The sequence below is a fragment of the Myiozetetes cayanensis genome, unplaced genomic scaffold, assembly GCF_022539395.1.
Source record: "Myiozetetes cayanensis isolate MyiCay16 unplaced genomic scaffold, myiCay2020 scf6-25, whole genome shotgun sequence".
In the NCBI taxonomy this organism is placed as follows: domain Eukaryota; kingdom Metazoa; phylum Chordata; class Aves; order Passeriformes; family Tyrannidae; genus Myiozetetes; species Myiozetetes cayanensis.
The window spans coordinates 16,121,898-16,266,076 of record NW_026087853.1 but is presented as its reverse complement, the minus strand read 5'-3'; the positions used below and the strand labels follow the sequence as shown (position 1 = coordinate 16,266,076).

Below are 144,179 nucleotides of genomic sequence, written 5' to 3'. Positions count from 1 at the left end.
CTTAGAGGAAAAGTAATCAGGAGACTGGCCATCAGCTTAATTGTCCTATCAAAATTCCTAATGGGGAGCTCTCAATGTACTGATTGTGTTACAGAGGAGATGCTTCATGTGCCCAAAGGAGGAATGAGGCACCAGAAGATGCCGTTGCGGATGTCCTGGGGGTATTGTGTAAGAGCTGTGGAAAAGCCCAGGTTTTGCACGTTTCTATCCATAAAGAATGCTGTTACTCGAGCCTCTGCGGCTCTTGTCATTTAGAGATCTAATGTCTCAGTGATGACAATACCTGGCTGACGTTTCCTGTTTATTTCTTTTTAAATAACAATACCAAGCACTCACAAAACATTTTGCACTTTGCGGCAATATCAAACATTAACTAATGAACCTGCTCACACCCAAATGAGCTATACAATATCATTATTACATGTAGAAGGACAGAGTGACTCCTCAGGGCTGCAGTGAGTCAGTGGCAGAGCCACAGAGCCAGTGGCTCATAGTCCTGTTTAACATTCATTCCTGCAGACTGTACAGCTTTGCACACCTGGAAGGTTTGCAAAACCATCATAAATTATTAGTTGGTTAATTCTGATAGTTTTGTAAATGAGTGCATCAATTTATTCCACATAGAAAGTTTCAGCAATGAAATTCAGTGTCTTAATCACTTGTAAGAGCTTAAAAGTGTCAGTTTTCAAAACTTGTATTTGAATCCTGTGATGTGGTAAGTGCCTCCCCTTTTCAGGTGATACAGGAAAACATTCTCAGAATCTGGTTTTGATGGAAATAAAAGGATATTTTTGTGTAACTCTGTGAACTTTATTGTGCATTAAGAATCTTGACCTTGCTTTAAATCTTCTTTACGCATTTGTTCATGGCCCAAGGACATATGATCTGGACCCTTTGTAAGTGCAAATGTATCCAGTAAAATTATATGAGGACTTATTCATTGCTTCTTTTCTAGATAAAGTAGTTTTCCGCTCTTAATGCTTTTCTATTTCAGTTCTTCTTTTTTATTGATAGTACATGAATCTCAGCAAACACTAAAAACACCTATGGTCCCAAGATAGCCAGATATCTGAGATACCATGTATGTCGAGATCTCAAAAAACCCTGGAAAACTGTGCTGTTTACATCAGAAATAAAATTGTTGCATATGGACACAGTCAAGAGTTGATTTTTACACATAGCTTTACTTCCAGAAAATATAAAAGGCATTGTATCCTCTCTTGCTTTCTTTGATCTTTCGATTCCGCTATCAGTTGTTAGACTGAAGAACTGTAGAAATGTTTCAACTATGTTTTTCTATTTATAATAATAATAACTGTTACTTCTTCATCAGTGTAGGAATCCTGAACAAAACAGCAGAACCAGCACACTAGACACCATTCTTAGTAGGTACTATGTTACCAAAAGGCAGGTGGAAAGTGGTAAACTTTGTCTAATGACTTTTGTCTCAATGAAGATGAAAGTGTGACTGACATTTATTTTAAAAATTGATCTAACCAAGTGGCCTCCCTTAACCAAACCGGACGGGGTTGTGATAAGAGTTTGAGAATGGCCACAAGTACGGAATGATTTAATAATTTAGGCTTTGTGTAACCAGCACATCAGTTAAAATAATGTGGATTAAAAAGAAGGAACCAAATCTCTCCATCCAATGGTTAAATGTTATAGAGCTGGCTGGTATTGTTCTCAAGGAAGTCTGTATGCCTCTGCGTTAGAGGTTTTAAATTTGTTCATCTGTTTCATTTCTCCTTAGCATCTGAATCATCACAGGACAGTTCTTGTGTTGCCCCACAGATGTACATTTAAAGTGAAATTGTACCCAGTTTCTTAAAGAATTGTATAATTCCAGACAGATTTTAAGAAAAAATGCACACAGGAAATTGTTCTGATCACAGAGGAGAAAGAGAACTGTGCTTATGTAGCAACTTCCCACCTATTTGAATAGAATTACCTGCTAAAAGAATCACTCCTGTGAAAGCTGTATCCAACCTCAGATTCAGTTCATGTAAAAATACAGAAATATGCGACCTGTCACAGTGTATAAAATTATGTTATCCTTTGTTAGCTATAACTATTGTCAAACTTCCCATAAATTTTGAAAATACTTAATTATCTTTCCACAAAGTTATGAAGTCATTGTGATGTATTTTTGAGCTCTTCTTAAGTGCATTCTTATTTGATTCTGTGATAAATTTGTAGGAAAAGGCAAGCGAGGTCCTTCAGTCAAAAAAAGATGCTATATTTTGAACATATACAAGTAAACACAAATAATACATGGTATTTTATTTCTGTGGATGGGTTTCTCTGCAGAACATAATGTCTCCTAGCTAATGGGTTTAAAATATACTCTGCTCATGTAATAGGCAGTATTTTCAATTAAACTTTTTTAAACTCTCTGAAAGTATTTTTAGGTGTAGCAAGGTTGGCACTGTCCTTCTTGCATACTTATTTGTAATTATGTTTGGGTTTTTTCCCATGGCTAAGCTTAGATTAATAAGGAATTGGGGGGGAAAAAAAAGAGGCCAAAAAAATTAAGAAATGTGTGAAATGTGTGACTCATTTTCTAAGAACAGCTTCCTGTCTTGTATCTGATAAAGCAGAAGCAGACACTTTTTCTCAGAAGCAGGCACGGGTTACACTACCAATGGTACAACGGGGACGCTGCTACACAGGGACACATGGCTGCCAAGGTAAGTGTTCAGAATCCAAGAAGTCAGACACACAACTTATATTCTGGTACAGGTTTCAAGCTACCTCTGCCTTAATGTGAGGTTGGCATCATGCAACAAAAAGAAGGGACACAGAAGGGGCTGGAAAAGGTTTCTCTAGGAGAAGGGTTATTTGAATCTCAGCACAACTAAAACATGAGACTAAGGAACAAACCACAGTTAAAGATTGATTTAGGGAAGACATGCCAGCTTGATTTTGGTTGTAATGATATTGCCACGATGAAAATAACGGCTCCTTATGAGAAGGGGTTTTCAATATTCTGAGCAGTCCCGTCACTGCAAAAAGTGCCTCAGGTGTCAAAGGGGGTTCCAGTAGTTCTTCTATCATTGTTCTTTAGTATTTTATGGCACTAACAAAATACTCAGTGATATACATATATATATATATATATACACACACACACAAAGCTTAGAACTTAGCAGAAAAATAAGCTCTGGTAAAAGTAGCTTCTTAGAATACCAGTTATCATGTACATGAAAATATTTTGTACATTTTTCTTCATGCATAGAGGAAAACATGATGCACATAATGATATAGCAAAATAATACTTGCCTGCTTGGCCTACATCCTGAAAGACATGTTTGTTTTTTTTTTTTCCTGTTTATGCTCAATAAAGCAGTCCACAAAGAGTATTTCAAGTGAAAAAGGCTGAGCTCTTTAAGACTGGTTGGAGTCTCTACAGAATCTCATGCAGACCCATGGGTGAAATTTAGTGTTGCTTGAGGAAAAATGTGGTTTAATTTAATAAAAAAAATTCCATGTTACTGAAAAGTGTATTTCAGCTCTCCTGAATTGTGAAGTTTCTTGAGGAAATCAACTTGGCAAAAGAACTTATTTTTGAAAACACAAAGCAATCAACTTTGTTGAAATTGCTTTAAGAGAAAAAGGAAATCCAGAAAGTTGTCTGTCTTTCCATCTTAAGATTGATGTATGGTATCACCAGTACGGCACCTACTGCACTAGCTCACACAGCATTGTTCCTTTCTTCCCTTAGATAGTTGTTTACAGATAAGAGTATTTGTGTATTTATGCTTATGAAAGTTTAACTTTTACTTACTTTGTTACTTTCAAAATGTCATCAATGGACAGACTACATAAAGCTCTCTTTGAACCTGAAGAAGATACTGTAGGAAAGCATTGATACAAATACAATGTATAATTACTACCATTCTCTAGAAACTTTCATAAGGTTCCTTTACAGGCTTGTTTGCATATGTTACTTGAAGCATAACATTTGCTAGTCCATTTCTCTAAATTTTAGGTCTTATTTACTCTGCAGAATTCTTCTACAGCAGGTTTTCTGTAGCAAAATGACAGAGGCAGGAATTATGATAATAATTGAATAATGTGTCTAAAAGAAAAAATTACTGCTAAGATTTTTTTTTTTTCATTTGAAATGCAATTCATAGCAAAACAAGTCTATAAAATAAGTCAGAAGTCTACGGAATTAGTCACAGTGGGTTTGGACCATGAAAGTCAAACCATTAAATTACATCATGAAACAGAAATTCCTTTATAGTTTGTTTTGGGTTGTTTTGTTTGTTTTAAATAAAAATCAGTGGGGTAAATTATCAAATATGGGTTTTTAGAATAGCTGTAAACCAATGCCATCCTCCTGGGCAAAACCAGCAGGTACGCTCAGTAGCTGAGAGAAAACCTGGGAATGCGTTCAGGTAAGCAAAATCATCTTGTATTACAAAGTCCTAATTATCAGAAAAACAACTAGGCAATGAAGTACGATATGGATGACTTCCCTTGAAATAAGACCCCAAGCAATTTGACTGAAATTTCTTGTAATCAGGGAAAAACAGCGCTTTCTGCTTTATATTTCTGTGCAAAAAACTGCAACATGCACTGTGGTATGCTCTATTTGCTGGCTTTTTGACACACTTAAGTATAGGTCATCAATACATGCCAGAATGACACACTTCTCTTTATTATCCTCACTGAGAGCATATCCTCATATAAGTACCATCAATGTGTCATCACAGTTGGGACATGGATTACCTGGGGAATGTTAAACAGTCTCCAGGGCTGTGTTCACAGAAGCTAATGAATGTACTGTTTTAAAATAAAAGAAAAAGATGGGATATAGTGACGTGAATATGACGGACAGAAAAAACTTCAGATATTAGCTCCTTAAGGCAGATGGCAAAAAAGCAAAGCAAAGTCTTGCCCCAAATAACGTGGTTTAGTCGGACAAGTGCAATAAAAGGACAAGTGTTTCACCCTATGATCAGTGAGATCAACAGGGCAAAACTCTTAGAAACAATGAGCTAAAATGAGAAAGCTGAAGCAAAAAAGGTGGGCGGTATGAGGAAATTGTTATGTTGGTCTGTGAGCAGATATGAAAGAGAGAAGCTGTTGTGAGCAACATGGAGACAAATTAGGAGCTTGTAAGGATGATGATTCTGTAATACAACAACTAACAAAAGAGAAAGAGTTTATGGGGGAGGGAGAAGGAATTCCAGGTTCTCAGTCATGAGACTAGTGAACACTGCCTCACACTACATTACACACATGCTTTTGAAAGGGCATGTTTCCCTGTTAGACATGAAGAGACCTGTCATAGGCAAAGAGATGCTAAAATGTGATTAGAAGAAGAGGTAGGTATTTTATCTTTTACTCATCTAGTCTGTTGTTTTTGGTATGAAGTGGGTCAGCAAAAACCTGCGATCCAATTTTTAGACCTAGATTTTTAATTTGTGATACTTATCTGTACTGGTAAGCTCACAATGCCCTATTTACCATGTGGTTTTATTAAACTACAATGAAATGTAGACATGTTTTGTTTGTCTTAAATATAGACACTGCATTTTTTTTAATTAGTTCCCATGTAGGTAAAGTTCTTCAATGGACCAAATTGGCAAGTCATTCTCAAGAATTTTCCTTGTCTTTCAAGCTTGGAAATTAATTTAGTTCTAACTGTAGAAGGTTAGCCAACTTGATCAAATAAAGCAGTGGCTGGTAAAATTAAATACATGCTTTCTGACTAGTTTTGTCATTGCTCCTTTTTTTTTTTTTTGGCATGAAAAGGGTTTTTTTATAGACAAGAGATCCATATAATAACCTCTCAGCAGAGGCAATAAACCTGCTTGGGTTTCTCTGATAAACCCACAAAGTTCCCCAAACACACACATCAAACCCATAAAAGGCTGAATTTTTCTTACCACATGGGAAGGTTTCTAAACACAAGTTATTTTCAGTTTGAGTTCTTTCCCATGTGGGGACAGTTGCAAACTTGCTATCTTGCAACCTACTCCTTCTTCAGCCTCTTCACCTCCCCTGCTGGTAGTCCAGGCTCAAAGCACACATGAGTTATCACAGGCAGTCTCTGAAGCAGTTCGAATATTTGGCAGTAGAACTGGACCACAACAAATATTCTCCATTCTCATATTTCCTGAACATAACAACTAGGTCTTTAGAGAAGAGAACTACTGAGTGTCAGATCTGTGATACAACCAGTGAGTACCAACTGTCTCACAACTATGGTTGTACACCATTTCTTACTTAAAGGTCAGCTCTTCTACTTGCTTTTACATCTCACATGCACAGCTCCTTCCATCCCACTGCTTTGGTCAGGGCTCCCATTTTACTGGTATTTTCATGATGAAGCTTTTGATACCCACAACTCTGGTAATGCCTAAGATAAACTTAATTGCTAATGGTTTTATAGCTCATGCATGGTAGCTACAATTTTTAGAGGAAAGAAGTGTAAATGAACACTTGTACTCAGTCTCCATCTGACATGAGTCAAAGGGACACTCGGCAGATGCTCCTGTGCATGTAGGAACCCAACAGCCTGCCAGGTTTCACATGAGGGTTTCTGGGACATGCAGTAAGTTTTGTTGGAATAGCGCGGTTGATGGCAAGTTCTTGCAGGATTGCATACAAAGGAGGAGAGAGAAAGCAGGATTGTGTGAGAATGCAACGGGAGAGTGATTAGCAATAGGAAGACATACCAGTCACACATTTTCCTCTTCTGAGCAGATCCCAATAGTAACTGAATCCCTGTGTTTCTATCCTTGTTCCTCCATTGACTTAGAGGGGAGGAGGTTATTTGGGATAGAAATCTGCTATATTTATGTTCTCAAAATCATGCTTACCAGTATAATAGAAAGTGCCTTTCTATTTCTAGTCTCCTTCCTGATCTCCTTCAACTCTCCCACAAGAGAGACCTGGGATTGCAGGACACAACCCCATCCCCAGAAGTGTCTTATCTACTCATCCTGCTTCTGCTGTAGAAGTTTACATCTAACTGACCTCAACACCTTAGATCTTGGGTTCCTCATTCTATGCAGTCCTAATTCCAAGAGTGTTTAAAACCTTTGATCTCCTACAAATACAGTCTCTTTCTTCTAAAAAAAAAAAAAAAAACAACAAAAAAAAAAAAAAAAAAAAAAAAAAAACACCCAAAACAAAACACCAAGAAGCCCATAAAAACAAACAAAAATGTTATAGCTGACGTTTTTCTTCTTTGGCAACAGGAGCTGGGAATCTTGTCAACAAGGTCCTGAAGAACTGACAGATGGCCACCCAGCAGACTACAGAGGGGTCTTTATTGCATCCAGGCTGGAATTAGCCCAAAGATACTGCTCAGGGTGGACAATGAACAACAGCACTGCTGTGTGCCATGATGATCACACCCTGGATAAATATTTGTTTCCATTTGTGTACAGCATTGTGATGATAATCAGTATCCCCATCAACTGTATATCCCTTTATGCATCTTGCATTCAGGTGAGGAAAAAGAATGAGTCAGCAGTCTACATCTTTAGCCTTTCCCTGGCTGATCTTTTGTACTCTTTGATTCTACCTCTGTGGATTAATTATGCCTGGAATGGAGATGACTGGAGGCTCTCTGCCACACTTTGTCAGATTTCTGCCTTCCTTATGTATATGAATTTCTACACCAGCACCGCGTTCCTTGCTTGCATCTCTGTTGACAGGTACCTGGCATTAGTTTACCCATTGAAGCTCCAGCACCTGCGCACAAGAAGATTTTCACTGATTGTCAGCGTAACTGTTTGGCTTCTGGAAAGCATCTTGAATTCAGTCATATTGGTGCACAAAGAAGTATTCAATGATCCTTGCAATTTCACTAATCATACATTATGTTATGATAAATACCCCCTGGAAGGGTGGCAGGCACGGATAAATTTATTTCGGATATGCTCAGGGTACTTGGTCCCTTTGATAATCATTTTGTTTTGCTACCATAAAATCTACCAAGTAGTGAAGTGTAACCAAGCCACACTAGATGAAGAAAAGAAAAAAGTGAAAAAACTTATTCTGAATATCACAATTAGTTTCATTGTTTGCTTCACTCCTTATCACATTATATTGCTTATTCGCAGCATCAGAGAACCTTTCACCACTGACCCACATCTTTTGCTGCAGATGTATAAGGTTTACAGAGTCACACAGGCCTTAACGAGTTTGAATTGCATTGCAGACCCCATTCTTTACTGCTTTGTGAGTGAGACTGCACAAACAGACATTCTGAATGTGCTGAGATGTTGCTTGTGCCTACGAAAGCGTGAGGAAGACCAAGTGAAAGACCATACTCTGTGCAGTTCTGCTACAAAAAATAGTACCCTGATCACATACAGAACTTCCTGTGAAACAGAGACTGTCAAAAATGCCTGAGTGGGCACATTCAAAGCAAAATTGGATGACCTAAAGGGAAAAGAAAGTAAAATTCTTCTCCAGTCTGTACCTAGGAAATACCCTGAAAGTCAGAGATGCCAGTCTAAAAAAATCAGTAGCTGGAGCCAATAAGAATTCACTATCGGGTCAATGAAATCAATGGAGTGTGAACACATATCTTTAAATCAGGTATACTACATAAATTACTGACAACAAACACATGAACAGTCAAGAAGGATGACCATGACACAACAGAATTACTGAGGATTCCCAACAGAACTGCCTCCTGCTGCAGCTTGCTAGCTAGCCCACAAGATGGGCATAGATGTGCTTAGCTGGAGGAAGGTTGAAGTCCTTCTTGTCCTGATTGACAAAGAAGTAGACAGAGGGAGTGTGGTAAATTTCTCTCTAAGTTCATGGTGTAATTTAGGCTGCTATGATGGTTCCTGTGTTTCAGTGAAGACTCAAATTGTGCAGGGGTATTAACCTGCTCTTAAGCTTTTCAGCTTTTGTTTCTTCTGAAAAATATATGTTCTAATGTATAACCAGATTTTATGCAGTTTCATTACAGTATAAATATTGGGTTTCAGATAACTGAAGATTCATTACTTCAAGTGCTTATAAAGAAGCAGTTCTAGCCACCAGTGTTTTAACTCGTATGAAACTTTTCCTGACATATGCAGGGAGGAAGAAAAACATTGAAAAGTGAGGTTTCACATCTCCATAAGTATAAAGGGACAACCTTTAGACTTGCTTATTATGACTGAAATCTGGAGTGTGGTTACATTTTCAGGGTCAATAGAGCAAGGTTTATATCCATTTACTTGACTGCACCTGGAAGCCTCAGCTAGGGGTTCCAGGGCTCCCAGTCTGCCGATTTTAAAAAAATTGAACAAGCTAATCAGAAAAACTGACAAACCAGCAAAGAACATGAATGTACCAACAAACAATAAGAACAGAAGCAAAAGAACCCACATTTTGGAAGAGTTGTTTTAGCCCAAATCAAAAGTTAATTCAGGGACCTATTCCTGCACAGGCCCCAGAAACAGCTGCCTGGTTTCCTGGTAGCAGCAGGCACTCGAGCCCCTGAAAAAAGTTAAAACACAATGGAAAGTTTCTCTTTTTTTTACCTCTTACTACATTTTTACTTTCATTCAATTACCAGGAAGAATATTTGGTAACGGTGGTTTTTCAGTTTCATAGGGAAAGAATTTTTCTTTCCATCAAAAAAAAAAATCCTCCTCTAGCAAGTCTGTGTGGTGGAAAGATTTTGATCATCACTTTTCAGGACATTTCTAGGTGTGACATATATGGAGAGTGTGCATACAGTGGTCACAATCAGTAAGAAATTTCTTATGGGAACATCACTCTGTGTGCAAAGTAAAATTTTTTCCATTACAAAGAGCACTTCTCTAGTTTTTGTGAGTTGCTGTTTGGGTCTATTTATACTTTCATTAATTTCACGTTCTGAAATGGGAACTTGAGAGACTGTGGAAGCTGAGCTTGTTCAGCCTGGAGAAGAGAAGAGAAAAGAAGATGCTGGGGTACCTAATGGCAGCCTTGCAATCCTGCAAAGGGGGTATTGAGAAGATGGAGCCAAGCTCTTCACAAGAGCTCATAGAAGGAGGGGCAAGAAATCATGTGAGTAACCTGAAGCAAGAGGAGTCAGAGCGGATTTAAGGAAGAACTTTTGAACTATGAGGGCTGAAAAACAGTGGAGCACGTTGCACCATGGTGTTCTGTGGGCTCCATCCTGAGAAGTTTTTAGGACCCAACTGAACAAAGCTTTGAGCAACCTGGTCTGGCCTTGTAACTGGTCTTCCATTGAGCAGAAGGTTGAGAATTCCTGAGATCTCTTCCAACCACAATTTTCCTGTGATCCTATGAACTGTGTTTGTCACTGTTCTGGCTGTTGCCTTCCTTTCTAGAAAAATATGTTCCCTTCTCTTTTTTTGTTTCCGTTTGCTGGATTCTGTTTTGATGTGGCTTTGTTTTTTTTTTCCCTGTAGTTTTTCTTATGTATTATGAAGGAAAAATTATGCAAGCAGCAGTGCAAGTTATTTCACCACAGATTTGTCCCTGTGCTGACCTATGCACTTTGCAACAGAATGTGAAATTTCACTGTAGCACTGGAACAAAAGCAGAACCAAACCTCACTGTAACTTCACGGAAAGAAGAACTCAGTAGTTCACTTTTAGATCTTTCACATGCTGGAAAATTTGGAAAGTTAATTCTATTCGTGCTTTTAATTTAAAGAATTTAAGAATTAATTTACAGAATAAAGAATAACGAAAACTAAAACTAAGCAACAAAATGGAGTGGAATTTAACTTCTGTGTCAGGGACTAGGGAGAGCTGGATGGGCAGTGGTCCAGGACCTGAGAGTACAGCCAGGCAGACTGGGCAGCATCATCACTGACAAGCCACGCAGTCCTGTGGCACCCTAGCGAGGCACACAGAGAAGGTCTAGTGATGATAACAAGTATTGGCCAACTGTCCATGATCACCAGACAAATCTGTAGTGATGAGGCAGGTCTGAGTTCAAGCTGGGAAACCAAGTCAGGAAGGCAGGGTTGGGATCAGTGAGGTACCAGGCTGGGCACGACAGCACCATGTCAGCACTGGCCTGTGCACAGGCAGTCAATCCCTAAGGTGGTCACAGACTCTGTTGGTAAACTTAGGGCCCTGGCCCTATGCAAAAAGCTTAATTTCTAGAAAATTTGATCCTGAGATTTTATATTTTTTTAATATTCCACCGGTGCTCATGAAAGCCATAGCTTGGACCAGCCCACACTGGTATGTGTGGATATTTTTCATAGCGTCATTTCCTGTAGTACCTCCCTGCGTTGCTGAAGATTCACTTCAGGATAAAGGAAAATGGCAGTGGCTGGTCTGTAGGCTGGGCTTCACAACAAAGCTCATATTAAGTCTAGGCTCCTATCCCTTTATTATAATAAAATATAAGTACCTAATTCCTTGGATTGTTCCAAAATACTCAATCTATGTGTTCAAATCACAACCCTCTGGAGAAATGAGGATGCTTCCAGATGGAGAGACTACAGTGTCCTGTACTTCAATCATTTGTGTATTTACTTTGTTATTCTTACATAGCTAAAAATTTACACTTCTTTTCATTCATTCTCCAAATTTCATTGACCCAGCTGGATCAAGTTCACTGTATGAAAGTGAACATCTATGTTCTGTTTAAAATTGCAGTGCTACAGGAGGCATAGAACACGGTAAATGTCATCCAGGCTTGAATCCATGCTGTGTATTGTTGTTACTGAATATTCCACTTAAAATTCCTGATGGCTCTACAGGTAAAAAAAAAAAAAAACCCAAAAAAAACCCAAATCCACAGGAACTGTGCCAAAGCAAGGACATTCCTTATAGAAAAGAGTTTATGAAATTCAAATGTCTATTTAATGGCAAGAAGAAAGGCATGCATTCAAATTCCATTTTCCTCACAGACAATGCCTAAAAACATTAGTGTATGGTCTCAGTGAGTCACCGTAGTTCCTATCTCACTTCGAATCTGTATGATAAGAATATGGATAATTAAAAGGGCTGTGATAGTAATTTAATTAATATCTGCAGGGCATGAAATGTCAGAGCCAAACAATACTGCTATGAGCTTAATAACAGCAGAGGTGAATTTGTCTATCAATAATTCACTTAAAGTGGAATCTATCTGCCAAATGTCCAGCAAATATATAGATGAGCTTTGTAATTTGGGGGATTTTCAGTGAACTGTGCTGACCTAGCTGGTGGAATTTCAGACTTCATTTAATCTGGCTTTTTTTAGAATCTTAAAATCACTAAGGTTGGAAAAGACTTTTAAGATCATCTAGTCCAACCATCAACCACAACTTCCATCACCCCAGATCATTATTCTTTTCTGACATAGCTACACATAAGCTTCCCTTTGTTAATGTCATTGCAGTCAGTCATGACTCACATGGTTGTAGGCTAACAGACACCTGCCTACCCTTTTCCTTTTTTGGTGTTTTTTTGTTTGGTTTTTTTTTTTTTTTTTAGTCTCTAACACGTTGAACTTCAAAATAACTGAAAAAGATGGAAGGAAATGTGAATTTGAGCTAAAAGATTAACATATTCCACTTCCTGTTTCCATACACAGAGAATGACGCTACTGAAATCACAGGTGTAGTGACAGTCTTCAGTAGTGTCACTCTTGGGCCATAGTTTAGCCATGTGCCACTTTCCATATTAATCACCGGTTTCATCAGTGTCACCATCAGTCGAGTTCTCTGTTTTCTAAGGTGGTAATGGACCAAACTGTTTATTTGCTCACACCTCCACAAGCAGAGGGAAAACATGGAGTATAAGGGGGCTTGGGACCAACACGACCTCAGTGGCAGAAAATCTGCTTTCACAGAGCAGGGCTGCAGGGAGGGAAAATGAAGAAGGGCTCTGAGCTCAGCAGGAGCTGGGGCAGCTGCTGCACCCATACACCAGTGCTGCCAGTTGCCAGGGTTTTCCTTCTGCATAAGACAGCAGCTCCTGGTGGTCCCTAAGCCCTGCAAGATGTCAGCTTGCCCCTGCCCAAGGCCACTAACTCATCTGCACCCACAGGGTCCCCAGTGCTGCTGATCCACAGGCAGTACCTGATAAGTGATCCTCTGATAAGGGGAAAGAGATTGAAACACATTGTGCACATCATGAAGGTTTTTCTTTTATTGCTACACCACAATGGCTGTGACACTAGCAAATTGCTAACCTAAGCTGACACAGGGAAGTTTTGGCTGTTCAGCTATGAATTAAAAGTAACCAAGATATTTCACCTAAATCCTATAATATCCTAGAAAGATATAAATTCCATTCTGGACTGTGACTTTGGGGAAGAAAACAACAAACCAAACCAAAAAAAACTACAAACACAAGAATAAAACAAACAGAAATCAGTAAGGAAAAGACTGTATCAAATGATATGTAAAAAGCCTGATCCAAGTGAACTACAAAGACACTGCATAAGACTGAGTCAGATTCTAATCTGTGCCAACCCAGAGGCATTGTCAGCAGTGTATCACCTACAGCCTCTATCAAGCCAGTGTACAGTAGGTTTTGTATCCCATAGCATCTATCCCTGAACATCAAAGTGTACACATCATATGACTAATGTAGAATGGGAATGCTAAAACAGAAGGAGGTGCAAAAAAAAGTAGGAAAATAGGTCAATCCCTTTTTTGTTCTGTTTTCAAAATTAACTCTGAATATTTTGGTGGTGGGAGTAGAGAATCTCAGTTTCTTTAAATTGAGCGTGAGAGAAATTGAAACAAAAAGATGTCTCACAGGAGCAGACATAGCTCTTAGAAGCTGTTACTTTAAATTTAGTATTTTGAGAAATGATATTGCTATAGCAACTACTTGGTTAAAGATTCAATACAGGGACAAAAGATTCTTTTCTTTTCCATTGTTTTGTTTTCCTGGTAAAGTCAAGATCTGTTGCTGGATAAACAACAGATGTGCTGACAGACTGGGTGAAAGCACAACCAGGTGCGTCCAATTATGTGTAACCTTTATGGGGTGCCAGTGGATGAGAGGCTGGACGTGACCTGTCCATGTGAAATCACAGCTCAAAAAGCCGATGGGCTGCATCAAAAGCAGTGAGGCCAGCAGGTTGAGGGAGAGGATTCTGGCCCTCTACCCTGCTCTGGTGACACCCCACCTGGAGTGCTGCATCCAGCTCTGGGGTCCCCAGCACAGGAAGGATATCAACCGATTGCAGTCGGGGCAGAGGAGGGACACCAAGTTGATTAGAGTGATGGACAACCTCTCCTATGAGGAAAGGCTGAGAGAGTTGATTTTGTTCAGCCTGAAAAAGAGAAGGCTTCAGCCTTAATTGCAGCCTCCAGTACTTGAAAGGAAGCCTACAGGAAAGATGGAGAGGGACTTCCTGCAAGGGCCTGTGGTGACAGGACAAAGGGGAAAGAATTCAAACTGAAAGAGGGTAGGTTTAGATTAGATACAGGAAAGAAATTCTTTGCTGTGAGGATGGTGAGGCCCTGGAACAGGTTGCCCAAAGAAGTGGTGGATGCCCCATCCTTGAAAGTGTTCAAGGCCAATTTGGATGGAGCTCTGAGCCTAATGGAAGGTGTCCCTGCCCATGGCAGGGAGGTTGGAACTGGATGATCTCTAAGGGCCCTTCCAACCCAAGCCATTCCATGATTCTATGATGATTCTTCAGATCATCTAGTTGTGGCTCATTGCCTTTCAGATGACATACTGAAGTTTATTTAACATAACAACAGCTTTCACAAGCTTTTCCCAAGAGCTGGTCCTAATATCCCCAAATTTGTGCTATATTCCATCTCAGCTGTAGGTATATTTTCATTTCTTTTAGAATCTTGGCCTTACCTTTAATTTCTCCCTGTTTAAAGTCCTCTTCCCTTTTAACAATAGAGGTACCACATAATGGCTATTTTTCTGATCTCACATGAAAAACTACACCCAGGAACAATTTTGTTTCAAATTTCTAGCATTTTAGCACAGAGTTAATTTGTCTCTCAATTCCAGTCATTTCTCATATTCAGCTATTGGAAAAATTGTCACCTCAGTTTCCTTCATCTGATATCTGGTATCTTAGCAGATGTCACGGCAAGTTCTAAATCCGGAAAGTTACAGTCTAAAAGAGAGATCTATACATTGTCTTCTGTTTCACATACTTAATTATATGTGTGAGGAAACACTGTGAGGAGAATGCAGTTGATCAGTGTGGGCAGAATTCCTTAGGCTCACATCCCTAAATGAAATGAACTGCTGAGACTGAAGAGGCATGGTGGATGACATTGTCTGTTCTGGGGAAGTTGCAGAGATTAGCGGCTCCACTCCAGTGGGTGCAGAGAAAAAAGGAAAGGGTATAAAATGCAGCTCCAATGAAAATACATTCTCCTCTTGTTTTCCTTTGAGCAACTGCTTCTAGACGCCAGATAGAAACCCAAGCCAAAGCAGTACAGCATCCACAACTGGTCACCCTCCTGGTTCCATAGCTCCTACAGTCTCTTCCATTTCAGCTTTCCACAGTCCCTCCAGACACAACAGATTGTTACTGGGTATGAGAGTGGGCAGCCAGTGGCTTCAGGACATAGCTCATCCCCACTGTTTTCCTTCTCCTTCCCTTAATTTTTTCCCTGTAACTTGTTCCCTGTAACTCCTTTCCCCACTATTCCTACTAGTATCCTAATTTGAGGCATCAACTCTCACATGTGATAGGTAGATGCTCCTGTGTCTACCACAGTGGGCTTTTCACCATAAGAGAACCAAGGACTCTTAAATAGGAAGGAAGGTAAAAAGCACTAATTTTTAGAGGGCAAAAGGAACTGTAACTGTACCGACTATCTATGAAGCAATTCCTGAGATTCATTGTATTCTCAGAATGAGAGAATAAACACAGGGCTTCACCATCTTCTTTGCTTATCCTCATTCAGTGCAACCCAATAGATAAGACTCAATAAATCAAAGTTTCTGCTCATCCTCAGAGTGTATTACAGCAGAAAAAAAGAAATCCAGAAAAGGTCAAAGTATGACTATGACTGCTGATGTATTCTTGGTAACCCCATGCAGGCAGAAGTGAGCTCTCCGTCCTGGCATACAGAAAACGAGCCCATGTCACTGTCTGGCAGCTCAGTCAGTGTACATGAACATAGTACAGGTTCTGTGGAGCACAACCAAGCTAAGAAAAAGCTTCATACTGAGGTTGTGCACAGGGAAACAATGCTGCATTCACATTTGTTACAGAGTTAGTGCCAGAAATGTGTGAGATACATGATGTAATTTCTTGGACACCCATTTTGATGTGATCAGTGCCAGTCTTCCTTCCCCATCTGATGGCTGTTTGTTCACAATGCAGTGTCTCAGTCCTGTTAACATACCTTTGGGACCTCATAGCAGAAGGGGTAAGATACTACAGTGTGTTGTGAAGGCATTACCAGTAACTCCACATTCAAACTCTCATTGAATTTTGCAGCCGTGATAATCCTCCATGCTCTGTCTGAATAGCATATTTCATCATTAAGTCTAGTGTTCACACATAGAGGATAATCTATTTATGTGGAAATCAGGAAATAAACTTAGGCAGTAGCATTTAGCGGTTTAAAAGTAGCTCTGTTTGGAAAGCAAAAAAAATGGATCCTGAAGTTCTTTTTGGATCCCTATTACATTGCTAGAAGATTCAAAATTTGATTTTAAATAAGCCTGGCATAGGCAGTTTCAAAAGATCTAGAAATATTCATCAGTAGTAAGCACCACAACTCTATGTCTTCCAAGGCAAGTCAAGGAAAATAACTTAATTTGAGAAAAGAAACCAACTTATACTTCCTGTCTCACTATTATTTTTACTCATGATTTCTTCAGAATTCTTTTATGTGGTTATTTGAAAGTCACACCTCTCATATCTGGAGGTTCTTGTATATTTTCCCTTACTTTTTCTTACAGTTTATGTTCATAACTGCACAGAGTCTTTAGAATTTAAATTTTAAAAGAATAAATGTAGGACAGGGAAAAAAAGAATCTAAAATATAATATATTTAACTTTAATTATTTTTTAAATAAAATCTTAACAGTGATTTGTTATGCATTTTTTAAACCTTAGTAGTCAGTATATTTCTTCACTGTAACAGAAAGCAACTTACATAGGGTGTCAGGGTTGAAATAATAGAAAGTGGAAACTTGAAAAATTGTTTGATAACTATGGAGAGGTTTACAGATTCCAAATACCTGTTCAGTCACTCAGATCAAACCAAAGGAACCTGCAAAATGAATTTAAGTGGAAGCCTTTCAAAAACCTTGCTAACATGGTACATGTAGGTTTATCTTTTCTTTGTTGTGCGTTCACTTCAATTCATTACAGACATAATTCAAGTGAAACCACTTCTGGATACTTCTTTGAGTTTTAGCCAATTATGCAGTTTGTTTATTTTTAGGAGTTCGTTCAGAGAAACTAGGATCAAGAATTTGGAGACCTTTTGAAGCACTACCCATGCAGGAGGCATAACACACCCAATGCAGACAATAAATCTGCCTCTTCACTCAAGACACCTGTAAATACACTCTGAAGACATTAAAGTAAGCACCTTAATGATTGCAGTGAAAGGTGGTATGAATCCCTGTGTTGGGATACATATTACTTTATGGAAAATGCCTGTGTTCCTGTCACATTTTTCCTTAAATGCTTGATTTTTTTCCTGCAAAATGTTTATAACATTTACACTCAAATTCAGTGGAATATTATGAATATTCAGTTGTATTTACAGACTTGTGTGAAATGCGTGAGCTGAGAGACTATCCTCACTAGGTGGCGATTTTGATCTGTTTAGCGAGGCTTTATAGAAAAGCATAAAAAAATCCCTAGTTTAAAGATGTGTTTCTTGTACAGAAGAAAAGGGAGTTTGGGAATGGAGCTGGCCACTGTGCCCCAAGTTCCCATGCAGCTTGGGTGAGCCATCATGATCCTTTCAACCTCTGCCTTGAGCTCCAGCAAACTGTCAGGCTGTGAATCATCACACCCAAGAGCAAAAAAACAAACGGCCCAACACTGAACCTTGAAAGTTTCTACCAGCCTAGATTTATTAACCGCAGGTCTATCTTACTTCTCGTTGTGTCTAATTGTGTCTCCTTTTTTCACAGTATTTAGTCCAGTATGAATATGTATACTAATATACAAGCAACAGGTATCTATACTGCTAAAAAAGCCTGATGAACTACTCATCCCCAAACTCATCCCACTAGCAGTTTTCTTCTCGTGTATTAGCCGACCTCTGTTCTTGGGATGGGCACCTATTCCAGGGTATCACCAGTTCTTACTCAGAGCTGCTGTAATGTTACCCTGTGCTTGCCAAAATACTACATTGGATATAACACACCAGTAGAGGTATGGCATATTTCATCAAGAGTTCAAACTCATCCTGCAGTGTCACCTCCTCTCCTCTGACATTTATAGCTAATGAGTTTGCAAGGCTACAGATCTCTTACTATTAGTCCCCAAATACAGCAGAATATGCTTTGTACTGCTGAATAACTCGCCCAAGGAGATGTGTGCTTTATCTTTTTATTTCATTTCCGACATTCGCTTCTCTGAATTACAATCATTTTCATCTGCATGTTTTCTCAATGATCAGACCTTTCAGTTGTTTCACTGGAGTCATGTTGTTCAACATAACTAGAAGTCAAAATATTCATTAATTAGCTAGCTTTTTGAACAATTTTGGTCTTCATGTCAAAGTGATTTATGTATTTCAGGAAGCAGTATGAAATTAATTAAATTCTCAGGATTTATTAACTTTCCTTTCATGTGCTCAGATTTTATTCTAAGCTATATTATCCATACGAAAAAATTACAGTTCAATAATGTGATACTCTGAGATAATGCCTAATGTCTGCAAATAAAACAAGGAATTAAAGCTAATAAACCCTGCATTGAACTATATGTACTTCTTTTTTGACACTGAAGTAGAAATAATATCTTGTAGTACACCATCAACTCTCATTTTGCTGGTTCAATCATATGTATGTAAACATTAACAAAGGAAAAAATGTTCAATGTTATATTGCACAAGTCCATCCAACAGGAAGCCTCAGGCTTCTCTTCCTCCTTTTCCTTCTGCCTCCATTTCACTAGTCCTTAACATTCATTCCCTTCTTTTTTCTTTTCCAAAGTTCATTCCTCTATGTTGCTCCACCTTGCTCCCTTATATGTCCTGAAGAATATTTATAAAAAAATCTGTGTTCAGCTCCTCCCATGTTTATTGCCGAAATAAGCAATGCTGAGCCACAGCAGAGTACACCGAAGTATCGTGTTGTGTGGGGAAGATTCAAAAAAAGCTCATTAGGTACCAGTGTTTTGGCTGGGTCAAAAGGACACATTTACTACAATGGCAGCCACAAGCAGGATTTGGGATAATTTTCTCAGAGCTTGAATGAACTTCAGAGTCAACCATCATGAAGTCTAATATACATGTGATGATAAAATAAACTGATGTCATATAACCCAGGTTCCTTTTTACTGCAACCTTCTGTGCTTTTTCCCCTTTCTTGTTTTTCCTGTTACTTGGTTTATTTTTCTCCCTGTTAGCTACTTCTCTGAAGAACTCCTTAATATGCAACTGAATTAACTTCAAAAATGTGGGTTTAAAATTAAAAGTTGTTTATTAGAATAAACATCAAGTCTTTACTTTTACCTTAGAATATTATGACCATGATCTAAATTCATGTTGAATTTCAAGAAATTACTACAGCCAGGTAAATAAAGTTTTCTCAGAAAATTACAAATGTAATCATAATAATGATTTGATTGAGTGGTTTCTGAGAAACCTGTGATCCTCTCATGTTTGGGATGTTCCCAGGTCCCAGAGCCCCATTCAACTCTTCTTATCTTCAAAAAGTCAGTGGGTTCAACTCTGTATTCCAGCAGTTCCAGTTAGTAGCAGTTTGGTTACAAGGATTCCAGTTTGGCCCACCTGCCTTTCCCCAAAACGTGTCAGGAGCACTTTGCACTTCTGGGCAGCTTGGTGCTTGCCTTTGTAAGCACTCTCACCATTATCAGCAGTGCCACTGGTGACAACCCACCACACTGTGAGCACCCAGAACCTGCTTACCAAGCAAAGATACCCTTTTATCAGCCTTCAAATCAGAGTTATAATGCCAAGATCCACCACCAACTCTTGTTCCAGGTGGACATTCAGAGGACTACATGTTTTTATGATGTGGAGGCCATGATGGGCTGCAGAGGCCTGTCCTTTGCACACAGGTCTTTCCTCTATTTCCCTGAATGTACCTAAGCCTCATACCTGGATGTCTCTGGGATAATATAATATTTCAAATGATGAACCAGTCTGAAATTCACCAGTTGCTTGAAGCCCCCAACGTTCAGATAAAAGAGAAGCATTGTGGAGAATATCTTACAGCATAAATGCACATATGGACAAAAATAATCATTTATACCTCTTCAAAGTTCCTTGAGTTGGGTTGTCTATACATACATAAATTCCTATTTTTTAGGCTTTCTTTTTTTGTTTTTGAGCGATGTCACTGTTGGTGTTTCTTTCATGATTCCTTTTTTGAAGGTGAGTAGAATAAAAACAATATTTATTAAAAAATTAGGTAACTAGAACACATTTATGAATTCATACTAGTTTAGGGCAAATAATTTTGAAGAAAATATTGATAAAAACACACTGCTTTCTTATGGTATTTTTCTAAAACAAGCATGACAGATTATTTGGAAGAGTGTTCTCTTTATAATTTGCCTAATATTTTGGAGATGTTACCATTTTCATACTCAAGACCAAAATGAAGCATTCCCATTTGAGACAAAACATTAAAGTTTAATTTTTTGCTTCTCTGTTTAACCAGAAGAAAGATTATTAATTCATTTTTGTTGTCTGCCAGGAAACCCACCTAAAGCTCTCAATCTGCTTTTATATTTCAATTAGAATGAAGAAACATGGGCATAAGGAGAAGATATTTTCAGTGGAGCGAGGCAGCTTTACATCTGTTAGGAAGCTAGCCTTTGGACAGTAAAGCCTCCTGTTGCTACTGTGAGGAGCTCTGGCTCTTTCCATCAGCTCACGTCAGACTTTCATATCAGGAAAGCTTCCAGCTTGTAAATGCTGGGTGTCACTCATCACTCTGCTTGGTGCACATTCACTGGAAAATTGGCATATGCATCCTCAGAGGGCCAGCAGGACAAATCCTTAACTTTTTAGCACCATACTGTTCTCCCACACACTGCTTTAGCTCTTGGTAGCTCACTGCTAGTTCAGTTTGCTCTCATTTATGAAAGATAATGAGAAGAATCTTGCTGAGCTCTTACATCATATTAATAATTATATGTGAATAAACACAGAATAACTGTAGGGTGCCCTGTTGGGCAGGAATAACAACTACCTGTTTAGAACAGGATGCTTTTTCCTCTTGCAATGAAAAGCGGGGAAAAAAATTGCCAGAGAATGAGATGGTTTTGTGTTATTTAAAATAAAAATCAATACATTTCTTTGTCTTGCACCATCTACTGGAGTTTTTTTGGGAGGGATGAGAGTCTTCCACTGGTCCTATTGACTCAGCAAAGACTGATATATAGTTCACAAGCTATTTTTCAGGAATGCCCTCATTGCTAGGGAGAGTTAAGGTAAAAGACATTTAATAAAAAAGAGGGTACCAAATGCAATGTTTTAGAAGTTCAGCCATGAGTCGTGCTGTGGGGATACCAGTGTAAGTTAATTACACATGAGCTAAATTCCCTGGTAAAAAAAAAAATAACACATTAAAAACCTAATTAAGGAGTCAATAATGCTTTTTTAACATGTAAGTATGAAATCTACATCTAGAATCTTAACAATAAAAGTAAATATCCACATATCCACTGACTCCACTTCTACTGCAGAATTGTTCCTTGCTGTCTTTTCCTTAGCCTCACTTTAAAAGTCCTTTGAGAAGAAATTTCCATGAAGTTGGCTAATCTGTAACCAGGTTTCAGTGTTGAGAAAGTTTCTCCATATTCTCAGATATGATTAGCAATGAGAAAATATTAAATGTACTTATTTGCTTTGCAATGTTTTTATAGATATGTAAACATTGCAATGAAGTGCTCAAGTAATTATATGAGCTATACCTATTTAAAAATTCTCTGAGCTATTGACCATGGACCTTGATACTAGATACACAAAAAGCCTTTCCAGCTCCCTCAGGAGCCAGCGCGTCATTGATTCCTTATCATCTAAGTACAGCTTGCCAAGGAAGAACAGGTACAAGGACAGACAGGCTGCTGTGGGATGGACATGTGGACAGCACTGGACACACAGCTGAAAACCTTCCCAGGGTGAGTAGTGAGGACATTCACAGGAGGCTTTGGAAAGGCTTAGTAGCTACCATTTCTAAGGGAGCTTCATCTGTTGACACATCAGTGACATCAGCCACTAACTTGTTCTGCTTCCACACTGTGATTTCAGATATTGAGCCATGACCAAAGTTGTCCCTTGATGACAGAAGAGAATGTAAGTAGTGAAGATGAAAGATGTGTTGGCTCTAGCTCTAAATGCTACTGCTAGTAATGAATACATAGCCTACAGTTTTTGTCAAAGCATCACCAGAAACTGAGTTTTCCAGAAATAGTTTGCGTGCAGGTAGTCTGTTACTGGTCTTATCTAAAGCTTCCTTTAATTAAAGTTATTTTTAATTAAAGTCTTCTGAGGATAAAAAAGTTGGAACTCAGTATTTCCACTAGCTAGTACAATAAACAAGAGAAAGAGGAGACAATAATCCAGTTATAATCCCTAGTTCAGAACTCCACACATTTGTGGGGTTTTAATGTAGAGTTTTAATTGAGAAAAGGCTGTTTTAATGTATCTGTTCCTTGTGGAGTTTTGAGCTTTCTGTAAACTGTACCATTGCTTTGAAAATACACACACTGTTTTGTTTTATTTTTTTGTCATTCCTACCCACAGACTAAACCCATTTTCCCATTATCAGACAAATTAAGGAAATCAACAATTAAAACAAGGAAATGGAGGCTTTTTGAGCACTTCTATTTATATTTCCCTTTCAAGAACCTTGAAAAATATCTTTCATCCTTCCCTGTTGAAATCTAGGAATAGTAAGTGGGTGCAGAGCTGAATGCAGGGAGGATGCATGTTCTCACCTCAATCAGTACTGACTCTGTCTGGTCTGTAGTTGCCAACAATGCCAACAGTGCTTATCAACAACAAAAATGTGTCAGGAGGACCAGTGGTATATTCAGATTCTGGGAATATAAATCCTTGTTAAGAAAACATGGTTTCAGCTTCAGACTCCGTAACTGAAAGAATCTTTGAAGTGTTGGAACCTGGCTTAGTTTTTAATCTCAGAATATATTTCAGTAATGTTCTTAATAACTCTCACCAACACAAGTGCTATTATTATTATATTTTTTATTACAGTAATTTCCCAGAAACACAATCTTTTTCCAAGTGTAAGAGGTTGTGTGATTTACCAAAGGAAAAACACATCCCAAAAATTTTCACTCTATGATATTCAAGAGAGAACAAGAAAATATGTCCCAGAAACTTTTATCAACAAAGGAGGTATCTGAAATTTCCGGTCCTTTGGGAACATGATCATATGAAACAGATACTAAAGGAACACAGAGGCCTGATCCTGTGCAGAGTGTCTGCTTATGTCTGCTGGGCCAGAGTCACTATACCCACACACTAAGACTTATAGAAAATGGCTTTACAGAGAATCATTGCAGCCAAGAAAATTCCCTTTCCTGAATTATAGTAAACCATGACAATATGGATCCTGTATCACATGGCCACCCCTACCTAACCAGCATTATGTTATCTTAAACACAGGGCACCAACAACACCCATTTTTCTTCTATATTCATTATCAGCAAACTGGTGCTGCCAAAATCATTTGCATTACCAGTGACTCTGCCAGAGAGTGAAAAAAGGCCATGGCTAAGCTGGTCAGTCACCACATCTGGATATAAACTTCCCAAAGCAAAGATGTAAATAAGATCAGAGTTGAATGCAGGGAGGATGCATGTTCTCACCTCAATCAGTACTGACTCTGTCTGGTCTGTAGTTGCCAACAATGCCAACAGTGCTTATCAACAACAAAAATGTGTCAGGAGGACCAGTGGTATATTCAGATTCTGGGAATATAAATCCTTGTTAAGAAAACATGGTTTCAGCTTCAGACTCCGTAACTGAAAGAATCTTTGAAGTGTTGGAACCTGGCTTAGTTTTTAATCTCAGAATATATTTCAGTAATGTTCTTAATAACTCTCACCAACACAAGTGCTATTATTATTATATTTTTTATTACAGTAATTTCCCAGTAACACAATCTTTTTCCAAGTGTAAGAGGTTGTGTGATTTACCAAAGGAAAACACATCCCAAAAATTTTCACTCTATGATATTCAAGAGAGAACAAGAAAATATGTCCCAGAAACTTTTATCAACAAAGGAGGTATCTGAAATTTCCGGTCCTTTGGGAACATGATCATATGAAACAGATACTAAAGGAACACAGAGGCCTGATCCTGTGCAGAGTGTCTGCTTATGTCTGCTGGGCCAGAGTCACTATACCCACACACTAAGACTTATAGAAAATGGCTTTACAGAGAATCATTGCAGCCAAGAAAATTCCCTTTCCTGAATTATGGTAAACCATGACAATATGGATCCTGTATCACATGGCCACCCCTACCTAACCAGCATTATGTTATCTTAAACACAGGGCACCAACAACACCCATTTTTCTTCTATATTCATTATCAGCAAACTGGTGCTGCCAAAATCATTTGCATTACCAGTGACTCTGCCAGAGAGTGAAAAAAGGCCATGGCTAAGCTGGTCAGTCACCACATCTGGATATAAACTTCCCAAAGCAAAGATGTAAATAAGATCAGAGTTGAATGCAGTGCAGCAAGTAGTCAAGTTATATACGTGTTATATATGTCACACTAATATCAAGTATTACAAAACTGATGCCAAGCAGACAATACAGAGCTCTAAAAATAACTTCTTTGTCCTGGTATAATTGTGTTTCTTCCTTGCTGTCAGCTATTAGTATTAAGTAAAAATATTAAGTTTCATATGAGGTGCTAAACCACAAAGATTCTTATAAAGAGGATATTAAAGAAGTCATCATCTCAGTACAGAATGGGAGAAGCCCATTGTCTTCAACATGGCTTTCATTTTTCTATCTAAGACACTGAAGAATTCACATAAAAGTTGCAGCTATTAGAAATTATGTGTACATAGTGACCTTTAACTATAGCGTGCACCAATTCAATAAATTAATTCAGCTAAGTGTAAAAATAAAATTGTGTTTCCCTTGGGTATGGCAACAGTGCTTGCCTTGCAGGGATTCATCTGTCTGTAATAACACTGTTCAAAACTTCATATGAATATACTATTTAAAAAAAGACACAGCACATTCTTATTCTAAAAAGACCTTAACTCCCTTGGTGATGTCTTTATCTTGTGAAAAAAATACCAGGGTGCTCCATCAAGTCATAAATTATTGGATGAGAGGAAATCAATATTTCATTAGAATTTCAAGGCTTACAATGATGAACCTTGCAGACATGTGCCTTTCTCTTTACAGGTAAATAATTTTAGATTTATTTAGATTTCCTAACATAGACAAGGCTGTTAGACAGCTAATTTCTTCAGCTCAGGGCAATGAGAATTGTAATATAGGCATGAAGGAAGAAGGTACAGAATGGGAAATGTAGCTATAAAAATCCTCCTGAAAGAGAAGGCAGAAGGTAGAAAATGAGACTATACAACCAATGTGCATCTGCCTTCTGTTTTCAGAGGTTCTCTTGAATTTTATACTACTTTTGGCAATGTGCAAAGTCATTAAAAAGCCTATTTTAAAATGTTGTTTTTCATTACAAGCCAATCCTGAGTGGTTCTGAGCATCTTGAGACTCCAGCTGAAGTCCAGTTGCTGATTTCTCAGAGGTCCTCAAAATCTTGTTAAGTCATTAATTATAGCTTATCCAGAAGCTTTGAAGAGCAGGATCTGAGACAACATGGTGCTAATGGGAACAGAGGCTGCTGAGATCCCAACAGACACTTGAGATTTGGCAGAAGCTGTCACTTGCTACCTGCACTGAGGAGAGCAATTTGAGCTATTTCTGTGCACGTTAGTGAGAGAAAGGTTGAGCATACACAACCCCATGCTGAACATGCCTCTTAAATCACTGTTTACCCTTGGGCCCCAACACAGGCTTCTGCAGACATCCTTTGGGCACAGGTATCTTTTTGGCATATTTCAAATATATTTCACTCTTCCCTCAAGCTGCCTCTTTACGGATAGATGTTGTGGTGAAGAAATAACCTCAGAGGCTCCAGAGGCTGTCAAAATGACCATTCACATACTTGTACTGCCAAACCTCACTATTGATTAAAAAATACTTGATGAATCCTAATAGTTACCACCTGTAGATCAAAGGAAAGCAAAAACATGTAGTTCTCATTGGAAAGACTCAATTAAGTGGGCTTACCGAAAACTTACACTGTTATCTGGAACAGAATTTTGCCTGAAACCACCTGCACCAGGAATATTCCCATCTCAAACCCATACTTAGTGTAATCTGTGAATTGAACAGAAACCAAGTCAGAAAAGCCATTAATGACAGCTGTGATAAGGTATATTTCTTATTTCACTGTCACAGGTTGTAAATGTTTGAGGTTTTTTATGGAGCAATTGCCTTCCCAAAATCAAGATCAGTGTACAAAAGGCGTAATCTAGCTCCTATCAGACTATGAGGAAAGAGTCCTAGTGAGTTTGATGAGATCTGGGCTACATCCTATTTCATAAAATAAGTAGCACTTGTGGTATTAATAATGGCAAGTTCAAATTTTAAATAGAAAATAGTATTTAGTCAGTGTGATTCGCTTTTTCAAAGCAGTGTCATTGCTAAATGTTTCTTTTGGTTAGGCTGGGGTTTTTTGGAGTATCACAAGTATTAATATATTGTTTAAAAACACTGTATTGCAATCAAACTACAATCTCTAACATTTCCAAGAACTGTCTACTTAATTCAAACTCTGGCATTCCTGTACTAATCACCATTTCAGTAGATTATATGGTTCAGTACATTCTACTGTCAGTGTGCTTGTCACCTCACTGTCACTGACCAGTAATTATGGGCATCTGGGAAGCCCTATCAATCAGTCCAGAATAAACCTAGACACCATCAGCAGTCTTACCTGAACATGTTACATGGTTTGCCACTCTGGCATACTATTCTGGAGGTAACATACTGTGCTTGGCTATTCCTGTGCAGCTGCACTGCCAGTGGTTGCGCTGGGATAAGTAGCATTGTGAGCACGCCTGCCTTCTCAGCTGAATTATTTTGATATTTGCTGGTGATGGCTACAAGTGCACATTGCAGGCTGTTCCTGCTGGTGAGAAATTAGCCTCAGTGCTCTGTCGCGGTGTAAACCAGCATGTGCAACATGAACCACACCCAGATCCATCTGCTCGGATCCGTCTTTTTCCATCTGCTATCATGCTCTATATTTTCCATAGGACATTGCCTCAGAATTATGAATCATCCTCTCTAGGCTCTCAATATCCTACTGTAACAGATGGGTATAACATATATTCCATAATAACCATTCTGGATATAGCTACCCTTTGTTATATTAATGAGCTAATAAGAAAAGAGACAACTAGCTGACATTACTAAATTACTGACCTTTCAGGTAAAAAAGGCTGAAGTCTGAGTCTGCATTAGTAACACCAGAGAAGATATACCTATGAAATAATGTATTTCCTCTTTGTTTGACTAGAAATCGATATGTGAGGTAGAATCCAAATCTTTTTTAGTACCACTATATATGGCAGAATAATTCCTAGAAAGAACAAGCCTTATGAACAACACTAAGGCTAAATAAATGAGATGTTCAACAGCTATGACATTTTGGCAATACATCAGTGAACAAAGAAATTTAAATTTATTAGTAGTGAAACACAGATGAGCCCACTCAGAAGCATCTCTGCTGCTTGTTTTATATGATAGAATCTTAACTGTGTTTTAAAAGATGTGAATTCCTTTCTGCTGCACAGTCTAAATTTTACAAAAAAATATCCAGGGGCTAGAAAACCATATTGCATGTCACAAGGACTCAAGGTATTTGATTACTCAGGAAGAAACCTGAGGAGTAATATGATCACTTTCTTATGTGTTTAGACAGTGAAAAGGTGTGTGACAAGAGGCAGCTTCTCTGCCTGGCTACCCAGGAAGGCAATGCAGGTCAGAGTGGCTTAGAAGGTGAAGTTTGACAGTCACATATGGAAAAGGTCAAGTTTCCCTGTGACAATGCCATTTAAAAATCAGTAAGTTCCTGAGGCAGAAGCACTGTCACTTGGAGTCCCTAAAATGAGGCAAGATGGTTTCAGAAAATCTATAATCCATTTTTTTCAGTAAATATTCTGCACACAAAGATGCAGACTAGATTAGCAGAATAGGCTGTGCTGGCCTATGAGTCAGTGAATCCTTGCCACTTATCCTAAATGCAAGCAGAGATTTTCTAGGGTGGCTAAAGCTGCCCTTTTTGCACATCTAGCATGGCAGTGTGTTTTATCTGTTCTGTGCAAGATGAAGGAGAGAAGTTGGAGAAGTTTCATTCCTGATGCTCCCTTAATATCACAGCTACAGACACTACTGCTGAAATTCAGTAACTCCATACCAAGGACAGGTAAAAAAAAAAAAAAGAACACGAGGCTCAGTATGTGCAAAGAGTGATTTTTAACTATGAGTATTTAGCAGGAGAAACATTATTTTAGAGCTATAGGTGGTTTTTGTAACACATTATAGGCTAACCAACAGGACAGCTGAGGCATTTCAGAATCAAAGAACGTGGGGTGTCTCCAGGCCCTTCACTCATTCTCTGAGTTTCCATTTGCTCAGCAACAATAGCAGGGACTGGTTCCTATTGGGCTTTCAGGTTTCCTCTTAGACTCACTGTTTCCATTGGATATGAGCAGTTGGGTGTGTGGTGGCATCCAGATAGGTCACCTGAATATAATACACGGTTTCCAGTTCTGTTGAGGATGAACTATTTTTAGGTTACTTTGCTGATCTTTTCAGCTAATAATGGGATTTTTCTCATCAACACCCCAAAACTTTCAAAGAAAATAGTTACTGTATTCTTAATTTGTGGTGTATATGACACTTTTGTGCTGAAAGTGCCAAAGCCAGGCTTCATTTTACATATGCAAATTATTTTTGAAGACACTTGACCATCTAACTTCATAGAATGTAGGACATTGCCAAATGTATAGTGTTCTTGACTTATGTATTGATGGCATCTCCATAAGACTGCATTCCTGGATCCTGACTTCCATGAAAATACAAAGCCAACTTGCTCTGAATATTGAAAACCAGAACTAAAATGTGCTTTTGTACTATGGCTGTGGTAAGACCTAAAGCCAATAAATTACTATTCTTGATAAGTGACAGAATTCATTTTCATAATTTAACAGATTTTATCTAAACCTTTTATTTTGGTTTTAGTAATCTCTTATTTGCTCAAATCTTCGTTTGCGAAGCCTAGCCATGATTTGCTTTCAATTCCACAGTGGCTAATTAAGACTTATAAACAAATCTCGAAATAAGACAAATTCAGCAGAATTAACTCATATAACAATCATAATGCATATTATTATAATGCAGCTTTCTAGTTATGAATATTCCTTAGACTGTGTAATTCCAGGCTATAAAAAGAGTCCTTGCCCTGCATTTATTTAAATTTGTACTAATGTCTCTAAGCATAGTATCATCATTAATAACAAAAATAATTAGATTCATAAATCATTAAAGGAGTTACTTCTGCAGCATTTCATGTTGTTCCTTCATCTGTAAAAATAATCTCTTCCCTTGCAGTGCTGAAGGGAGTGCTCTGAATTTCCCCATGATTTGCTATTGCTGTCAATTAGCAGTGTTTGCTCATTAATCAAACCCAAGACACAGCTTTCAGCTGAGCCATCAGAGAAGGTCTACCCTGTGGTAGGAACTACCCAGTAAGAGACCTACTTTGGTTTTAGATTGCTTTTGGTGGCACATGGTACAGAGAAAAATCCACCTTTTGTAAAGATACTTCAACATCATATACCAAAGGGACATATGGTGGCAAGCCAGCATCTCTCCTTGTATTCAAAGCACCTTATCCTCATAATTCCTCTCTTAGGACACATAAAGAAGCAGCTGATTATTGTGACTGATATGCTACAGGGGAAAGAACTATCTTTGCCACTATTTCCATCATATGCAGTTGCCATTTGTTATGTGCATTGCACTTGTGCAGGAGATAATTGATCTTCATTTTGTTTCTGGGTAATAAGTTTCTAAGTTTCTCTGGAAGCAGCACTATCATGATGAATTTGCTTACTGATCAACTGTAAGACACCTAACATTTCAATTAAAAAAATTCCTCCCTCAACCTGCACTTCTCCATTCCTCTTGAAAAATGCAATTAAATATCTTTTGATAGAAATTATGTAGTTTCATACACATGTACGTGGTGTGCACCCATCTATCCAACACTCAGTTCAAGATCTCCATTACTTAAACTGTGTTGGACATTAAAGAAATATAAGTGCAATTTTCAGACTTTTTGTAATGAGATGTAAATCCAGATCCTTTTTTAAGTGATCTAAATTCCTCTTGAGTAGGTCAAGGTTTAGTACTGGCTTTTTGTAGGAATAATTTGGAGATATCCCACTAATGGAAAAGTGTGTAGGTGACTCTTATACCTCACTAAATTTAGGTTTATAGAAGGAAAAAATATAGTTGATTATACCCTTAAAATGTCCAAAAAGAGAGAGTTGTTTTAAAGTTGTGATGTGGAGACCAGAGAAGTATTAGCACTGTAGTATGTAATTCTAACAGAGCTGAGGTTAAAGCACCCCAACAGCACGTGCAAAATTCAACTGCAGTTTGAAGACAACTCTCACAGCAACAAGCACTACAAGACATTGTTAAAAGTTTAAAAAGGAACTTCAGTCTAATAAAAAATCATTACTATTTCCATACATCCCCACTGACAGACATGAGCCAAGTTCAGCTTTTTTTGCCCTGTAGACTACAACATGAATGGATCAAAATGCTTTATGAAAAACAATTAAACTATCATTTACCACACAGTAAATCTTAAGCAGTATGGGCAGAGAGATCATGATTTCAGAAATGGAAAGAAAGAACCAAAGTAATTTGGGGTCCTTCATTCATTACTCATATTCAGAAATTTTATCCATACCTCAGATAGATAGACTTGCCCTGATGCTCTGGGGCAATGGCAGAGAATGGAGACCACCCCACCCCCTCCCCAGGCTCGATGCTGCTGTAACCTCTTCAGTTGCACAGCTGTCTCCCTATATCCTCAAAGAGGCAAGGAATTGGTAACATGGTTGTGGGTCCATCGCAAAGTTTGTACAAAGTCTGTAAACAAAATCAAAGCTGACTACTCTGAAAAGGAAATAATTGCCAGGTTGAATTGAAAAACAGATTGCTATAATTAATTCACTTGGATGACACTTCAGTCTCTATGAGCATGTCACAATGACTCTTCACTCAGGAACACAGATGTGACTGTGTCTTTCAATTCTTTATCTATTCCACCTTAATTGAGCATGAATAATGTGCACTAAAAGCCAAATATTAGCCAAAATAATGCCATTAAGAATGAACGAACTTCTATCTGTGTGGCTGAGCTGCTGCTGAACCTGAAGACTTACGTGATTCTTGTCACTAAGCATACCATCAGCATTGTATAATGTCATGCAAATGAGTAAGAACTGATCTGAATGAGAAATAGTAGGCAAAAAAAAATGCTCTATGTATCAAAATATACATATAGAAAGCTCTTCTATTTCTGGTGAGAGTTCTCAACCAAATCATTATGCAATTCACTTCAGGTACATGTATGTCTCTCCTCACTTCCTTCTTTTTCAGTTTAGGCAAGTAATTCCCACCTATAACTTAGCAAAAAAGATATACTTAACTAATGCTTTAATAATTATTAAATAATAATGCCTACTAAGATGAAAAATACTAACTTAAATACAATGGGCTTGATCAAAACAAATCTTTACATTTTTATATCAACAGAAGAAAATAATAGAAGGTAGCAAGACTCCCTGTTCTGCCTGTCCTTCCTTGGCTGGAACATGTATTTAAAGACCTCAAAATACTCCACGGAATGAATTTGTCATTTCCATTTTGAAGAAGGAAAAACTGAAGACACACTATTCAATTCATGTAAAGTTATATGGTAAATCATGTTTTTCAATCATTTTGTTCAAGCATTATATGCTTTTTAATTTCCAGCTAACAGCCCTGTATGTAGCCCCATGGGTCACTCTACCTTTTAATCCACAGTGAAACTTGTACATATGCTCTTTTGTATTCACACACACATGTATATTAGCACTTCATTTTCTGCCATGTGTGCATACAGATAATACTTATGATTGCTCAGAAAACTACTATTTTATCATGGTAAATGTTTTGAACTTTCAAGTATGTAGACAGAAAATTATTCATAACCCTAAATGCTCCTGACAATTTTTGATTATTGAAATGTAGAGTTACAGTAATGTCACTATATAACCTAGGCAACGAAAATATTAGCTATGAATAATCCTTCCAAATCCTTTTAAATCTTTGCTACTTATCCTCCTTATCAATAGGTGTTGATTATTCAATTTTAACTAAAGCAGTGAAAGGGAAAATGCAGAGATGAGACAGCTGGCTATCAGCTTCCTCACACTAATGGTTCAGAAGATTCTGTTAGTATGCTCATATCCCTTCACTGAAGAATCAAATTGTTTCAGCTTTCATACAGACAGCATTCAAGTAAATTACTGGAGGTGCCCTTTGCCGCTTAGTGCATCGCGAATTACCAAATGCCATTACTTTCAAATACAATGAAATATTTTGGTACCACAAGGTTAAAGAGAAAGCCTATTTGGAATGAATGAAAGGGCAGAAAATGCCACATACAGAAACAGAAAGATAGATTGAATAGTTACAGTAGAAGTCAGAGGTCCAAAGCATAGATGAGCTGGTTTCCCCAGACAGATTGCTGGCTGTGAATGAAATGGGATATTCACCTGTGATTCAGGAGAATATGCACAGTAAAGGATACTGAAGCAGATGCTAAATGCTTTATGCAGGCTCCTGTGAAGGAGGCAAATGGTTTTCACTTTTATGTGACATTGTGTTTTAAACATGTCATAGAAAAATCTTTCATTTGCAAGAGCTGTGCTATGTCAGTTCAGTCTTTCTATATTTCAATAATACTCTTTAAATGTGATGGATATTGTTGGGTTTGGGTTGGTTGGTTGGTTTGTTTCTTTTTTTTTCTTTTTTCTTTTTTTTTTGTGAAACAACTGTGACAAATTTACACATTTACAGGTTTATATTCTTTAATGTCAATACTGCAGTCTGTAGGTAAGAATTAGCTTCAAGGAGAAGTTTGCCTTCTATTGTGTCACATTTCCCTTTCATAGAAAGCATTTTGCAATCTAAACTGAAATCATTTCATATTAAAACCACTTAAAAAGTCTGGAATCTACTTTCCATGAAAAAGGGTTTCAGCTTGAAGACGAGATGTAAGGCTGGAGCACACAAAAATCAAATTGACTAAAAAACAGCTAATATCTTCAAAAAATGAAATTATTACATATACAGGAAATACTGGTTTTATGTAGGTATACACATTGCCTATCAAATCTAAGAAACTTCAGTGACATCAGAAGGGAATTTCCACATATGTTCTCCATGATCTGTCCACAATTGTGAGTAATCACTAGCAAAATAAAAGTAGCAAGCATGTAGGCAGAGATCAACTGCCCAAATTATTAAAAATAAGTAAGCCAGGATATTTTGTTTCTCTCTGCCCACAAATCTGGCTCTGTAAAACAGCTATAGGTTTTATCTTCTGTTGTTATGGTTGTCATTTTAGCTGTACTAGTGTATTCCCCAGCACTGCCATCCATTTGTCATTTCGTTTTCCTCCAGCTAGTGATTTATGCTTTCCCTTCTGGCTAATGGTGTCTCATTTCAATTACTTCACTTCCTAAGTCCAGTTGCTACAATGAATTGAGAAATGGATGATTTCTTTATTACCCTGGGCAGTTTATTTTAACACAGCATTCTCTGTATCATGGCATCTCAGAAAGGCTTGTACCTACTGTCTTAAAATTGTACATTTTACCATTCACATTCCCTTTTCTGTTTGTTTTCTCCCTCTCAGACTTTTGAAACCTCTTTAAAGACTCTACTTTCAAAACCAGCTTTCTCTGATGCATAAACATTTGAAAACCTTTCCAGGTCAATTAAAAAGGTACAGGGACAGTAGAAATTTAAGGCCAGAAGAGAACTTATGACCTTCAAAAATTTGACTGTGCAGTGGTAGGCACAGCCACACCCATGGAGTATCTATTCCCTCTTACTCCTACACACCATAAAACTTTTCCCTAAACTTCCCTAACAACCTTAAACATCTAATAAAATACACACAGGCACAACTCAAAAAATTAAAATAAAGATAGAGATAGCAGGTGAACTCAAAGACATTGTTAATGCTCCAGTTTCTCTCCTAGGAGAGGAATTGTATGACAAATGAGATCCAAGGCTGTGATCCCATCCCACACATGCAGGAAACCAAGAAGACATAAAGCATAGACTGGCCATCTACTGCCACTCTGAGCTGGAGAAAACTTCACATCCAGCCACAAGAAGGATTTCTTTAATTAGTTTCTTTTTCAAGTTCATATTATACTTCTAATCATGTGTGTGAAACTTACTAATTAGAAAACTTCACTAGCTTATACACTGTATCATATAAAGTCTGATTACCCTGCAGCTAGCACTGGGCATTATTTATCCCTGTTGCTGAAGGTGTATTTTATTAATATACAGTTAAATAGGAGCCTTCCCTGGGTGGGGGGAGGGGGGGGGAATCCCTTAGTATATATGTGGAACACCTGTGACACAGGCTAATTTAGTTGACTGAAGGAGTATGTTCAAGCAATGCTGCAGTGCTACTTACCTACAGAGCAAATAGGACTACCTTCGTTCAGAACTAGTCCAGTTTGCAGAGATGATGAAGGTAAGCTGACTTTTAAGTCCTTTCATTGCCCATACCCTGGGTTTTCCCTGAAAGACAGTTTTTCCACCAAGTAACGCAACTGGCTATGGGAGAATGTTTTAGCATGGAGAACCAGATAGAAATACAGACATGAAAACTGAGGGATCTGCATGGGAGGTATTCAAAGAGGAATGATATGAGGCCAATGCAACCGTTCTCTCCAGTTAAATATGTAATGAGGCTGTATCTTATCAAGTAAATCCTGCTTACCATCATTTAAAACAGCATCACTTAAAACAGTGCATCACTTAAAACAGCAGCTAGGAGCTTATCTTTTAAACCTTACACCCACGACAATGACCCTCATAGCTCTAGAAGGAAGAAGTCAAGGAAGGTGTTCAATGACATGAGTGACTAAAGGATTGTAAAAAGGTTAATATAGAAAAGATCTGGGAAGGATCTCAATTTCAAACACACTAACCAGTCTGCCGTATGTGCCTTCCGAGAGCTGACTGACAGCTCTCTCAGTGGCCAGCCTGCCAAGCTGTGAAGAAATTGAAGCAAAAGTACTGCCTTGTATAACACTGTCAGATCTATAATCCTAAAAAGGATTAAAACCAGGAATCAAAGGTTTCAAAAGCCCAGTAACTTGTGCTCCTAATTCCTTTATGAGCTTTTGAAAATCTTCCCCAAAAGACATTTCACATTTCTAGAAGATATGTGTATATGCTTAGGTTTCATCAAGCTTTTAAGAGTGTAGGGTAGTTAATAATTTGAAAATGTAACAGAAGGAAAATAAAATTAAAAATAAAATTACTAATGTCATCCCTTCCTTACTAGAAGGAAGAAGAAATAAAGGTACTTCTACAGACAGCTGGGCTTCATCACTCTTGAACGGAAGTCACTGCTTGCTGTGTTAATTATTTACGTACTAAAGACAGGCTCTATGTGATCAGAACTGAAGTCCAGAATCAAACATTAAATGAAGACTGTCAGTGAGATGCAGAGCTGTTGTTCTTAAGGGCTCCTGAGCTGCCAACCAATGAAAATTGGGAATACCCTCCTGAAACCAAGTAAACAGTAGGAAAGTGAATGCTAGAGTAGTGGCATGGAAAGTCATGCCTGTCTTTCAAAGGGCTGTTCTGGAGAGACAGCAGCCCTGAACTGTAGCATGTAAGGTGAAAAAGAATAAAACCTTTAACAAGAGTAGAGGGAACAAAGTAAACCACAGGCAAAGCATATTTCTCTTCTGTAAAATTACCAATTTTTAAAACTTGCTCTAATATGAAAAAGATCTTTTGAAACTTGAATTAAAAAAAAATTAAAAATAGAGCAGCAGTTTTTGCTTTTACAAAAGCCAATTATTTGCTCCAACTTGATTTAAGCTTGTTTCAAAGTGTAATCTACGAAATAATCCAAAAGGATAGGAAAAACACCTGTAAGTGAACCAGAGCTTTGAACCAAGAATCAAACCCAGAAAGATATGTTTCCTTATGCATACAGCAATCATTAAAGGAAGATGAGAGTTTGATCACAGGAAGACACCTGATTTTGGTTTTACTCAGAATTAATTTTTTCAAAGAATAAGAACCTGTCCTGTTTGCTAGATCAAAAGATACATGAGGATAAAAAGATACATGCTAGATACATCCTACAGTGCATCATCTCTGTAACTATTCCGAACTTAAAATCCATTGGAGCCAGTGCAAGTTTAAGAAGTATATTCAGTCTGAGTCTTTTCATACTCACTGCTGATATTGCTGGTCATTGTATATAGCAATTTTGTCTAACCTTTTAATAGTTTTTAAACAATTTCAAGGGGCTTTCCCTGCCTCTGTTTTTAATGGGGAAAGAGAGGTAATTATGCATGGGGAAACACCACTTTAAGTAACCAGGGAAAAAAACCTACACCAAGTTAGCTTTCAGTTAATCACTGGGAATATGATCTGTAATTGTTGCACAGAAATTCTAATAATTTCCCTTCTTTCTTTCCATCCTTTAGGAGGACAGCAGGTGAACAATTTGACAAGCCCTGAGTGTATTAACTGATACCCTTGGAAACTGAAGGGTATGATGGCTGGGGTGCAGACACCTGGAACCATTAGGCCTAATTTTATACTATACCACATAAACCTTCAGCGCTTCTAGTGCTAGCTCACTTCATCTTCCTGTGCATTTATTTATACATTAATTATGGGAGCAAAATAGGAGTAAAATGTCTCCTAAGGGTTCATTGAAACTTAATTCATTGATGTCTATAAAACCATTTGAGACATGCAGATGGCAGCTTATACATTAAGTGTATAAATAGTTATTATTTTTGTAACCACTTTCAAGGACTGATTTCCCACTGCCTCTTTTATTACATTTCTATTTCAGCTGCTTTACTAATGGTCCTTAGCAAATTCAGTCTCAACCTGGTTGCCAGGTTCCCATGAGTGCCAGGAGAGACATCAAACAGTGGGTGTTTTTCCATGGCCACTATGTCCTTTACTTGATTCATCATATTGCTGCCATTGAGTTAGATGTTCTGCCAACCACTGATTGACAGCAACAAGGGTTGGATTCAAATTTAAAGTGATCCCTAGTAAAATCCAGCTGGAACATCTTCTCAGAAACCTCAGGAAAACAAAACTCAGTTTTCTGCCTTGACTTTCTCTTAGGCAAGCAAATCAATTGACTTGAAAATATTATCTTAAATAGGAAAGAAGGGGGGAAAATAAAGGAGATAAGGAGAACAAAGCAAAACATCTAATTCCTGAAGTACAACAGTATCAGGTAGTATCAGGCAGTGCTTCCTTGACAAGGCTCCTGTTTGCCCAGTCCACAGCTTTCTTCCTGCAGCAACACTGCCACTCCAGCCATCTACATTCACAGCTCTTTTCTTTCTGCATGTCTCACAGCTGTGGAGAGCTCAGGGTGAAAACATCTTTGGGTGCACACATTAGGACTATTTTGGTATTCTGGTCTACCCATCTCCCAGGACAAATGCAGGCTATGGGCAGCTTTAACACACTGTAATGGGGAGTCCACACCCCATGTCCTACTATTTTCACAACCTTTCTGCTAAAGTAGCTAATAAAAACACCTAAATCTATTTTTACTCAGTAAAACACCACAATTTGCAGAGTGGGGGGAAATCCTGGTGTATATGTATCTGATGGTGAGTTGCATATCACCCAGCACATTAATGCATTCAGTTAAAGAATAGATGAGAGAAAATGATGGACAGAGATAGGTATACATAATCCTTCCTCATATAGTTTTATCTATTTAGCTTGATTTTGAGCCTGTTCTGAGGTTGTTAGTTCTTTTCTCATTCTTCCACACTTTCTCGTGAAGTGCCACAACAGCCAAAATAATACAAGAAAACCTATTCCATATGTTACCCCAAAAATTAATTGAGCTTGATATTATCATGGATCAATCTGAATTTGAACCAGAATTAATTTGAACCAGTGAACTGGCAGACAAAGACTTGTTTTCTAGGCATTACTCGTCTTTTGAGTCATCTGCCTCCTGCTTTATCATGGAAAATATTTATTCATTGTCACTATAATTTTTCTGATCCATAATCAAGGAAAAACAATCCTGGCAGATGGTCTGGGACTGTCTGGGTACAGATAAACACCCCACACAAGGTCGTGAAACTCTCTGTGCTGTAACCTTTAGTATTATAAAAGGATTATTCATTATTGTATTCATTATTATACATTACTGTATAATAATTCAATAAATAAGAAAATGGCACTCACCTATGAGTTACCTGCTGCCAAAAGAATACATTAAAGATACTAAAGAGCTCAAACATTCTGAAATTACTGAGAAAATACTACACCTTTCAGGTCCAGTAATCTTCAGAGTAAAAAGTCTAAGGAATCATTTCTTAAAACAGCAAAAGCACATCAAGAAAAAAATAATTATCTTTGAACAAAGGCTACCCGGTGCTAGTAGGAGAATTTAGTGTTTAAAATTGTGTTTTGTGCATGTGTTAACAGTTTTTAGGGGTCTTATTTCTAGAAAGTAGCCAGAACGCATCTTGTCAAACTCAACTACAGTCTTCCCTAAGTCAGGTCTGACACAGAAAACCACAAAAAAAAAAATTGCTGAAGACGAGGATACTATCAAAAGTAAAATTTCATTCATGAGTTGTTGAAATTTTAGCCTACTTTTTCAGTTCTTTACCAAGTGGCATTTTTTCTTAATGTGCCTTGGTTTGGTTTGTGACTGATCTTTCAGCATAAAAATTCTGATTTTCAGGAGTGTGCAGAACACCAGCTGGGCTCCAACATAGGTGCACTATTCATCCTTCTTAGAAAATAAGTGCTTATTTGAACCAATTGTGTCATCGCTTCTTTCATTTCAGCATTCTGAATAACCTAACCTGCATAGTTAAACTCCAGCACCCTGAAGGTTGCACCAATATTTTATTGGAAAGGTAATTTACCCTGGATTAGGGAAAGAAAGGTCTCATATTTCTCCTGTGACCCTTCCATCACAATATCTTGGCCCTGGCTGTGCAGGGTAAGTAACTGTGTGAAGTTCTGGAGCAGCTGTGATTCACCTGCTCAGCCCCCAGCCATGCCCTGATTTTACATAAGCAAAGAAGCCTTGGCATATTAAATGTTTTAGCTTTCTCCCTGCCATTGTACTGAAAACCTGTATCCCTAATTTTCTGTTTCTGTGGAAAAATTATACAGCAGGCAGGGGAAACAGAAGGGAAATCAGATACCCTTTTAACACACTGCAGTGGAAACTCACAGGCTAGTGTTTCAGATTTGAATTGTATAATGAAATTAAATGGTAATGACAAAACAGCAGCCTTAAACACAGCAAAACACTAAGAAAATTATATTTATGTAACCGTTTCTTTTCTCCACAATCACTGGCGTCTGACTTGGAAATAGATAATATAATCAGATATTACAGTGATGAACATGAGGGGAAATTCATAAAGATGGGGGAAAATGGATTGCAGTGCTCCCAAAAAATGCTCAGGCAACTCCTACTTAGTGCAATTGAAGGTTTTATGGATAATGAGAAATGGATAAGGAGATCTCAGTCCATCTTCTAGAAGTCAAATATCCTCATGACAGAGCTCATGGCATCATTCAGAACTATCAGGACCAAGCTGAAAGGACAAACTTTTCATTACTGCAAGTATTTCTTCTGCTTTAAGTTTAAGGCCAGTGGAAGAAAGCAGATGTCTGTGTGTTTACCATCTTTATCTGTATGTGTCCTGCACTACAGGTAGCCAGGAGAACTAGTATTAGGTGTCAGGTCTGTTGACTTCTGTGTCACCTCCCAAGAAAAACATCTCCAAAGTTTTTCAGATACAAGTGGTCACACTTGTCTCCTAGCTCACTTCCCGAGGGCTGAATACTTCCAGCTCTTACTGCAACCAAGCCTTCACCAGTCAAGTATTTCTATTTGGATGAATTTTAGCCTTAATCTAATTGTGTATCACTTTCTAGTTTTGCATCTCAAGGATGTGGCACCTTGCAAAATGGAGACCTTGAGGAATTTTCAACTCTTTTAAAAGGCACACACTTTGTCTTGCAAGAAATATAGGACTATTGAAATAATTTGAGCTACACTGATTTAATATATCCCCTTAGGCCAAATAATAAATTTTACCCTTCACTTTCACCCATACCTAAGGACTGTTTTTCAATAAACATGAAATTGATACTGTCTTGCTAAAACATTATGAAGTAAATTTCATCCAAAAGCTACTTTCATGATAGATATTTCACCCAGCTCTCCTTTTGTAAAACCTATGCATAGCTGAAAAAGTGTCTAAGGTAACCGAGGAAAGGGGTGGATTTTATTCCTCTTAAAAATAGGGGAGGGGGTTAAAAAACCTCTATATAAAGTGTAGATACTTCTGCATTCAAGAATTTTTGACAGAATCATTTTTATTGCTTTTTATCCTCATTGGATTAACTGACTTCCCATATCCCTCATATTTATTTTCATATTATGCAATTTCTAAATAATGATGCTGTGGTTACTAAAAATTCCATGAAAACAATTACTAGTTTGATAATCTATATAGGAATCTCCAAATCTAAATACCTAATAAATGAAATTATTTAGCAAAGTCATCTGGTAGGTTTTTCAAATTTAACTTAAAACCACGGCTTTTCCTCTCTGATAGGAGGAGAACTTCAAACATTTTTCCTCTTTTATTCTGAAGTGACATCTTCAAAAGGTACTTATCTTGTATCCTGTACCATTAAAGTCTTGATCTCATGCTTGTTAAAGTTAATACATCTTACTACTGAATTCAATGAGATTTATCTCTGACTATTAATCTATAGTGGTTGTTGCTAGCTTATTTTTTACCAGTTCATTTAAAATGATAAAGCATAAAGTGGAACGTTGCTAAAATATCATAAAATGCAAAAGTATTTGATTTTCCTACTGCTGACAAGAAACCCTCCTCTGTAAGCTAACAGTCATTACAAACAAATCATTCAGATATTCATCTCTGTTTATCACATCCATTGCTTTTAAAGAGAGAGACAGAGAGAAGAAAAGACAGAGTGATGTCTGTGATGATCTTTAGGCTTTCTGCAAAATCCCTGCTTCCAACACTTCAGTATCTGAGCTCTGTGTCCCACACCTCATGAAAATCTCTTATTACAGTCCATTGGACATTTTGCTATGGATGTAAAATACCACCTGGAACTACAGAGCTGTAGGTGAGGATGCTGTTCAGTTTTCTTTACCTGAGCCCAGAAGAGCTGAAATCACTGGGAGATTTGCTATCAGATACAAGTGGGCAGCTTTGCCCCAATGGTTACATAGAGTTTCTTGCAGAAGTAGGAACTATTATTGCTTAACAAGAGTAATTTACATGCAACTAATTTGAAATCATGTGGCAATCTATCTTCTAGTCTATCAGACACTTCCTCCCCTAACCGGATTTTCTCCTCAATTTAAATAGAGGCCAACTGAATATTTTATTACCTTTTTTGTTTGGTTGTTTTTTTTTTTAATGATTGCTATTTTTAGGCAAAGAAAACTGAATTTTAGTCTCCGGTGCTCAGACAATTGAGTCATCTGACAATTTAGAAGAAAAAACTGCTGAATTAATGCAATGCTGCAGATTATTCAGCTGACTGCTTATGCATTTGCAAGTGTCAGTACCACAGAATGTATAGTGCAGCATTCAGATTTAAGAATTATTCTTCTCTTTAGAACTTTACTATAAGAGGGCTTGTTGTCTGTTTACTACCAGGAGTGTACCTGTGAGTAATGTGCATTTCCATCTTCCTTGAAACCTGTCTTGCTGGCTCACTTCATTGTCAGGAAACAAACATATTCAGAACTTGAATATAAGAGGGGCGTAGAAAGAACACTGAGCAGTGACAGGAATTTTCATAGGAGAAATAATTACTTTCATGTATCTAGCAAAATATATTTCTGCTCTTGCTTACATTACTTAGTTTCCTGTCATCTGAGCTTTAAATTAAAAACATTTCAGCTTTGCCTGATGTATTTCACCATAAACAAACACTTCATCACCATGACAACCATGTTACTTATTGCAAGCCTTTAACTTTCAGAGTTGTGCAGGAAAAGCTTCATTTGCATTCTACAATTTATTTAATCCTTTTGTTATTCAGTTTTGCAGCGAGTGAATCAAATTTTTGGGGCCATTTTCATTTTAGTCCAACTCCATTGCAACAACCCTGGTTCTACCAGAAATTATACTTTATCCTTTGTTTTCAGTATGCAAAACCAAAGCAAAGATGTTACAAAGGAGACATACAGTAGATGCATTTAGCTACTATTAACATCTTTTGTTATTCTATATGAATAGTCTTGATGCTCCAGCTTTAAGCAGTACTGTGGTGCCATGGCTGTGATTCAGAGACAGCTCACACAATGAGCAGCCTTGGGATGGGTCACTCTTTGATGGAGCTCCAAGAAACACCTACATGCTGCAGGAAATGGTGAGTCAAGTGTCAGTGGCTTCCCTCTAAAACACCACAAAACAAATGCCTTAGTATGGTGTAAGAGAATGGACTGAAAATTAAATTAAAGCTTGAGCTAGATCATTTCAGATCCCATTGCAGCCTGAGGTGATAAGCTGCCTATGCTCTAGGCTGTTATACAGCACCTGGATCAGTAAGAAGTCACTTCTAGCCAGTGATGTTACTCAAGCCCTTTGGCTGATGGGAGTATTGTGGGGCTACAATGTGCCTGGGTGTCTTGGCATGACTTACTAGGTAGTAGCCTGTGTGTCATCACCCCATAGCACACGAGGGAAGCAGGATTTCAGGATTTGAAACCTGAGGTTTATGAAGCTCTGCTGGTGGTGGGTATAGGGTGATACTGAGGTATGAGGGCCTTGGTTTTGACCATAGATGTTTTCACCTAGTATCTCTTGCATTTTTTGCACAGATGTGGGTGCACTCATGGACGTGCCTGTCCATTCCATAAGCAGGAATAACAAGTTCAATACCTGGAGCATGCTCCCACTCTAATGACTATGTTACTCCTCAGATTCCTACAGCTGCAAAAACTTGTATCCTTTCTCACAAGCCTGCCAGGTGTTGGGCAGTGTGTCTCTTCATCCTAATTCCAAAAAATCTGAAAATGGGTCCAGAATGAGACTCAGTTGCAGGGGTTTGACACCACATTTCACAGCATGACCTGCCATTATAGACATGGAAGAACCATAAAGCTTGATTTCTGTCATGAACTTCACAGACTCCAAAAGTGAGAGTGGCAAGAAATTATATTCATCTGAGAGATAAAGAGGCACTGATTTCAAGGGTCTTTGACACTGAGGGTCTAGGAGTATCTGGGCTCCATCCTTCACATGTTTCTACTCACATACCCTCCACACTGCAACTGTGTTTATTGTAGTGATTTTCTTGTGATCAGTGAGGCAGAACATTTCCCTGTTCTACTGTAGTTAGGATGAGAGAAAGCAAGAGGAAAGACCACGTTTAAGTATTTGTATCAAATAATCCAATTCTGTTCTAATCTGCTGGTTTAAGTATACCTGCTATTACCTAGAGACTTTTTGGTGACAAATCCTCCTTTTGGCAGGCTGTGGTCTTGACCTCTAGTAGCATTTATAATGTGTGAAAAGATCACTGTTAGCCCAACTACTCTCCAAGGAAATATTTCATATATTGCTGCTTGTGTTTGCACTCTGTGGCAAGAAATACCGTAAATCTCATGTCATGTACGTAATGACAGAATATGACTTCCATAACTAACCTCACTCACTCAGCTGCTTATTTATTGCATTACACATCAATTGCAGCCTTAGAATTATTCAGTAAGTAAATTCACAAATCTAATGATTAATAGATCCAAAATTTTGCAATCTGTCAGTCAACAATTCAGGAAAAGTGGAAATACTCATATTATTCAGTGAAAATCCTGTTTCCTCTATTGCATACAGGAATGTTTTACTGTCAAACAGCTTGTATGGAATGGTAGCCACTTTTATTCCTTACACATGTACCCATTCACTAGGTACTTCTGCAAGCCAGTCTCCAAATGGCTGCAGGGAAAGTGTTTCTGTAATATCAATGTTTTGCTCTAAGACTGTGCAAAAATGATCTGGAGGTGACAGTGGGAGGGGTAGATCAGAGCTAAAACTGAGAAAAACAACATGTAAAAAATACACAAGTGCCCCATCTTTGTAAACAGGAATTATCCTAGGTAATTTTTTTTACACTGGTGTCTTCTATCAAGAATAGATTAAAAAAAAATTATCTATAAACAAAAGAAAAATAGCACCTAACCACTGGCTATGCTTTTTTTTTTTTTTCTCTAGTGAGAACATGCACAAACAGTTTAATGTGTCTGTCACAGAGTATTTGTGTTTAATGTACCATTGAAACATACTGCACAATTCATTCATAAAGTCAACACATTCATGTGGACTGTCTCTTAGGTCATTTCATTACCTGAATCTGGTACATCTCGTCTAAACACAAATGTTGTGTGACACTTCCATCTAGAACTGCAGGTAAAACTCCTGCTTGCTGTGCCAAACTCAACTTGAAATAAATAAAGCTTTAAAATAAATGTAAATAAACATAGCCTTAAAATAAACATAGCTTTCAGTTCACTTCCTTCTGACTTCAGGCGTGTTTGCTTCATGATTTCAAGATACTGGAGTCTTGGTTTTGGTAGGAGAAGCCAGTAAAGGGATTTTCTGCATGGTTACTGTTCTTTAATTAGCTTTAATTTTCTTTAAATTAATTTTCATCAGAATACCTCTCTACCTCATGGACCATGCCATAGGGCTTGCTCATCTTGACCATTCTGTCCACAGTTCAGTCTCTGAACACCAAGAGAGCACCAAATCTGCTAAGTAGTGTACAAAAAGAAAGAAAGACAAAAGCATATAAAACTCTCATTAAGGAAAAAAAAAGAAATTATTGGAGTTAGAATTCAGGTTTGATGATGTGAGCAAGAGAAAAAGTGCTTTTTCAAGATGTCCATTTGTAGATCACAAAGACTCTCAATTTCCCTTGGATCAATTCTCCAGTTCTCCATTTGCCCCGGAGGTTTTCAAGTGACTACCTTCAATCTGGCAGAAGCAGGCACGTACAGGCTGCTTCCACAGCCATCTCCTATAAAATACATTTTTACAATAACCTTCTTCTTACTGCAGATTTTGTTGTCTCAGAAGTCATGCAGAACCGTCATCATTCCAGACACCAGACGGGTTACTGTTGACAGAGGATGTGAGTGGGCAGGATCAGGACAAAACAGCTAAAATAAAACAGAATGAACTTTGTAAGCCAGCCATATTTGGTAACTGCACATTTGTGGTTTTAATATTTGTTAGGAATACAGTTCAGCCTTCTACTAAATGTTGGCAGTTTAGTATGTGGAGTCTCATAACAGCTTTAGTCATGACCCAACTGCTTTAGTCATGCAAGAAGTTTTGATTCATGACTTCTACTGCTCATTTCATTTTCTTTTGAAAGCAATGTAAAGACATACAGCTGCAAAGATATCCTTCTCCTCCCACTGCCTCTATGGTTTGCTTTGTCTGGAAAGCTCAAGAACTGCTGTGATTCATCAGGTTTTGAGCACTTATTGTGTGTGTGCATCCTTCAAATCATTGTAACATTTTCACTTGACAGAGAATTAGGTGGTACAGGGTTGGCTATCAGTTAAAGGTCCTGATAGGTTCCTGTTACAGAACCCTTATCTGCTAAAATCCCTTTTGACCAGCATCATTACCGCAAGTAGTTCTTTTCCTCTGAACAAGTTAAATAACTGTCCATTGTCTGCCATATATTTTTTCACCTTAGGAAGCCATCAACATGATTCCAATTTTCTCAGAGTACAAGCAAGAAAACGGTCTGGGTGGTCAATGGAAGCTGGACAAGCATTCCACTAAATCAAAAATGCTACCACTACATGGTGCTGAAAAGCAGAAACAAGTTAACTGTGATTGCATTTTCCCTTATGTGAAGAAGAATTATGATAATTCCCATAGATAATTTCAGGACAAAGCTTACTTTTATGTCCATATTTTAGAGAAGAGGAGGAAAGAAAAATAAAATACTAAGATAAAAGCTTTGATCTTCTATTATTAATTGAAAACAGATGAATAAGTGTCTCAGTATAAGCCTGGATATTTAAAAAACCAATTTATTCAAAACAAAAACCAAGTGCTTTGTGATAACAGTTCATGGAGTGTTTGACTTTCTTAAAAAGGCATTAATCATAAGCACTTCAGGTATCACACAGCCTTCACAGCACATTAAAATGGTAAAATAGTCACATGGTAAACTAAGAGGTAGCCTGCTTTAATAGCAAAGTATCAATGCAATACATAATTGACAGTGAGGTCTGTGGACAAGATATACAATTGATTGTTTTTGAGAAAAGATGACCTTCCAAACTCAAGCCAGTCAACAAATGTCAATAAACTCGGGACTTCATGCCCCCTGTCTGACAGGCCTACCATAATTTTCAGACTGAACACAGCTGTGGAAAGTGTGCTCAAAACAGTCAAGTGGGTTTTTTTTAATTTGGTTGTCTCTCCTATCAATTGTTTTGGATTCCTTCTTTCTATAGGAACCCACAATTGAGGCCAACCATGAGAGGCAGATAGTGGATATTGAGCATAATCTACCTCATCCAGACTTTTTCTGTCTGTGTCACTGCATGCTCAAGTAGAAAAGAGGACCCTTTCAGTGGCTAATGATAGACTGTCTCCAAACCCAAAACTTTCTAGAGGAGAGACTGTACTCAGTCAGAGCTCAAGCATCTACTGGTAGATGAAAGAAATTGCATCCCATGAAGATATTTGCCCCATACCCTGGAAGGAAAAGTGGAGTAGAAGTAGAAGAGCTGCTCACCATGGTTCACTCACGCTCCTGGTACACAGGCCCCTGAGATGAGCTGTTCCATCTGTGAGAGAGGCTGTACCCACCTGTCAGTAGTGGCTGCAGTACAGCAGGGACATGACCTAGACTTGATAGGGTTGATAGCCTGTTTTATCAGGTCTGCTGGAGAGAGACAGACAGCAACCAGCTTCATTCAAAGCGGGCAAATGAGGCGTGACCGAGTCCCAAGAAGGGCACACTATTAGAAATGCAAGGTTCAGTGGAAAAGGCAGCACTAGAATGAATGGTGGATACAACACTTGTGCACAGCTTGCAAATCCAAGTACATGCACAGGCAGCATTTCTTAAGGCAGCGTAGATACAGCTTCCAGCATCATCCAGAGTTCAAAGAGTACCCAACCCAAATTATTTTTATTCTACATAAATTTTATTCTATAGTGGCATTACAGTTTTTCAAAGCTGTAATTTTATGATTCATCTAAATAGACTGTTATAATAGCAATTTTTTTAAATTAGTACAGTATGTTTGCAGTAAAGAAGTGGGAACAGTAGTGTGAAGTAACTTACTAGCACAGTATGGCATTTTTCCTAGGCTCATGCCAATTCAAACAGATGTATCAATCCCATTAACATTTTAAGCAACAGAAGATATCATTTGCTGACATACAGAGAATATATAATTAAACAGCTGGCTAGTAAAAGAAGCAGCTTACTGAAGAACATATTGAAAATAAACTGCTAATAAATACATTTGGAAGCATACAGTAGTATATTAACTCATTTACGTGATCAAGAGGGAACTCTGATTTGCCATAATGAGATACCTTTCAGGGGGTTGGTTTGTTTTAATTTACCTGTCACACTACTGCAATCAAATAGCATTAAGGAGGACTTCAGAACACAAATTCCTGACCACCTGAACAATGTTTAAATCTTGAACTTGACCACACATTTATTAAAGTTTCACCTCACCACTGCAAGCTGGCAAGGCAAAACCATATTCCCTCTCATATGGTTTCTGCTGGGAGACTTTGAATATGATTATTAGGGATTGTGGGGAGGCATGGAAATTCGTGCTATAATTAAACCCACCGGTTTATTATAGGCAGAGAAATGAAGATCATTCATCAAATTTTTTACACTGAGGAACAACTTCATGAAATAGCTATTCCATTTTGCAGGGGAAGTCAGTATTTCCCCTGAAATATTCCCCTACACCTATAGGAGCTGTTGTCAGACATTGTAAGGGCAGAGCAGCATATCATATAGGTAAGCATAATTTACATTCTGGATAGTAGGGAAAAATTGCTGTAACATTTAATTCTGTAAAACATTAAGAATGTGTACTACATTTAGAGTTTGTAAACATGTGAAAAGCCCTCTCTTCAGCAATGTACTGATTTTTAAGTACTGTTGAAAGTTGATCTCCACTACATGAGTTCTCCAGCAACAAGCCAGGCCCCACCTTACTGAAAGAGCAAATACCCCCTGCCAATATAAACCAGCTTTGATGCTGAAGAGGAAAGCCCTCAAGAGACAACTAAAATTAAACATTATTTCCTTCTACAAGTGCAGAATACTAATTGAAATCATGGCTGAGTATTGCTGCAATGCACAGCCCAGAGCAGAACAGCACCATGTACCTGAAGTAGCCACTGAAACCTGAAATACTGTTAATTTCTCAATGATCTTTCAACCAAAACTATAAGAGTGAGTTTGTTGGAACTTCCCATTTTCCATCTTTATCTATCATGGAAGCACCTGTAATTTAAATTAAAGTTTTACTAATATACTTTTTCTGTGTTCAGTCTATGTTTAAGAATCTGTCCATATCATCTGGTATTTCTAAATCTTAGTGATGCTTTCTAACAAGTAATATATTGGATTTCATAACCTCTTTCAACATGAAACATCACAAAAATATCCTTGTTCTTTTAACTTTTTTCTGCTAGCTATAGATATTTAGGAATACTCTGCTGTTTTGTCTTCTGCTTGTCACAGAATTAAATCCTTCAAACAAAACCAGCATGACTTACACAACGATTATTATTCACAAGAAAATTGGCCCATCACACAATATGTATTCATTTTTGATGTGTACATGGGGAGCTTTAGAGGTTTGAACATCACTGTAGAAAGACAGAATCCTAAGCATCTCTAAACTCAGTGTACCCAAAACTTCTGCAACTTGGCCCTTGCAGTAGTATTTGCATACATTCAAACCAAGAGCAAATCTTTTAAATCTGGCTTACCTGGTGCTCTCCAGGCAGAGCCTTGATGAGTGAGGTAGTGCATAACCATGCTGTATATGTCTGCCACATCAATACTGTGGCCTGCTGAAATAGTCATCTTTGGATAGGGTTGGAACAAAGTGAGAAAAGGTGCAGCGTAGGAGAAAATGTCTAAAGCCTTCAATGAAAAACTAAATACACTGAAGATTGCAAATAAAAATGGCACTAATAAAAAGTAAGATTCAACTATGTCCAGCATCAGAGGACATTTGCAATCACTGCTACGCTGTATGGCTCAAGTTCATCTCACTTTGAAACAGAAGCTTCTCCTGAGCTTACAACCATTGCTGTAAATTTTATTCCTTATGCATGCAATTGTGTTGACCTGAAGAAACCAGAAAGCGTCTTGGAATAAGTGGTCATAGCAAAAGAAATTTGCCACATGTAAGCACACATCTAAAAAAGATTTTGAGGCATATTTTCTCTTCTCCTTTCCTGTACAGTCTCAGCTAAACTTACAACCACGACAAGAAAGCAGGGAGACAAGTGAGCAGTATTTGTTTTCAGAAAAGGCTGTTGGATGCAAAGCTGTAATCCTTTTTTGGAGAAAGAGAAAATTTAGGAACAATCTAGGCATCACTTCAGTGTTTATTATTAAACCATCCATCTGAAACATGGAGTTATTATAAAGTAATGCAGAACAATGGGGTTACTGAAGGAACAACAGTGGCTGAGCTGTCATTATTCAGTGATGGATGAGGAATGCCTCTCAAGAAGCTGACCAAGAGCTTACTATTGCCATAGAAAGATGAATTATTTTTCAAACAGAACTTTGGGCAAAAAGGAGCTTTGAAATATCTACTGTATATTTTTTAAACTGTTGGTTTTACCTAATTCTAGAATTGTTCTTATCAACAGAACAAACTATTGGTTAAGGATTGCAGCTGGAAGAACCTGGTAAAATATGTCTCCACAATCCACAGGCATCAGTGGTTAATAAGGTTGAGCAACTTCATTTTTCATCTGCTGCTTCTGGCTAGGAGAAAAGAAAAATCAGTCAAGAAACGTCATAACCTTCATTTATATCAAACTTCCATTAAAGTCACTATTATTTGCCAGTGGATATTCAAGACTATTACACTGACATTTATATTTAATGCTTTCTACGTTTCTGACATTGTTCCAGTCCTGTATTTTTTTTAGTTGTAGGCAGGTGCTGCTTGTCAGCTAGAGCTTAGAGTTGAAAACTCTACTACATATGTGAGCAACATCAGATGCAAACATAGTTCTAAATAAATTAATGTATCATTGTGTGCATACAAATTGTAAGAGATCCATTTTAGGATTGACATATATTATCACAAATAAGCAGACAACCAGGGAGAACTGCACTTTGGAGGGCAGAAGATCCTCTATTTCCAGTCTTACAAAGAGTGAGAATTCTTGGTTTCTACTTCCAATCCAGATGAAAAAGAAGGCTGCTAAAAATTTGACCAACTGAATTGTTTGGCAGAAAACCTGAACTTTGAGAAAATTTACCCTGAATTTACCTTTTAATTTCATTAGATTTTAAAATATTTCTGTAAGACAGTAGCATTCCTTATTGATCCTCAAGGGGATATTTTAGCCTCTTTCATTGTTGACTTAGATGCATGGGCAATAGTTTCTAATGGTTAAAATTTAGCAAGGCTTGTTAAAGAGCCTCTGATCACTCAGATCTGTTTGAACAACCTTGACAGCCTTGCCTGCTACACTTATGTTCCATTTGGGACCTTGATGAGTGAAAGCCAGCAACTAATGGTGCTGGAGAAAGAAGATAAGCAACCTACTCCTTTACCTGGAGAAGTCACTGGGCTGGGCAGGTGATCCCTCCACGTGGCTAAATGCAAAATTTCTTAGGGAAGGATGCAGCAGACCCTGTTCTCAGAAATAAAGCACTTTGTGACCCAAGCAAGTAAATAATAGCAGAGATTTCACTACTCTCTGTGGTAATTTTTCAGTTGGCTCCTTTTCTCTTCCTGTTTAGAGAGAAATATCTGTAGTTCTTGTAGTGCCCTTCTGAATCAACCTTTGTCAGCACACTGGTGGTCCAGAACTGAAATGGGATTAATCTCTTTTCTGCAACAATATCCCTCTGTTCCACTGGAGGGGAGGCACAAGCACTTTTTTGTGTGTGTTGTGAACAACTTAACATCATATAATTAGAAGAGGAGAAAATAAGAGATTACATAAAGAGCAATAGGCTATGGGGTATGATCTATGCTGGTTTGTTAGTTTTTATTTGGGAGGGGGTACAAGGAACAAAGAACACACTTTCTGAAGGAGGGAGAAAGAATAAATAAGCATCCTACTTCTGGAAACTTTCTTTCCAAAGATGAGCAAAATAGGCTTCATGGGGGAAAAAAAGACATGCATCTATAAAAACTACACACACTTCAAAGGCAGTTTTCAAGTTCTGTGTAACATCCACTAAGTAAGACAGAGACTCCTTTATCATATCACCTCAAAATATAAATCTAATATGATGCTTTTGATATCTCTAAAAAGCCGTGCATGACACAGAGGAGCATTAGCAAGGTCACAGAAGTGTCTGCACGACACAGTTCCTGTTGGTTGAGTTAAACAAGCGTAACCTGTATTTGAGCTCTTACATCATTCTAAAACTGGCTGGGCCTGTTTTCCCTAAGCTTGTAAATTTATGAAAATGTCAGCCACAATAACAAATCTGTGCTTTGCAGGTATGCCAGGAGCACGTGCTCATAACAGGACTTTCCAAATGAATCTTTGGAATGCAGTTCAGCTGGACTTGAGGTAAGGAGAGCATATTCCCACAGTCACTCATGTTGAACTAGGTTTCCCAAAGTAATTTAAATTTTATATGACTACTGCTTAAGTACTATGGATCCACTTCCTGGGAATTAATTACCAGTGTAGATGAATGGACAAATCATTATCTCCACAAAATAATTAATTCTCAAAAAAATCTCCTTTTCCTGGTCAGGATTAAAAGCAGGACACATGCTCATCAAAGTAAATATAGCAATTAATCACCATTCAGGAAAGCCTTAGGGGCTGAGGTTTTTTTGTTTGTTTTTTTGACTGGTCTTTCAAACCCTTGTTTCATAAGAGTTTGGTCAAGCTGCTGGTAGTTTTGCAATGTAATGGTCTTTTATGCAACCAGTTGATGAAACTGAGAAGGAAATGATACCAAGGCCTGATTTTGGACATTCCTACACACACATTTAAAAAAAAAAAATCATGAATTTATTTTAATGTAATTTATTAGGCACATAAGAAACATTAGTTCTGCATATATATCAATCCTGTTGGAAGCTCAACCCTTATTTGGGTCTGAAGAATAGCTTAGAAAAAGGATGGGCAGGACTGCTTCCACCAAGGAAATCCATCAGGGAACTATATTTCTGCCCACTTCTCCCAGGGCTCCTCAGTTCTGATTTGTATGTCAGAAGTTTTACCAAGAGCACAGGACTAAGAATCATATCCAGACTTAGGCTACTATGTGCTACATACCTTCTTGAGGAGTGTCAAGGAGAAGCCTACAACATATTCCACTGAACAGCACAAGTCATTTCCCAATACCTTCAACAAAATTAAAATCTGTGGTAAAGACCAAAAAATCACAACTATGGCATACCACAGGAAATGGTAAGGAGACATCAATACAACATCAATGCCCCAGGTCTTCAAATTAAATTTTTGCTATTGTAAATCAAGTTGTATTTTGAAGACCCCAAGAATCAAGAGACACAAAATGCACATAGAGTTCTCAGGTCAGAAACATTAGTGCTCTAAGAGAAGTTCACACAAAGAAACTGACTCTGAAAAGTAACTCCTCTAACATATTTTTACCCCATCAGATTTATCATCTGTGTCACAACTAAAATGTTTCTCTTTAAACATTATTCTCCTTCCATCACCCCATCTTGTCCCTGAAATACCATTACAACAACTCATTCTAACCCTCTCTCTGGCTAATTAGGCTAAATAAAATGGGCTATCCTTCAAACATAAAGTTCCCCAAATCACCCTAATGGACTTATCTGCATCTATTCTAATTTAAATCCATTTTTCACACAGTATGCAGTATTCCAAGTCAAAGCACAGTAAAACCAGGTACATATCAGCTAAAATTCCTTTTCAGAGATGAACCAGCTGAACATTTCTTAATCATACCACAGAATCACAGAATATGCCAAGCTGGAGACCCACAAGGATCATCAAGTCCAACCATTAGCCCTGAACAGACCATGCCCAAAAGTTACACCATGTGCTTGAGAGTATTGTCCAAATGCTTCTTGAACTCTCTCAGCCTTGGTGCCATGACCTGGGAAGCCTGTTTCCCCCACCCTGTGGGGGAAAAAACCTTCTTCTAGTATCTGATTTAAACTTCCCATAACACAGCTTCAGGCCATTCCCTCAGGTCCTGTCACTGATCACCACAGAGAAGAGATCAGTGCCAGCCCCTCCTCTTCCCTTTACAAGGAAGTTGTAGAGTGCAATGAGGTCTCCCCTCAGTCTCCTCTTCTCCAGGCTGACCTCAGCTGCTCCTCATACAGCTTCCCCTCAAGGACTTTCACCATCTTCATTGCCCTCCTTTGGACACTCTCTAATACCTTTCTTACATTGTGGTACCCAAAACTGCACACAATATTGAAGGTGAAGTTGCCCCAGTGCAGAGCAGAAGAGGACAATCCCCTCCTGTGACCAGCTGGCCATGCTTTGCCTGATGCCCCTCAGGACATGGTTGGCCCTCGAGGCTGCCAGGGCACTGGCATCGACCAGGACCACCAGGTCCCTTTCCATGGCACTGCTTTCCAGCATCTCATTCCCCAATCTGTACATCCAAAGTTGCCCCACCCCACATGCAGAATCCGGTACTTCCCCTTGTTGAGTTTCATATGGTTGGTGATTGCCCAGTCCTCTCATTTGTCGAGGTCTCTCTGCAGGGCCTCCCTGCCTTCAAGGAAGTCAAGTTTCTCCAAGTTTTGTGTCACCTGTAACTTTGCTCAATATCCCTTCCAGTCCTGTGTCCAAGTCCCTTATAAAGATGATGGAGAGCACAGGGCCTAAGACGGAGCCCTGTGGAACCCACCAGTGACAGGTCACAAGTCTGATGTCACCTCAGTCATTATTACCTTCTGTGCTCGAACCATGAGCCAATTGTTTCTCTCCGCCCTGAACAGCATTAGCAGAAAAAAAAGCTTCAGAGTTCACACTTATTGTTCACCTGCTCTACACTTTTGACAGAAATGAGGGATCCAGGTCACAGGCTAGTGCTCTGTGCAGTACTTATCTAAAAGAGTGCTGCTACTAATACAAATAATAAATAGGAAATACTGGTGGGTAAGCAGCACTGACAGACTTGTTAAAGTCTCTTTTTCAGGCTGTTTTATTAAGTAAGGCTTAAGAAGTCTCTTAAGATTGAGCTTTATCACCTCCTTTTGACCTGAGATGAAGGGAAATGTTCTCAAGCAAGACGAAGAACTAAAAGTGAACTTTTCACCTACACATTAGAGAGGATCCCAGAATGAAATCTGACTAGCTTAGGTAAGCAAAGATACAAAAGTAAACCTGAAGCTTAGAACTAGTTTGTTCATCAACACTTTGACAGTTTAGTTACACACATTCATACCTGTAATGATGAAACTCTCCATCAGGGGTCAGGTAGTAATGACGGGCCATGCTCAGGCACGGCATCCCTGTGCCCTGGGACTCACAGTCAAGTCATGCTGAGGCTCCTGCCATCTCTACCTCTCAACTTGGCAAGCCCAACAGGTTGGATGAGGTTCAGCACTAGAGGCCTAGACACATATTAGTTCTTCTCAATATTGCAAAACTTACAAGGACTCTAGCATGAAGATGCTTATCTTCATGTGTTAAGTGTATGCGTGATTCTGCCTCGAGCATTTCTTTAATGTAATATCAGCTTTGTGGTATTTCAATTCACTATTTTCAATTATTAACATTTTCCATAAACTTGTCATAAGGGTCTGTAGGTTCTTCAGAGGAAAAGGGACACTGGTTCCTTTCATGTTGTGTCCCCAGCTCATGTCTGGGATCAGCACAATATTTCAGCTTTGACAAACAGAAGATGCTTGGAAGTGGGCAAATATCTGCCTAGGGACTAGGGGGGAAAAAAAAGAAAAAAGAAAAGACAAGTCAAGATCTTTAAATAAGGTGTTTAGCAGCCATGAGACAAAAAAACCCTTGAATGTCACTGCTATGAAAATCAATCTGAAACTACAGGCCCATAAATTCCTTTGGGTAGATTATCTGAAGAAAATCAGTGATATGTGTGTAACTTCAAGTATAAAACATTTTTTCTTAATTGGTTTAAAATAAAAACAAATACAAATAACATTTCCTCCCTTGTAATGATCATATTCAAGCATTCCTGAATGTTTTCATGAGAAAAAAAAAAAGAAAAGGTAAAACTAAAAATAAATGGCGAGAGAGAGAGCAGGGAAAGACATGTCTTTAACTCACACCAGGGGAGCAAAGAACTGCCCTCGACTTCTTGCCTTTCCCCGGACCGGCAGCAGCCCCGTGCCCCTTCGCAGGGGAGGGAAGGACGTGAGCCAGCGCTGTCAGAGCTAAACGACTTGTGAGCACAGGAGGTCTCTCCCCGTCCGCCCCAGGGGCAGCATAGGGGGATGAGTGGGCTGCAGAGGCAGCGTGGCTATAGCCCTGTCCTGCCCAGCCCTTAAGTGCAGACAGCCCTCTCCTCCAGGCAAAGCAGCCCTGTCTCCCTCCTCCCTTTGCACGTGTGAGCTCCCCTGGTTTTGGAGAGCAACGGGGAAGCTGCCTGGTGTGAAACTTCACCGCAGCCGGTGAGGGGCTGCCTGCCGAGCCAGCCTTGATGGTGTGCGATGCCTCAGCCAGCGGTTCCTCATCGGGACACCTACCTTTAGGTGTCTACTGCAGCACTAAATATGTTATGGCCACTGGATACCCAGCGAGCACAAGCAATGGAGCAGTTTATATCACCAAGACCTAAGCTGACACTTACTGAGAGCCCCTGGAGCATGAAACATGATCTGTGTGTCTAAACTCTCACCTGATGAAGGGTTCTAACCATTGCTGTCCCAAACTTGAAATGAATCCCCCATCTCACTTCCAAACCTTTCAGCTCTTACACCATTCCTTACCTCTTAGCATCTTGCTATTCATTACACCCCAATAAGGGAAGTCAGAGGCATGAAAAACTAAAGTTGTGGCAAGGCAAGGAAGGAATCCACACAGATTTACCCAATGGCATGGTCAATACACAGCTCTGACGACTGTTATTGGGCTACTCAGGCTTTCCAGGCTGGAGTCTTAGCAGAGCAGACAGCTCCTTCAGAATCTGGGCAAGACCTAATGTAAAGAATAAAATCAGAATTTTTAGATATTTATGACAGTCCAAATTGACGGAGGCTGAGATTTCAGGTGCATTTTATGTTTTTGATATATCTGGCTTCAGATGGAATCATCACAAGCAGAGACAACTTCCCACATGGAAGACAATTTCCACAGAGCAACATATTTATCTCGTCTCATAACTTGTTTCCCTTCCCAAGGAACCAGATGCATCTGTCTCTGATAAAATTTTAGCTGAGGAAAAAGAAAAATGTGTAATAAAATTGATTCCATATGTCATTGTAATAAAGAATAAGGGAACGTATCCTTATAACAAGCTTGTGCAAGACATATGGAGATTTAGGCCTGCCTGAGCATGTCCACATGACTATAGGTGCATGGCAGCAGAGATCTGTGTTCCACTGCTCTCACCTTGCAGCACAGGTAAGAGCAGGCATCAAGGACAATGCAGACATGTGCACTTCCCACACAGCTTTGCAAGCCAAGCAGAGTGCAAAATTCCAGGATTGGAGTTGTTCTCCTTGGCACCAGTTAGCTGATGCATATATTGAAGTCTTCTGTAACAGAGCCCTCACCCTCATTTTCTAGGTCTGTTCCTATTTACTTGTGCTAGCTATTATGAAGCTGCTATAGGGATGCCTAGCTCTCCTGGAATTGCTTCTGCTATATTTTTTTATTACTGAAAGTTCCACTGTAACTGTGTTATCTTCCAAAGTTCCAGCTCCTGCTACTTGCACTATCAGAATAAAAATGCTTTTTTGTTAAATCTAGCAAGGAACTAATTTATTTTAAATTCTTTTACATTGTATTTTACACTCATGCCCTGAGCCATTTGGATGATAAGTAGTAATATAAATGATTGCTTCAATTATTAACACTGGTGACCTTTGCTAAAACGCAGCATGGGGGAGAGAAAAGTATAGTCAGGCTGCTTTGCTAATAGTAATAATCAGCCAGGAGGTCTCAGTGGGAAAGGGAAAACGTGGAACTATATTGTCTAGTTGTTTGAAGAGGGAGGCAGGAGAGAAGCAGAAAGCAGGAGGAGGAGGATTTAATGCATGTTCCACTTCTGCCTCTGGTATCCTGTGATACTGTCATGTAAATGTTACAGTGAGTTTACTGAGACATTATGCCTCAAGAAAGACACTTGGTCTGGCTCAGCACAACAATATTCTAACTTGGTATGGAGAGCTAAAGCACATTACTAAAATGCTCTAAATGCTATAAATCCCAAATAGACAACTAGCTTCTCAGGTAGTATTCTGCAGTATTTATTTTCTTTGGATTGAACCTCTGAGGATTACACACCTTTACAAACCACTTTGGTCTTGCCAAGATTATTTCAAGGGTTTGGATTTATGAAAATGCTCAGTCAAGGGACTGAATAGTTAAGTGATCTTCTCGCCCTGGGAATGATGGGCTTGGTCTGTGCAATGTGCAATGTTCCCTCTTTTCTTCTGATTTCAAACTCCATGCCGAGTGGTAGGTGGGGAAGATAATGCAGAGGAGAGAACAGCAGGTCTCCCTCCCATATCCAGCTACATTCACTCCACTTTGGGGTGAATGCTGTCGCTCTGTCTTAATCTCAGTGAGAAGACAGCCTGAAAAACACCAGAGAGTGAACATTAATAAAAGAGGAGCCCAATCTGGCAGGCTGCTCAGGCAGAGAAGCTGCTCCACTCCTCAGAGAACTTTGTAATTTACCATCTGGTTGTTCTCCAGTTCTCAGTCAGTTTCAACCACAGTTTCCCCAGGGAATATCACAGCAGTTAATGGTGATCTTCTCAAGTGGGGACACTGCTATAGTGTAATCACTCATGAAGTCCTGTGTGCTAGCTGGAGCAGCAGTGACTTGGGTGAGCTCTACGCACTGGCCCTGAGCAGTGAGGTGAAGGCACAGCTTTGTTTCCCTGCACATGGAGACATGGTAGCTCAAACACAGAACAGTGTGAGACCACTGGGATTTTCAAACTATCTCCAGTGAATATTCTGGTACAGAATTTAGGTGCAAAACTAGCAGTGTGCTGGGTAAAATATAGACTACTACTGAGTGAAATACAGTAAAGAGGTTAATTAGGGTTTTTTTACTGAATTATGAAAAAATATCTCTTCTCCTGTTGAGAAGCTTTGGTTTTGTTGCTACCAGAGAAATCATTGCTATAAATAGCTGTGCTGGAAACAGTGCCAAGGGCACTTTAGCCTCTTACCACTCACAGCTAGAGCCATCTCACATCCTCAGTTTCTTCTCCTGGCTAGCCCAATTCCCTAACACACAGCTCTTCCTAACCCAGGGGATGGGGAGATTCTCCTCATAGCCATTCTCTCCTTCCTCTCTAAACAGAAGGAGAAGCCCCCCACTGATGAGGCTGGAGTATATCAATATCAGATGGACCATCCCAGCTGGTCCAAGCACAGCAACTTTGTTTATATATAACAGCACACTCAGCTGGTGTGGATGCTCTGTGCTGCTGCAGTGGCTCTGAGGCACTTGGTAGCAGTTGATTGAATCTCCTCAGCTGATCATTGTGGGTTGGATTTCCCAGATGAGAGTTTCTATTAATTCAGTCTTCCTAGTTTTTAGCAGGCAAAACATGAGACTTGATTTGAAGTGCTAATCCTGCTCCTCCAGTATTAGTTATCTTCTTTGATGGGATAGCTTAAATTGCATTTAGGCCCTTTGAGTCTGGGGCAAATACTTGATAGATGCTCATCACTCACAAGTCAGCCTGCTCTCTGAAGGAAAGATTCCACTAAATGCCTAACAAAGACTTTCACTCCTTTCCTCTCCTGGAACAGAAAATCCTGGCAATACTGCCGTGTGATACTAAGGCTCTCCCTCTCCCATGGGCTTCTGAGTTAAAGGGGTGATAACTGCAAAACAACACAACGGGTTTTGCCCATGAGGATGCCCAGAAGCGTGTCCTGGCCTTGCTCCCTCCCCTTCTAACCCCAGCAGGACCTCTGTCCAGACACCAGTCCACTGCTCAGTGACCTTCCCTAGGAGCAGGTGGTAGCTCTCCCCAGCTGCACTTTATGCAGCACCAGGCACTGCAATTAGCTGTGATGTAATTAGGAGCAAGGAGCAGAGCATACAATGCAGAGATGGTTTGAGAGCCTGAGGCAAAAGGCTTTTGTACATCTGTTGGTGACCTGAGTAATTTAGAAATTCTTAAATAAGTGTTGCTGGGCTCTAGCAAGAATTCAGATGAACAGAGAAGGAATTTCATCTCTCTTTCATCTGAGAAAACCAACAGTAAAGGATGGTAATGAAAAGTTCTCAGTGGCTTTTTTAAAAATAATTTTATCATGAACAACATGAAATAACATTAAAAACTTGTTAGTAAAACCCACACAATCAACCAACATGTGTGTCGACTAGAGACTTTCCTCTGATAACACAATAGTGGAAAAGATATATTAGAAAGAAGTACTCTAAAAGGTAAGATTTGAGGAAAAATTACTTCATTGCTATGCTTCTGATGAGGTCAGACAGTGGCTGTGGTTTTCCCCACACTGAAAAAAGAGAGGTTTTTCAAATGACTGGAAGAGCATCTGCTATCCTCTCCCTCCTTGTTGCTGGAGTCACGAGGACATAGCACGAGAAATGCAGGTGGGGAGGAGCTGCCACTCCAAGGAGGGTCAGGGAGAGACACCGAGCAGCCATGTAGGATTGCCCTCGCCAGGGGTTGGCAATAAAGTCCAGAACCACCCCAGTACCTGCAAGGGCATATTCATGCAAAAATTGTCATCTCATCTTGGTGAGTAGATTCTACTTTCCTTCCATCTGTTTGTTCTGTATTTACTCTACGGTGAAGACTGAAATGTATTAGAATAAGTCAGCAAAAGACCAAGCCATAGGGGTTCAAGAATCCTTTGAATTATCTGCAGGCTCATCAGGAACCACTTAACTATCGAGCTGAACACTGAGACCTCAAGGAGCCAGTGACAATTCTGCAGAGACAATTCCATCTCTCTTCCTCTCTACTTTGGGTGCCCTGAGTCTAGAAGGAAGCCAATTTATTTCTTCACTGTTGGTGAATCTCATGCTTCAGAGTCACAGCTAATCACCACTGCAGAGCAGAGGGGATACCAGACAGGCAGGTACAGCACTAAGCAATGGAGAGCAGAACAGGTTTCTCATCTCCTTATTTGCATAAAACCACTTTACCACAAAGCATCTGCCATGCCACAGAGGACAGCATGTCCCAGGTGTATGCCAGGTTCATGTTCAAATGGAGAGCTCATCCCCTCTCCTGCTTTTTACTGCCTTCAGACCTCACTTTCTGGATACTTTGGTCCTCATGACAGACAGTCAGCACCTGCCAGACACAGTGACAGTACAACCCTCTGGATGAAACAGCACAAAACCTTTTTGAAGTTAATCTTCAGTAAAAATGTATGAAATCCCAAGAGGGGGAGGGAGACAGGCAGCCTCCTGGGTCTGGTTAAAAGAGGCAGATGTGAACACCTCTAAGTGACATATTTGAACTTGGTTCCTTTCATTAACCAAAGGTCTTTGTTGCCTTTATACCTGCTTAGGAGACAACAGAAAGGAGGTATTGTCAAGCCGTTCTGCGCAGCAGGAATCCACATTAATCAGTCCATACTGGCTGCTGACAATCTCAGACAAAAAGGGCACACCCCACTTTGAACTAGCATGATGGTTAGAAGCCACTTGTAAATTAGCACAGATAACCTCAGAAGACTATGGCTGGCTACCACTAATGTGGTGACTCCAAAAAAGAAAAAAAAGAAAAGAAAAATGTAATCAATAATTCAGAAGATTTCCTGAATGAGACATGATGCAGTGGGTTCCAAACCCTCAGCTCTCATCTATTCTCTTTCTTTTACAGCTCACTGAAGCAAGTTAAATGTTTTTTGCTCTCTTTGATGCATATATAAACAGATACAGTCAGCTGAAGTGGCCTGACATCATGACATGTATTGATGATACAGGACATGCACAGCCCTATTTTGTTTATCTATCACCATCAGCAAGCGTCTTCAGAGACATACTGCCATGCTGTAATGAAGCCCCCATTCTATCCAAGACATAACACTGTATATTTATACTATGTAAATTCAGCATCGTAATTTTCGATTTACACTCTTAAGAGTACGCTAATTACTCTTTACACAGTACTCCAGGACCTCACTTCTTGAAAAGAAGATTAGTTTCAAATATTTCATTTTATACATAGCAGAGGCTATCCAATGTTCTGCTTTTCCCCAGTCGTTATCCATTAATCCCACTGAAATATTTTTGGAAATGTAATCAAAAATCGGAATTCAATTTTCTCATTTTGAAATGTATGTTTCCCTACCGCCATTCTTACTTTTAAACTCTTCAGTGAAATGGGTATATTACTGTTACCAGAAGGAATAACACCTGAGAACACTGGGCCTTGGAGAGAGGCACCTGGTTGGTAGGATTTTTCCCCAGTGCCTGCAGGGCCTGTTCTAGCTCAAGCTATGGGAGAACATGCCCTCTTCCCAATTTAAATTAATCTGACTGCCAGCATAACCCTGTAGGTAAGCTAAGCAAAGGTGCTGTGGTTCTCCTTTGACCTCAATACCTGTCTTCATCTCTGCATGTTCCACTTCACTGGTAGTAAAATGTGTTGAGTCAAAAGACATTGCAGCTGGAGTCCTACTAAAAGCAGCAAAGAGAAGATGCACAGGTACTAGTGGCCCAAACTTCATTGCCAAATCCCTGAAATTTTGCTAAATCATTAGTCACACCAGGGACAAGGAAGCATCTGAAAAATCTTGTCTCTTCAGATGTTTAGATATCCTGCTTTGCGTCCCAGAGACAACTCACTGCATTAGGGGGCAAAGTAGAGATGAAGATTCATCTGCCATCTATTTTTTCTCCACAAAACACAAGGAGGATGGATGTATATTCAGAACTTCACTACTTACCTTGAATATATACATATATCCCATAATTAATCTCAGCTGTGCGATATAACTGGAAGGAATTTTATCCCTCATCCTTGTCCTTCTGTCATTTCCAAAACCCAAATACCCTGGCCACTCAATTTTCTAGAATAGGGCTCTTTCGATTGCTGGTTTTGTCTAGTAAAAAGTAAGTATTGTCTGGGTCAGCAAATGGAAGCCTAATTCTTTGATCTAGATACAAGGCCCACATGAGGCAGCAAGGAGAGACAGGTCCTGACCAGTTCCCATTCCTGACAAGTGTCACATTGGCTCTGCCATGCTCAGTCATCAGCTAAACATGAAAATGCAATGCATAAAGAGGTCTTTGAAAATGCTGCTTCAATGTATTTGCAATTTATGGCTGTAAATCAGAATATTTCCTCATGAGACTGAAGGGTGAATTTCCCTGTCTCCATTCCTCTTTGCTTACTGAGTTCCACAAATGTTTACATTGAACTTAAATGACTTATATAAGAAGTAAAATTCCAAAGAGATTTACTCCCTTGCTTCTTCCATGTTGTTCATAAAGGATTGAAATGTCCTTTGATAATACTATGTCCAAGTCATTTCCTTAATTTGAAACTAAACCAAAAATTTACTGTATAGAAATTTATGGAACATAAATCAGAACTCTTTGAAAAGCTTTCTCTTCCATGATTAATAGACTGCTGAATTCAGATATAAAGGTTTTTAAAATGCAGTCTGTTGGAGCAGGGCAAGAAGGCAATTGTTTTTTCATTTCAAATCCTTTAAGTTACAATAGTTGTAATAGACCTTGAAAAGTTACGGGATGAGCCTTGAATTTTTCTCCTTGCAATTTTACAGGTGATGCATAACGTATTCTGCCCGCTTCATTTCAGAGAATGATATTTTTGCCCTAGAAAGGACTAAATTGATGCGTAAGTGATTCAGTCTCTAAAAGCTGCTGGTAAGCATTAGGCTGATAGTGTGGTTCTACCCTGACAAGTTGCTGTATAAAACTGGTGATTGAACTTGCCCACTTTGTGGTGTGTATTCCAAGTCATAGCAAAGCAGTGCCAAAACTAAATAACTTCTGCTTCTTATTTCTGTTATCCCAGCACAATTAATGCAGCCCAGTGAGAGGGAGCTGGACTCAGGCTTTTTTGTATTTTTCTTGAACCTTACTGAGATCAATGGAGTGGTTCAGCCATCACTGGGGTTTCAGCTGGAAGAGGTAACAGCCTCTTAAGGCTGATAGAAGTCTAATAAGCAGACCTTCACTAGGCTATTGAAATAAAGAAATTACTCTGTGTGATGCTCCAGATCAATGAATTCAAGATCCCAGTCTGACAGAGCCATATAAAAAGCAACATTTTCTACAGAGCTGCCAAAGGATGAACTGAGGCATTTTTGTGGCAATTTAAAACCAACCAACAAACAGCAAAAGAATAAGCAATCACAGGTCACAGAAAAGGAGATGCACTAAAGAAAAACATAGATTGCCACTACAGACGTTATAATGCTTTAGAAAGAATTACCTATGAATGAAATGAAATACAATGAAATATAAACAAGTGAGGCTAAGCAATAGATTTCCAGTTTCAAAGCAAAATGCTGCTACAGTATTTAAAGTCTTTATTGCAGATTACAGAAGTGCAAACTAAATCCAGTTCTCACCAAGACCTGTGATGGGAATTGATTTGGAAAAGAAAGATAGTTTCCCTGAGACTTTAATGCATTTTTCTTCCTTTGTAGAATGAAACAGTAGAAATGTTATTGGTTTAAGTCTGTCCGAGCTTATAAATAACTACAATAAAAGGAGGAACAGAAAAAGAGACTGCTACTCAAGGTAAACCTGTTGCCATAAGGGTATATGCTCATAAAGGACTACTCTGGGAAGGACAAAGAAGGGTATGGGTAGGTCTAGTTGATAGGAGGGGCTTTTCAGGAGAGGTTTGAGTATCAAGCTTTGAGGAAAGTGTACAACACAGAAAGCTCTAAACTGTGTGTGGAAGGAGAGCATGTGAGACAAATATGAGAGTCCCCACTTCCTGCAGGATTGCTACATAAGCAGCAGAAGAGTCACTGGGGAGCACTGAAGAGCCCAGTCCCTACCTCGAGTGATGGGCCTGAGAGATTCGGGAGGGCACTTCTGTTTGTCATCCTTTCTTCTGCCAGAAGCTTATGTTCTTTTCCAATTGACAGGGCAACTGACCACAAGAAACCAAGGTTTCTTATCAAAACCAATACATCCCTCATATCCTAAGTGTCAGTTTCACCAGATGGCACAGTTTAAAGGAATACTTTCACTCTGCATTGGTAACATCTGATATTTATAAAGATTTGGGGAAGGGGTGAAGAAAGGGTACTTTAAAAAATATTGCACTTAGCAAGACAAAAGAGGAAAAGTGTTGGAAGAGAGACTGGAGACTTCTGTAGTAGAATTCTCTGTAGAAGTGTCCTATTTCAGGACCTCTCTTGCTAACTGCTCACTTGCTTCTCAGTTACTACCTCTGCAGGTCACAGAGCTGCACTCATGAAAAGATGGAATTGGCAACAGAATGTTAAGAAATGAGGATTCAGTGGATTGACCGCGTGGAAGGGAGTTCAGCAGGCGGTTCGAAAACTGAGTCATTGTTTCAACCTTTGATAAAAGAGTAACTCAAAATCCAGGGGCAACTTGTGAAACATTTATGGGGGAAAAAAACCCCAAAACATGGTACCTGGTAGCTGAAAAGACAAAAAGAAAGTTCTGCTTGAAGACAGAGGAGTACACTCTCATTCTAGGGAAATATTTCTATTATGCTATTGTTTTTCAAACAGGAGAGTGAAGCAATTTTTTGTAAGCCCTCTATGCTGTATTTCTTTCTTACAGATGGATTAGTATCTTCAGGCACCGATATTTTCTTTCTCCATTGCTTGGGCATGGGTTAAGATACACAGGGCCTTTTATCTGAATATCTTTTTGGAACTTGGAAAGAGCTTCAGGACAAATCCAGTAACTCTCTTTAGTGTCTAAAAGGTTGATGCCATAATACTGAACATTTTTATGCCTTACTAGCTTCTGTGTCGAATGAAGGAAAGAGAAAGTCTTGAATGTCATTCCTCAAGCATTTTGCTCAGAATTTCATGAAAGTACTGGTACACTTTTCAGGATGTGATATGGAGACCTTTCTCCTTCCTTCAGTATGAAAAGTGCCCTAATTTAAGGAACAGAATAACTCACTCTTTAAAGCAGGAAAAGATTGAATTCCAAGTATTGGCCCTTACTCTTAATAAAGAAAAGGAGTCACTATAAGGAGACAGAGGACTTGAGAAAATTTGAAATGGAAGAAAAAGGAGTATGGCACAGGGTTCTCCAAAGTTTCAACTGGAATGAAGCTTATTTGGGCCACACAACTGTCCTAGGGATGAATAAACAGCACTGAGTAAAGAGAACTACTGTCTTCAAAATCTCTGATGCAGAAGCTACAAGAGACCTCTTGGTTTAAGAAATTAAATGCCACGATAAAAAACTGTATCTTTCTTTTGTCTCTCCTTGGAAATGCTGAACAAATTGCATAACCAGTATTTTCTAAGGTGATCAGAATTTGTTTCATCCTCATTTCCTGGGCACTTACCCCTGGGGCTGTTATATCCCAAGCTCTGAAGTGCTATGTAGTACTACAGTAAAATCTCAAGTTCCCAGCTCCTCAGACTGAACCCACTGTCTTAAAGGAAAGATCCTTTTTGTGCTTCATCCTCCCCTCTGTTCAAGTGGAGGAATCCCACTGCCTGACCTCCCTGGAGCACCACAAAAGAGCAGTCAATACTTGTGAATCATTCCTGATACGCTAGTGAATCATGCTACCAACAAGCCCATGAGAATATATCAATCTACAGAGCATGGGTGGAAGAGCTTTCAGTAAATAAGGCCAGGGTTTATACAGTAAACAAGAGGGAAAAGATAAAATACTTGACAACTGAGCATAGCGCAGAACACGCAGCATGAGACAGAAACCCTGTGACAAGTATGTGGTGATACAAACCAAAGATTGTCTCATAAAGCAGACATGAGAGGAATTAAGGGGCATAAACAGTCTGAATTCTGACATCTCCTGGTTTTGTGACTACCTGACTAGGTATGAATTAAAAGACAAAACAAAACACCCCATAGAAATAGTACTATTGAAGTTTAAGCCGGCAGTTTATTTAAAGGGCAAGCTGTGCCTGAGGCATGGTATAGTCAAGAAAGGATAGCTGGCCATCCTTTAACGAGTCACAGTTAAAACTCTGGCTCAGACATAGGTTTCTGTGTAACCTGAATTATCTAATTCATTTCCCAGTAGGAAAAATTATATTTCCTAGGTATTTTTATATTTATAATTTATAATTAGTTTTTATTTCCTGGTACATTAGATCTGGTAAGGAAGTGTTCCATTGGAAAAAAAAATAGTACTCATCACATCACTAACAACACTACAATTTGTTCTACACTTCCCATTTTCCTCTCTTACTGCTTCCTGAAATTTTGTGACTATAAAAACATAACCCACTACAGTAATATAAAGCTGAAACAAGTACCTCAAGGAAGAAAACGTCCTCTGCCCAAAGTTAAAGTTAATAATCAGGCAGAATTTGCTATGCTACCAAAATAATTTAAATTATCAAGATTTCATACATGCCCTCATTGGCTGCTCAGTGAAGACTGGTTTATTAGATCAAACGCCTAATGAGAAAAGACTGCCTTTCCAAAACACTAGCTTGTTTTTCCTAGTGATTTTGTTCACTGAATACTGAGCTTCAGAGCTACTCAGAGATATAGTGTACAACAGGAAAGAACCAGTCTGCTTCTACTTGAACCATATATGCCTCCTGCTGGCTAAACTGTCTGGCTCTTCTCATTTGGGTTGACAAACCAAATTCAGTTGGATAATATGTTGCTTTTTTAGAAGAAAAATATTTGTAGGTCAATTCTTTTTTCATTTGAAGTAATAGATGGTTCCTTTAACTTTCAGGGGAAAAGTACATTTTAAATGGAAATAAGACGTTTTTGTTCAGATTGAAAAGATATTTCATCCCAACTGAATTTGACTGGAGTTTTTTTACTGTTTTTGTGTTTCACTGAGAAGATAATACTTCATTTTGGTTTGACCCACAAACTGTTTTTATTTTTTTGGCTTCCAGAGTTTATCTTTGAACTGAAAGATCAGTAATTCTGACCTGCAGTTTTACCAAAATTTAATCTCTTTTCCAGTCTGTCCTTAGCCCAGGTTTTCCTATAGCATTTTGCTAACCCTGTGGAATTTCGCACCTAATGTTTGACCCCTGTTTAAAGTCTAATCCAAATATAGCATGCCCTAATCCAATCCATTCCCATTTTACTTTCTTAAAACTAAAGAAAAAAAAAAATCATATTATTTACCAGAGTTTGCTTCTCTGGAAAAGTATTCCCAATACCTGTCAAGATATAACAAAATTTTTGTTACACTGAAAAAAAAAGGTAGGATTTTTGTTGTTATGGTCATTAAAATATTCAGAAACAAAGTGAGCATTTCTGCCCTCTAAGTGGACCAGAGATGCCAAAGAAGGGCTCCCAACACAGCAGAAGAAACCTCGCTTCTGCCTACTCTGCACTACTTCTCATTTAATGTTGGCACTGTAGTGTCCTCACCTCTGCCTGTCTCACTGCTGATACCACATTCAGACCTTTGCCTGGCCGAGGGACACTGACATATCCGAATTTACTGCTTGACAGGTTGACATTTCAAGCAATGTTTTCTCACCTTCTGCACTCCGGATACACATTGATTGTGACACAAGTGATTAAGGACTACGTTAATGGACATGAAAACCTCCTCCAAAGAGTCTGTGCCTTCTCTCTACAAGCCTGTTTTCCTGTCCAAAGCACACAGTATTCTTAAACAAAGTCCCTTTAGTGGGTCCATAAGCACCTGTAGGTTTCCTTTTAATTCTTTTTACAAACTGACCAGCAAGCTGTTTGAATAACTAAGCAATACCAGCAAATACAGAGGGGAACAGATGGAATTATTTCCTCTTATTGAGCTGCAATTTTTGACATGTAACACTTTTTGGTTTTGAAACTTTTTTCAGCACCTGATAGCATCACCAGCGTACTCATTTCCCCATCATCCAAATGTCAAATGGGAATTTACTACACTTTAGTAACAGGTAGAGATCCACAATACAGCAGACAAGATGGTCATTGCCTAAAATAAACAGCCTTGGGACCACAAATATGATGCTCACTGTCATATTTATAGAAAGTACCTCAGCTTTCTTGGCCTTTACATCTTGACCTCACACATGAAAAAACATACATAAAGAACTACTTGCAGACAGCTTAGATTAAACTTAGGTGGGCCCCTTGCTGGGGGTGTTAATGAGGAGCAGACAAGCAGGAATTGGAAACCCTGGAAGAAATGTGTTAGTGATGATGGGCAAGAGAAATTGCCGAGCACAGCCTGAACCTCTTTTGCTGTTGCATTAAATTGGCTTGTTTGGGAACTGCCAAGTAAGAACTAATGAGATCGGATTGCTTCATGCAGGATTGTAAATGGGCATGGCTAGTTTATCAGTGCTCAGTCTGAGGGAGGGAGGTCCAGTCTACAGAGAGGAAGCCACCTGTTTGCAGAGATTAGAGCAGGCTTAGCAAGGCAGGAAACTTAAGCAATCAAAAGCAGAAATTAAACTATTTATTTAAAGCTCTTGTTAAGCTACGAAAGATAAAATAACATCCTTCTAAAAAGGAATTCATATTTGCAGGGTGAGGCAGTAAAATTTTTATTTCCTAGTTTGTTTTAAGACAAGCCTAGATTTCAGGGGGATTGGGATTCCTCCTCTTTTCCTTCCCTTGAGAAATCCAGTCATATACATTTCTTCAAATCAGCAATCTTGCTGTTTGTTATAAATCATTCTCAGCAGGCTGTGCAGAAGGAATCCAAAGGAAAAAAAGTTACAACTGCAGCCTGTAAGATGCTATTTATTGCTATTTTGTGGTTTGCTTTTTTAACTTGGCAAAGTACATTTAGTTTGTCAAACTGAACTCCATCAGAATGAGAAATGGAAATAACATAATTGGCTTCACAGCACAACATGCATTCCCCACAAGATGGACTCTAGGAAAGAGTCTGAGCTAAACACTTGAGTAGGATGTTGTCTTTAAGACCCTCTCATTGGAGGGTTAAACCTTTCTGTGCAAATCTGACAGCACAGCTTGTATCTTTCTGCACCTAAGGCACACCTGAAATCTTGTTGTTACTCAGATAATGCACGTATCCTTTGTTATGGAACACACAGTGATCATAAGGTATTAAGCTCTTCGAGAGCATCCAAAGGAGGCCAACAAAGATGGTGAAGGGCCTTGAGGGGAAGCCGTATGAGGAGCAGCTGGTTTGTTCAGCCTGGAGGAGACTGAGGGGATACCTCACTGCACTTGCAACTTCCTTGTGAGGAGAAGAGGAGGGCAGGCACTGATCTCTTGTCTGTAGTGACCAGTAACAGGACCCAAGGGAATGGTCTGAAGTTGTGTTAGGGGAGGTTTAGGTATACAAGAAAAAGGTTCTTCCCCCACAGGGTGGTTGGGTGCTGGAACAGGCTACCCTGGAAAGTGGTCAGAGCACCAAGCCTGCCAGAGTTGAAGAAGCCTTTGGATGATACTCTCAGGCACATGGTGTGACTCTTGGGAGTAGTCCTGTGCAGGTCAGGAACTGGACATGATGATCCTTGTGAGTCCCTTCCAACTTGACATATTCTGTGATTTGTTTGTGCTTAATCCCTCAAAAGCCTGCTGCACACTGGGGAGGAGTATCACACCGACCCCAGCCTCTCAGTGCACTTCAGTAGATTGCAATGGCTCATGTTTTTCCTGCTGCAACATCTTAAAAGTCATTCCCAGGTCTGTAATACATCATCATAAATATGAGGTTCCTGTCTTTAATGACTCTTTGCAAAACAGCATCAGTTTATGTGCTGTTTTGTTTCTTTTTCAATCACTGAATTCCCAGCTTGTGCTCTGGAACATAATGGGTATTTCTTTCCCACAAACCCCTGTAGGAAGAGATTTGCAGGCCAAACTCTGTCATTTGTAGAATTTTGTGTCTCTTCTTCTGCCCAGATATTCATGAAAGGGGAAGCAATTAACTTGCAACTGTTAGATCTATGCATAGTACATACAAGGAATTAACAGCCAGGTTACTCTATCCTTGCTGGATTATCTCTGAAAGGTTAATGAGAGCAAAATGCATTCTACATGTCTTAATTTTCATTGATGGCACCTGCAAAAGCATGAAATGCACAGAAGACCAGATATGTTCAGTGAGACAGCGGCATAGGGAAAAGATTTTGGTCTGGGTTTGTTGTTGTTCCTTGGTTGATTGTTGGAGGGGGTGTTTTGTTTTGTTGTGGTGGTTTTTTGGTGTGTCACCCCCCCGGAATTACAATAGCCATATTTTGCTTTGACTTTTGGTTGCACATGAAAATCAATTTTTCACTTCAAGAAATATTCAGATTTCTGCTAAAAATAAGGACTATGTTGCTTATTTTATACTCTTCTTTTTTAAAGTTATTCTCATGGTTATAAATGTGAGAGAACTGCAGTTTTGGACCCTACTAATCAACTTATTTGTCACATTATGGTTTAGTGTAATGGAGTGGATAACATAAACAAGTTCCTCATGTGCACAACCAAGATTCACAGTCACAACATTCTCTGGAATGTAATACAAGATTAATGTACTGCTTTATTCTTCTTAGTCTTATAATAATACTAGAAGGAAATAGTGGCACAGGTGCATTTAGCTAACTGCTTCAAGTCAAACCTGTGGTGTCCATCCATCCTGTTCAAATTGGGTTCAGTAACGACATTTACACTGCACTGCCTCAGAAATGGCACTGCCAAAAGATGTTCATCAAGAGAAACATCAGCACCTTGTGCCAGAATAAAAGGAAGGGATGATCCAGAGACAGCCTCCTATACTGGGGAAAGTCTCCTGTGTCCCCTGTGGAAATGATCTAAAGCTTTAGAAAGCAGTGAGACCTGCCAGGCCAAACGATGTGTTGTAAAATCTCTGTGAGATACTCCTTCCTGCACTATTCACATTTAGTATGTTAGGTTATTATTATATAATAATTTATTATTTTTAAAGCATCTTTTTTTTTTTTTTTACCATGTAACAATTTGTTTCAAAAATAGCTATTCAAAACGGCAGTCTGTACTGAGAAAATGACGCTTCAGCAAGAATTTTGGTCCAACCCTCAGCATCCTGCATACAGATTTTGGAGCACAAAAAGTATTTCACAACTTGTCACACATCCACCCTTTTGAGTTTTGTTGTTTTGTCAGGTTTTTTTCTTATTTTCGTTGTCTTTCTCAGTCACCTCTCAGAACAATGACTTGGGCCAGTTAGCTAAATAGGTCACCTTGCTGGAGGACTCTAGAAACTAAGAAGCTGTCTGTATATCCCAGACAATAGGTCACAAAGTCAGAGCAAACAGCTGTAGCTTGATAAAAATCTGGACCTGGAAATGAAAATCAAGAGAACAAGCAGAATGAGGATGTGCATAAACCCAAAAATGTAAATAACCAAAAAACCAAGAGGAATACAGAATACTTAAAGAAGGTCCAATTAAAAGGCTCGTGCTCCTGAGGGAAAAGAAATAATTTTGGAAATGGAGGTGGGCTTTGGATAAATATGTCTTGACTTGCACAGTTAATACAGAACAAGTAGCAAGAACCAGTATGGACCATGTAGCATAAGGAACATAGAAAAATAGCACAAAAACAGGGGAGTATTTTTACTCAGTCCAAAGAAAGCTTTTATCTTGTTTTTTCTTTTTTTCCCAAAGTCAAGTGAAGGCTCAGTTTTGAGGGGACTCTATACATGCTATACAGAAATATGAACCATGCTTGCTGGAATTTTTATCACCCCCCATCTGTTGACAAATGAATCATAGTTCAAAAGTTTGCACCCTCTGTGAGTGCACTGGCCTGTGTTGCAGTTTCCCAAGGTGATGGAAAAATAAGGAACCAAGGAAAACTGAGGCCTCACATAGAAAGTAGTCAACATGAAGACATGAAAAAAAGCTGCAAAAAGACAAAAGATTTCACATTAAAAGAGACTCCCAAGCTTGTCTGTGCTTTTCAAGGTCAAAAAGCTTCACCTCCTCTCTCCTCTCTGCATGAGTAACTTCTTCCAGTCATCCTGGCAAATAATTTCTATGGAAAGGAACTAGGAACAAGAGACAGAGCCTCCTTGAAATTCTGTTTCTTGCTTCCCTACTGACTGGTCATTAAATGCAGAAATGTCTCAGTATGAGTAGAGGTAAGGATGGAAGTTTATGCCTCTCTTGAAACCAGCCCAGCACCATGGTTTCCGAAATCAGGCACCCAGAAAATAAGGCAGACTGGATTGTCAACCAAGGAGAAAAGGGAAAGATTAATTATGGCTCCTTTATCCCTTCTGGATGATAGGACAAGAGGCAGACAGAAAAAAAAAAAAAAAACCAACAACAGGTAAAGAGAGTTCATCCAGACAGTCTTTGTTGCAATTTTTTTTTTCAATCTTTGTAAAACATTACATCGTAAAATAAAGACAGTAGCAGCAAAACTTTTCAAGATAGTACAAGCACATTCTGCTCTGTACCCTGGTAATGACATTTAGGAAATTGTTCTTTTTCTGAGAATACCTTTCAAAAGCACCATTAAATCTTATGGAGAGAGTGAAAGAGGGACAGAGACAAGAAAACAGATAGAACATCCTTGCAATTGGATTTGCCGATTGCTTACAGTATAATTTGATCAGGAAAAAGTAGAACAGCATCCCAACACAATGTTTCCCCAAATTTTGAGAAAGTTCTTATTCAAATAAAAAGTTGAAAATTACTAATAATGGTTTCTCAGTCCTGTCCAAGGTCCAAATCAAATTCTATTAGAAATTGGAAAAAAATCAGTCTAAAACTACATTGGAACACTGTCCTGAAAAAATTAAATTGTTGGGAAGCTGTGATCTAGACACAAACCCTGCCTTTTTCTAATTATAGCTAATACATGACTCCAGGATCTGAGAGACTGCTAAATGGTAGGCTGAAAGCTACCATTTGGCTTTCACCTCACAGTAGACACCATCAGCTTTACTCTTTAAGCACGCAGCTCTCACAGGAAAAAAAGACTATGAGGGTAGAATATATTTGGGAGGCAAAAGTATTCTCTCTCACATGCCAAGTATCACCTGCCTGTGGTTTGCTCTCAAGATCAGCCATAGAAAGCAGATCCTATTTGCCTCAAAAGGCCACATGCTACAGAAATGTCCACTTTCCTCCAAAAGCATCAGCACTGGTATTTCCTGGTGATAAGACTTAGCTTCAATGTGACCTGTAATCAGAGATGAGGGAGCACAAGTTCACATCTACCTGAACAGAGCAGAGAGGCATCACCAGTAAATCTGTGTGCAGGAACCAGTTACCTGTGCCATGTGAACATTGGGCAGGTGCCATGTTTGCATGGAGACCTTTCTTCAGCTGGTTCCTGAACAAAGCAGTGTTGTGGATAAGTCCTGCCTTTAGAGTGCCCTTTCCAACCCACCATGATTCAGCTCACAGAACATGGGCTGACTACATCAGGACACCCCAAATTAGCTCTCACAACTGCAGCAATGGTATTAAGGACAGTAACTGCTACTGGTAGCAAAGGAGATGGGGACCTTGGGGAAAGCTTTGGTAACCAAAAGGGATTTTCAGATCTACACCTTTTTGCTGATATATTTCAGGCAACCAGTTTCATACATTAATCTACAAGCCTTTACTTGAGTTCCACAGATTTGTTTGATTTACCTTGTGTTTTCATTGATATTTAAATGCCTAGGGAACTGTTTCTGAAGCTGAGCTAATTTGTATTTAGTATTGATATAATGCCATTCCAGTAAGTATAAATGGCACTGTAGAGATGAGTTAAAACAGCAGGTCTTTGCTATAAAAAGCTTAAAAGTAACAAGCTACCTCCACTTTACTGCACAGACTTGATGGGAGCAGATTTTGGCCTTACACAAAACATAGTTCACAACAAGTAAACGTACAGGGAGGACTGAAGCAGTTCCCAGTTAGTTTTAATTCATATCCATTAAGTAGAAGAACTCTTGTTCTAGGTTAGTACACAGCATAACACTTGGTCTTTGCCTGTAATGTATTTCTAATGGACGATGGAAAAAGTAAGAGTAGCAGACATCATGCAACCTGACAACACAAACAAACCCCTGAGAAAATGAAAGCTGGCAAACGAACAGCCCATGTACAGCATAAACACAAATTCTTCAGGAAAATGCAGGTTTTTTTAAGGACAGGGTTTTTAACAGCCTGAACTCACAAACATACACTTTCATTTATTATGAGTTAGAGAATCTTGCAGAAAGTCTCTGGTATAATCCATTAATGGCTTTGGAAGAAGCAGACTTGTACTAGAGACATCACAAAGCCAAACAGCAGAAGCTCAGATGATTTATAATTTCAAAGCAACAACCAAAATCAGATTTTATGAATATAAATCACTGGAGTTTTTTTAATTTTATTTACTATTACTTCTAATAAGATTTATTAGAAATAATGTTCCCTATTAAAGGGTAATATAATTCACAGACTGCCACATGGATGAAGTTACACATCTTTTCAAAATCACTCATGCAATATCTGCACAAGTTCAGTGATGGTTAATGGTTCAGAAGGATCACCAAAGTGGCTTAGCAGAATTCTCCTGCACAAGACAGTGGACAGTGGGACTGCAGAGCTGAAAGCTGCAGGAAAACAGAAGCTGAGTTGTCCTCTATGTGTGAGGGCTGTGGCTACAGAAAAACACATTTCCTTTGTTCTTTCAGGTCCCAGTTCCCATGTCAAGTTATGTTGTGCTCAGGGCATGATCTGAGTGCTAAAGTCAGTAACCCATGCTTTTGTTTGACTTCTTATTTTCAGGCTGCTGTGAAAAGCCCTAATTTAGAGCGAGGAGTTTTAGATATGGTTCAGACTACTTTTGCTAAAACTTTCTATAATGGTGGAACAACCTCACTAGAAATAACATAATGACTTTTTTAGAGGTATTACTCATTGCCAGAGGATGAGAATTTTACCCATAATATTGTTGATGTCTGATCTGAGATTCTCTCCCAAACTGTTGCATATAATTAAAACCAAGGGATGTCCTTTACAAGGGGAAAAGCAATTTAGCTCATTTAAATGTCATTTTAGGTGTCGGACACTTCTGTCTGGCCTCCCATGCAATACACCATTTTCACTTCCCATATTATAGTAAAAATTATGCATATTGAGGTATTTAATAGGCAATCATACTATAGAAGAAAGTATTCACTCCAGTAGCAGCCTGGCAGCTTTCTCAGCAAGGTTCACAGACACAGAAATGTAGAGGAATGAAAGAGAGCATTTTGCATTCACACAAAAGGTCATCAAATGCTCTGCTCAGTATCTCACTGAGAGTTTATTCAGTATCACCCTTTGTCCCTGAACTATTATATCCCAAACCAGGAGATGCTGAAGAAATAGTTGATAAAATGTCAGCCAGGGGCTCCTGCATGGCATGGCAAGCAGAAACTAGAATGAGACACACACACACACACCATCAGCTAGAATCTGGACAGGGAACAGACTGAGAACTCAGCAAATTGAGATTAAAACTATGACAAGATTCCACTGACCTTCTATTTCACCAGAACTAACAGTTCTGAATTTGTCCACCAAAATTTGCCTCCTCAATCACTTGTCCATGTTGACTTGTTTTCCATGATTTGCCCACTGTCCAACTCCCTGTTCACACAGACAAGTCCTACAAGACAGACTTTACTCTCCCTGATCAGCAGAAATGCTCTGTTTATGGCTAAGTCCTATATTTCATATACAGAAATGTGACTATGCAGAACTTTTCCATTGCTGGCAAGCTTTTCTTGTGAGAAGAACTCGGCTGAAGGAACAGGTAACACTGCATGCATGATGTTGGTCTTGGCCTTTGGTAACCAAAGAGAACTGTTAGCACAAACTGAATGTATTGCATGCTTTCAGAGTCATACAGGATGTTTTTGGGTGCCTGATCCTTCACAGATGCAAAGCAAAGGATCGGGTAACCAGGCAGTACTTTAATTCTCAGGAACCAAATCACATGTTTGAGCACTTATGAATCTTTTCAGGAATTAAAAGGCAAATATAAATTATAGCTTTCAATCCTAATCTCCCACCGCCACAGTAAAACCCCAGATCTGAACATAAAACCTTAGTGCATCCACGTATGCTTTATTCATCCTGGCACTACAGAATTAGCAGATGATGCTCTGTGCTTCTGCATGAGACTTCAGAACATTTACTCATATGTGACACTCAAGGCCTGCCCAAAACCAGGAGCAATAGGAAGGCTGAAGAACTCTGATGCTTGAAGAGACCTTCATCTTGATGGTGTCTGTCTGTGGCTTGAGGAGGATGGGATCTGAGGATGGCCACAGATTGCCATCTGCATGTTTGTGACGCTGAGCACAGGGCTGCCTGGCATAAAAGTCTCCAGAAGCCATGGCAGCTCTTGAGTCAGATGAAACCTCCCCTGGGGACTGGGCTTACTGCTCTGTCTCTGGTAAGATAAAGCCAGGGTGCAGCCCTGCACCTTAAGTGATTCATTGGTGAAGTAAGCAGAATTCAATTTCTGTTGGATCTTACTGAGTTAGAGCAATCCCAAATGACCTGAAATTTTTCAAACATTGCTTTTTCATCCTTAATTTTCAGACAGATAATGAAATTAGAAAGATGATTTGACATGTCAAGAGAAGTGAACCAGCAGAACATACTATGAACTTTCCTCCTCTGCACTAGTGGAATTTGGCTTATTCCTACAAATCCTGCAGAGTCATTAGATATGCAAATATGCATAATCAAAATTTTAGTTTGCATAGCCATGCTTCCATTCATAGCCATGGCAATCATGTATTCTGGTGACCAGTCTGATTTTGAGTTGGCTCAGTGTGCATAAAATCTCAGAAACTATCATAGAATGACACGTGCATTTTGGGGGCATGCAATTCCAAAAATCTGTGTCTGTATGACCTGCAAGTGTCTGTATGTTTGACTAGCTTGCAAGAGTCAGTATGTCTATGAGATCAATATCCATGCTTACCTTACCTATAAGCCTACAGTTTGAATTGCAGGAATATTTAGGATTTTGTGAAAGCACAGAGAAAGCATTGCTGGCACAATCATGTGTATCTCATTTCCAGCATGCAAAATCTTCTCTCTGAAATGGCACACGCAGCAGCCCACAGGCTGAGGCTATAAAAAATTTAGTATGCTCTGCAATTCCCATTAATTATTTTGCAGCCTTTTCTTTGAATATTTACTGTGAAGTCTAGAGACAATTCTATTTTTTATATCCATATGTCCAGAAAGCACAAAAGATTTTTAAAAAATGACCACAGTTTGGATACATTTCACTTTAGTCTAGAAATGCAGTGAACTCATTTTTAGTTTTTATCAGGAAAAGAGATAGCAAATGTCAAATAAAGATAGTATCTGAAAGGAAATAAAACAAATAATTCAAAATACTTGTTTAAAGAGTTACAAAATATGATAGCATTAATGGCACTTAAAGCTATAAGCACTTAAAAGTTGACCACCATATATTTCTTAACTTCTTTTCCTAAATTTCCTTTTTCTTTTTCTTTTTTTTTTTTTCTGACATTATGACAGCAGCTTACATCTAAACCCAAACCCAGCAAAAGGGGCAGAGAGCCCTGAGATTCTATGGTAGCCTTGGCCCTCATTTGAATAGTGTATATTCTCTTAAGTCCTAAATTCAGATTCATCTACAGAGAACAGCAGTTTACCAACACGCAAAAGTCGTAGTTTCCCTTCTGTCTTCATAGTCTTACAGCATTAAAATTGAAGGGTTTTTTTCAGTGGTAGAAAGTGTGACTGAGAAATTCTTTTAAAAACCACTTGGCCCACTGTTTTATACACTTAGCCAAATATTAAATTGATGTTTCTCTTCTTTTAAACAACATAGCATGAGATGTTGCATTTTCTTCATATGCACTTTCTTGTGAGAAAAATCCATGTTTTTCTTTATTTGTTTTTTGTTTCTGCTTAAGATAAATACCCACGGAGTTTTTTCTTCTTTTTTTTTTTTTTTTTTTTTTAATGAAAAGAGTAATCCAACCCTTACATACATCTGTGTTGATTTTTCAAACCAGCACTCATCTGGTAGTTGTGTCCATAGACATTCTTTTGGAGTTTAGAAAGGTAATGCATCTGACTCAAAAAGAAAAAAAAAGAAACAAAAAAACTAGCTTGGATCACGTGCCAAAACGTAAACTAAGCCTTACTGAAAGTTTTCCATTCACTCCAATCATTTCTCCTCTTTTTAATCACCAGGGGAAGGCTTTATGGATGCATAATCCCCTACAAAGATACACTCTTTTTCATCCCTTTCACAGGCTCTTCTTACATAGCTGCCCTTTGTCTAATATGCCATGGTAGGAGCACTCTGGTGATATTGCCATGGTTCAATTCCTTCCCTTGTGTCTTGCCCTGGTAATCTTACACATGCTGAAATTTCCATGTGCGTAGCTTTCTGTTGCCATTCTGCAGTGCTGTGTTCCTGGTTTGTTTTGGCAGAGCAAGCTTGAGTCTTTATGGCACAGTGAAATATTCCTCGATGCTATATAATTCAGATTGAATAAGGAGTCTGTATAAGGCACGTGTCTCAATATATATATATATATAAAACCACTAACATTGTTAATTCAAGTCAAGCATCTTTTATATTTAATTTTTGTCTTCAAGTAACGCTTTGTTTTCATGTTCCCTTTCTTTGGTTTCGTTGGGAATCACTCCATTTTCCACGTCTGAGTGCTGCTGGATACAGTTGGTCAGGACTGCAGTGCTAGAAGAGATCTCAGAATTACACATCTTCTCTGTCTCCTCTTCCTTTTTCTCTTCATCCAAAGAACAGTTTCTGAAGGTCTCATAAATTTTACGCACATCCTCAGGGATGGTCTTTTTGAGGTCTTTGTTTTTCCTTTTGGTCATCTTAGCAGATGATCCAAACTTGTTAATGATGTTGTCCTCCGATGCCCCCTGCCCATGCTTGTTAAGCTGATCTGGCCCTTTAAGGCGCAGGTTGTTAGGCCTGTTGTTGATGCTTTCCTGAGAGGAGGCCTTGAAGCGCCCTGTTTCCAAGGTAGCAAAGACAGAGCGCTTCTCTGGAGAGAGCATGTCCAAGGAGTGGGCTCGCTGGTCCAGGCCCAGACGCCTGCGCTCCATGCTCCGGATGGTGGCTGCCCGCTGAAGTTTGTCGTGGATCTCCACACTGAGCCTCCTCCGTGTCTCTCTGAACTCAGCTGTCACATTTGCTTTCCACTCCGCTGCGTGGGCTTTTATTTCTCCAACCTTTACAACAAGAAGAAAGAGAAATTATTTATTAAAAAAAAAAAAAAAGCAAAATGAAGCTACAGTCTTTCCTTTAGAACAGCAGCATAAACACTTTCTTCTTTGGCACAAAAATCAGAGAGTGGTCCCATCTCCACTGCATCCATCTCTAAACTCACCATCTCCACTGCATCCATTCTAAACACATCAATTAGTGACTAGCTGATGGCTTATGTGGCATATAACTTGTCTGCCTGTGTCACATTTTGCCATCCCACACATTTTATAGCTGTGTTACACAATGAAAGGTGTTCATGCTAATCCCTCCTTGATAAAAAACAAAATTCCTGATTCGTAACGTCAGCAGTAGATGGTCAAGAGTGGGCAAAATTTATCACATATAATTAAACCAATATGCTTCAGAGTAACTAGTGCAGCAGTACAGTAATGTATCTTCCCATATTGATTATGGATGGAGCTGTTCAGTCCCACCAAAGGTCCTGTTCAGGGCCACGGAGTCACAAAGCAGTTAACATTGGAAATGCCCATTAAATAATTTCAAGTGGCCCTCTGACTGAGGCAGTCTAGAGTTTTAATGGAGGTTTCCATTGCACAGCTGTCCAAATACCACTCTCTCAAGTCATCAGGAAGAGTTTTCAAAATACATTCTGAGAAATTACTAATCATTACCTCTTCTTGTGTCTTCTTGGACAGGACTCTTAACCAGTCTCCAATCATACTCAGGACAGCAGCAAAGTAGGCAAGGCCAACAAGGATCCAGAACCACACTAAGGGTTTATACCACTCTCGGTAATGTATGTCAGCATTTCCTCCTGAAATAAGCATATACTTATGCTTAGGAATTGTAAGATGCCAAAATTATGACAAAATATCTGCAATTCTGAGAAATGTCTGAAAGTATTTAACTCTTGACAACATCACTGTAGTTCTGATAATAGACAAGAAGCCTGTCAGATGGGAAGAACACAGTCTGTTCTTAATTTAAAACTCTTCAAAATTACCTACTTTTCTGCTTCTGTGTGACCTGCCAGAGCATCTAGTAAATATTTTGCTTTATATCAATCATACTCTGAAGTAAGTCTGAAATTCCCACTTTAATAGTACTTGCAACAGCACAAACACATGTCCAAGAAAGAGGTTAAATACAGCTGGTCTTCCTTATACTGAAGTGCCTGCAGCCTGGTAGTTGAGAAACTTTACAGATCAACCCCTTTAGGTTATAGAATTTCCAGACTTTTTGGTTTTAGCTACAGGATTGAGAGACCTATGTGCAGAAGAAAGATATGTAGCTTTGTCTTCCCTTTTGTCCACCCTTCCAAATCAGGATATCTGACTGGAAGCCAACCATGTATCAGCCCTGATAATAAGGAGATACAGTATACAGTCTGCTTGGGTATCATTTAGAGGGGTACATTCTCTGGCCAGTGACTTGAGAGGAGATATGGATCAAAGCAAGCAACAAATATCCTGTATGTTCTTCATGAAAGTCTCGGGATGAGCTGGTTAAACAAGAATGAGACATCTGGCAAATCTAATGGACTACAAAGAACCTAAAATAAGTGCAGTAGCAGCCAGGCTGCTGCCTACTACAGAATAAAATAAACTTTTCCAAAAGACAACAACCACAGCCTCACTTTTGAGACTCTCAGTCCTATCACAGTGCTGTGTGCACTGCAAGAAGGAGGGCCAGTGATAGCAGGCACAGCCCTGAGTAGAACAGAGTGAGCAGCAAAGAGTCTGCAGAGCCCCATGGGCATCACTGTATCCTTCATTGCAGGTGAACAAACACCACCTTGGTGGTATTTGTGTAAATCTCTGCCTGAATAGCAAGGTTTCCAGGAGATTCAGGCAGAGGATTGCATATTTCCTGGACTCTAGACCTGGTTAGGCAAGAGCTAGACAGCTACTGATACCTCTGTATGACCGTAGAGAGATTTTAGGATTTTCACCTGTTAAAATCACCACACAACATAGTTTCCTTTTTGCAGTCTGAGACATTGCTACTACTTTAATTTTATCAAAACTCAATATGAGTGTAGGTATGGTGCTTGAACATTCCCATGGAAGGTCAAACATTTGACAATCAAAAGGGACCCAAATATTGGGTTTGATGTTAATCTCTTCCCATATACTGAATGAATCACACTCTTTTTTCCAGCCTTTAAGAGTGTGAAACAATAGGAGGTGGTAACTGCTGTTGCCATGGTACAAGGCTCTTCTGATCATATGTGTCCCTGAGGAAGCTTACTAGGAAACAGATTGTCTAGGTCTATCTTACAGAGTAATCAGGTGACTGGCAAAGCATGAGACCACTTTTTTCAGCCTATCAGACATTCTGTTTTTTCAGGCTTCATCTACAATTGTATTTCTGACAGTAGTACAAAAACTTAATGGTTTGGCAAGAGCTGGGAAACCGGCATAGCTCTATTGATGCTGTTTTACCCATTACAATGTAGTATTTTTGATTTGATGTCAGAGGGACAGAGATAGTGAGAGATTAAAGTGACAGAAAATAAAAGGGACAGAAAATCTCTCTCAAAGTCAGCAATAAAACGCAAATCTCCTGTTGATCACCTGCCTTAAACTCTTATCATGAAATCGCCTCTGAAGTTTTCTTATTCAGGGCCTTCCATTTGATTTTTGAAAAATCGTGCTTGTTAGTAGACACCCAGCTGTGGATTATATTCTCCAAATCATATTGCATATAGAACAATTTAACATTCAGAACTTTTTTACTATTATATTATTAAAGAAAACAATACGAAGTGTGATATGATTAAGAAAAATATGGTAAATTATTTTTATTTCACACCACGATACCACAGACAGAATATCAGTGAGCTTCTCTATCCATTTAAGTGGTTGCAATGAACCAAGCTCATACAATCACTTCTGTAACTGAATGCTCACTAAACATTTTTTTTCTTCATATCTGGGTCTTTCTTTGTTCTGTACCTTTTCCTCAATAATTCATGTCTTCTATACCACTATGTCATAAAAAAAGGATTAGTCTTCTCTACAAACAGATTTGTCTGCAGTTCTTCAGCAAAGAGAACTTTATATATCCCTGTAGGTTTATTTGATGTTTTTAACTCATTCATGCTTTGTTGATTTATAGAAAGTAAGATAACAGCATATTATGACTGTAACATAAGTATCTTAATGCCTTTAATTAGGACTGCTAAGAGGAATGAGGAGTAGAGGTCATGCACTGATGGGAAAAAAAATCCACTTATTTTAATTACCTTTTCGTTAGCAAAGCAATTGTGTGAAAAGAAAATATTTCTCGTCTCTCCAGCCAACTATCTTGACTCCCTCTTTGGAAATCGATGAGGGTGGATATTTATAGTTCCTGCTGGTACTGTATTAATCTTGGAGAGTATCCTCCAAGCACTAAGATGCATACCCCATTAGTCCTTCTCTTCCACATTAGCTTTCCTTAATAATTTCTGCCAAGGTTAGAGAACAAAATGCAGTGTTTGAAATGCTGCAGCTCCTGTAGTAGCAGCCCACCACTGAGACTAGGGATTTCTACAGCCCTGTGGCTCAGCCCTACTTTGCAAAACCTTCCTCCATTCATCATTTGGGCTACTTGATTCTGCAGTCAGCCTCAGATTGAGTCCTAATGGACTAATACAAATCTTGAACTCAGCGGGAAAGTAATTTGACTTGTGCATAATTCATTGCAAGATAAAGGAAAATTAGGACTTTCCAGGCTCCTGTTATCTACACTGCTGAAGGCTTGTAACCTGGTAAGGCACCTGGATCTTAAATCAACCTGGTGTCCTACTGCACAGTAACCCCAACAGAAACACCTGGCATCATTTCACTGGAATAAAACACATTGTGAAAAGCCTCCTCTCTACACCAGAAAACGAATTCTAAGAGCCAAGGCCCTCCTGCCCAGCTTGAAGCTGCTCACCTGCTACAAAGTCACCGAAGCCAATGGTAGTCAGAGTAACAACCACAAAGTAGATGGACTCCAGCGCTGTCCATCCCTCGATGTGTTTGAAGATGAATGCAGGAATCGTCACAAAGACAATGCAGCCTGCCAGGATGAAGAGGATAGTAGAAATCACCCGGATCTTTGTTTGACTCACTTGCTTTTTCTAGAAAAAGGAAATAACAGAACAATAATTTTGAGTGGATTTTAGGTCTCTATAGCTTGTGAATGGCAGACTAGTCATGCTGGTGTCACCTGGTAGGTCTCTTGCTGTCTTTTGTGAGCTTGTTAGGTGGAATACAACCCTCCCTCCCTGTTAGTCAGAATCCTGCCCAGGTAATACTGAACCTCTATGTCTGGACCCAGAATATCATGATTCTCATTTTCCATGCACTAGGCAGTGACTAATCTACCAGAAACACCACCTGGAAAAGCATTTCTGAGCTTCAGAGGTTCCAGTACATTAAAGTTCAGGTTCAGTGTTTAAAAAAAAGTGCACATTCCCACCTCCATACATGTATGTGTACACCCCCACGGCCTTGTCAGCTCCAACCATTCAACAAGCAAGACCAAGATTAAAATGAAAATAAATCCTTTTTTCCCCCTCTAAAAGGCTGAGATTTTATGTAGAAATAATTCGTGGTTTGGGTTTTCTAGACTCAAGATTTCCAGCTTTCATTCACAAATATGAAGATTAAATCTCCTTTTCAAAAATAGAAAGCTGTATTATTGGTTTACTCCAGAAATAAAGGATTTCTGTCAAATACCAAAGAGCCTGAGATAAAATTACCTATGTAAATCCACACTGGAAAGCTCTTGAACAAAGAATATGGGTGTTACTGGCTGCTATAAACTGAATAAAAATTTAAGCAGTTTAATTGCAATATTTTACACTCCTAAATAATATAACCTCTCAGTGTATTTAATATAAACTTAGATTTCGTTGCCACTAATATTGATGAAAGCCTGGATTAATAGAATTGACTCTGGCAGATTTATTTCAGATTTTCTCTGCTATAAATAAACTCAACATTCAATAAAGTTTCACGAGAAACCTGGAAATTACTTGAAATCTTAGTGTGGATTAATTACAGTGGCAGTGAAAATTCTCTATTTATCTTGGAAAAGAAATGTGGAGTTCACTGTAAGTCACATACATCCAAATTAGTTTTCCAAACCAAGCATCTCCCTTAACTCAGAAATGAGATCTCATTTCAGATTAGGGCATCGCCTAGACAGGAAATAAGATCTCGGAAGTTATCTTTCCAATATACAGAAGGGATATTGCCTGAACTGGTTAATATGTAACCAGCTTGGACTGTGCTTTCACTAAAACAGGAGCATTTCTTTTAGAGGTGCAGTGTCAGACCATCATTAGGCACTTGTCTGATCTGGAATGCATTTAAAACCAGGTAGCAGCATCAATATGTCATGTCTTGTAGATACTTTTAGTTCTGAAACTGTTTAAGATGATCCATATATTTAATTTTTTTTTTTTTTAATTTTTGTGTCTGTGCATTGTTTTCTGTGTCTGGATGAACAAAAATAGCTAAACAGGATTTGTAATATAATGCCATAAATAAGAATAAGCAAATACAAGGCATGGAAAAAACAGCTACTGAAATACCAAGGGGAAAAACAACACAAGAATATAAAACCTGACTTAACTCCTAATTTCTTCTTTTTCTGAAGAATCGTTCTGAGCAATTTCTTAAAATACTAGCAGATGATTTAGCTTCTTTAAGAAGTATGGACACACATTCACAATGGCAGGATTTCAGACTTATTCTGTGTGTGGTGAAGGGAAAACAGCTGATCACACAAATGTTACATGGTACCTTAGGCTGGCACCCTTGCTTTTTGTCATTGTGGATGAAAATTTAAGCAAATTGTTGTTTATTTATTACTTTGGCCAAGGTGACTTATCTACTTCTCCTAAATGCTTCAGTCTCTTAATATATAAAAATTAATTGCCAGACACTTTGCTACAGTGGAAGTTAGGAGGCAAGTGTGACTTGGGAATCCTTGGACAAAAAGTATTTTGTAGCTGCCTAGCACTACTAGGAAAGCAAAGTTATGCATAATAATCCTTCCTCCATCCTCAAGACAGTAACATTAACATGCATTTCAGTGTGTGTCAGGATTGTCTTTCCTCATGAGAGAAACAGCAACAGAAAGAATGGCCTGCAAATCAATACCAAATGTTCAGGACATCCCCTTGTTCATGAGTGATAAATTCAGCCAAAGGTTGTTGGGTTTTTTAAGTAAAAATGGTAATGATGTTAATGAGAGGATCTGTAAAAAGGCCTGACTCACAGTTATTGTGCACCTCTCACACAAAAGCAGAGCAGCTGAGGGTCTTTCTTTTTTTTTTTTTATCTTTTACTGGTAAAATTGAAGTTAGAAAGTAATGTTGAATGAGGCACACCATTTTTGGAGGTACTGAAAAGAGCAAAAAAGCAGGACTCAGAAGAAGACTTACTTCATGGACAATAACACATGAAATGCAGGACACAAGTGAAAAGAGGGGTCTTTCTGCAGTTAGACATGCATTCAGAGGACATTCACAGTAGAGTCTAACTGCTACAGATAAAAAAAATGCTAAGGCAATGTAATTACTCATAGAATATGCACATTGTAATAATGACACATTACAAAAATGTAAGCCACTGCAGTGTTACAGGAAGTCATTATTAAAATAAATAAATAAATAAATCACTATATATCTATATAACACTAAAGGTTGAGAAGTCTGAATAGGTTCATACAAATCTCTCTTTTAAATAGTATTTTCGGTCTGGACCCAAACACTGACAAATAGCTCAGCAACTTCTGCCATGCTAACACATCCTCTGAACCCATTTTTTTACATAAATACAGAATTTTCTACAGGTGTTCAAAAAGAAATAGGACAAGAGGCCTTTCTCCAGGAAAAGTAGCTAATCTTACAGTTGCTAAAGTAAAATAAAAACATCTTTAAAAGAGATGTCTTCTACCTTCATTTCAGATTTATTTACCAATAAGTTCTCTCCACATTGATGAAGCAGATTATTTATAAGACATTCATCAAATATAAATAAATTAGTGCCTGCTAATTACAGCAATTTAAATTCATCCACAGTTAATCTGGAAAACATTAAAGAAGGAATCTAAGAACTAAAACTAAGAGTTTTCTGTGATATAACCACCTATCAGAGGTCACTTCCATTTTTCAATGAAGGTGCTGATTTTACTCTCAAGGTGGCTAAGAGCTAAAGTAGCAACATCACTTATATCATGTTGCTCATGTTAATTTAAACAACCTACTATCAACCTGCTCTAGTGCCAAGAGGGGTGAGGACAGGTATTCTCATGAAAACACCATTATCAGTGGAATTTAGTTTTTATGCATCTTTCTTATTAATAAGTGTGATCCCAATTTCTCCTTATTTTCTATTGCATAGTGGGTTTGGTCTTATCCAATAATTTCAGGAGTTCAAATAAATCTCTTCTTCCTTTCTTTCTTTTCTCTGCCCTCTGGTCCAATAGTTCAAAGGTAATGTACTGCATTATTTTATGTCTCCTGTCCTTTTCAGGTGAATAAACTCAGGTACAATTTTTCTGACCTGATGGTGGACAACAAAAGGACCAAATGACATTTTTAAGTTCACAAAATGAGACCACAAGGATGATACACATTCCTCTGAAAAAGGAAAAGGAGACATTTAGTATGGAATCAAAAGATGCTAGTCATTTATCAGACTAGACTAAATGCTAAATATGTGGAACATATATATTTCCATGAACAGCATATTTCAAACATGTTTATTCCAAGATTCTGTAGTGCCACCTCTCATCTCACAGAAACTCCCCCAATATACAGTACTACTTAACCAAAAATAGCACTGGAACATTTGCTGCTTCACAGTGAGCTCAGATGGTTTCTCCATTCTTTCCTGAATTCCTGACAAATATTCCCAAGACTCTGGGCAAGCTGGTTACCTTTTTGGCTAGATGACCAATGGCATATTTTTAGACACAGTATAATGTGCCTGCATGGAGTATGCTATCCTCATCTCTCCACAAGGCTCTGCATTTTAGAGCAGACATATTTCAAAGAAAACACATTTCTTTAATATTTCCTTTGTTCCTTGCACCTACTCTTAACTTTATGCCCTTTCCCATGCTGCCAATTATTCGTGGAACAGATTGTCTCTGCTCATGCACTACTTAAACAGCTTGTCTTCTAAATCGCCTTCTTCAGATCAAACTGTTTTAACAATAGGAAACACAGCCTTAGTACTCAAACCATGAACCAGAATATCACATATATTGGTTCAAAAATGTTAGATATGTCCTTAGTCAAAATGTTTGCTGAGCTAGTGGAGATGGTGCAGATAGTCACAGGCTCACACTGCTTGTCTTTCAGCTCAGCCAAATGCAAGCCAGTCCTGGTCCAGAGCCTGGCACGTGCCTCAGTAAGGTGTGCTGCCCTTCTCAACAGGCTCAACAGGAAAGACTGCACAGCATCAGGCTCACAGAGCTCCTGGTGATCAGCGGTATGGTAACATCAAGCTCCTTGCTGCCTATACCAATCACTGTGGATTTCATCCTAGGTCCTTCATATTCACAGTGAGACTGAAACTAAATGTATTTTAAATATCGCTGACTTGGAGATAAAGTCTAAGAATAATATAACAATCTTTTGTTGTTGTCCCTTCTCTGAACACTGCTGGTTCCACCCACCACAGAGCACTGCTGAGCCATTCAGGTGAGATGGTGGCACCTCCAGGAAAGTGTATCTAAGCAAGGGCAGAAATGCTGGACAGGCAGAGGATGAAGGAATAGAGGAGAGAATGAGGGAACAGCAAGGTCAGGGGAGTGGGAGCTGCTCCATGGCAGCGCAGGAGGAAGAGTGAAGGACCAGAGGAAAAGGACACCACTATATCCTCACCCCAGCCCCTGTGCCACTCGCTGCTGCGCTGGAGGGACTGAGCATGACCCACAGCTACAACATGGGAGGAGGAGAGGACTCTGGAGTAAAGTGAGCCTGGAGTGAAGCTAAGCCTGAAAAATTGGGAGAAATGGTACTTTGAATTTATGTGAGCTTTTTAATTTCCAAATACTCAACTCTGTAATTAAATATTTATGCTAATTGTCAATAAACTAAGTTAAATTCCACAAGTCAAGTTTGTTTTGCCTACAACAGTACTTGGCGAGTGATTTCTCTGTCATTATTTTGACCCACGAGTTTTCTCACTATTGTTCTTCCCATGTTCTCCCCATCCCACTGAGGGTAGGAGAGTGAGTGAGTGGCTGTGTGGGTGCTTGCTGTCAGCCAGGGCCTACTCACCTTTCACTCACATCAGTGAAGAATACAACACCCTTTGAAAGCACAGCAGTAGAATTATAATACATTTTAAAATACAGATGACATTTCAGACACCTCCAGGAGCTATGAACAGTGGTTTCAACCATTCCACTGGAGATGGCTTCCCCTATGCTCTAAACAGCTCTCTTGGTACCTCAGTGTTATTTTAGTTCTCATGTTTTATAAAGAATGCTGCTATTGCTGCACAAAAAGGTGCAGAATCCATCCTGTTTCTTAACTGTAGCCAGTAGGGGACACAGATATAAAAAGCTGTAAGCACTCACATTTGTTACTAAGCTTGGTAGAGACAGTCCTGAACTCATGCAGGGCACAGGTCAGAGTAAAGAAGGATTTTTATTTTTTTTACACTGCTATTTTTCCCCATAAACCACACTTCTGCAAGGTGTTGTCTAGACCCAGATGGAATAGTAGTAAGTAAGTAGTAAGCTTCTCACAGAGCAGCAGGTATCTCTAATGTCATTTCTGTAAATCTCTAGACATGGATCTTGCTGCAGTCATAATGTGAGCAAGCACAATGCCATGAAAATACAGACACACTGGCTCAGAAATTTTCTAGGACTGATACAACCAGTTTCCAGTCTTCTTCTTCTCTCTATAAAGCACAAAGGGCTTTCTGATATGCACCAGCTAATTTCTGCATGCTGCTTATTTTGCTACCAGAGAAATAAAAAATAACAACAATGATACCAAACCCCTGTTATGGCTGAGCTGTATTCAGTTCAAGGAAAACAAATTAAATCGTTGAATAAGAGGAATCCATGTAAATATATGCTTTTCACAGACATTGGAGCAGACAAAAGACAACAGAGATTCATGGCATAGACTTAAGCAATTTTCCAGAGGCTGAATTTGTAATGTGCTGTTCCTTCCTTCCCTCCTTCAACTCCCTTGTGAGTTATACCTATATTCCCTGCTCCCAGGGAGTGCAAGAATGGGTTAAAAATAATTGTTCCACATCACCTCCCTGCACCTGAATGGATTTTACCTTGCCATTCCTCGTGCCCCTGATTTTGATCAGTGTTGATCAAAATGCTTCCATCTTGTTCATAAGTGAAATTCAAAGAAATAAAATGTAGTTATGATTGTGCAAAGAAAAGTCAACATATCAGGAAAGCTATATTCATGAGTATATGTTGGGCATCTAATTAAGAAATGTACTGAGACAGAAAGAAAATTAGTGTACCTTGATCAATGAGAGACCTAGTTATCTATAACATCTATAACATCTATAACCTAGTTATCTATACTAGCAAGTAAAAGAAAACTGAACCTCATGTTAGAAAAAATTCCTCTTTGCAGAGTGGAGAAATTCAACATCCATTTTTTTAGCTCTGTTTGGGCTTTCATTTTTTGTTTTGTTTGGGTTTTGTTTTCCTTTCTTCCTTTGTAGTGGAATAAATTCAGATTCCTTCATACTGTAGAACATTTCCTTAGTGATTAGGAACGTAACATCAGCTGGAGTGGATACTTTTTTGGACTAGATACTGAAAGGTTAAACAGTGCCTTTTTAAAACAGGAAGTAGATCTTCAAGTATCAGATACAAGTATCTGATATAAGAAGTAGATTTCTAGTATCTGTTTCTAGACTGCAGCTTTCAGTTTCTGCTTAGCTTGGAATGACTGGCTCAGCAGCCTTCCCTTGCCCTTCGAAGATAGGTACAACTGCACACATCACTCTCTGCAAGAAATTCTTGCAAAAGCCTACAAAGCATATTTTGCGCTTACCATGATATTTCTTACACCTATTAACAATACAAACATTGCAAGTTTGAGAAGAACACTATTTGTAACTAGCCAAGTAATCAAAGAGCATTCTCTCAGGTTACTAGCCCATGGGGAGTGAGTTTTACTGTAGGTGGGATACAGATCCCAGAAGAGTGGAAGGAAGGTAAGAGGAGGAAGGCAGAACAGCTCCCACTGGGCAAAAACATGGAAATAGTGGAAAATGTCTCACCCCTGAAGTGTCCATCACAGCTCTCCCCCTGCTCCTCCCTGCCACTGCTTACCTGCAAAGGTAAAAGGAGGGCAGGGAGCACCTTCAAAAGGTAGCATGAAGGGTCATCAAATACTCACATGGCTCAAAACAATTCTTATTGTCACAATGACACACTTACGTGCCAAGGGAAAATACAAATATGTCAATTACATTAGGGTAGTTTGGTGGTTCATAAAATAGCTTGAGAATCCTAAAAGGTGAAGGTTGAATATGTAAGGCAACATAACACTTAAATTTACCACCTCCATGCCACATGCTCATAACACCAAAGCAGCATCTCTTAAATGAAAAGGTAGTACAGTCCTCCTACCTAGGATGAGGCACCATATATAAGTACCCTTGTGAAGTAATTGTTATCTACTGCCTTTCAAGATCTATCACTTGCCTCATGCTCAGTCTCTGACGCTTTGCCCAGGGCTGTCCACAGGAGTTCTGAAGGATATTCTGAACATTAACTAGAATTGCTCTAGGGGAGATCAACAATCACCGATTTTTGTCTTGCAGTTGCATTTCTGTCTTGCTTTTCCTTTATTCCCTACATTGCAAACTTAAACAATCTTGCAGAGATGGTAACACTTTCATCAAAATCCAGGCACACGTGATTTGGTACTTCATATTTCCATAGCAATATGACCATAACTTTAGGCAACAAGAAAAGGAAGTTATTCACTACCAAAGCTTAGAAGAGAATTTAACTTTGAGGTTGGTGCTTGGAAAGTTCACATATTCTTTGGCATTAATCAGCAACTTCCACTGGAGTATATTATTTGCTAAGCTTCATACAGAGCATATAAGAAACCCTAGCTGCTCAGTAAACCCTCAATCATGCTTTCATCTCCTGTTTGTCTGGTGTTTCATAAGAAAGAATTGCTTCAGACTTGCATGGTTTATTTCTAGTGCATTTCACTGAAACTAAAAGTTATGTGACTAATACTAATTTTAGCAGGAGGCAGGCAGGTATAGTTCCACTTTTTAGAATAGTGTTCCTGAACATTTCAAAACATAAACACCACTGAACTCATTTCGCTAATTAGAAAACTGGGACTCAGGCTCTGCATGGAAATGCAACTCCTTACCACTGCTTATACTGAAATCATTCTGAATACTAACTTGGTTTCAAACTGAGAAGTGACAAAGATTGACCTTTGATATAGAGAAAAAATAGTACTCATCTTTGTTCACCACAAAAAAAAACCCAGAAAATAAACAGATATTATAAATAAACAAATAAATAAAAAGGAGCAATAGTTAGCAAAAGGACAGAGATCATATTCCACAGATTATCCCTGATGCACATGAAAAATTAGCCTGAGTACGTTAAACAGTGGAAGAAAACTCCTTCCTGAAAACTTAATTCCTCATTATTCTATTGTTTTTATGCTCTTAAAGATGATAAATTAAATCATCATCTACAGATCAATCCATCACCCATAAAAGGGTTTGAAAACCCTTTTTCCTAGTGTCAATTGCCATATACTCTCTTACTTTGCTCCTAATTTTTTAACTGCTAATCGCCTGCTACACCTGTCTTTGGTTTATTCATTATTTCTGTGTAAACAGTCAAACAGGTCCTAAAATATTAGGTACCCTATAAAGAAAAAAAGGACTAAAGTAGATGAAGAAAAAAATCAAAGATAACAGAGCATCTTGTGTTTATATACTATAGTAGCTGCTGTCTATCCACAATCAGAAAGCAATACAATGAAAATTGCATCCCAAAATGAAAATGAACTCTTACAATTTACTGCAATACAGGCATATACCTGAACAGTGATAAAGCCTTTGTATTAATCATGGATTCTTGACCATTTTCTGTGTAATATTCTGTTTCTAAGAGCTGCAAAGTGTTATGAACACTGCAGCTCAGTGAGAAAAGTATGACTCTAGTAGGAAGAATTAGTGAAGGTTTGAGCCTCTAATAGTTTTAAATAATGAAGAAGAAAAAATGAAAAGAGGAAGAGGTGATACAGTAATGCCAGTGAGAATTACTTTGGGCGATGGACTTCAGTGCAGCTTGGGTTTCAGTTTTGGTGCACTTGGGCTGGCTTGATATTTCCAAACACTATACTCTGGATTTAAACTAGATTAAAAGCTTGTGTTTAGAATAGTCTTTCCTTCCCTGTTTATACTATCAAGTTTTTAGAGACTGGTTTGATTCTCAAATTAGAGCAATTATCTCTTCCTGGGGTTGACATGTTCTCCCATCTCAGAGCTACTTAATTCTCTTTCTATTGCCCTTTCAACTACCACCAAGCTCAGGACCTCCTGGGGCTCTCTTTATAGGTAAACTCATTTCAAGACCTTTCATGATCCTCTCTTTGAAGTTGCCTCAGGCTGATGCTATACTTCTTGCAAACCCTCAGACATTGTAGATAAAACCAAAACATTTAAAAGATCTTTCAAAGATGTCAAGATCTGAATTTACCTGTTCAAGTTATTATTAACCCTTAAATTATATGCCAATTTTCAAGACGTTATTAACTTGAAGAATTAAAGAAGGATGTGTTACACTACTAGCTCATGTAAACTTTAGACATAATATACTCACCATGAAAGACCATATAAGTCAACAAAAAGTCTTCTACACTTAAGTTTCTTCCCTTGAAGTGTAGAGTAGCTGTAAGCATCACTTACTGAATTAAATACCAAGTTAGAGGGCATAAAATGTCAAAAGCTGGGATTTTTTAATTAATTTTTTAGTATAGCATACTATCTTAGGTCTGTGCAGAAAGAGATACTTTCTTAAAACCCAAATATGATGGAGGGGGTAAGACATCTGAAGAGTAAAATCAACATATTCAAGACAGTGGCTGAACCAAATAAAGAATTCGGAGACAAATTTGGCTCTGGTTGATGAGTAGTCACCACACATAAAGAAGTCACAACCTGTATCATCAGTTGTTTTGTTCACCCAGAAGGCTTATTTTTCACTTGGATGTTTTACTGGCAGTGGAGCATGAGAATTACTAAAGCAGGTGATGATCAAAAACTAAACCAAAACTTCTGCTTTCTTTCCATCACCATAATTAAAACACAGATTAGAAACATAAAGATATGGCCTGCAGTATCTCAAGGAGAAAAGTATTTCAGACACAGGCATTGTAAAATTACCATGACTGCTTTTCATACGTCAGTTTAACTTCTTAAGAGCCTTCAGTCACACTTCTGCCGTTGTTAGATACACTCCAGTGAAGTGTCCAGATGGCTCTGTGTCTGGATTGCTTTGCATCCAGGAAAAGCAATTAGAATTACATTTGTAAAAGAGAGCATTGAAGGAGCCCAGGTGGGAAGGAGCAGAGAAAGGAATACATTTGTAGAGTACAGAGAGAGATTAGCAGTTCTGTTTGTAACAGGCATGTTACTGACAAACCAGAGGAAAATGCAATCAGAGTTTTCCAAGCTGGAGCACACATCTTGACAATGAAGCCCTGGATTTCGAGCGTGTTCATGCATTTTGACTTAAACAGTTGTCAGGCAATACTTTTTGAAAGGATTGAAACATTCTTCCTCACCACAGCCTATTGTTTCTGCATCGCTGAAACTCCTTATCAAGAGGATGGAGGGAGGAGTGCACCCATCAAAACTGGTTCACACACAGTATCTCCAGTGTGGTGGGAGATACACTGTTTAAATCTCCATATGCTTCAAAAGTCATTGTCCCAAAATCTGTTTTCCTGAGGAGAGCCTGTCAGTCAGCCTTAAACTGCAAGAGACAAATGATCCCAAAGAGTCCAACATCTCAGCACTGACTGTGTTTTTAAAGATGGTTCCTTTTGGTCTAAATAAAGTTTGATGAGGAAGACAAGTTGAAATAAACAGAGGCAGAGCATTTGCAGAGCATGGTGCGTCCTTGCCCACCACGCTAGCTGCTGCATTTTGCTCTTCCAATCTGCTCTTTCTGCCATGCTCTTTGTATAGAGCCTACAGCAGTTGCTGCAATTTGTGGACTCTTACAGTGCCTGCATTCCTTAATTTCACTTTTATCATAATTTACAAATGCATGTCTTCAAGTTTAAAACAGAAGAACTGAAAATGAAATTAAAATACTCATCATATTGGTGAGGCACTATGGATGTATTGGTAGCAAGCACTAGAGTGTAACTACATTTTTTATTATTCTTATGTTGTAAAGTTAATTTTTAGCCAAATATGCTTTATTGGGATTATGAAGAAAAACACATTGGCAGTAGATCTCTTCTGTTAGTGTTTGGCTATGTGTGTATCCATAAACCTAATGTTAAGTAACTGCAAAATTCAGATCTGGGAGCATATTTTATTTTAATTTACTCCCAAATTTCAGGAGGCTAAAATTTGAAATGCACATTCAGGTGCATACCTACTTAAAACAGACACCACGTAAGTATCTACATACCTAAACTAATCCTTTGTTGACCTACAAGCACCACTTTTTTAACCTTGCTCAGGAAAGTATGACTCTCAGATGGACCTTTAAGGTGTTACAGGCAAAAGAACAGATCATGAGCTGAGATTGTTTACATGCATTTGTTCTGGTTTTGTAAATCAGTGCTGTAAACCACTTCTTTCTATCTGTACAAGCTCTCACCAGACAGATTACTTTTTTCCCTGAGCAAAACAGAAGTAGCTTCAAAGACCAAATTCCTAACTTGTGAGACAGGTACAGAATCACAGGAACCAAATGAAAAATACTTCAAGTCAGCATACTCCATGCTCTGCATAATCATTCTCTCCAAGGCTACATCACCTCTGGTCCTTCTGTAACAAGGTCATCTTGTGTGTGAGGAAAGCCTTTGCATCATTTCTTCCTTGAAGTTCTCCTGCAGATATCTAAGTTCATGAGAAATATTGCTTCTGCTGGTTAAAGGGAATTCTAGGAATTATGAGGGAAAATTCCCAATTCCATGTAATCACAGAATCATTTAGGTTGGAAAAGATCTATAAGTTCATCAAGTCCAACCATTAACCCGGCACTGCCAATTCCACTCCTAAACCATGTCCCTGAATAGCATATCCACATGTCTTTTTAATACCTCTAGGGATGGTGATTACACCACTTCCCTGAGCAGCTCACTCCATTGCTTGACAACCCTTTCAGAGAATACATTTTTCCTAATATCCAATCTAAACCTAGATGAGGGGATTGAGTCCATCATTAGCAAATTTGCAGACAACACCAAGTTGGGAGGGAGTGTTGACCTGCTGGAAGGCAGGAGGGCTCTGCAGAGGGACGTGGGTAGGCTGAAAAGTTGGGCTGATTCCAACGGGATGAAGTTCAACAAGGCCAAGTGCCGGGTCCTGCACTTATGGCCACAACAACCCCTGCAGTGCTACAGGCTGGGGACAGAGTGGCTGGAGAGTAGGGAAAGGGATCTGGGGGTGCTGATCGACAGGAAGCTGAACATGAGCCAGCAGTGTGCCCAGGTGGCCAAGAAGGCCAACGGCATCTTGGCCTGCATCAAGAACAGTGTGGCCAGCAGGAGCAGGGAAGTGATCCTCCCCCTGTACTCAGCACCAGTGAGGCCACACCTTGTGTTCAGTTCTGGACCCCTCAGTTCAGGAAAGACATTGAGGTGCTGGAGTGGGTCCAGAGAAGAGCAACCAGGCTGATGAAGGGACTTGAGCACAAGTCCTATGAGGAAAGGCTGAGGGAGCTGGGGGTGTTTAGTCTGGAGAAGAGGAGGCTCAGGGGTGACTTCATCACTCTCTACAACTACCTGAGAGGAGGTTATAGCCAGGTGGGGGTCAGTCTCTTCTCCCAGGCAATCAACAACAGGACAAGAGGGCACGGGCTTAAGCTCTGCCAGGGGAGGTTTAGGTTGGATATTCGGAAGAAGTTCTTTACAGAGAGAGTGATCAGGCATTGGAATGGGCTGCCCAGAGAGGTGGTGGATTCTCCATCCCTGGAGGTATTTAAGATGAGGTTGGATGTGGCACTGAGTGCCATGATCTAGTAATCACAGTGGGGTTGGATCAAGGGTTGGACTTGATGATCTCAGACGTCTCTTCCAACCCAGTTAATTCTATGATTCTATGATTCTATGAAAACATGTTCCTAAACTGAACCTTGAAAGACAGGTTAGCAGATGTCTCTGTTCTGACAAGTCCCTGTTTCAGTGAAGCCTGAGTTGCTTACAGAGGCATTGCCTTTCTTCACAAAGTAGTGTATTTTCAGTGGTGCAGCCTTGCTACCATCCCTGTCTCTGGCTGCTCTTTCACACCCCTGTATTGCAATTCACACTCTACCAGCTGTGCTGCCAGACCCATCCTCAGCATCCTGCTGTAAACCAGGAGTGAAAGCAGTAACCAAATCCAGGAACTGTGTTCACAGTGGCTTTACCTCAGAAGCCATAAAATCCTGCAGTGCTCTCAGAAGCACACTGTACCCAGGCTGAGTGCCTGTATCTGCAAGATGAGGGAAGATCGTTCAGGTTATGCTAATCTCATCCACTTCTGGTGAGAATCTAACACTCATTCAAAGTCTGAATAAAGACTATCTGAATTTAGCCTATATTTAACTCATGATAATGACAGCTGCTGTGTTCTGTAACAGTGTGCTCTGTCTATGGAGTGTTTTCCTTTCTATCTTTAGATGGTTGCAGTCTCTGTGTGTACAGAGCAAGCCTAAAGAATGGAGCTCGTTGTACTGTTTGATATAGACACATTCACAGACTGTTCATAAGATTCCTCATATATGTAAGATAAAAATGCTACTTTTATGGTTTTATGTCACCTTGAAATGCATATTTCATTTCTGTTGTGTCTGGAAAGCTTCACCAGGTGAAAAACTACTTACAAGAATTACCACCTTTTTAATTAGATTTTGAGTGTGTACTTGCTTTTCCCAGATGTGCTGGGAGAACTGATTCATCACTGGACCTAGAAATTGAATGCTTGTGATCAGTATATATAGTGAATCTTGTGGCCCTGTACACACCCATTTTCTAGGGAATCAGACTTGTATGCATGTAAGAAGAACAGAGTAGGAGCCAGGATCTGCCCCAGATTATTGAAGATGGGTCATACAGGAACAATCAGTAGCTGAGAAGATCGGGCTTGTGTGGGGGAAGCTTTGGTTTACATTTCTGACCATGTTGATATTTATTTACTTGTACCAAACATAATTAATCCAGTAGGACAGATGGCACAGACTAGTCAGTGCATGGTGTTTGGGATACCTCCTCTTATCCCAGGCAGCATCACTCTGCCAGTGCTTCCTTTTCCTAAAATGGTACATGAAAAGTTCCAGTTTTCACAAAGCACCTAGTCACAAATGAATAGTTATTCTCCCGGTTAGTTTCACACTGAAATTAGTGGCAACATTTTGAAATTCAAGATGAGTGGTGGCATGTGTCCAGCTCTCCTGCTGAAATCTTCTGCCAATACTGTGAGGGTAGCATGTTTTTGATAAGAGCAGGTCTCTTTCTAACTTTGTGGAGTTAAATTGTTCTTAAAATTCTAACATAATGCGTGGGCTGATCAGTGCAACAGCTAAATGTGGATTCTAAGGCCCTCATTTGTGCGGCTAATTAAGGTAGGTTTGGTGGGGCCCTGCACAGGTCGTGTCAGAGGCAGCAGAAGTGCTCTAGCACAACTCCTCTGGGAGAAATCCTCCTTTCATCTTTCCAACTATGGTGGGAGATGCCAGAGGCAAGCTGTCCCTTGTGTGGCATGGGCTCCATGCTCATGTTGGATAGTGCAAGAGACTTGTTAAGGAAATGCTTTGGGTGAAAAGACTGCTGAGCCAACAGAGAAATCTTCCTCTACCAGTGTCTGCACACTGCCTCTTACCTAGCTTCAAAAATATTCTAACCACAATGAAAGATAGTTGCCTTCAAATCCCATCCACCTCTACAGACAATGACAAAGGTTCAAGGATATCAGGAACTCTTGGTTGCCCTGACACTAGCCACGCACTAAGAGTGAATGGGATAAACAGAGGCAGTGGGATACACACAGAAGCAAAGTGCTGAGGCATATGAACATGGAAGCTTGATGCAGTGTACCATGCAGTTTCTTCCCAGTCTTTCTACAAGAAACTGGACTGTCCCAAATTGTCCTTGAGGAAAAATAATACAGGCAGCTAGTGAATTCCATCTTAGAGACTCCACGACAAGGCCCATGGGGCAGACCTAGCACTTATTTCCATTTCTGTTAATTGCTTTTCAAAACAACATGCCTTTTATGAGAAACTTGTCACAAGCTTTTTGGAAATTCAGTTGGTGATATCACTTAATCATTGATACATAGGTAGTGACCACTGAGCTAGCTCCAGAAGATTTGTCAGGCACACCACACAACATTATATTATGCTTTTAGTGTCTTTTTAACCTATGTCTGTTCCTTTTAGTTTCTTCCTAACTATTCTCTTAATTTTTATGTTCCTTCTTTAAAGGTTGTAGAAGGTTGTTCTATACCCACAAACATGCTGAATTTGAATGCACTAAGGAGAAAATTACAAAGTAAGATACAGGAGTTACATATTGAATTAAATTTTGTTAGTGCTCAGAATTAAATCAAGAACTGTTACTCCACTTGTGGGTTCATCTGATCAGATCCAAATATTTATGAAGCCTAACAATGTAAACACAATGTGAAAATAAATTATATAATTACTAAAATGATAATGATTATTATATTCTTCATACGTCAAATGTTATGTAAATAAAAATTTAAAGTGAAGCTATTGGTATTTAGTTCTTAAGATGCATGCATATTGTAAACTTTATCAGGAATATTTCAAATAGCTGAAACTCATTACTAAGAATAATGAAGGAAATTATGTATAACCCTGTCCACCAAATCACAAAAGTATAGATGTAATGGATTTATGAGAATCAAAATCAAAGGAATAAACATGCATCTTGGCTAAGCAAGAAGACCACAGATCTCTAAACTCCTTTGGAAGCTGACAAAGTACCAAGGAGAAAAACTAATAGTTTAGATGGCTATAAACAACAAGCAACTCAAGAAAAGGACGGAGTACTTGGAATACCAAGAGAACTCACATTATTTGCCAAAGGGCTATATTTTGCATGAAATATTAGTATCAGCATTCATCTGTAAATCTTAAAATACTTTGAGTGTGTATTATGCTTTAGCAGAGAGGTTGGACTAGATAAGATCCCTTCCAACCCCAACCATTCTGTGATTCTCTGATTAATCATAAACTATCATGATGACACTTTAAAGGTCTTTCCATATCACTAAGAAAGTCACTCAGCAGCAAATTAATCAAAGATTTTCTGACTCTCAATTCATATCATGACTTCAAGATTCTTGTTTTTCTTGGGCAGAAGCAGGTTGGAAGGTTCAGAAATTCCATTGAAGTGAAGTAAGTATAATAAAAAGGTAGGTAAAACAGAAACTAGGGATCTTGCTACTTCTGTTTTTGCAGAACTGAGGCACTTTTCAATAACCTTATTTTCATTTAATGAAAATACAGGCCCTTTCCAAGTGCTCCCCAGACAGGCATGTAGATGCTTACTCACCCATAATCACTAGTCACCTTTTTCCACATTTAGTCTGAGAGAAACTACTGATGGCTGGTCTGGGACACTCCACAGTCATTTAATCAAAATGGAAATTGCTCATACTCCAGTCTAATACTTAATTACTTCCTTTCAAAGACAGTTACAAGTAATTTGCTCTCATCTGTGGGAATGTTTTAGAAATAGATGCCTATTAAACTAACCAGCTTGGACAGCTTCTCATCCACTCAGTCCCTGGAAAGACTTATCTTCTGTTATGTCACCTCCAAGGGAAGCATCATGCAGGTCACTTCTGTATGTTCCACCTCAAAGAAGAATCCTTGAAGCGAACCACTGGCAAATCAGCAAAACAGCATTTGCCGGGTCTGTGGCACTGCTTGTGAATAAACTGCTTACAATGATACAGACTCAAAAGCAGAGGGTACTGGCAACGTAAAGGGAAATTGCATATGAGAACGTCTATACAAAAATTTAGGGTAGGCAAGGAGGTAAATACCAGAAAGACGATTTCAGTCACTGGCATTATAGCAGTTGTTTGTCATGGAGCTGCAGCTGTACTCCATCACATCTGCCTCCTTGCAGTGAAGACATATCACTCATCCATCTCTCCTCCCAAGTTCACATTCACAGCAGTAACCCTACTTTCCAAGTCTTTTAGGCTTTATTAGTCAGGACCTACTCCGCATTCCTGTTCCTCCAGAAGTTACACTGCCACTACCTTCTCTGTTTTCAGTGAATGGACATATGTGTCCAAAGTAATCTGTGGTGTTTTGAAGGTTGTTTTACAACCATTCCTTGTAAAGAACATAGCTTAGGAGATACATTACCCAGAGATATCCTCAGTAAGGAAATTCAGAGCAAGATCTATAACCCCTGCATCACCATCTAGAGAAGTCTGTTTCTCTCCTTAAGGAGGTCCTTAAGGGCATTAACCATAGTCTCAATTAGACATGTAAATATTTCATGGTGCCCAACATGTAAAAAGGGCTGCAGGTAATAGCAATAGAATTAAAAGCTATACAACACCAGCAAAAAACTGACAGTGAACTTACTCTGAAAACTTTTTCCACCCTTGCAATACCCTTCCCAAAGATGGTTCCAAGTTGGTCTCCAATCCCAGCCAGCAAGAAGCCAAACAGTGGAATCCCAAAGATGGCATACAAGATGCAGAAAACCTTGCCTCCAACAGTGCTTGGGGCCATCTTCCCATACCCTGAGGAGAAAAACAATTGTCAGACTCTCATAACTTATACACAGCTTTTTAGAAAAAACCTAACAGGATTTAAAAACTGCTCTTCCTGCAAGCATATCTGTAATTCCTATTTATAGATTTTCCATGGCATCATGTCACTTCCCAGGCCAGCTACTCCCTGTTATTCCATTCTTTTTAGCCTCAGTTACCCACATTTTCTATAGATTCAGACTATCTAAAATTGTTATTTGATTAATTAATCTAGCTTGACATCATGGCACAAAAATCTCTCCATGCTGGCCTAGTGCCTGCATGCTGCTGCTCCTCTTGGCTTGTGCCAATGGTTTCCTGATGGGAGTGTGATTCACCTGGAAAGAATCATTTTCAGTGGTTAGCTCATAATTTCCTAAGCCCCTCATCATACTGACCATTACACTGCAGCCTCCAAACTGTACCCACACTATGCAAATCTGCCCTTGAACTCTTTATTCAGTAGAGCATTATGACTCCAGTAGCCATAGTATATCTGTTAAAATGTTTCAGACAAAAAAACCAAGAATTGTGACAGTAATATTTGCAACTTTTTATTTAAGATCAGGTATCTTTATTGAAATGTTATAGATATTTGGATCCTAACTATACATAAGTACTAGAATATTAAAAATTATCACACAATCACAAATCACTGATAAAATAAAGCATCCAGAGAAGTGGAGATCTAAGAGGGTGTCTGGTCCTCATCCTGTTAGGTTGGTGACACTGTCACTGGATATATCTCTCTGTCATGGATGAAAGAACTATGCTGACACACACCACTGTGTGTCCCATAATCTACTGTCCTTTCCATGATCCCAGATCTCTCCTAATAGTAAAAAAAAAATCCAGGCTCCCCAGGTCACTGGACTGCAGTTGACCAGCTAGTCTGCTGAATTTCTGCCTAGGAGGAGCCCTAACAGGCCTCTCTGGTGGATAAACTAAAGTCATTTTCATGTCCTGAAAAAATACACAGACTTTATGCAGCCTATAGAAGTCTCATTCATGAGAGTTTAAAACAAATATGGGCAAAAATCCAAGGTCTTTTCAATATGTTATTTAAATAGCAGATGTCAGTGAATATACCTAAATAAACTATGCCTACATAGTGGCATTTATTTTAATGAGTAATTTAAAAGCTTGTCACTTGGGTCTTTTGAGTAAACAAATATTAAGAAAGGGTTTTCTTACGTTTGAATCAGAAATGTTTCCTTTCTTGACACCCACTGGTTTTATGCTACCATTAAAAATACATGGCAATGTAGCTTAATGTATGGAGGAACACAGGGAGGCTCTATACAATCGCTCTTTCCTCCTCACTCTGACAACAAAGAAAAGGCAGAGCCAAAGGCACAGAAGCCAGTTTGAGATGATCACCACAGCAAACCTTTTCCTTGACACAGGATTTGTTTTGTTGTATTACCTGCATAAAAAACCTGCAGAATTCAGTCAGATTCCCACACTTCAGTGAAGGGTTATGTGATTGTCAGGTTATTTGTCTGTACAGTCACAAGTGTGTGCATCACAGCTTTAATGCAGAATCACTTTATCCACTGTTTAAAGCAGAATAATACTCGAAGGCAAGGCAAATAAAGACTAACAATTTGCCATTGTTTCCAAATAATCAGATCTCTTGCTATGACAGCACTGAGATCAAGCTTAAAATTGTAAAACTACTGTATAATTATTAGGGGACTAACTTTATCATCAGTGTTATTGGTTTATTTTCTTCTTCCTTCAGACTATCCTCTGAAATCCCAGCTGGTTGAACACTCTTCAAGAGAGGAAGTGGCTTACAGAGGAGAGAATAAAAACCTAAGGCTAACAATCAGAGACCAAGAGACTTATTACATGGGACACAATGCATGGGGAGACAGATGATAAGGGCATGAATTATCTTAGTGAAATTAGCAGTTCAAGAAGAGTGAATAGAGCAGTTCAGTATACCCCTTCATTTAAAATAGAAAAGTGCATTAATAGGTCAAGGCCATGAATTCTGGAAATGAAAAAAAGGTGGATTTTTTTACACAACTTATAATTGGTGGAATTCCTTCAAATTATTAATATGAAAGCGAGTAAGGATTTTTAAAAGGATGTAATACTTACGGGAATATATTTCCAGTTACAGGGAGTAGGGTATGAGAAGAATGCTGATATTAAACTTCAGAGCATAGGCCAAAATTAGCTGATGTACTTAGGAAGAAAGTTACCCTTATGGGCAAATTCATCTATAATATAAAAATTCAAATTCCTAACAACCATATAATAGTTATTTCACTGGGTACTGCCTCTTGATCTTTTTAGTAAAAACTGAGACTGTCTGCATCGACATCAAGAACAGGGTTATAAAGCCTGCATCATTATTACCTGCTTTCAGTTTAACATTGCTGTTCTATCATAATTGTGTTAACTGTTTCTGACACTTCCCTGGAGACCCAATGCCCTTGGCACATAGCAGAGGCATGCCTTCTGCAAACTGAGAGGAATATGGTTCAGCTACTTTATTTCTTTGTGGTCTACCTTCCTCAAATTTATTTCATTATCCAGGTCTCAGTGTGATTATGTATTTTAAAAAATAAACATACCTATAGTTGTGATGACTGTTCCAGCAAAGAAAAAGGCACCTCCGAGGTCCCAATGACTGCTGGTGTTAGAGGAAGGTCCTACAGGACTGACTCCTGCATTATCAGCATCAACAGCATGCTGCAAAGAGACAACAAATCAGCCTTATGCATGCCTCACTGTATCCTGTGCAAGTTGGTATAGGCTACAAAGGGAAATTTCTAGGACCATGGAAACAGTTTAGGTTTAAACTTGTTAATACGTGGTCCAAGTATAGTAGCATCTTCTGTACACAAAAGTTGAATATATGACTGAATAGACATTAAGGTGGAAGAAAGATACAATGCATAAACAAATGACAAAAGATACAAAGCAGTTGAGAAATAGAGGACTGACACCACAAATTGATTCATAAATACCATTCTTGACACAAGTACTGCCAAAGGAAAAATTCCCCAATGGGAACAGCTGATGTTAGAAGCAACTAGAAGGGTGGTAAATACAAATAACGTTTGTGAAGTCAACTGAAGCTAGTCAGTCCAAGGATTTTAATTCCCAGACAATTAATAATTGATTAATTTATGTTTCATGCTAACTAGAGAAAAAATGTTGGGGAGATAGATACAGATATATATATATATATAATATCCCATTTGAAATGAACAAATAAGATAGCTATGGAGATATCATGAAACAACTTTGTTATCAGCTCAAACTTCCCAGTTGCCACACTGGACAGGATCACATGTCCACAAATACAGCATGACACAGAGACTCCCGGCCAGTGCTTGAATGAACAGTATGCTGAACAGAACTTGAAGCATCTATGCTGTCACTGTCCCATGTCTCATATAGCACTGAATCAAACCAGGCAGAAATACCAGCCTGCTGAATGTTTGCTTGGGAATTTCTAAAAATGCACCATATTTTATCATGGGGACATTCGCATTTACTTTTCATTATAGTTTCACAGTCTAAAGGAAGATAGAACTAAACACATCAGTCTCCAAAGCACAGAAATAAATCTCTCATCAGCATCTGACATATTCATCTGAATTGCTCCAAGTTCCCCTCTGAGATGCCCTTTGGCACATATTCCCTAGTTGCTTGTAGATCTCATGCAAGTTACTGTCCATCATAGAGAAATTCAGACCTTACTCCAGAACTACAGCTAAAATTACTGCCTTTATCCTTCACGAATGTTCCCAACTAAGTTTAATTTCCACAAAACCACTGCAAAGGAACCAAGTTTCTCTCCTTCTGCCTCTTAACATTTCCAGCTCTTTGCCCTTCTCCCATTCTGCTCCAACCTCACACCATGTGGCTGTTATCACGCTACTTGCACTATTGCCAGATCTTTTCCTCTTCTCTCACTCTAGTATTTGCTCCACCAGTCTTTAGCCTTGGTAGTTTCAGTGAACTTCTTGCTGGGCTCAACAGGAGAAGCAAAATGCTGCCTCTTACATTCTCTCTTTGTCCACACAGAATTCCCACCTATCAATACAGGTTTGTTTTTACTTTTTCCTTTTTTTTAACCACTTCTCTTTTCACTCTGACTTATGATCTATAAATTGTCACTGTGATTTTATATTTCTCTTTTTTCTATACAGTCCATGTGCAAAACAAGGGTAACCATTCTGTTTTACCATTGTCTCACTTCTCACCTGTTTGTGTCTATGTTTTCTCTCCTGATCTTCTCTATAACCTCACATTCTCTTGAGGGGTTAGCACTGACATCCATCTAACACCACTTCTCTCCTTAGCCTTTATGATTCACTTTTCATTAGCCTCTTCCCTCAGATGGCTTATTTACCACTTTTTTTTCTTTTCTTCCCCTTCCATTTTGCACTTTTTCTCACTCATTTTTTGCCCGTATTTTCAACTGATTTCATGCTCATAAATATTCCTCTACTGATTTTTTCAGCTTGGGCTAGTTTCAGCTAATCTACTTCTAGTTTTTAGCTATTACTCACACTACTCCACAAAAAGAGAAAGGAGTGGGAGAAGAGGCACATGGGCAAGAACAGAGACAGCTATATCTGAAGAGACCAGTATGGGGCAGCCTTTTTTAAAAGCAGAGTGGTTACATGCCAGGCTAACCTGATTGTGAAACTACAGCACAAGCAAGCTCCAGGCTGGACTGGTTGCATTTCACATGGGCAGAAAGCCAGGGTTCCTCAGGCACCTGTCCATACCTCAAGAAACAAGGATATAGAGAAAGGAAGTGTTTAGCACCAAACCCTTCGAAAGGGCTTCTGTACCAGTTGCTGACATATTGCAGGTGGTGTTAAAGCAGAGATCATTTGTTGGTTTATGCAGAAGAGCATAAATCAGCATAACAGACAGGTTGCCTGTTTAAATAGGCCATGACACACTGTCAGCTACCCTGGCATGTTTCTTCTGCCAAGGAATGCTGCTTGCCTTCCCTTTCAGTGAGTGAATGTCAGCAAGCTAATTACACTTCAATTGCATTTGAGTTTATGCAGTTTAGCAAGTCTATTAGGGCCAAACACTAACCCCTGAAGTGAAGGAGTGTCCCGTTGCCTTAGATAGCTTTGAGATTCTCAGGCTCCCCTTTCATCCTGAACAAATTCATTTTTTCTTTAAAGTTTGACTGACATCATTGATTTATAAATATCCAACTATTCCAATGCTGTATTTTAATACATAGCATTTTGCATAGAGCGATGGAGGACAGAAAGAAAACAACAAGACAAGATCAGTCTAGAGTTAACAGCACTTTAACAGTTTCAGGTCATTGACTAGTAAAGGATGCCTTACTACTACCACCACAAGTCCACCTACACAGAAGTATCCTACGGGATGAAAATTGACACAAAACTCAAACAAGCTAGTGACACTGCCACTAGCAAGACTCTCCCATGAAATTTTACAGCAGTTTCCAATCTGTGAAATTTCAGATAGGCTTTGCAGCAATGACCTGAAGAGCTGCATCCTCAAGTTATCTTGGAGAAAGGGAAAAAACTATTTCCAGAGTGCTAACCACTCTGTTGACAAACCTCACATATTTAAGACATTTTAAACTAGTAGTTTCAGCTATTTTTATAACTGAAGTATCATTGAAAGTAACAGGTCATCAAAGTATCCAAAGCTGTTTCACACTTACTCCTCTCCTGATCACTTCTTCCTTCTCAAGAGGAGCTACAAGCACAGTACACAAGTACACAATATTTTTTCAGTATATTTTATTAATTGAAAGAGCAATCTTCTTTAATGAATAACTACCAACCTAGGGTAATTCTTCTTCTGAAATGCCACCCATTCAGGGAAGGCAATAACTTGAAATACCTCAAAGGGATGAAAATGTTTTCCTTGCTGTTCAAGCACTGAGTGTATGCTAAAGCCACCAGACAGGTAGGAGTGTAGGAAATGAAAAACTACCAAAGTAAATGCAAGTACTCAATGTTACTTGTTTTTAAAAACATGTATTTCTGATCACAATTTTCAGTTTGATTCCCTGTCATTGTACAGATGTGTATTTTACTCTTGGCCCCTTTGGTATCAGCACACTACAGTTCTTCTGTAACCAAAAAGACATGGTCTGCATGGGACTGAAGGCAAATCTGCCAGCAAAAGCCCAGCATTTGTGGTGATACTGGGACAATTGACTCCTGTATTCCCAAAGAGAATGCAATCCAATTCCATATCAATGTGGAACAGGCTTTATCAATTCCACTTACTGATATTCAGGCAGAAATATTTAAATACTTTTACATGAGGAATGGCCCCATATTGGGCTGCTTAGTTGTTAATATATAGGACTCAAAGCCCAGAGAAAGGTACAGTGAATGCTAATCTGTATCACAGATAGGTGTTATCAACAAGAGTTGTCCCCCACAACAAAAGGACACAATAGTATTTCCTCTCAACGGATATTTAAACAATGATAATCCTCTTACACCAAACAAAAACTACTAGGATTTCGCTGTCCCTGGCCCACAGCAACATACAAATGTTGGACTCCAGCTTGCTGCAGATCTGCCCTGCCCAGCCACAGGCTCTGTTGAGTTGGGGCCTGATCTGCAGGCTGGTGTCCTGGCCCAGCCTCAGCCTGTCCCCATCCCAGGGGAGGCATCTCATAGTCTGGACTTGGGGATGTCCCTGACTGCTCACAGCCAGCCATCCTCCCTGGCTGGCAGTGGTGGGGTCCACAGCTGCCAGCTCCCTGTCACCTGGGGTGTAGGTGGTCCTCACTGTGCCCAGATACCCACAAATGTGATCTTCCTTGGTGTGTGAGTACATGCCAGCTTTCACTAATATATTAGACACAATCTTACATATTATTTAGATCACTAAATAAGATGGATATATCAAGAAAAAGTCTAGAGTTATGTCCATAGGCAACAAGATAGTTCAGAGCTAGTGCAGCTGATGAGGGGACAGAAACCTTCCCTGGGAAGAAAGGTCTGGTTCATTTGTTCATGTTTCCATAATTCCTCTAGTAAGATCCCAAGCACGAAGGCAAATCTTTTCCAAGGACAAGTATAATAGCCTTCTTGAGCGCTGAGCCACTCAAAGGATGTACCTACTCTATGCTTAATCAAGGATAGGAATTTAATAAGAAAAGATGATTCTTGCCATCTTTTTATTTTTTCTCTTAATTCCTCTCCACAGATCATGCTAATCCAATTATGATTATCTCCTTCCACAATTCTTTTCCAAGCATATTCCTGTCAAGCATACAAAAAGTTGTTTCAATTGCCTTTCATGCTCAGATGTTTCTCTATTAGGATTATTAAGATGCTTCTCATTAGCAAGAAGCTTTTAATAACTCATTCCTTAATAACTTTTCTCTATACACCCTACCTCTCTAGTTATTCTCACCACCCCTCAAACAGTGATTAAAGACTTCTTATTATAAATTCCCATTTATTCACTTTTCCCCAACAGCATTTTTGAAGGACAAAGGCCAGTAATTTTTGTTCAGGCATAATCAAAAGTAATAAGCTTTCAAAGCCCATTCCTTAAATACTTTTGCCTATCCCATAAAGGTCTTTAAGTGACAATCAGCCAAAGTGATCTACCTACACTTACAGTGATTTGATTGTCATGCATGCACTGTGTTTGAGGGCAGACCTACAGCATTCAACAAGCAATATAAACAGAGATCTAAGTCAAAAGGGTTTAGCTCCCTGCAAACTTCTCAGCTAAGTTTTGGAAGCAGCATAGGTATAGGACAGCTGCAGACTTGTGCAGCATCCTAGGTTCAGTCGGTCTCCTCTACAACTGGAGTAGCTCTGGACTGAAGTTAAAAACTAGGGTGCCTGCACCAAGTAGGACAGGATCCAAGAGATATATCTTTTTATTCATATCCTTTTAGGAGGAATAAGGTAAAATAAAGGCAACGGGAAGAAGAGAAGCTGGGACAAGACAACCTTCAGAAGCACAGCAGAAGGTTCAATAATCAGGTATTTACCACTGTTTTTTTCACGGTTCAAATAGCCTTTTCCTGTCTCCAGCAACAGGCAGCTCTTCCCCATCATTAATTCAAAGCACTTTTTTTTCCCCCTGCTCTATTTAGAGCTTTCTTCTAGCACATGAAAGTTCTTTTCATTTTACATGGAAACATCCTTAAAAGAGAAGCTGGCTTACGACATTAGAGAACCAAGCAAGCAGCTGCAAACTGAAACATCTTTACAGGATGTTCCCTTTCTTGCTTACCTTCAGGGCAAAACTAGTTCAGAACACTAATCAAAAGTGCCTATCCAAAATACGAACTCTTACTAATATAATTAGCCAGTAAAGCCTGACTAGCTTATTTCCAGCTCTGCTTCATTTCAGCTTACAGTCTAGCTCTAATGAGTTGCTGTTGTCATTAGTGGACATTGATAATGTGACTTAGTTCCCAGGTGGGTAATACTTTTTATATATATCTTATTATCACTCACACTCCTAAATTAAACCCTGGCAGACAAGGAAAAAGAAAGCTGCCTACCGATAACATAAGTCACTTCTTACAGTAGCAAACCACTCTTATCTTGCATCATTTTGCTGGGCTCATTATGAAAGCAGGGAAGCTTATGGGAGTTTTCACTCATACACAGTGCACAGGATACATAGAAACAGAATATGAATACCTTTATCAGGTCCACAGGAATTGCTTTGCCAAAACACCATGATAGTTTTCCTGCCTCCCTTAATGATAGATAACATCTCAAGTCTCGGGAGGCATAGCCTCGTCATTATAATGCACTGTGCATTATTGCAAAGGTAAGGTGAGTTGATTTCGACCCCAGTTACTAATAAGCTTCTTTTATGACATATAAGAACAAAAGAAAGGTTTTTAGTATGTTAGCAAATGTACCTACCAATGTTATTTTTCTTTTCAACTCTATGTCCAGTCACCTGAGTCCTGTTATCTTCTGCTAGTTGATCTAAGAGGTACAATACAGCTAAATGTACTTAAAGCATCTGAAGTTTTATTGTCTTTTAGCATATTCTAGGTTTTGGTTCTCTCCAACACAAAAGTGTTGATATAGAACACAGAGTTTCGTAATTTTCTTAATCCAGTATTCACTATTTTCCAAGCTGTAGATCACATAAGGCATTAAATAGTGCACTTGCTTCACTGCAACAAATATGTTCAGTTGTGAAAATGGGCTTTAAAAATGTGCAGTTAAGAACTTCCACTTCAGGAGACCTTGAACTGCACTGTGAAATACTTGGTACTGTTAAGAAAAAGTTACCCGTCATTGTGTTAGTATTAGACAGACCTGAACCAAAACTCAAGAGACAAATACAAACTTAAAATACTTTGAATCTTCCTAGGGATTTGCACTGCTTTCATCACTGTATTACCTCTGAAGTCTATGAATGAACTTCCAATTGGAAGTGAACAGACTCAGCAATTCACAGTTGTGCTACCAGTGCTAATACACGCAATGGGTTATTGGACATAAAGATGGAAAGGATGTCTCATCACCACTAAATTTCAGCAGCTTTCTCATACAGTGCTGAACATCTTCCTCAAAGGTATTCCAAAGAAGAAACCTTTCAAATTTAGGCAAAGGTATAAATTTTTCTATCATTAGTTTTGTAAGGACCGTGATATTCCTTTCCTTTTCTTATAAAAAATTGAAAGCCATCCCCACAGTAAAATAATACAAGTTATTTCTAAAGTCTCCCTTTTTGTATTTTTCCATATTCTCCAAAGCACAGAGGTGAATCAAAACAGTCACTCTAGAGAGTATGGTCTGTGTTCATCTAAAGGCTTTCAGGTAGTCAAATAACATTAATTATGAATAGTTCCCCTAGTGATAGCCAGGTGCTGACTGCACACAGCACAGCAGCCAGGACTCATGGAGGTTGCCACATCAGTCTGAACTCACAGTTGTAAAGCCAAATGCAGCATTTGGTGCAATGCAGAAATGGACTGTGCCAGCCAGGGGAATGTCAGTTCTGAGATCATCCACATGAAGACATTAAACACAGTGTTAACCCCCTGACATTATCTTCAAGCCGTGGTTCACTGTTCTTTTGTGCAAGTCAGTTACAACTACGAGTTTTCTGCATCATCACACAATTACATTCCTGGAGTCAGTTTCACCCCTAGACATACAGAAGAATCCAAAGAAACTTTTTCTTTATTGACAAATCTGTTTCAATATTTCACATTACTTGGCTTTAAGACATTCACATGCTAAGCTGCTCAGGCCATTTTATTTACCTTTGCAAAATGACTTCCAGTTACCCAGTGTAATGCCTGAGGACATACTGGAATCTCAGGAGATTATAAGATTTGTTCAGCATATCTGCCTTCTAATGACACAGTATACCTGTCCTTTATTTTAGTGTCACCACTTTTGAGGTGAAAGAAGGAAAAATATTGTGTAAAAGAAAGAATCAGTATTGCTACATGGCTTAGGCTAGACAATAAGGACTGTTTAGAAATCTCAGTGCACAGTCATATGCAGAACTCCAACCTGCTGAGGTGCTTTGCTTGTTGTACCTTGTGTGAGTTCTGCTTTCTGCTAGGAAAGAAAGCATTTTGCATATCTTTTACTAGTGACATTCCCATTAAGGGAATACAAATTTCTTGCTTTTAGTTTTTTTAAAATATTCTTTAATTAACTAGCATATATTATCCAGTATCGCTGAAAAATATCCAATATACAATATCCTTGAACCTTGGCAGCCTAACATGTTCACCAGTCCTTTGCAGCCACATGAAGGATGTGATCTAAGCCAGCCCTGATTCAAAACCTGTATGGACACAGCAGAGCTTATAAATTTCATTCACATAGGTGGGTTGATAGGCACAGAATCCAGGAGAGAGCTCTGTGTTCTTTCAAACAGCCTGAAACCACAACAGAGTTCTGGTGCAACACCCCAGAGGGAAACACACTGTGCTCTTGGAAGACTCAGACACAACTTCAGATCTGAGAGATGAGTATGAAGTTCAACTTTGGAATATATTCCTTAGGTGTCTCACATTTCTTATCTAATTTTTATTTATTCCAGGCTAACTGATAGGTTTCTACATGGAATCCTAGAAGATACTTTTCAGAAGTATTGTAAGATCCCTAATACTTTCCTTGTCTAGGGTTTTAATCAATGAAAGATAAATCTATCCTTGAAAGACTTTTTGTGCATGTTACTAGATTTTCCACTTATCTTTGCATACTTGATATTTATTTCCTTAAAAATTCCATAGCTTTTAAATTACAAGTATTGTCTATTTTTAATGGTATACTTCATCATCCTTCATTTATTAAAAAGTCACAATAGTAAACTTGTAAATTAATATACAAATAAGTTCAGAATTCTTAGCTGAATATTTATTTAAAAATTCCCACCTATAATTTTCTGTTTGCTCTTCCAGTTGTTGTGTTTAATTTAGAGGAAGAATTAGGAACTTAACACCTTTTGAAAATTTACAGAGATGATAGGCAAATGTCTTGCAAATTTGTCACCTGTGACAAAAACTTCTTCCAGATACTAAATTCTGCTTTTCTTTATTCTAGTAAATACAAGTACCAATCTCTCCACTTATATGAACAGTTACAGGACTCAAGCAGACAGCATGAAGCTGAGTTGGGAGTGGTTGAGGCTAGGTGTCAAGAAAATGTTTTTCACCCAGAGGATAGTTGAGCACTGGAGCAAGCTCCCCAGGGAAGCAATCACAGCACCAATCCCCATGGAGTTCAAGAAGTGTTTGGACAAGGTTTTCAGGCATATGGTGTTATTTTGAGGATGTTCTGCATACAGCCAGGAGTTGGACTCCATGATCCTGATGGCTCCCTTCCAATTCAGCTCATTCTATGATTCTATATTTACAATGTATTGGAGACATAATTTCTGTTTCTCAGACCTTAAAATGACTGGGAAAGAGTCTGCCCATTCCAAGGGCTCTGTGAACATTTCTGTTACCCATGAACTCAGCTGAGCAATGAACCACCAAAAGCTGTTTATCCTAACTTCCAAGAAGTACTGTCTTCTTCACGTGGCCTACCTGAATTAACGTCTCCAGCTCTATCTCATTTACACACGTGTGCTTCCGAAGAAAGTCAGCCTTCTCCAGCGCGATTGTGTTCTTCTGCATACTTTCGAAGGGCTGCTCCAGGGAATGGAAGACGAGTCCTCCCGACACCAGGTAAACTAACACCACAACAAAGATGACCAACACTGTTTTCCAATTCATGACTGTCTGCAGGCCTTGAGAAGGGGCTTCCATGGCGGCAAAAAAAGTGGCTCGTGAGGAAATAGTGAATTGTGGAGATGGCTGTTGCCCGTTAGTTTTGGGCTCGGGCTCACAAGCTGGCACTGCTGAGGGAACAGCCACTGAAACACAAAGCAAAAGATCTATTAAAAATCCCTTCGGGTATGACCTTGATCTTCATATATAATTTTCCTCAATACAATTTTCAAGACTCTCACATAACCATGGTCTTCACATAGATATAATTCACAGATTCTTCTCATCAGAAAGGTTCAATGTCTGCTTTGTTCATCCATACACCAGCCACCTCAAGGGGTTGTTTCACCCATTACCTCTAGAACTGGACAGTCCAGATATATGTGCAAAAATATCAGAAATATGCCAAAACCATGTATTAAAAAAAAATATGAAAATTTTGACAAGTTAGGATATATATTACACATGGTGGTGTCTGGTGAGGGAACCTGGCAGTGATTTATGTCCTTAAATCATATTACTAATAGTATTAATAGTGCTAAAAAATTGAGCTGTTAATGATCAGTGATCACTACCTGACCTGGTATTGACAGAAACAGAAAATGCATTGCAAACCAGTATGCTATTTGGCTCGCTAACATAAATAAGCCCATATTATTTACACGGATTCACAAAACTATCACTTCTAAAAATGTTCTTAAAGCCTGGAAGCTTCACAAATTTTAGCATAAATCATGTGTCAGCCAAAGCATACTAGATATCTGAGGTCAAATTTACATGCCAAGCATAAATATGGGCCTCTCAGCTTGGGACTGAGACGTTTTACAGCCCAGATGACCTCAGTAGTACATCAGAGCTAATAAACCTGGACCTCTAATCAGACTTAATAGCCTGATCACTGTATCAAGCTACCAAGGCATCCAAATCAAAGCTGGGTCCCCCCCAAATAATTCAGGTGTCTCAGCATCACACTTCCCCACTCTCTGTTGCTGGTGTTAGCAATGGCAGGATTAGGCCAGGTTCCTCAGCATCCACTAGTTTAATGGCACCAAATGTAGGCTTTGAAGATGCTCTATTCATTTTAAACCAAATTCCTGTGTAATCTTACCATGGTGCAGCTGTCACTGGTCTGTAATTTCTTTGAAACCAGATTAATTTATTGAATATCAGACCTAAATCAGATTACAATTAAAATACAGTGACTTTAGATGCATTCTCTGAACTTATTCATAATGTGTCTTGCTGTTTTGCTTAGAAATTAAAGCACAAAGATATACAACATCCCATGGCAGTGGCATCATAAACTGATTCTATGTAATTTCAACACAAAACATGATTACACCTTGAGTCTGAAGTGAGCTACAAGTCTTTCCCAATAGAAACCATTTTATGATACTGAGAAATTTAAGAACTCAGCTGTTTACTACAGACATGTTTTCCTAGAAGTACATCTCTGAAGCATTGCATGGAGTATAGAGCTTCCAGCTTACTTGATAAACAACAAAACACATAAATCTATAATTGCTTTACTATTAATATTTCTTTTCATACGTGACATGGAGGCTCCAGATACCAAATAGATTAGAAAGAGTCCAGGATCAGAAGAAAAACTTCTGTGCTTGATTCTTTTTTTGTGTATCTCAATTTTCCAACACTCTGTGGTACAGCTGCTCAGTTGACCCATCGAAAGGTCATTATGGTTCCCAACACTTATCAGCCAGGATGGAGTAATACTAAACTTAAAAGGGTATTTTCACTTATCTCCAGATGCATTTCATGTAAGTTTTAATAACTTGGAGTGGCAACAGGGAGAAGACTGACAGTGTTAGAAAGAAGTCACATTTTTTGTAAGATATCAATATATTTATTCTCTAAATCTCCTGAAAGTATTATTGTAATAGATACAGTGAGTTTCAGCAGGAAATACCAGGAAAGTATTCAGAAGGAACATAAAATAGTGAGGTTGTGTGAAGCAGTTAGAACCTCTCTTCCTCTGCAGGCAAATATCTTAAATCTAAGTTACAACATCACCTTACTGAACTAAATAAATATGAGTACTCACCAAAGTGGCTCAGCTGATGTAACTGTGTAACATAGCTTCCATGAATTCCATGGAATTCAATCAATTTCCATTAGTTAGAGCCAATAACTACTGTGTATATTGTGAATCAACACAAAATCTTCAAGCCTGAGGGCTGATTTTGCACACTTGAGATTACTCAGCAAAATAGACTCAGGATTCAAGGCTCATAGGACAAGAAGAGAGCAGAATTTATGCGAGAGAAAGAGCATGCTACGATTTTTTTAAGTAGCTATCCACCTTACCACAACTGGCATAATCCAGGCTGGGTGAGCCTTTCAGGGGAAAGAGATGCCTGCCTTTGATATCCCACAAATGTTAATCAAGAGGATGGAATTCAAGAGCTGGTTGCATGAAAACAGCTTTTGTGAGTTTTCTTTTCCTTACTGCTAGTATAAATGTTGTTTCTTATTCAAATCATGTTTTTGGCAAAGTGTTAATAAAAGCTTTACAGTAAAATCATGGCCTGTTTGATTCTGTCTTCTTAAGAAAATGTGTTGTACTGATTTAAGAACAAGATGGACAGTTCAGGGTAGAGAATGTAAAATGTTCTTATAAATATTTTCTCACTTAGCTCAGTGGATTACTGTGTTCAGTTTGCTGATCTCTAAAATAAAAGACTTTTCCGAAGAACTGTGTTTGACTTTCATTTTCTACTAGTAATAGCTACCTTAAGTGAATGTAGAACTGTTGATCCTGATGTATTTTATATTATATAAACAAATATGGGGGATGACTCTACTAATGCAGCGAGTTAAGCAACTGATGTATAACAGAAATGGTCTTCTTACAAAGCTGATGCACAAGACACAACTGCAGCCAATACTCAGAGATTTTAAGCACCAGTTAGGTGCTGGAAAAACAGTGTAGCTACTCCATCTAGCAGCTCTCCCACTCTCTACAACAGGACAGTGGGGTCAGCGATTTAAGCACATGGTAAAAAGTCAGAAATCCTGATTTCTAATCTCAACACTGCTTCTGTGAAACAGTGCTCTCACAAAAGAGCTGCCATTTTTCTTTAAACCATGGTTTCATCAACTGCAAAGAGATAAAACAGTACTTACTTTTCTAGTAAAAGTGTCCTGGAAGAGTCCATATCTGAACGTAAAACATAAACGTCCAGAAATTTACCAAGTTTTTTTTTTTTAGTTTTACTAAAATCAAAGAATGGACTACAGTGGCAATTCAACAATATGAAGAGGTATGCAAACAGTTTAAAAAAATAAAGGCATACATAAATTCTTGGATTTGTAGAAATGGTTTAGACATATTTACAATAAATGCACAACAATCCCTACTTCACTTTTTCATGTTTTTTCAAAACACGCTGGTGTCAGAACAGCCTTTTCCCAGAAGAGTCTCATCCATATGTTTTTGTTAAATCATATCAAAGAAGACTTAATCTATCTCAGTGAAAGTGATGATGAATCTCTACTCACATGCATGCACCATATCAGCAGATGGGTAATTTTAAAGGAACAGGAACCCTCAAATTAACACACTAGTGTTTCCAAACAGGCCTTATTCCAGTAAAAGGATGTCAGAGGGGAAAGAGAGGTGAGTTCCTGATTATTTGGATAAGCTTCAAAATAAAGCAACTGAAGACATTGATGTTACAAGTGAAATTGCCATGTTAGGATCTGCACACTTGTTCACATCCAAGATCACCACCTGTACTGGCTAACAGCAAAGACAGGGCTCCCACTGGTATGTGAGGAGCTCAAATACCTGACAATTCTGTTAATATTGATGAGAATTAAGGAAGCAAAACTTTCACTCACTTTTGAGTTGACAAGGGCAAACTGGTTATAGTTGTAGGTGGTCTCCTTGTAAGATGAGCAGAAGGCCCGATATGTCGACCAGGCCCAGACCATAGGGGTGTCTGGTGCCTCCCGGAGCCTGGGTTACGGGCGCCTCTAGGACACTTCTCAGCCTGGTGTGGCCCTCAGACTACTGCTCATTCCTGATCTTCCACACAGGGGTTGAGGAAGTCACCACACATGGTCTGAGGGTAATCAAAAAGGACTTCTGGGCCTTCAGACGTTTGGCCCGGGAATCTGGAGGATGACTTATAGTCTCCTCTGTAGTTACAGTTGAAGGCAGCAACATGGGAAGAAACGGACAGACTGAGTCTATGGTTCCATGGCTGGTGTCACCAAAACCAACATTTTGGAGGTTTAGACAACAAAACGGCCTCCGCAGCACCAGGCATGTCGGCATCAGACAGGATTCACTTTTCTCAGCAAGAGAGAGAGGGGGGGTCTTTGCTTGGGAACTAGCAAGGCTCACAGGCAGAGCTTTAAAATAGATGTTAGTGAGGAGGGAGTCAATATCAGGCTCGACCCTGGCAAGCTGTGGGATGATATGCAAATAGACAGAGAGACAGGGTGCTGGTGAGGACACTTTGTCAGTCACTCCAAACTCTGCTAGGCACATTGGAGCACACCAGAAGCCTCAGGGAGATAAGCCAGTGAGTTCTGAGGTAACAGAAGCCACAGGAAAACACCAGGGAAATATATCCAAGGAATAATGGGGTGTTCCTCTAGGAAGGTGACATACACACAGAGAAGCCCAGCAATCACCAGGAGCAAGATGTTGGGCAAGGAAGGCAAGAGACTGGCATAGCTGAGGCTAAGTAGGGAACTGCTGGTCAAACCAAAGGTAAAGAAGCAAATGAACAGACAGTGGAGACGAGGACAAGTTACCTGGGAAGAGTATAGAGATGAAGGTTAGTTGTGTAGTGATGGGGTGAGGAAGGCCAAGGCATTTCTGTGTGTGGGAAGATCATGGAACAGATCCTCCTAGAAGCTATGCTATGGCACATGGAGGACAAGAGGGTGATTTGGGACAGCCAGCACAGCTTCATCAAGGGAAAATCCTGTCTGACAAACCCAGTGACCTTCTATGATGGAGTGAGTAGAACAGTGGCCAAGGGAAGGGCTACAGATGTTATTTATCTGCACTTCTGTAAAGCCTTTGACACACAACATTCTTCTCTCTAGATTGGAGAGACATGGATTCCAAGGATGGACTGTTAGATGGATAAGAAATTGGTTAGGCAGTCATATCCAGGGGGTAGGGGTCAGCTTAGAGTCTCAATAGATATCAGTGACAAGTGATGTCCTTCAGGGGTCCATATTGGTCCAGTGTTATTTAATATCTGATTTCATGACACAGACAAAGGGATCGAGTGCACCCTCAGCAAATTTGCAGATGACATGAAGCTGAGTGACACACCTGAAGGACAGGATCCTTCAGAGAAACCTGGACAAGCTTGAGAAGTGGGCCCATGGGACTCTCATGCAGTTTAATAAGATTAAGTGAAAGGTGCTGCACCTGTGTTGGGGCAACTCCCTACATCAGTACAGGCTGGGAGATGAACAGATTGAGAGCAGCCCTGCCAAGAAGGACTTGAGGGTGCTGGTGGACGAAAGGCTGGACATGACCTGGCAATGTGTGCTCTCAGCCCAGAAAGCCAATTTTGTCCTGGGCTGCATCAAAAGCAGCGAGGCCAGCAGGTTGAGGGAGAGGATTCTGCCCCTCTACTCTGGTGAGACCCCACCTGGAGTGCTGCATCCAGCTCTGGGGTCCCTAGCACAGGAAGGACACGGACCTATTGGAGCAAGTCCAGAGAATGGACACCAAGATGATTAGAGGGATGGAGCACCTCTCTTATGAGTGAACTGGGTTTGTTCAGCCTGGAAAACAGAAGGCTTTGGGGTGACCTAATTGCAGCCTTCCAGCACCTAAAGGGACCCTACAAGAAAGATGGAGAGACTTTTTATGGGGTCATGTAGTGATAGGACAAAGGGGAATGGCTTCAAACTAAGAGTAGATTTAGACTAGATATTAGGAAGAAATCCTTTCCTGTGAGAGTGATGAGGCACTGCAACAGGCTACCCAAAGAAGAAGTGTATGTCTCATCCCTGGAAATGTTCAAGGCCAGTTTGGATGGGGCTCTGAGCAACCTGGTCTAATGGAAGGTGTCCTTGCCAATAGCAGGGGTATTGAAACTAGATGAACATTAAGGTCCCTCCTAGCTCAAGCCATTCCATGATTCTATGAGGATTAACTCAACTGAAGCAGTTTGCAGTTGGACTAGATGAGTGTTGTAGGTTCCTTCTAACTGAAATATTCTACTCCAAAGCAAAACTGTGTAGTAAAACACTGGAGCTATTGAAGTAATGCACCATAAGATATTACTTCAGGCCAAACATTGTTCTTTACTACTGCAGGTATGTTTTTCTTCAGAGACCAATGTTTCTAAGAATGGGTTAGACTTATTTCTGCCAAAAATATTTAGGTATAGCTGGCCCTGCTTTACAGCAGCAGGGTGTAAACAGCTACATGACCTGTTAAGACTTTGGAAAATAGTTCTAATTTAAAAAGAAAATCTCCAGACAGGTTCATAGAACAGACACCTCAGAACAGCTTCAAATAAGAACCAAAATGCTGAGATGAAGTTCAACTGGCTTTTGACTACAAAAAACATTAAAACGTGGCTTTGCCACACTGATCTATATCCTGGCAACTATCTTACCCAAATATACAAGAACACAGGAGATACCAAAGAAACCTGGTTTTAGAGGAGAGTTTCTCCTCTAAATAAACCAAACACAATTTTTTAAAATAAACATGTCCTCCTCTGGACGACAAAATTTTTGTCTGCTGTCACAATTTCTATCTGCAAAAAATGTAAGCCAGGTTTAATAGTGTCTTATTTAGTACTTCATTTTTTTCTTCATCCCTCTCTTACTTGGGCACACAGGAATGTATGTACATTTTAATGAGAGTATATCAAGAGTGTTCTTGACACAACTAATAAAAATGTTGCTTTCACAGGATTCAGCACAGAATTAGCTAGAGGCCATATATACTTATGAATTCATAAATTTAGCAGCTGGCTTTAAGTTTGAAACATGAGGTGACCAAAAATTAAACTGGACATTTGATCCCCCATTTTAATAGCTTCATTCCAGGAAGACAAAAAGGTACTTCTGGCTCAAGTAAAAAGGCTCATTGATGTGCATCTGAAGGTAAGTACCAATATGTTTCCCCAAAATCCTAATAATATGATGGGGGGTTTTTTTAAAGAAAGGAAATTATGCATTCTTGAAATGTTTAAATAGTCAAGTATCCAAAATTTCCCACGTCTTCCTTATGTTTGAATTAAAACTAGAAATTTATTTAGAATTATAAAGTAATCTTATCATACAGTCAAGTTTCACTGAGAACATTCATAAGCACATCATCCTCTCTACAGCTTTCACAAGATCCTACATTGGGTTATCAACACTTCTACATCCTTTGTATAGCACTACTTAATAAGCCAGCATTTCTTCCTGAAGTACTTTAGAAATATGACATTTTGTCAAATGTATGATGTTTCAGAACAGAACCCTGGAGCACCAAAGCTCAGAAATGTCTGTAAGGTGTTACCAGAGTTCACTGAGCCTTCCCTGAACTGACCACTAAAAGGAGGTGTATCCACCTTTTTTATAATGGATCATAAAAGACTGGGGGATGAAGGGACTCCACTGGCTGTAACTGTTTTAGAGTCCTAGTAGGAGCCTCATTTATTTTAGTTTAACTGGATAGAGTCTTTTGTTTCCACCCCACCCCCCTCATCACCCTTCAGTTAAGACAATGAAGTTAAGATCAAAAAGCTTCCTGACTGAACAGTGTGGAAAGGTAGGAAAATAAGCAGCCCATCAGTGGATAACATATAATCTTGCACTCACTCCAAGGCTCTAGCTCATCTCCAAACAGAAGTTCCTGGAGGATGTGGGTATCTAGCATTTGCTTCCAATCTCAAAACCTTCCCACAGACTCCCCAGAGTGATTTCAGATACCAGCTGCTTGGATAAAGAAAGCAGGGCTGTGCCTGAAGTCATAGCAAGGATAAGAGGAATGTTAGAGGGACAGCAGAGGCAATCAGCGTATAAAGCTATCAGTTATATAAACTTCTCATGAATATGTCACAAAGAGAAAATGCATGCAGGTTTACAGATGAAGGGAATTGGACTGTCCAGCAGGAAGCGGGTGGTTGCTATATGCATGATGGAAGTAATGAAACATGGAAGTTTCTGTCCATGTGTAACCAAAAAATCATTAAAACATCAAAATTTTACATTATGAGGACATGGCAAATCATTTCCACTACCTGATTTGCTTGTTATTCAGCCCACTCTCCACCCCCATTCTTCCTTTCTGCTGTGGGTTTTGTAGAGAGCATCCATTTAAACAGAGCAATGAATGTCGAATTTTTATAACTGGGCATTCAAAAATCTGATACTGGTTTAGAAAGTCTGGTTTTTAGAGCAAAAATCCCAGCAGACAATGATCGTGTCTGCCTTTGTGTTTGTGCAGCATCTTTGCATGATGTGGGCTAATTAACAGGTGACATTACAGCTGTGATCAAGAAATGGGAGAAAAATCCTGCCTGCAGGCTACAATTACATATGGGGCAGAACACTGGTATCCCTGTGGCGGTTGTTCTGGTTTGAGGCATAGAAATAATAAGCATTGCTGTCTGGGGACCATGGGATCCATACAGCCACGAATCAAGAAAAACTGCTATCAGTGCTGACATGTTTTACACCGGTTTGGCCCTAGTCCCTCTACATAGCCCCAGTGACACAAATTGAGCAGAGAAAGTCATCATGAGCTTGCCACACAAGGGGAATTTCACCCTTCTGTTTGTACAGCATTTTGCTGCAAACTGCCACTGAATTACTACTGCATCTACTGTTTATGAAAGCAAAGCTTGACATATTGTTTGTTTGGGAAACACAGATTGCCTCTGAGCATAGAGCTTTTCAATGCACTGGCACCCCACGGGTTAAATCTAACACTATTTTCCCTGAAGTGGATTCTTTAATGCAGCATTAGTGCTGCTGACTTCAGCAACATCTCAGCCCTCTGCTGCAAATGCAGTCATCAGCAGGAAAGCATTCGATGGAGTATGAAAGAGAGACAGGTAAAGGCACAAAGGGCAATACACAATAAACGAAATAGATTGAACATGCTGTTGGAACAAATGCAGCACTGATTCATCCCAATTGCACTTTTCCCTGAGTGGGACAGGGAGAAGGGAGTAGTGTGTCAGGTTACAAAACTGCATAAAGAATAAAGTCATTGTTTGCTTTCTATTGTAGGGTAATGCCAGTGAAATAGAGTAAAAGTTCATATATTGAGTTCTCTCTGTTGGTGGTCAGAGAAATGTCAGCACATATCAAGAGGGAATTATATCTGACCTTTGCTTTGCTATCCCTGGCAGTATATTTGGGAAATATGTCATACCAAAAGGGTTCTACAATTTCTGTACCATTTGTCATATATTCCCATCTAGTGCTCAAAATAATGATTCTCAGTAAGTTTCCACAAAGATCTACATAATTCTGCTGCATCAGTTATAACTGAAACATACTAATTAATATTTCTTGGAATACTCCAACTCCTTAATTAATCTGGAACACAGTTGTCATGAGAAAACAAAACACCACTGTTTTATAATGCAGCTTTCATTCTTTTTCATTCTTTTTCATTAGAAAACTATAGTTTAGGCAAAAATAAAAGAATCTGAAACAGTCTAAATTGGAACATGGTAGAAATTAATAAATCGGTGTGATCTGAGTTAAGGTATCCCTATATAAAGATCTTCCCAACTACGAGAGTCTTCACACAGTGGTGATGCTAGTGGCCCTGTAGATCAGCAGAACTAAGGGAAACTTAAGCCTCTTCTTTCTTCCCACAGAGCTTCTTTAGTGGCAGGCAAGAACATTAGCTAGACAGTAAGTAAGAAGAATGAACTTTCTCTTCCACTGAAGAACACTATCACTCCTATCTGATACCATTTTTTTCCAAAGAACAAATCTTTTGGGAATCTTCTCCAGTTTTGACTGTCCATGGTACCAGAGTATTGCTGCTCACATTTAGCTGTGCAGCAAGTGCCTGACAGAAACAAGTACCTGGCTATCTGCACTCTGTGACAGTGTATTTCATTTTGGTGGCAAGGTGATGGTAGCAGGGTGGCTACAGTGTAGATCTCTGTGGAAGGCCTGGGGCTGCCCCATTCTGGCTGTTTCCTGGAACAGCCAATTCCTGCTGACTTCAACAGACCCACCACAGGACACAACTGAGCCCACCACTGAAGCTGGGAGCATCTCTGTGAAAGCATACTTCAGAAAGGGAAAAATAATGTGGAGACAGTAAGGAATGAGGAAAAAAGTATGAGAAACAATTCTGAGAGAGGAGCTGGTTGGGTATCTGGTAGCCAGCTTAGGTCAATCCACCACAGACAGTTTGCACAGAGGCAATAAACATAAGGACACAATTTAGACTATATTGTTCAGCACTGTTTTTTCTCTGAGTCTCCCCAGCTACCTGCAAATGGATTTTGGTAAAAAAGTTCATCAGTCCATTACAATTATGCCCTAAGAATATCAATGTATAGATCAGGACTTAAACTACAATGATGAACATGAGTTAGCTCCAGAGAGAGCAAACATCCTTCCAACAATAATGCTTTTTGTCACTTTCTACTGGAGTTGGGTCAATTGGGAACAAAAACATTCATTTGTCTTGTTGAGTGAATTTGATTTTTTTCACTTTTTATCACCTTTCATTCTAATTTTGTCTTCTCACACAGAAGCATTTTATTTCATGCACTTTCTACACATATTTAAGAAAATGGATGTCAGCAGCACACACTTTCACATAAAGCTAAATGTCAAATTGATTAAATATTTCATGCTGGCAGGAAGTGCATACACACTTAACCAACGAAGGGAAAGAAGCAACACAATGTTGTTGGGGAGCCCAGCTGGTTCTGGGCTCTCTGTAAGCTGAAATCCTGAAGATGGAACTTCTTACACCTGGCAGAGGGTTAACCACGGACTGTAGGACTGTGACACAGAGTGGGTTTCCTGTTAGGATACTACCCTATGGTGTTAAGACATGTGGCTGTGTGTCCAATCATGAGTTGTTATGTTATTGGTAAACCAATGCTGTGTGTACATGTGTCACCCCAGAACTGTATAAAGGTAGCTGCACTGTTGCAATAAAAAAGCAACTGGTATCCTGAAACCCATGTCACATCCCGCCTCGATCGCGACACAATGTGATGTCTCTGACAATTTTTAAAAAGTATAAGAAAACCATGATCTTCTTTTAGATGCTAAATGGCTTGAAATTGGGTGCTGGGTAAACCTGACTGGTTGGATTACTTATTAATCTAGCTGTAATCCATTTAACAAATGTGTAAAAGATTAAAAAGTCTATGCAATTACCTTTCCCCTGAGCTATGCCATGTCCTTTTGCTTTGTGAGGCTGTTGAAAGACTCTCTGCTATTCTATAATTTCACTTTAGGAGTTCTGAACCTAGTCTCCCTAAAGAGATAGAAATATAGTATGTACCAGCTAATTTAATTTTAGTCAAGAAAGTATAGTGAGAAAGAGAGGAGGGTCTCAATGCCATTTTGATACTTATTGTATTTCTGAAAGACTGCCATTTCTAATTGTACATGCTTTGAAGCACACAAGAATGGCAGTTCAAGCATCCATCTCACAGGAGCTTTCAAAGCAGGGAAAGGAAAAGCTGACAGTGGCTGCCTAGGAAAATAAAAAATCTGAAGGGCTAAAATTAACCCTTAACCACACAAACCCCAGAAAATCTCACTACACCAATAAATTCAATCCTAAATCAGTTTTTGTATATGTCCTTTTCAGTAGTCACGTATTATAATTATTTACTTCATAGAGAATAAACTCTTCTGGACAGGCGTCCTAGCATTAGCAATGTTTAGAGAAGGAGCATCACTCCTCTGAATACACTGCAAATAGCAATATATGCCATATATCACTGTCTTTTAAATAATTCTGGAAAAATTGGATGCTAGAAAACAATTAATTTTCCTTAATCTTTCATGTGAAGAATTTAAAAATATTTTTAGTCTCCTTCTTGTAGATCGATACAACTTTCATTAAGATTTCAAAGAAACCAGGTTCAAGCCAAGAAAAGCTGAGTAGCTTTGTTAACATAGTGCTGGGCTTCTGTTTATAGGCCTAGTCACTTTGCAGGACATATTTTGTTCAAAACAGTGCTGTATCAGATAGGTAGAAGTTCACAATTTCCTTGGGCTAGCTTAACTCAGACAGCAGTGTTCAACTCTAGCCTAATACAACCATGTAGTTATAGCCTAGGCAAAAAAGAAATTGCTTAACCAAAATCATATAACAAATGACAAGGCTGGACTAGAAATCCACTCTGCTGCTCCCACACTTGTGTGCTTTAAGACCTATTCAAAAAGAGTCACTCCTATTTTGGACACCTATACTTTATTTCTTTAATTCTATGTCCATCTTTGTCTTCTGCACAACCTTTCATACAACTGCATATAGTTAGCAACCAGTGAAAATGAAAACACATTTTTCTTTCCTCAGACTAAAAGGAAGCAAACTCTGAATGGCACGACAAAGGCTGCTCTAGTCAGCCTCTTTCTCTGCCTCACTTATCACCAAAATATTGAATGGTGACTAAATATTGACATGTTTTATTGTAACTGAGGATTAAATTCACAGGAATATAGAAGGAGAGAATGAGTTAGAAAACTACAGCAGGCAGACACTGGATCTGTATTTAAAGAATACTGGAAATATCAGTCTTCCTTCAATCAGTTTTGACTGACCTCTTATCTTGGTTGGAACTACAGTAAATCAAACTTCACCACATATTCAAATGTCATTTGTCCATAACACAAAATGATTTTCAACACAATCATCTTTTCAATATCCCACATCAATTTTCATTGCAGTTTTCCAAAGTATTCTTAATATAAAATGCTGTTTAAATGGAAAAGGTGAAGTGCAGTGTCACAAATGAAAATAATGACACTGAGTAACTAAAGACAGTGATGAATTCTTACCTAGATCCCTCAAGAGCAGGGCAAGAATAACTGATTAATTTGCACCAAGGAAGTAGGGGATGATATATTAGGAAAAAGTCCAGCTATGGGGATAGCTAGGCATAGGAACAGCCATCAATATATTGAAATGTCCACTATTGGAAGTATCTAAGAAGAGGGAATAAAATCATCCGCCAGAAATTATTTGTCAGTGTTTTCCATATGTCCTGCACGCCCCTATGAACTTGGGAAGAAAAACTACCAGTGAAGGTAACAGAGAAAGATAGCTTAATGTTGTATTCAACATCTAGGATGTGTAAAAAAAAGGTGGAATACCAAGGGTGTATTAAAAAAAAAAAAAAATTCAAAATCATTCACTAGTTCCAATTCCCAGTAGGAAAATGCTCTCGAAATCCTTTTCCTCCCCTTCTGTGGGAGATAATCAATCACACCTCAACATTCCTTTTTGCATCAGTTGTGCCAAGTCTGTAATAATCTTTTATGATCATCTACATATTTCAAAGCGTTTCACAAATAATAGATAAACCCCTGTGACACTGAGGATCCTAACAATACTGTATGTGTTCACAGTTTCTCTCATGTAAACACTGCCAAGAGATCTCAGCAAATTAACAAACTCAAGAGTAATTTCAAAACCTGATTAAACAAGGTCTTTGTCACACATGCACCAACTAGGTACAATGATTTGTCATCAATGTATTAGCAGATTTTTTTTTTTAGGAGACGTGCTCTATTCCACTATACATTACAAAATGCTGGTCCACCTGTTACAAGATTAATAGACAGCCATAAATCAGACTCCTTTCTTTTGTTGGTTTTAAGGAAAAATATGATAACCACATGTAAAGCTGTTCTTGATGATTATTTGCAAGAACTTCCAGATTCTGACCCAGCCTCTCTGCTGTCAGCACTGCAGTCTGAGTGTGCCCATGAACCTAAAATGGACTGCCCAAGAGTTACTCTTTTGCAAACACAGCCTTAGAGCTCCTGCTACTGAGGCTATACAAATGGCAGGGAAACAACAGGAAGCCCAAGGCTGGCTTGAGCAGGTATCCGCCAGAACGTACCCACTGACATTAAAAAAATCTCTGCAAAAGTCACGGCCATGGGATGCTGGGATACTTTCCCCTCCCTCCTCCCTCTCCCAGGCACTGCACTTTTCTAATGCATATGTGACAGCTCACTGGTCAAAAGAATGGATGTGCTAAGGCAGGACATGAACTCCAGGAATAGCTGAAAGCATCAGGCTTTTTTTCTAGTTTGGCTTCAGGACAGCAGACCTCAGGGGAGTTCCTAGCTAACACTTACTGGCATTAGCATGAAGATGCACTGCCACTGACACCATTTGTAGCACTACTTACAGAGCTGCCAAGTCCAGACGAATACTTGAGGGAGGTTTGTCTTGTGCTGGAGTGAGATTGTACACTCTGCTGGAGGGCAGTTTGAATTTAGTTTGCCTTGCTTTGCCTTCTCTCTCTCCTGACCTCTCTTCCACACTGCCCTCCTCCAAATCCATCCATCTGCTCTTGTCCCTCACTTCTCTCCAACTGTGCTGGCAGTGTGGGAGGTAGCATACCCGTAACTCCCTGTTCAGCTCCTCTTCTTGACACTGTCCTTCCTGTTGCCTCTGATACTTGAACCCATATTCGTGTGTGACAGGACTCATCAATGAACTTCAGGTATGGGAAAATGAAAAATAGAATAGAGGAGTATTACAGTGAGGAACAGGAGGAGTTGAGGGGAGAATAGAAATGATTGACAGGGACAAGTCCCAAATATGGAACCTTCCTGCTTAAAGATTGGTGACTATGTTTGTTCCAACACACTCACTGGCAGCAGTGCTATCATCAGCTTTATGGAGCTATTTATAGAGAAACTGAATACAGAGAAATCTATGAAAAATTCTCACCTTTCTCCTTCTGAAATAAGACTAAAACCAATAGATCACTGCTAAAACCTGTTTCCCTAGCAATAGATTGGTATTTCTCGCTCTTGCTAAAATTGGGAGTTTTAGTTCATGCAGGTCTCTGCTCTGTCAAGAGCCAAATAGCAAGCAAATGCTTTTGACTCAGGATCTTGGGGTATAAAGATGACTTTATGAAGAGAGTTTCTGTTTCCTCAAGTAATATAAAAAATAACTGCTTTCTTGTCATATGGTACAAGCACCAAGGAATAAACAGCTGCTCTCTGGTTTTCTGCAGATCTCACCCTTCAGTGAACAACAGGCATGTTGAACAGTGATGCTGCTGCTTATTCATAACCTTTTCCTAAAGACTAAACCAAAATTTTTTCATTGCACCGTGACATGCTTTGGATGAAACAAGTTGACTACTTTTCCTCACCAGGAAGTGTCCCAGGGTTCCAGTAACATTTAGGAGGAGTCTGAATCTCCCACCACAGGATTTCAGTGTGTTTGGCTTCCAAGTACTCACAGAATGATGTAGGGTCAGAGTTTTTGCTGGAATCTTCCAAATATCCCATCTCAAGGATTCAGAAAAGAAATTCAGCCAATGGTCTCATGGGCAGACCAACAAGTGAAGGAAACCTAAGTCCTGCAATTTAGCATAAGAAGAACATACAAAGAGAACATTCTTATTGAAGGAAACCTAGTGGTAAACCAAGTAGAGGAGACAACACAGCAAAGATTCACACTGGCCTTCCTAGTAGGAAGTTAATTAATCCACATTTGAAACGTGATTAATGCTGGCTGTCTGCCAGGGGTACAGCCTAACAGTGGACTGGAGGAATTTCTTGATTCACCTCAGTCATGCAAAGGGGAACTTTGCAGCACCACCAACTGGACTGTGAGATGCTCAGCTGGGGCTATACCATATCTCCTACAGGACGCTCTTGTGTTACTAGCTAAGGTCACATATGGGTAAGGCCAGAAAAACACACACAATATCATCTCTAATCCCAAAATAACAGTTGTGTAAGCACTTATTGTTCCCCTTCAAAGAGGTCTTGCGGAACCCTTACGGATGTATCTGCACATTACTGACCATAACTAAAGAGCTCATACTGACGATCATGTGTAAAAACAAGAAGTAAGAATTTCTGCATCGGTCTAGTGGTATCTTCCCCAGTCTGACCAATGATTAGGATCTACCAAAAAATACTTTGAATTCAAGTGAATCTCATTAATGATCTTCTATTTCAGTTGGTTGATAATTTCTCAACTTTTCTGTGCAACAGTAATAAAAGTGGATCTTTCATCATGTGATAATGGTCAGAAATCTTGTAAGAAGTACATCATAGAATCATAAAATCAACCAGGATGGAAAAAACCTCTGAGATCATCAAGTCCAACCCTTGATCCAACACTGCCATGGTTACTAGACCATGGTACTCAGTGCCACATCCAGCCTCATCTTAAATAACTCCAGAGATAGTGAATCCACCACCTCCCTGGGCAACCCATTCCAATGCCTGATTACTCTCTCTGTAAAGAACTTCTTCCAAATATCCAACCTAAACCTCCCCTGGCACAGTTTAAGACCATGCCCTCTTATCCTACAGCTGGTTACCTGGGAGAAGAGACCGACCCCACCTGGCTACAACCTCCTCCCAGGTAGCTGTAGAGAGTGACGAGGTCACCCCTGAGCCTCCCCTTCTCCAGGCTAAACAACCCCAGCTCCCTCAGCCTCTCCTCATAGGACTTGTGTTCAAGTCCCTTCACCAGCCCTCGTTGCTCTTCTCTGGACCCGCTCCAGCACCTCAATGTCCTTCCTGAACTGAGGGGCCCAGAACTGGACACAATACTTGAGGTGTGGCCTCACCAGTGCTGAGCACAGGGGAAGAATCACTTCCCTGCTCCTGCTGGCCACACTGCTCCTGATACCCACCAGGGTATTTTTTAGTTCAGTGGAGCTATACTATTTGCATAACCTGAGAATTTAATCTATTTAGCAGTCTTAAGTTCCCATACACATTAACACTCAGATAAAGTGAATGAAAGCTTTTCAATACTTTAAAAATCTATTCTGGAATGGGGTGAACATACATATAACACAGCTACTACAAAGTTACTCTGTGCAAAATCGATGTTTCACAAGGAAAAGAAGGTTGCTGTTTGAAATGCCCTTGTTCAGCATAGCCACTTTTATTTTCTCTTTTTCTAAATGCTTCATAGCATACATATTTTTCTTTAACATTTTCAGTGTGTAAGTTTCACCAGTAAAGCTGCCACAGTCAGAAATTATTTACCTGTGGAGTCTGCATATATGACAATTACTAGAAACTGACTGTAAGTCAAAGGGATCAGTTAAGCAAAAGGAAGTAGGTTAAAGAGACATCAGACCCATTATCCTGCTCATGACATCATCACTAGGAGGTTGGTTGGGGCTCCAGGTGGCTGCCAGGTTGCACAAAGCTGGCTTGGAGTTTGCTATATAGTATATAATTTAGAGTACCTTAGATGATAAGGAGTCTGATACAACTACTGAATTACATAAGAATACTCAGCTTCTATCCAGAGAATAGTGCAAAAATACAATTGTAATTTGAACTATGATAAAACTCTATAGCTACATAAAGATAGCATCTCCTGGTATGGTATGTACTTCACAGTGTTGCCATACTGCATCACTGAAATGTGGCTACATGCATTCACATGTCAGACTTAACAAAGAGACAATAAAGGAAACCTAAGGCCCCACAATCAATTTTATCCACAATTTAGCTCTACCTAAGCAAAAACATGCCTGCACAGTATATAGCAGGTGAACATAAACTCATTTTCCTGCCGTCAGAGCTTGGGAATACAAATGAAATCACTGCTAACAATTTAAAGCTCAGATTAGCATTTTATAACCTTCATCAGAGCTGCACTAACCATTACAATGTAACTTCACATAACATCAAAGCAAGTACTAACTGAGAATTGAACCAACAGGAAAAAGTGGTGTACACCTGCCTTAAATCCTCCTAACAAGAGGATTAACCCAAAGCCATTTTAGCTAAAGAGTAAAATACGAGCAGAAACAACCTTTGCCTAATTTCTTTCCTTTGCTGTAACTTAGAATACATCCCATTAGCATCAATACAGATGTAGTCAAATTGGTCAGTGCAGCCTAGAGAGTTTTTACATTTACTGAGAGTTTTAAATTTACTGAAAGTTCTCCAGGCTTCATGAACCATACTTGCCTTAATCTCCCCTAACCATAACAGGTCCTTAGAAACTTAGAATACCTTAGAATTTCAGACACCTACCTATATTTAGCTGTTTTATTCTCCATCTAAGTCACACTCAAAAGGTGTGATTCAGTTGCCCATCCATATTATGTATATATAATGGCCAGTCTTCGCGAGCGAAGATCCGGGGAAGGTCTTTACACCTTCCAGCCTGCGCATGGGATTTTTTAGGTGAGACACAGTGTGCGGAACTGAGCCCACCCTTTAATCCTAAGGTTCATCTGCCGGGGCCAAGCGAGCTTGGACAGTGGCAGTGAGGTCCTCAGGACGTAGATGGATTGCCTTTAAGGGCTAACGAGCTCCATCTGCCCGGGAGTGTCCCTGACCGGGAATCGAACCCAGGCCTTGGCGGTGACAGCGCCGCGCCCTTAACCACTAGACCACCAGGGGCTCCCCATATTATGTACTACCAAGCAAAAGGTTATGGGATACGCTAATTGGCCTTAAGCTGTTGCTCCAGAAGGGCAGAGGTCTCCCTTAGGTCCACTATCACATATACCAGTCCTATACAAATATCTCAGCTACCTTAAAGTCTCTTAAATGTCAGCAGATGCCTGTTTTTAGAAAACCAAATCAACAAAAACTGTCTGGTAGCAGTAAGAAATTCAGGTCATAAGGTTACATGTCAGTATATCATTGTAACTTAATAATGGGCTCTGCTTCTTATGAAGGCAAATTAGGATGGTGGCTGTAGCATCATGAAGAAGCAGTGCTGCTGCTGTTTCTGTAGCTGTCACGACTGCTGCTACTCAAGGCCTGTGTCCAACAGTTTCTCGTGGAATCCAAACTTAGCAGCCTCAACATATAAGTAATCAGTGATGGATCTGAGTTAGTCAGGAGGAATGCCTTTGAGATGTGTGCTTCCTTCATTTGAACTGTGAGCTTCTTCAGTACCATTTTTCATAATTCTTCCATCAATGAGGTTTTTCACACATAATAGCTAGTGATTGCCTTTTGTTTCTTGAAAATTAAAACCTGAAACTTGAGAGGATAAAAGCCCTGTACAAGCTGTCAGTATGGATTTTCTGCTTTCAAATCATGCTGGTATTATTATATTACAGTATCAAGTAAGAGAGAAATAATCCAACCAACCCTTCAACAACGTATTACTGACTTTTCAGAAACTCAGTGGCACAAGTTTAAGGTGCCAAAATCCTCATCCAGTAAATTCAGTAGCATGTTGTTTTTTTCTTCCTAGGGAAGAAAAGATGAGTCAGTCCTGCTGAGATATGAACATATGGCCCTAACAAATCTCAAAACCTGATGCTTAAAGCACTGTGATGATCCTGCAGGATACTGCTACCAAAATAACTTGTACGGCTTTCTAAGAAGATTTTTTAGGGTGTTATCTTTTGTTATCCCCTACTAGTTAAACAGTCTTCAGCAAAAAAAAAGTCACACACTCATAAATAATCCATGGATCATCAGAAAAAGTACTGAAGCAATTACAGATCTATTGAATGCATCTATTTGGGGACAGAATTGAGGAACAAATGGAAGAGACATAAGACTGTTTCTCTAATGAGAGACTAGCCAAATAGATCATCTATGAAAGATACTTACTTCATGTGATAAAAATACTCTGTAATATGTCCATGAAATTATTTATACTGCGATTTAGTTTTGCTCACACAGGAAGGCCTTGATATGTGCCTGAGGAACCAACAGAAGACATCAAAATACTTCAGGGACTTCATAAATACGACCTAGGTTATACACTTACTTCTAAAAAGTAGAAAGAACATTATGTGCTTGAAAGCAGTGAATTCTAGTTGAAGGCTGCCAAACTTATTTTCATGTCCACACTTTCTTTTTTTCAGAGCATTTTCAGCCTTAGTACAGGTACACCCTGTTCATTCTGCATTTTTTGCACTTCTGGCAGCAGATCTGATCCTGTCACACTTTGGACTCACTCTTTTGCAATCCACGTTTCCTGAAGCAGTTTTGCTTCGTCTCTCCTTGTGGGGTCTTTATTTCTTTTCAAACGTCAAATTTCAAATAACAAACTCAAACAAAATGCTAGACCTAACTATGCCAGAATTAAAAAAATAAATAAATAATAATAAAAAAAAATTTTGAACCCACATCCAGACTTTGCAACTGATCACTACTGCTATTCAGGACTCCAGATGCACTCCTAAGTGCAACAAATTTCACTCCCTTTCATATATGTTATATTTCATGCCCCTTGTCACAACTCCAGCTCTGTGCAGGATAGTGCCTTTGTTTTAAAAACAGGAAAATGAAATGAAGCTAAGCTTCTGTGTTCTCTTCTACCTCTTTTTTCCCCTCATACAGATTTTGATAACAGATTCTATCATCCTACTGGCCTTCATTTGAACTTCCAATACCAGAATACACCCACACTGAAATTTCTACCTTAAGCTCAAAATCATGCCAGTGTTCTCTTATGGTCATATTTTAGGACAACAATACGCATGCATTGGAACACTTTGACAGTAGTAAGACCTGTAACAGTTTAAGAATTTTACTAGCAGTTAAAGAAAATGATGAAATCTGAATTCTTGGTCTCAGCATTCCCAGACCAAGGACACAGCCCCTAAATTCTGTGATTCATTAACATGATAAGAGATTCATAGTTCAAATATGAAATATAATTTTGTTTAAATAATCTGAGTTGATATTTGATTGTGTGAGAAGCAGCCCAAAAAGTATGTTCAGAGAATAATAATGGTTCATGGACTAAAAAGGATTGGCACTACCACCTTGAAGTACAAGGATGTAGAATATGTGCTGTTCTCACCTGTTGTTTTACCCCACTCGTGTAACCAGTGAGAACTGCATGACACATTATTTATGAAAATCAGCAGGTTCATCTTAGCACATTTTCCATTACAGATAAAATGTTTTCCTATAAATGCTTTATAGACAAACAATAGAAGTAAAACCAATGGCTCGGGAACTGGAATATAAGCAGCCTCTGTCTGACAAAGGCAGGTCCCAGGATGTTTTCATCCTTACAGAAAACAAAGACCAGAGATATTCCTATAAAAAAAGGTATTAGAAAAACTTTTTGCTTCATGTCACTTCTTTTACATAAAACTACCATAAAAAAAAAAAAGAGACAACTGTTTAGCATTCATATTCTCTGCTTCAGCTTTTGCTGTTACACTGAGATTATTACAAAATAAAGGTTAGGCATTCTCATGACACTGAATTCTGCAATACTCTAGTATAACAGAATACTAGTTGATGGTTACCCCTTTCTTATTTGATAGTTGATGGTCTGATGGTTACCCCTTTCTTATCCTGACCTCCTTCTTTTTTCCTCCCCATTTCACTCCAGGTGCTTACCCAATTCTGAGCACAAAATCTAGGGCCTCTGTTTTCCCAGTGATTCCAGGCACTCTCTTAACTCAGTAAAGCCTGCGGCAACAACACAGTTCTTTTAAAATAAAGAATTCATGTTGCTCACACTGAAATGAGTGGTAAAATTCCTAGCTCTGGATTAAATCAACAGAGTAAGAATTAGAGTGTATCACCATTAATATGCACCCTTCTGTCTGAAGCTGATACAATCCACACAGTAACTACATAAATCCACATAAACGCCAAAAGCTGAACTAAAGCCTACACAATTACAACTGCTATCATATATCTTTATCCCAAAAGCAAACTCCATCACTTCAGTAGCATCAGTTTTCAAGACTTGCCCAAGGGACTTTTCTGTCCAAAAGCCATTAACAGATTGCTCTTGTACATGTGGCAAAAAAGAACATCAGTATTCTTCACTGAAATAATAATTCTGTCCTAACCTCTCGTACTGCTGACAATTCTACTGCTCTTCCTATCTTAGACTTACAGCTTCATATTGCCTTTGATTTTTTTGTTCTCCTTTTCTCACAGTACAGATGACATCTTAATGATATCCTACTCTTCATCTTTCTTACCTTAACTAGAGTTTAGTCTCCCTTCACTATTACTAAGAAAGCTGCTGCCAGGTCCTTTCCTCTGCCGCTTTCTTACTACTAATTTTACATTTCTGAATTCTTAGTTTTACCATTTCCAGGGCATCCTAAAGACAACAATGATGAAACTAATAGCTCTCTGCTGTCTTTCTTCCTCTCCTCCTAATTTAATTGTATCTTTCTATCCCTTACCACATTAGGGTCCACAGTACTTATCCGTCTCCCCTGTAGGGTCCACATAGCCTTTAATAAAGTTCTCATTTCTTCATTTTTTATTGTTTGTTTTCCAAGCTCTGCAATTTTTTCACCTAATTGTATTTGGCACTATTGTGCCTACACCATGCACTTCCAGGACTGACTTCCTGTTTACCCAATATCTACTGGGTAATTTTTCCTATGCTTACTAGACACAGCAGAGTCCCAGTCTATCAGATGGGTGGGCCAGTAGCCAATACAATTTCGTGATACAACTAGCACAGGGCCATTGACCACGACCATGGGTCATTTCGTGACATCAGAGCTACTTTTTCACACATTGTAGCTTCCCAGAACAGTCCTCATATACTGAGCCACTAAGAACCGACTTACTCGCGCAGAAAGATATTGTCTAGCTCACAGAGGCACTCTACTTCTTTTCATCTATCTTCTTGAAAACAGAGGACTGAAATGAACACCTTTATTCTACTCATCTACATCTTTATAATTAAGTTTGCCTTCTGCATTGGTGCCTTTGAATAAAAGAACATAAAAAGCAGGTACTGCAGCAATTTGTAACACTCCACCTAAAACATCAGTTTAATTTGTACTGAGCAGCTGATGCTGAAGATTTTTCAAACAGTCATCAAGGGATGATCCAATCCTGATATCTGCATAAAGGCATTTGAGACTCAGCTCACTGTCCCACATATAGGTGTCTAGTACTGCTTGAGGTGTCTCAGGTGAAATGAGAAATCCCATGGCAGGTAACAAAGGACCTATAGAAAACTTCAGCCCTTCTGGAGCAGCAGCCTGGGAATATCAAAGGTGTTTAGATACTTCTAATGGGATACTCAATTGAATCTTCAGTGTCTGTAAAGAAGAGCAAGTGCTACTAGTTTCCTCTAGTTGTAAATTGCAGAGACTACCTTATTTCTTAATTGATGTGATCTGTGTATGATGACAGGCTGTTTTGCTCCCTCCTAATTGTTTTAGCATTTGATTGCAATACATATTCTCTTCTCTCAAAAGCAGATCTTAGATTGCTCTAAACAAGTTAATTATATTCCACAACACCCTTGTGCATTAGGGAAGTATTAATATTCTTGTTTTGCAGTCAAGGAAAAAGGAACGAAAAGAAAGAGTAAGTAGCTTACTAAAGGTTAAACAGTAAGTCAGTAACAAAATTTGAAGTGGAACTCCAGACTCTCAACAGCAGTTTGAATTCCCTAGAGACCACTTATTCCAGCACTACATAAAAAATTATAAGGACAGTAAAAAATGCATGGTTTTAGAACTCCAAAGCGCAGAAAGCTATCCTATAAAAACAATGTATTTGTGAAAGGATGCAGGAACCAGTATCAAAACTTTAGAGTTCCAAAACATCCATGTAGAGATAAACGCTGACCTGGAAATTCAAAAGGCTTTGACAATCCATATCACTGCAATGACAGCAAAAAACTGTAGGTACAAAGGATGGAACAAAACTGAACTCCACTTGCTGCCTCCTAAGAGCATCAGTAAGATACTTCCCTTGGAAAAGACATCTCATCATCACCCTGCAAGATAGTCACACTCGGGAATAATTTTTGAGCTTATTGGAAACAGTCTAATCTACCTTTCTTTTCTACAAAAAAACATCAATTTTAAGCAGATAATTTTTAGGAAAAATGTTGATACCGCTGTAACATCCAGATGTCTCAGACAGAATGAGGAACATATTGTGGTTTAGGTACTGTATAAAAATATATGTGCAAAGATGTAATAAGCCGACTGAAGCATGGACAACAGGTGGGTGTAACAAACAGCCAGAGGAACGTAAGGAAGAGGAGAGATATGAACAACAATTATGAGAATTAATGTCTTCATATGCTATATCCAATTTTATATTCTGAAAACTGATGAGAAGTTGTATGAGGAACGAAGCTAAGACTCTGGTCTTTCACTAATATCAGTTATTGCTTTACCTGAACAGCATCAAATGTGAGAAGCAAAAATCAGAAGTAGGCAGATCAAATGTTTTCTGATTGTGTATATACAGGCTGATTCCACCAGTAACACAAATAACAAGCTTGTTTTTTATAATGTAGGGCCAAGTAGTGTGATATCCTGTACTCTTACTCAATGTGTCCAGTGCTCCCTAAAACATTCTGGAGGTGCCTTCTTGGTTTTCTTACTCATTTCTTATGCTATTCGTTCACTGTATACAAATGGGGTGGCTTTAAGTCAATATATATGGGATTCTAGGGTATATTTCACATTGGATTGCACGGGACAAGTCCCAGTTACTTTGGGAATTGAGTTTGATCTGTTTGTTAATGGGTTTTTATAGTTTCATTGCCTGGAATAATAGCAGACTTCACTGTAGAAATCTGGACTCTATACAATTCCAGATTTATTAAATATTTGGTTTATCTAGAAAACACACATCATTTACACAAAACACACGGGTATACTTTATATCCAAGACACATGAAGATAACACATAACATGATAAAATCAGTAAAATCAGATAAAGTTCAGTTTCCAAGCCCTGTTTGTCCCACTTTAATGGCTGAGAAATCAATCTCCCATCAGCTGTCTGTCAGACACCATCCTTCAGGACAATTCTATTCTTTTGCACCTCTTCTCTCCACAAAGTCTTTCTATGGTATATTGATCTTTGCTAATCTGAACTGAGAACACCAGTTTTACACCAGATGAAAATTACCAGCGGTCTCCAATCTATTTATCTTTGTAAATATTTATAGTTTGGTCAGCATTATGGAGTTGAGCACTAATTCATTTCAATGACTAACATTCTGACCTAGGTTCAAACCAGCAGCACCATCAATTCCAAGAATCATAGAATCACAGAATTAACTGGGTTGGAAGAGACCTCTGAGATCATCAAGTCCAACCCTTGATCCAACCCCACTGTGATTACTAGATCATGGCACTCAGTGCCACATCCAGCCTCACCTTAAAACCTCCAGGGACAGTGAATCCACCACCTCCCTGGGCAGCCCATTCCAAAGCCTGATCACTCTCTCTGTAAAGAACTTCTTCCGAATATCCAACCTAAACCTCCCCTGGCAGAGCTTAAGCCTGTGCCCTCTTGTCCTATCGCTAATTGCCTAGGAGAAGAGAACAGCCCCCACCTGGATACAACCTCCTCTCAGGTAGTTGTGGAGAGCGATGAGGTCACCCCTGAGCCTCCTCTTCTCCAGGTTAAACAACACCAACTCCCTCAGCCTTTCCTCATAAGACTTGTGCTCAAGTCCCTTCACCAGCCTGGTTGCTCTTCTCTGGTCGTTATCTCCACAACAAGGGCCCTGGCCTTCAGAAATGTCTATAATTTCTAGAAAATATTGCCTGGAATAATCATATCTAAACAAACTTTGAGATACCATAGCTCTCAGTTATGTCCTTGGGCTGCTAGCTTGCTTGCCAGGAGTATGAGTTGATATCTTTCAAATATGGTTAGCACAAGTTAGCACAATTCCTAATAGACAAAACTATGGAAACTGTGTGTTCTCCATCTGATGACCAGAACAGGGCACAATCATACAATACAACCTGAAATGACCCTGGTATTGGAGTGTGAACACTAACTGGACATGAGCTGTGCTTTTAATACTCAGGACTCATTGCATTTTAGCATCACCAACTTTTTTCATGTTGATCTCTGTACCTGAGAAAAACTACATCAGTCCTTAACTCCAAAGATACTACAGAGGATGCAAAACATAACATCATTCTTCACATGTACATGCAGAGAACAGACTACATATGTAACTGTAAATTAAATTAATTTTAGAGCTTTTAGCTTTTTTTTGCGTAGATCACTACTAAAATTTATATCTACATAAATATATTTTTGTTTCAAAAATAATAGAACACTGATCTACCTTGTATTCTACACACACTAATTTTTCAGTGGGACTATGTGAGTACAGTGTCTCTGCACTGTTTCTCCATTGATTAAAGGATTGGGCCTTAGTTTTTCCTTGCCTCTTTGCCTTTTTTTTCCTTTGACCCAAATTTTGTCTATTTCCTGAGTCTCATGGAGCATTAAAAAATAACATTTCTTGGCTATACATTAGCATCCATTCTGCCTGCCTAACAAAGGCAATACACTGAGGGGAAATAACTAGTAGGATTCTGCAGGTTTTAGCAGGCCTTCAGCTTGGCAGAGAGGAAACTGCTGGGTTTGTGATCTATTAACTGCTACAGTATTCTATAGTTCTGTCACATCAGTAAATTGTGGCCAACCACCTGTTGGATCCATATGCTTTAAAGTTGATTGCCAAGCAAGGGAGCTGCACATCGAATGTCATAAGTTCATCTTTCTCTATGCCTTGTCAGAGGAAAGAAGAAAAGAGCTTTTCCCATTAAAAGGCATTTTGCAATACGTAAAATGAATTAAAATGAAGCTGCAGCAAACACGCATTCAGAAAAGCAACTGGGAAGAGCAAGTTTTCACAGAATTTTGACCCTAGGATAAGGAAAACACTGTTATTACAATAATCAAATCTCTGTTAGCACTACTATCCATGTGTTCGTTGGGAAGCTGAGGGCGGAAAAGGCTGATGTGTCAATTTCAGCCTTCACCTAATTAAAGATGTAGTAAGGCTTAAACTAAAGCTTAATTGTCTATACTATTTAAACAGCACATCAGATCTGCTCAGAGAATTGTTCTGCCGTATCCCTTATACATCAGGAGAAACTGTTTCTAATGTTTCATTCTGTGAATGTGAGGGCATGGAGGATGACAAGCAAATTGACCACTAAAACCAAACCTGTGGAATAAAGACTAATAATCAAAGCCTGTGTTATCACTTCATACTTCCTGCAAGCACTGCTGTACAGTGACTGGCTGCCAGCAGTTCTGCTGCAAACCTGAGCATAGGGTTTCAAGTAGTTCTGCTCCTCTAATGATGCACAGAAATATGACACACCAGTATACTAATTACCAGTAGGGTTTTTTCGGGATGCAGATGAACCTCCTCCCCGTGCCAGGAAAAGGAGAGCATTTGATAATGATTTTCAAACACCACTTGGATCATTTTATTGAAAACCACTGCACTGGCGTAAATCTCCTTCCACCATCACAAAAGCACACTCCCCAAGTCTGACTCCAAGCCTACCTATATAGTTAATCAAACTATTCACTTGGGCTGGTCAGTTGCTAAAAGCACAGAGTAAAGAGTGTAAAGGTCCCTTTGGGCTCTATTATTTAATGTGTCTTTTTATAACGTCCACACTAAGGGTTATATTGCAGCAGCATTTTGCTCCTGCCAACAGGCATGTGCCATCGAGGAGCCCTGAGCAAGCAGTCACATCTGTGTCCACTCCTGTACCACCCATTTAGCAGAGACAATGATCACTAGAAACAACAAAGGAGCCAGTGATAAAACAAACAATGCTGTGAGCCAGAGATCACTGCCATCCCAGGCAAGTTTGCCATGAAAATACTCAAGAAAAAGGGAGGAGAGGGGAGGGAAGAGATATATCAAATATAGAACTGTAAAACTTACACCTTGAAGAGGTTTTACCCACGCAGCCACCCAACCCCACATCTGAGTAGCATTTTGTAATGCACTGCTAGGATTGAGCAAGAAAGACTGAACAGCGCACATGGGAAGCAGCCAAGCATCCAACGCCTCCTCCCATTTGGAGTCACATATTCTCCTACGAGTCAACAGACACAAGAAATAATAATAATTGTTATTACTATAGTAATAATAGTAATAGAGAATCACCAACCTTGAGGATCCCAGTTCACCTGTTTTCTTGGAGTCTCGATTGGAAATTTCATTGCTTCCTTTTTGCAAAGGGAGTAAAAAGAATTAAATAAATTCCCAACCTTCCTGTCTCGATGCTGCAGTCAAACAAATTAATTTCAAATTATAGGGAGCCTGCGCTGTTTGACTAAGGGGAACTGGTGGTTGCCAAGGAAAGAAATACACAAATAAATCGAAGAAGGTGGGGAGGGGCGGGCAGGGGAGTGGAGTGGAGGGGTTGGTACCGACGAAGTAAGGAGGGGTGCAGACACCCCAGCAGAAAGAGGGGTAGAAGGGATGGACTAAGGACCGGAGAAAATCTGGGGGAGCAGGAACAGAGCAGACTGATATGGCCAGCGGGTCCAGGGTGCTGCTGGCTCCAGGAGAGGCTCCCGCAGCTGCCTCGCTCCGTCCACCTGCAGATGTCAGGATGGCGGGGTCGCCGCTGCAGCGTTGCCCCTCTGCTGCGCCCACCCGAGGGGGTACCCGGGCTGCCGAGCAAGCAGCCTTGCCAGCATCAGGGAGTCGGCCAGCCACCCACATCCCCAGGGACACCTCCTACACACGCACACACTCTAGCCTCAGACAGCCCCCGAAAATGCGCCCACCTCAGTTCAGCCCCGGGCACTAGGGGGGTAACAAAAGTCAGCCATGGGGCGTGAGCCGCAGCAGCATGGCTGGGGCGAGGCAGGGGCGAGGCTGGGGACCACCCCGGCTGAATGCAGCAGCAGCCTGGCTCGCCCAGGAGAGCCGGAGCAGGAAGGGGAGGGGGAGGAGGAGGAGGAGGAGGAGAGAGCCACCCTATAGCTTTGGAGGGAATTCACGGAGCCCCTCTCTGCACTGGCTTAAAAAGAGGGTGGGGAGAGGCTGTGAGTCCCTTTGTAAGAGGCGGTTGCGGGGTTCCTAGGGAGGGGGCAGACTCCGGCAAGTACTCACTGGGTATCCTTCCCGAGAGGGGTATGCAGGCTTGTTTGGCAGAGTTTGCAGCCGGAGACACGCTCGACTAAGCTACGAGCAGCAGTCACGGCGGCAGCAGCACATGGCAGGAGTACGGCAGCATTCAGAGCATCTGCAGCACAGGGGGAGGGGAAGGGCAGGGGTCTTCCGAGCCCCCGCAGGCTCTGGGGACCAGCACCGGGTACCCCGAAGGCCACGGGACCCCTGCTCCCCATTCTGTCCCCAGTTTGCAGGGTGGGCAGGGTCGGACGCTTCGCGTCAAGGCAAAGCCTGGTACAGCAGGGCTGTAAGATGTGGCCAAGCTGATGGAAGGGGACAGAAGACTGAAGGCCTCTTGGAGCCCCCCTAAGATCTCAGGAGGCTTCAGGGAAATGGAGGACACTTGTGCAATTACCAAGCACTTGCTGCTTGCAAGTCTGCATTCTTCCCTTCCTCTCCGTCCTTCTCCAGGCTTTCCCTCAAACCCGAACCAGGCTGGTATCACCAGAAAGGTCTCCAGTTCCAGTTACAATACATGCCCCAGCTCCCCTCCCTTACCCAGGAAAACAAAACCCCAGCCCCTCTGGGGGCCTGAAGGAAAACTGTGAGAGGTTAACCCTGTCCTGCCTATTCCCTTCGACAGTGGAAATCATCTTCTTGTGTGAAG

The 144,179-nt window shown here is 39.3% G+C and overlaps 2 protein-coding genes across 6 annotated transcripts; one reads left to right on the top strand and one right to left on the bottom strand.

Moving 5' to 3' along the window:
* The first annotated feature begins 2,640 nt into the window (after positions 1–2,640).
* Positions 2,641–8,837, top strand: GPR65 (G protein-coupled receptor 65). Its single transcript, XM_050335823.1, has 2 exons — positions 2,641–2,690; positions 7,218–8,837. Exon 2 carries the CDS (start codon positions 7,339–7,341, stop codon positions 8,377–8,379), a length of 1,041 nt encoding a protein of 346 aa, XP_050191780.1. The 5' UTR covers positions 2,641–2,690; positions 7,218–7,338; the 3' UTR covers positions 8,380–8,837.
* Positions 8,838–73,386: 64,549 nt separating this feature from the next.
* On the bottom strand, positions 73,387–143,526 carry KCNK10 (potassium two pore domain channel subfamily K member 10). 5 transcript variants are annotated; one of them, XM_050336527.1, is made up of 8 exons: positions 143,185–143,302; positions 142,560–142,617; positions 114,307–114,635; positions 104,858–104,975; positions 102,100–102,260; positions 84,193–84,379; positions 80,940–81,082; positions 73,387–80,270 (listed from the first exon to the last, which is right to left on the bottom strand). In XM_050336527.1, the coding sequence occupies exons 2-8, from the start codon at positions 142,609–142,611 to the stop codon at positions 79,647–79,649; spliced, it is 1,614 nt and encodes a 537-aa protein (XP_050192484.1). In that variant the 5' UTR covers positions 142,612–142,617; positions 143,185–143,302; the 3' UTR covers positions 73,387–79,646. The 5 variants fall into 5 exon arrangements, with proteins under 5 accessions (XP_050192484.1, XP_050192483.1, XP_050192485.1 ...); XM_050336526.1 differs by lacking the exon at positions 143,185–143,302 and adding an exon at positions 129,837–130,046 and having other exon boundaries at positions 142,560–142,857; XM_050336528.1 differs by lacking the exon at positions 143,185–143,302 and adding an exon at positions 129,927–130,046 and having other exon boundaries at positions 142,560–142,857.
* Positions 143,527–144,179: the final 653 nt, after the last annotated feature.

Bases quoted from the DNA above. Each gene is read 5' to 3' on its own strand.
- GPR65 (XM_050335823.1), top strand. From the start codon at position 7,339: ATGAACAACAGCACTGCTGTGTGCCATGATGATCACACCCTGGATAAA.
- KCNK10 (XM_050336526.1), bottom strand. From the start codon at position 129,975: ATGGGATATTTGGAAGATTCCAGCAAAAACTCTGACCCTACATCATTC. The intron at 102,261-104,857 runs GTATGTTTATTT...TTTTCTCCTCAG, and splicing joins AACAGTCATCACAACTATAG to GGTATGGGAAGATGGCCCCA. The intron at 80,271-80,939 runs GTAATGATTAGT...CTTGTTGTAAAG, and splicing joins CCAAGAAGACACAAGAAGAG to GTTGGAGAAATAAAAGCCCA.